The sequence below is a fragment of the Mauremys reevesii genome, linkage group 2 (genome assembly GCF_016161935.1).
Source record: "Mauremys reevesii isolate NIE-2019 linkage group 2, ASM1616193v1, whole genome shotgun sequence".
In the NCBI taxonomy this organism is placed as follows: domain Eukaryota; kingdom Metazoa; phylum Chordata; order Testudines; family Geoemydidae; genus Mauremys; species Mauremys reevesii.
In genome coordinates, this window is record NC_052624.1 from 125,827,201 (window position 1) to 125,971,379 (window position 144,179).

General features: G+C 45.0%; 1 protein-coding gene across 5 annotated transcripts; it reads left to right on the forward strand.

Annotated features, from left to right (window-relative positions):
• The first annotated feature begins 15,318 nt into the window (after positions 1-15,318).
• TENT4A (terminal nucleotidyltransferase 4A) lies at positions 15,319-111,600 on the forward strand. Of its 5 annotated transcripts, XM_039524017.1 has the most exons (14): positions 15,319-16,414; positions 36,849-36,972; positions 39,638-39,684; positions 40,775-40,895; positions 42,621-42,728; positions 52,344-52,472; positions 55,409-55,622; positions 60,921-61,047; positions 72,708-72,808; positions 73,389-73,558; positions 92,792-92,906; positions 93,093-93,150; positions 93,623-93,781; positions 102,617-102,753. In XM_039524017.1, exons 1-13 carry the CDS (start codon positions 15,639-15,641, stop codon positions 93,759-93,761), a joined length of 2,229 nt encoding a protein of 742 aa, XP_039379951.1. In that variant the 5' UTR covers positions 15,319-15,638; the 3' UTR covers positions 93,762-93,781; positions 102,617-102,753. The 5 variants fall into 5 exon arrangements, with proteins under 5 accessions (XP_039379951.1, XP_039379952.1, XP_039379949.1 ...); XM_039524015.1 differs by lacking the exons at positions 92,792-92,906; positions 93,093-93,150 and adding an exon at positions 109,388-111,600 and having other exon boundaries at positions 15,352-16,414; positions 102,617-102,781; XM_039524014.1 differs by lacking the exons at positions 92,792-92,906; positions 93,093-93,150 and adding an exon at positions 109,385-111,600 and having other exon boundaries at positions 15,365-16,414; positions 102,617-102,781.
• Positions 111,601-144,179: the final 32,579 nt, after the last annotated feature.

Sequence of the window (144,179 nt, forward strand, 5' to 3'; positions counted from 1 at the left end):
TCCTCTAGCTGCACTAGGGGATCAGGGGGGCTAACAGCATGGGGGGGTGCAGTGAACAAGGGCAAACTCAAACAGGGGAAGGGCACAAGCACATGGGAGGGGACATGGGCACACGAGGGGAGGGGCCAATCAGGGCTGGGGGATCACAGGGTGTGGTGGTGGGAAAAAGGTTGAGCTAGGAACGGGGCAGAGGGACAAGGGGCTAGCCGCAGGGCTGGAGCAGGACAATCAGGGCCACAGAGGGAAATGAGTGGGGCAGACAAATGTGGCAAAGGAGAGGGGGCCAGGCCAAGGGGGTGGGGTAGGGGGGTGCGCCCACAGGCACTTGTGCAAAAAGTCAATGCTAGCTAGCTGCTGCTGCAGGCCCAGATGATAGAAATGGGCGTGGCAAGCCAGGTGAGCAGCTCAGTCCCAGACACAGGAGATTGAGGTAGAGAGAAAACAGCCAGCGGGGGTGGTGGAGGGGGCAACGACAGTGGTGGGGGCGAAGGGGGACACGGATGGACCGGGGGCAGGCTCCATGCCACACCCATGTCCCAACAGACACAGTCCAAACCCCCACCACAAGAGCACAGTCCAAAAAATACTCAGTCCTTAAGTGCCCCCTCCACGGTGGTCTTCAGAGTCCCTATGAGGTCCTCCAGCAACAGGCGGTACTCTCCTTCTTCTCCTCCTCCTCTGGGCTCCAGCAGCTCCCCAGTAGTAAACACAGCAGCTCCAGCAACTCCAGGTGGTGGTTTGGTGGCCAGGCAGGAGGGACCCTGCTCAGAAGATGGTGGTGGTGGAGCCCTCAGCAACAAGGGCTGGAGCTGGGGTCCCTCACTCCCCTCCTCTGGGGAGCAGGCCAGCAGCCCCCCCCTCAAGAGGCCATAGGTGGAGTAACAGCAGCAACTGAGGTGTGGGGGGGAAATCTACTAGCCAGCCAGCAAGTAGATAGCAAAGAAAGGGGGTGGGTGGTGGTGTCCAGCCCAGCCAAGGGAGCAGCTGGAGCAGTAGCAGCAGCAGCAGCGAGGGCCCAGCAGGAACAGCAACAGCAGCAGCAGCCTTCTCCCTCCTACCCTCTACAGCAGAGAAGTCGAAGGGAGATCTACTGGCCACTGGAGAAAGAGGTTTCTGTTCCCTGAGTGACCAGAGCAGGGGCTGCTCCAGGCTAAGGAGAACACCTGACTCCAATTAACCTGTTAAGAGTCAGGTGAGGCAGTTAAGCACTTATCAGAGGGGTAGCCGTTAAGCACTTGACTCTAATTAAGGCCCCTCTGATGCTATAAAAGGGCTCACTCCAGTCAGGCCAGAGGAAGCCAGAGGGGAGGAAGTGTGAGGAACTGGGAGCAAGAGGCGTGCAAGAAGCTGAGGGTGAGTAGGCATACTGCTGGAGGACTGAGAAGTACAAGTGTTATCAGACATCAGGAGGAAGGTCCGGTGGTGAGGATAAAGAAGTGTTGGGAGAAGGCCACGGGGAAGTAGCCTAGCCTAGGAGTTGTAGCTGTCACGCAACTGTACCAGGAGGCACTCTAGACAGCTGCAATCGACAGGGCCCTGGGCTGGAACCTGGTGGGCCCAGGTTTCCCCCAAACCTCCCAACTCCTGATCAAACACAGGAGGAATTGACCTGGACTGTGGCTTCTACCAGAGGGGAAGGTCTCTGGGCTGTGTCCCGACCCACAGGGTGAATCTGTGAGGTGAGCAAATCTGCCAATAAGCACAGGACCCACCAAGATAGAGGAGGAACTTTGTCACAACACATAATTAAAACAGCTAATTTAACACATTAAATGGTACCAACATTCCTTATTTATTTATACCTAACACAACAGAGACAGCTGGGTCATGGATGGGTCAAATTACCATCTTGATGGACGTTCTGTCACTGGATATCATGGAAAAATCATGAAGCAGGTCCTCAAGGAATCAATTCTGAAGTACTTAGAGGAGAGGAAAGTGATCAGGAACAGTCGGCATGGATTCATCAAGGGACTGACTAACCTAATTGCCTTCTATGACAAGATAACTGGCTCTGTGGATGAGAGGAAAGCAGTGGACGTGTTATTCCTTAACTTTAGCAAAGTTTTTGATACGGTCTCCCACAGTATTCTTGCTGACAAGTTAAAGAAGTATGGGCTGGATGAATGGACTATAACAGGGATTGGCAACGTTTGACACACAGCTCGCCAGGGTAAGCCCCCTGGCGGGCCGGGTTGGTGTGTTTACCTGCTGTGTCCGCAGGTTCAGCTGATCGCGGCTCCCATTGGCTGCGGTTCGCCACTACAGGCCAATGGGGGCTGTGGGAAGCCGCGGCCATCACATCCCTCATCCCGCACCGCTTTCTGCACCCCACATTGGCCTGGAGTGGTGAACCATGGCCAGTGGGAGCTGCGATCAGCCAGTGGACTCGGCAGGTAAACAAACAGGCCCGGCCTGATCATTCCCCTCTATTCAACATTGGTGAGGCCTCATCTGGAGTACCGTGTCCAGTTTTGGGCCCCACACTACAAGAAGGATGTGGAAAAATTGGAGAGTCTAGCGGAGGGCAACAAAAATGATTAGGGGGCTGGAGCACATGACTTATGAGGAGAGGCTGAGGGAACTGGGATTGTTTAGTCTGCAAAAGAGAAGAATGAGGGGGGATTTGATAGCTGCTTTCAACTACCTGAAAGGGGGTTCCAAAGAGGATGGATCTAGACTGTTCTTAGTGGTACAAGATGACAGAACAAGAAGTAATAGTCTCAAGTTGCAGTGGGGGAGGTTTAGGTTGGATATTACGAATAACTTTTTCACTAGGAGGTAGTGAAGCACTGAAATGGGTTACCTAGGGTGGTGGTGGAATCTCCTTCCGTAGAGGTTTTTAAGGTCAGGCTTGACAAAGCCCTGGCTGGGATGATTTAGTTGGGTTTGGTCCTGCTTTGAGCAGGGGGTTGGACTAGATGACCAAACCTGATATTCTATGATTCTGTGATATGCGGCAAAGCAAGTTTCTGCGGGACAGATAGTGCAAGGGACAGTGTGTTACCATTCTGCACAAGCTGCAGAGGTGGTAGCAGTGATAGCAGCAATAAAAACAGCTGACTCTGCCAAGGATCTCACCATATGCACTGACTCTGATTGGTTCCTTTGAGCATGTATAGATTGGATGGAAACCTGGAAGGAAAGAAATATGTGCTTAGCAGATAGATGCCCAATTGCCTACTTGAGCTACCTCTTGTACGCTTGGGAGTTAGCAGAAAAGTGAGTGGGAGCAACATATCTGTTTAAGATTAGAGCTCATCGTAAAAACCAAGCAGAGGTGTCTCGCCTTAATAATGAAGTAGACAAGCTTGCTAAGCAGGCTGCCCTGCTAGATCCAGATACTCTTTGGGACCTCCCAAAGCATGTCGTCCATGCCATCCATCTGCCTGAGGTCCAGTACCACCAAGACCTTCAGCAGCTGTAACAGAATAATTCTACGGTTAAGGACCTTCTAACTAAACAACAGCACAAAAATTATCAGGTGCTTCAAGACAAATCAGGCCTTATTTTTGCTGAGAGACTAAGCAGTCAAGATCATCCAGAAAAGGAGCCATCAGTGTTAGTGATTCCAGTGTGCTTGCATTGGGAGCTTATGCAGCTAGTGCATGCACAGGGACACTATGGACCAGAGAAAGCTGTAAAGAGACTTCTTACAGTGGGATGGTGGCCATCCATCAATAAGGATGTCGAAGGATGGATAAATAATTGCCTAAGATGTGCTTCTTGCAATCCAGACCATCGGCTTTGCAAAGGACCCATCCTTCATCAACCCATCAATGGACCCTCGGAGCGTGTGTAAGTAGATTTTATAGGGCCTCTTCCGAGAAAAAGTCGGGGTAACTTTTACTGTCTGGTCTTAGTGGAGTCGTTCACTAAGTGGACCGAAGCATACACGACCAAGAACTGCACAGCTCACACTACCACCAAGGTTCTGTTGGAACAAGCCTTTAGTAGATTTGGCATCCCACAAATTACAGACTCAGATCAAGGCTCCCTCTTCACCGGAGACTTAATGAGGCAAATGGGTCTGGCACTTGATATCCAGCAGAAATTTCATATGGCTGGACACCCCCAGTCATCTGGACTTGTAGAACAGAGTAACTGGACACTTAAAAACACTCTCAGAAAGGTTATTGAGGTTTCTGGCAAAAACTGGGACACCAAGTTGCCCTTAGACCTTGTGACCATATGCTCTACAGTAAGTGCCAATGGCTACACACCACACGAGACAATCACCGGTCGACCCATGCGCACCCCAGAGTACTGGTGTCTGAGAGGAGTGGTACCTCTGGATGAGTATGCCAGGGTGAACACGGACTTGTACATAAAAAGTCTCCTAAATACCATCAGTGAAGTTCAGCAGTAGGTTGCGGTAAATTTAAAAGGTGCTGTTCATAAGATGAACAAATGGTTGAATGATAAGTTGTCATTCACAGAATTGAACATAGGAGACAGTATCTTCTGTTATTTTTCAGATAAGCAGCAATCTCTGTCTCCTAGGTGGGCCGGTCCAGCACCTATTGTTGAAAAAGCAAGTTTACTGTTTATCTTATGCAAATTAACACTGAAAAGAGGAGAATAAATAAGTGGTTTCACTGTTCTCACTTAAAACTCTGGAAAGGAAGAGATGAAGGCCATCAAGAACCACTGACCAACAATGACGATAAGCTGCCATAATTTAAAGTTTATATGCGTATGTCATGTCTCTCTTGCAGAACAAAAGATGAGTTGACTTGATACTTACCTTGACTGTAGTTGCTCTGCAGACCTTTAGCAGTGCAAACGTCCTACAAATTTTGAAAAATGTGCATTGGTTTTGCTTTTCTGGGTGGGTACAGCCAGTGTTCCCAGAGGTTAATTACACACATGATAGCTACAGGTATGTTGACCCTGCGTCAGGGGAGGTACAGATGGAGTTCATCTCAGGCACCAAGATACCTTTAGTTCTGGACAGGTGGAAATTGCCTGAAAATGTGCTAGCAGGTGTAGTGTGTATATATATGCATAAACATTAGGTTATTGCTATCTGTCCCTTAAGGAAGGACAAGGAAACAAGTGACTAATAGCAATCATCCTCAATGATAAAAAGGTGCATAACCCCATTATAGAAGAGTCTGGCCAAATCCACTTCAGTAAAAGCTGATGGGCAGGTGGGCAGGCAGATTGTACCTAGGATCTTGGATCAGCAAGTTTTTGTTGAATGCTCCCACAATCTACATGATTGGGACTCCCTCAAATGTAATTGGCTTGCAGCAAAGGCACCTTCCATTGCTGTCCCAGGATTAGCGAACATTTCCATCCTCTTTCACAATGACAACCGAAATATCACACCAGTCAAGTTTCAACTATACTTACCTGACAATAATTACCAACGGGTCATTTTAAATTATAGCAAGTGTGAAACAATGTTCAGAGATTCCAAAGATTGCTGCTAAATCAGTTTTGTTGTTTAGAAGAACAGGTTCAGAGTTTTAACACCACCTGTTATGGTGTAGTTATGGTTAAGGTTAATAGCACTCATTCTGGAACATGGACAGTGTGATAAATGAAGCAGGGTTGCAGGGAGGAGAACTCCCTTTTATGGACACCCAACCAGCCAGTAAGCTGTACAACCCCTTTTGGTAGCTGTTCTCTGCTTGCTTTACCTGTAAAGAGTTAAAAAAAGTCCCCCAGGTAAAGAAAAGGGCACCTGACCAAAAGAGCCAATGGGAAGGCTAGAACTTTTTAAAATTGGGAAGGAAGCTTCTCCTTTGTGTCTGTGATTGTTCTCCAGAGAGTGGGGAACAGAGAAAAGTCAGGGCTATGACTACGCTATAAGCAGCTTTAAACCAGGTATGAGAAATCATCAGATTGTACCTAGAATTACTTATTTGAAACCCCCCAAATATGTAAGTAAATTAGGAATGTTTCGTAAGATGCAAATAGGTTTATTTCTGTTTATTTTTTTAAGGCTTGTGGACTCCTCTGTGCTAATCCCAGATGCTTTTGTTTGCTTGTAACCTTTAAACTGAACTCCCAAGAAAGCTATTTTGCGTGCTTAATTTTTGGAATTGCTCTTTTAAAATCTAGCAAAAGCCTAAATTCCAACTGTATTTTCTTTCTTTTTGTTTTTAATAAAATTTATGTTTTTTAAGAACAGGATTGGATTTTTGGTATCCTAAGAGGTTTGTGCATATGTTGTTTAATTAGCTGGTGGCAACTGCTAATTTCCTTTGTTTTCTTTCTCAGCTCTTCCCCAGAAGGGGGGTGAAAGGGTTTGAGGGTACCCCACAGGGAGGAATTCCCTAGTGCTCCTTTCTGGGTCCAAGGGTGTTTTTGCATTTGGGTGGTGGCAGTGTTTACCAAGCCAAGGTCAGAGAAAAGCTGTAACCTCTGGAGTTTAAACAAGCCTGGAATGGCAAGTATTAATTTTTAAAATTCTTGCAGGCCCCACCTTCTGCACTCGAAGTGCCAGAGTGGGGATTCAGCCTTGACAGACAGTAAACGGTCCCTTTGAAGTGTTAACAACCTTCAAGGTACTTATAGCTCCAGAACCTCATGTAAGCTACGTGGATCCTTTTGTAGTGAATCGGGATGTCTCTAGAATCATCATGATAGAGCCCCAATTTTCACTCAAAAAGGTTATCATGCAAATTCAATTGTCCATCATTCCTCTCCACTGGCAATGTACCAGCTTTGTGACTCCACTGCTTATGGGTTGGCGGGCTTGGGTGAAAGGAGTAATGCCCATGCCTTCTCATAGCAGAACTAAACAAGACCTGATAACAAAGGTACTAGGCGGGGTTGGAGCAGGACTGGGTGTAGTTTAAAACCATGGACCAACCATTTTTAGCAGGACGTATTGGGGAATTGGGCCATGATGTGGCTGGCATCTTTGTCAGGTCCTTTCTCTTTTGCCCTTACTGAGTTAGATATCACCAAAATTGACCAAATTAAAATCCTACCTCACTGGCTTGAGGTCCAATCCAGCTTCGAGTGATTGGAGCTGTCATAAATATAAACGGAAGGGTAACAACCTTTATGTATGCAGTAATATAAAATCCCTTTTGGCCAGAGGTACAGAATCACTAACCTGTAAGAGGTTAATCAGTTCAATTAACCTAGTTGGCACTTGACCAGAAGGACCAATGGGGAAAGAAGATACTTTCAAATCAGCAGGGGCGGGGAGAGGTTTTGTTTGTGCTCTCTTTGTTCGTTTTTCCGCTCGGACAGAGAGAGGGACCAGGGCAGGAAAAAACATCTAAAAACATACCTGAAATGAGCATCTAAGATTACAAAAAGTGTAAGTAAGCAAGGAAATGTATTAGATTGCCTTTTGTTTTAGCTTGTGAATTTTCCCTCTGCTAAGAGGTAATTTTATTCCTGTTTTGTAACTGGGAAGCAGAATCAGAGGGGAATTCTCTGTGTTTTAAATCTTTTTATTACCCTGTAAAATTACCTTCCATCCTGATTTTACAGAGATGCTTCTTTTACTTTTTTCTTTATAATAAAATTCTTCTTTTAAGAACCTGATTGATTTTAGTGTCCTAAACGTAAAGGGTCTGGTCTGTACTTTTATTAAAGGCAATTGGTTGGTATATTATTCTCAAGCCTCCCCAGGAAAGGGGGTGAAAGGGCTTTGGGGGACATTTTTTGGGGGGATAAGGCTCCAAGTGGCCCCTCCCTGAATGTTTGTTTAAATCACTTGGTGGTGGCAGCAATACTGTCAAAGGACAAGGAAAGGAATTTGTGCCTTGGGGAAGTTTTTAACCTAAAATGGTAGAATATAAGCTTAAGGGGTCTTTCATGTGGGTCCGCACATCTGTATCCCAGAGTTCAGAGTGGGAAGGGAACCCTGACATGGTGGCAATGGTGGGATCATTTTGAACCAGAAGCACAGACCTCAGGACTTTAGAAAAAAAATTCTTTTGGCTGATTAAAAACCAAGGAGGTATTTTTAAGCCCCCCGCCCTTTTTTTTAAGCTGAGAGCAGCTGGCGTTTTTTTTTTTTCTTTGCCTGGAGGGAGAGTAGTTAAGTTCCTGCAACAGAATTCACAAGCTGTTTTTTTTTTCTTTCTAGCTCTCGGGTTAGGCTAGGCTATGCGCAGGGAGGCTAGGATGACGGAAAGTGAGGTCCAAAAGAAACTAGAATTAGCCAGATTGGAAACTGAGGAAAAAAAGAAGAACATGAAAGACAAATGACCTGAAAGCGCTTGGAGTTGGATGCAAAGGAGAGGAAGGAGGCAAAACGCTTGGAGGCAGAGGCAGCCAGTGAGGAGGCTGCCCATAAAAGAGCCCTAGAGTTAAAAGACAAAGAAATACAGGCCAAGATTGAGGCCCAGATTTTGGCCCAGAAGCATGAACTGGCTGTTACGGAGTTGAAAAGACAGAACCCTTCAGCAGCTGGCTCCACTTCCCCAAAAATCAACAAATGGGAGTGACTATGTCCATAGTATGATGAATCCAGTGATATTGCTGAATATTTCATCACCTTTGAAATACTGTGCACCCTCCATGTAATTCCTGAAGATCACAAGATGATCACACTGGTAGCAAAATTGACCAGAAGAGCTCTGGACATATTCAACAAGATGCCTATTGAGGCTGCTTTTGACTATGGTAAATTTAAGGATTTGGGTTTGAAACAATTTCAAATTACACCTGAAACTTACAGAGTAAAATTTAGAGCCCTTAAGAGAGGGGCTGGACTAAGTAATGTGGCTTATGTAAACCAGATGAAGGATCTGTTAGATAAATGGGTCAAAGGAAGGGGTGTAACTAGCTTTGAAGGAATGTGAGATTTGGTTGTACAGGAGCAGTTCCTGACTATGACCAATGATGATGTAAAACAGTGTTTATGGGATAAGAAAATGGACTCAGCAGAAAGTCTTGCTTCTTATACTGATCAATACAAGCAGTCCCAGACCATAAGAGAGGCGGGGCAAATTGTAACAAAGCAGGCGGAGGTAGCAGAGAGGAACAATGCTGTTGCAGTTTGGCTGGATACCAGAAGGGACACCCCAAGACAACACCATACCACCGAAGGCAGCCCAAGGCCCCACCTACACCCCCAAGGAAAACCCCAGACACCTTATCGTCTCACCACACCATTCTGCAGCAACCCACCTCATCCCAGTGACCAGTCAGCTGGGCGATGTTTTAAATGTAACGAGCTGGGGCATGTAAAGGCCAACTGCCCCAAGAACCCCAACAGATTACAGTTCATTGCACTGGTGTCACACCAAAGGTCCTCAGGCCCAGATGCCTCCCAGATACCCTCAGAGCGAAGGGAAACAGTGAGTGTGGGCAGGAAGAAGGTTATTGCATGGAGGGACACTGGAGCACAGGTCTCAGTGATCCGCCAATCCTTAGTGGACCCCAAATTCATCAACCCAGAGGCCCAAGTGACAATTCAGCCCTTCAAGTCAAACTCTTTTGATTTGCCTACAGCCAAGTTGCCTGTCCAGTACAAGAGCTGGTCAGGAATGTGGACTTTTGCAGTCTATGATGATTATCCCATTCCCATGCTGCTGGGGGAAGATTTGGCCAACCATGTGAAGCTAGCCAAGAGGGTGGGAATGATCACCCACAGCCAGACTAAGCAAGCCTTCACGCCTATCCCTGTTCCTGAGCCTTCTACAAGAGCCCCATCTGTGTTACCAGAGACCCAGACTGAGGTAGTAGAACCGGACCCCATGCCAACATCTGTGACAGCAGTAGTGGATCCAGTTGCAGAGACCCAGCCAGAGCCAGTTCCAGAACTGGAACTGGCAGAGCAACCAGCACCAGAACCATTGCCAGCACTGAATCCAGCACTTGCAACCCCGTCTGCAACTTCAACACCAGAGGGCACCACTGAGCCTGCACTGGCAGCAGCAGCTAAACCTGCGCAAGAGACTCAAACGGAGCCTGAAGAGTGGTTCACAGTCAACGGAAACAGCCCCCTCCCCTACATCGCTTCCAGAGGGAGCAAGCCCAAGTTCACCATCCAATGAGGAACTGATGTCTCCAGCATCAAGGGAACAGTTCCAGACTGAGCAGAAAGCAGATAAAAGCATCCAGGGAGCTTGGACAGCAGCACAGAGCAACCCACCGCCTCTCAGCTCTTCTAATCGATCCCAGTTTGTTGTAGAAAGAGGACTTTTATACAAGGAAGCTCTTTCTCCAGGGCACCAGGAAGACTGGCATCCTCAGAGACAGTTGGTAGTTCCAACTAAGTACCGGGTAAAGCTCTTGAGCTGAGCCCACGATCATCCTAGTGGCCATGCTGGGGTGAACAGAACCAAAGAACCCTTCCATTGGGAGGGAATGGGCAAGTGCCAGAGAGCGGAAAAGCCCCAAGACCAGGTCAAGGTCCCTCTCCAGCCACTCCCTATAATTGAGGTTCCATTTCAGTGTGTAGCTGTGGATATTCTGGGTCCTTTTCTGAAAAAGAAACCCAGAGGAAAGCAGTACATACTGACTTTCATGGATTTTGCCACCTGATGACCGTAAGCAGTAGCTCTAAGCAATACCAGGGCTAAAAGTGTGTACCAGGCCTTAGCAGACATTTTTGCCAGGGTAGGTTGGCTCTCCCCCATCCTTATTGGATTCGGGAACTAATTTCGTGGCAGGGACCATGAAAAGCTTTTGAGAAGCTCATGGGGTGAACAACTTGGTTGCCATCCCTTACCACCATCAAACAAATGGCCTGGTGGAGATGTTTAATGGAACTTTGGGGGTCATGATATGTAAATTCGTAAATGAGCACTCCAATGATTGGGACCTAGTGTTACAGCAGTTGCTCTTTGCCTACAGGGCTGTACCCCATCCCAGTTTAGGGTTATTTGAACTTGTGTATGGCTGCAAGGTTAAGGGGCCGTTACAGTTGGTGAAGCAACAATGGGAGGGGTTTATGCCTTCTGCAGGAACTAACATTCTAGACTTTGTAAACAACCTACAAAATACCCTCCAAAACTCTTTAGCCCTTGCTAGAGAAAACCTAAAATGTTCAGGAAGAGCAAAAGGCCTGGTATGATAAACATGCCAGAGAGCGTTCCTTCAAAGTAGGGGACCAGGTCATGGTCTTGAAGGTACTCCAGGCCCATAAGATGGAAGCCTCGTGGGACAGGCCATTTACAGTCCAAGAGCACCTGGGAGCTTTTAACTATCTCATAGCATCCCCCACCTCAAACCTAAAGCCTAAAGTGTACCTTGTTAGCCTTTTTATTCCAGAGAATTAAAGATTTGTCAGTTTACAGCCCAGGGAGGAGATGACGCTGAGTGGCCTGGAAGTGACAGTGGCATGGAAGAGGTGAACCTCTGAATGACCCTTGGATGTATGCAGCGACAGCAGATCAAGGAGCTGTGTATTAGCTTCATGCCAATGTTCTCAGCCACCCCAGGACGGACTGAACGGGCATACCACTCCATTGACACAGGTAATGCTCGCCCAATTAGAGCCCAACGTTACCGGGTGGCTCCTCAAGCCAAAACTGCTACAGAACAGGAGATCCAGGACAAGCTACAGATGGGTGTAATCCGCCCCCCTAACAGTGCATGGGCAACTCCAGTGGTTCTAGTTCCCAAACCAGATGGGGAAATACGCTTTTGCATGGACTACCATAAGCTAAATGCTGTAACTTGCCCAGACAACTATCCAATGCCATGCACAGATGAGCTATTGAAGAAACTGGGATGTGCCCAGTTCATCTCTACCTTAGACTTAACAAAGGGGTACTGGCAAGTACCGCTATATGAATCCCGCAAGGAAAGGTCAGCCTTCAACATCCATGTAGGGCTGTATGAATTTAATGCGCTCCCTTTCGGGCTTCAAAATGCACCTGCCACTTTTCAAAAAACTTGTAGATAGTCTCCTATGGGATTGAGAGAATCTGCAGTCGCCTATCTTGAAGATGTGGCCATCTTTTCTGATTCATGGGCAGAACACCTGGAGCATCTACAAAAAGTCTTTGAGCGTGTAAGGGAGGCAGGACTAACTGTTAAGGCTAAAAAGTGTTAAATAGGCCTAAAGAGAGTGACTTACCTTGGACACCAGGTGGGTCAAGGAACTGTCTACTCCCTAAAGGCCAAAGTGAATGCTATCTGAAAGTGGTCTGTCCCAAAGTCAAAGAAACAGGTCCAATCCTTCTTAGGCTTGGTTGGATATTACAGGCAATTTGTACCACACTACAGCCAGATCGCTGCCCCTCTGACAGACCTGACCAAAAAGAAACAGCCAAATGCAGTTCAGTGAACTGAACAGTGTCAGAAGGCCTTTAACCAGCTTAAAGCGACATTCATGTCTGACCCTGTGCTAAGGGCCCCAGACTTTGACAAACCTTTCCTAGTAACCACAGATATGTCCGAGTGCGGTACGGGAACAATTTTAATGCAGGAAGGACAGGATCAAGAATTCAATCCTGTTGTGTTTCTCAGCAAAAAACTGTCTGAGCGGGAAAGCCATTGGTCAATCACTGAAAAGGAATGTAACACCATTGTGTATGATCTGGAAAAGCTAAACCCATACATTTGGGGATGGCATTTCCACCTGCAAACCGACCATGCTGCGCTGAAGTGGCTTCAAGGAAAATAACAAAAAACTTCTTCGGTGGAGTTTAGGTCTTCAAGATTTTGATTTTGAAATACAACACATTTCAGGAGCTTCTAACAAAGTGGCTAATGCACTCTCCCGTGAAAGTTTCCCAGAATCAACTGGTTAAAATGGTCCTTGAAATGTGGGAAATATTGTTAGTCTTTATATAATCAGTAGTATATCTAAAGGTGCATGTGTCTTATTAACTCTGTTTTCTCCTAGAGCTCCAGGAAGAAATCACAGCCAGTGTGGACCAGGCTGTCCAGCACCGGCTGTGATTTTGGGCGGGGGGGTGTCGTAAATATAAAGGGAAGGGTAACAACCTTTATGTATGCAAGTATCAGAGGGGTAGCCGTGTTAGTCTGGTTCTGTAAAAGCAGCAAAGAATCCTGTGGCACCTTATAGACTAACAGACATTTTGCAGCATGAGCTTTCGTGGGTGAATACCCACTTCTTCGGATGCAAGTGGTGGAAATTTCCTGGGGCAGGTATATATAAGCAAGCAAGAAGCAAGCTAGATATAACGAGGTTAGATCAATCAGGGAGGATGAGGCCCTGTTCTAGCAGTTGAAGTGTGAAAACCAAGGGAGGAGAAACTGGTTCTGTAATTGGCAAGCCATTCACAGTTTTTGTTTAGTCCTGAGCTGATGGTGTCAAATTTGCAGATGAACTGGAGCTCAGCAGTTTCTCTTTGAAGTCTGGTCCTAAAGTTTTTTTGCTGTAGGATGGCCACCTTAAGATCTGCTATTGTGTGGCCAGGGAGGTTGAAGTGTTCTCCTACAGGTTTTTGTATATTGCCATTCCTAATGTCTGATTTGTGTCCATTTATCCTTTTCCTTAGAGACTGTCCAGTTTGGCCGATGTACATAGCAGAAGGGCATTGCTGGCATATGATGGCATATATTACATTGGTGGAAGTGCAGGTGAATGAACCGGTGATGTTGTGGCTGATCTGGTTAGGTCCTGTGATGGTGTTGCTGGTGTAGATATGTGGGCAGAGTTGGCATCGAGGTTTGTTGCGTGGATTGGTTCCTGAGCTAGAGTTACTATGGTGCGGTGTGCAGTTGCTGGTGAGAATATGCTTCAGGTTGGCAGGTTGTCTGTGGGCAAGGACTGGTCTGCCACCCAAGTCAGACCACGATTCCACCACGATTTCAACAGCTTCCACCCCTCCATCAACCTCAGCCTGGACCAATCTTCACAGGAGGTCCACTTCCTAGACACCACGGTGCAAATAAGTGATGGTCACATCAACACCACCCTATACCGAAAACCTACCGACCGCTATGCCTACCTTCATGCCTCCAGCTTCCATCCCGGACACACCACAAGATCCATTGTCTACAGCCAAGCACTGAGGTACAACCGTATCTGCTCTAACCCCGCAGACAGAGACCAACACCTAGAAAATCTCCACCAAGCATTCTCAAGACTACAGTACCCACACGAGGAAATAAGGAAACAGATCAACAGAGCCAGACGTGTACCCAGAAGCCTCCTACTGGAAGACAAACCCAAGAAAGAAACCAACAGGACTCCACTGGCCATCACATACAGTCCCCAGCTAAAACCCCTACAACGCATCATCAGGGATCTACAACCCATCCTGGACAATGATCCCACACTTTCACTGGTGGCACAGTGCACCAGCCTCTTCTGGGGGCTCTGGCCCTGCACCTCAGCTGGCAAAAGTTGGTGTGGGGCCATGAATACACTTACTACATGTTGTCCCTATGAGATTTGTACAGCATCTGAACTCTCCGAGGATTGGGGGAACATTGAGCCTACCTTTCAGAAGTGCTGCATACCTCTGAAAACCAGCCCATTGTGACTGTGGGAGGCTCAGTGCCTCCAAGAGCTGGTGTTGAAGGGTCATCACCCCTGAGTGTAGGCTGCAGCTTAACAGGCTGTTTGATTTACAGTAGTAACTGTGTATAGCTGCACGCCAATAGATGCTTAAACAGCTACTATGCCATTGAAAAACTTCAGCATAAGTAAGCTGGTATATTCGAGACAAAGCACTTAAGCATCTGAGCAAAGAAAGGGACCTGCTTCCTTAAAGCCAAAGGAATGTTTGCAACTGTTTTATCTGGGGTGGGGTTGAGCCTTTATTTATCCAAATCTCAGAGTGGGGTTAACCTGAGAGCTCTCCCCAACGTGCCAGCCCATGCACCTGCCTTTACTCACAGGAGGAGACTGAAAAATAGTCCTTGCGTGTGGGAAGTGCAATATAACGCTGACAGCCCAGGCTGTCTTGTCCCGGTGTAGTGTAGAATAGATACTGCTCTGCATAGTACAATCTCCACGTATCAATAAGTGCTACCGGTAGCCCATTAGTACGCGGAGCGGTATCTCCACCACACCGGCAGCACGGGCTACACGGGGGCTGTTAGGCAGAGCGCTTGGTGGGGGTGCTGCAGAAAGGCTCTCGTGAGTAGGGCGCATGGACCAGTCACGCCGCGGCTGCCGCTAGGATCTGCCCTTGCTGAACACCGCGGAGGGGCAGGCTGTGCCGGGGCGCCCCACGCCGCTGCCCCTCAGGGTGTCAGGGGAGCCCACGGCTGGCGCAGGGAAAACCCCGCAGCAGCAGCCCCGCGAGCCGGACTCGCTCCGGAGCTACAGACAGGTCCACGCGGCAGTGCGCAAGCGTAGTAGGGCAAAGACCCCCCTCCACCTCGGATTTTCTGAACGGTTCCAAAATTCCACGCGCCGGAAGATGCCGAAAGAACGTTCCGAGCCACCTCCCTCAGCGAGGCGGCACCACTCCCAGTGCGCATGGGCGGTTGCCAGGGCGGCCGTATCCAGTGAAGGTTTAAAATCTGCTGCGCATGCGCATTACTGGTTCTGTCTCCGGCGAGGGGACGCCACATTAGGGCAGCGAGCGCCGCGCTTCAAGCAAAGCCGGGCCGGGCCACTCCGCGCGCGGCCTCCCCCACCCCGGACACGGGGCGCCAGAGCCGGGCTCTCCCTGCCGAGCCTCCCTCCTGATGCCGCTGCCCGCGGCGCGTGTTTAGCGCCGCTCCGCATCCGGCGCCGGGCGGAGGAGCCGCGGCGAGTGGGGCCGGGCGGGCGGGCGGGGTGGATGGATCCCCGCGTGGCCTGGATCCAGCCCGAGCAGAAAGGCCCCGCCAATGCGCTGTGGATGCAGATCTGGGAGACCTCGCAGGGCGCGAGCGGCCGTGGCTTCCCGCACTACCTCTGCCTCAACTCCCCGGCGCTGGACCCCGCCGCCTCCCCGCCCGCCGGCCGCGCCCACGCCAGGCTTGGGCCGCCCGGGGGCGACGGCCTGTGCTGCTCCCCGCCGCCCTCGCCCTCTCCCCCGGACCTGCTGACTGGGCTGGTCGCCGCCGCCGGCTCCGCGGGGGGCAGCAGCGAGGGAGGGAGGCGTCTGCAGAAATCCCCCTCCGTGTCTTCGTCGTCGTCCTGCTCTTCTGTGGAGTCCGGCACCGAGAGCCCCGGCTTCTCCTCCTCGGGCTCCTGCAGCAGCGGCTCCTCCTGTGGCCGGGCCGGGGCTCGCGGCAGCGGGACTGGACCCGGGGAGTTTTTTAACTTCAACGAGAGCAAAGTGAACAGCGTAGGCGGCCGGTGCCCCGCGCACCAGCCCCCGCAGCCCGCGGCGAGCAGCCCGCACCAACCTCCGCCCGCCTCCCCGCAGCAGCAGCATCAGTATCACCCGGGCCGCAGGAAACGGGAGAATAAAGCTAGCACGTATGGGATGAATTATCTGCTATCCGGCAGCCGGGGGGCCGCGCTGAACAACTGTCCCCGCCAGCAGGCGCTTCGGCAGCCGCTACAGCCAGCGCCGCAGAGCCCCGGCACACCCTGGAAAACCAGGCAATACAGCTTGGGGGTACAGGGGTGAGTACCCCCATCCGGGGGAGGGTGAGCAGCCCCCCCAGAGGGGCGAGCATGGAATGGTGGAGAGACGGGACTCTGCCTCTTGTAACCATAAACTGTAGGAAATGTTCTCTTCTCCTGTTGTAGCCAGTTCAGGGGGAAGAGTGTTGGCTCCTGCCAGGGGTAGGTTTGGGAGGCAAAAACTAGTCTGGAGCGGGCTCCGAGCCGGCTGTAAAAATAGTAAAAAGGCAGGAGGATTAAATGAGACTCTAATACAATCATTTGCATAAATCACTGCTTTGGGCCCTGTACTGCGATCATACGCATTCGGGTAGCTCCATTCTGGCAGGATAGGCCCTGAGAGAAGGCAGAATTAAATTTGTATGGGCCTTCTTTGGCCATAGACATGAATATTGTAGAGTGGGCATTGGCAGCCAACCAGAAGATCTGTCATACTAGATAGTGGGCCCCGTTTTCCAAATGCGCGTAGGGAAAGGTTGAGATTGAAATGCCATGTCAAAAACACTTTTGGATTAAAGGGGCATTGTAAGGAAATAACTCCAGTGTACTACTGAATGATTTGAAAAGCCATTCTGGGTTCTGAAAAACAATTGTCGATGATATAAAATAATTTATTACATTGCTTGAAGAGTTGAATTGATGAATGTTTGAATGGAGTTCTCTTTTCTCAAAAATAGGAAAACACTTTAACTAGAGAAGTCTCTACTACTCTGTAATGCATATTTATCTTAATAGGTTGATATTGCCATTGATAGGCTTTAAGGCCAGAAAGGTACCATTAGATATTGTGGGCTCCTGCAAAACAAGCTGTAGCATTTCACCTAGTTACCCTTGCACTGAGCCCAGTTACCTTTTGAATTAAAGCATATAATGCAAATAAATTAATCTTTCACTTCATTTACTCAGCTTTCCTTCTCTCCAATCAGAAGAAAAAATGTATTTGTAGAAAAAGTATTGAACACACTTTTTTCATATCGGCTTTGGAGAAGGGGAATGAATAGTCTTTCATAAACTTATTTTTGGAACATATGAAATCCAGACCTGTTGAATGTAGATAGAAGTAACAGATGCGATTCATTTTTTATAGAAGATTTAGAAAATAGATAAATATCTCTTATTGTGGTTAGTATACAATGAGACAAGGGAGGGGTGACTGAATACAATTTCTAGAGGTACAAAGGATTACACATTAGTAAAGTTAGCTGGATCAAATTAATCTAGCAACAAGAATAACATTGGTTGTGTTATGACTCAACAAATTCTGCATCTTGGCAGGGGATTGGACTAGATTGCTCTGAGTTCCTTCTAACCCTGTGATACTATGACTCAAAGCAGCAGGTTTTCATAGTGCTTGTCAAAAATTGTTAAAGAACAATATTAAGAGTGTTATTTCTTTTAACTTTAAAAAAGAGCCATACAACTGAATTAAACTGAAATAGTTTCACTTATTTAATTTTCTGGGCCAATTTCAGATTTCTACTGAATGGTATCAGGAGGTAGCCGTGTTAGTCTGTTTCCACAAAAACAACAAGGAGTCCGGTGGTGCCTTGAAGGCTAACACATTTATTTGGGCATAAGCTTTCGTGGGTAAAAAAATCTCTCTTCTTCAGATGCATGCAATGAAGAAGTGATGTTTTTTTACCCACGAAAGCTTATGCTCAAATAAATCTTAGTCTTTAAGGTGCCACCGGACTCCTTACTGAATGGTGTTTCCTCAGTGTTTCTAAAACATGTCCTTTTTCTGCACCACCCACACTGACACTTGAAAAATAAATTCATTGCATGCACTGAAAACAGATAAGGGTGTTTCAAAAAGTATTCAGTTGTGTTTAGTGTTAGTGCTTTGAATTTAGTTCAGACTTTCTTCATCTTGCAAATGCAATTAGCTCCTATTTCAGTATTTCTTTTTACTCAGTCTCACCATTTGTTAACTGTTTTCTGTCTTTGGGCACATCTGCACTTGCCATTTAAAGCGGTTTTGTGCAAAAACACTTGACAATGACTTTTTGTGGTGAAACTCAGAAGTTTCACCGCAAAAAGAAAACCACCTCCACAAGAGGCATACAGCTCTTACTGGTGATGCTTTTGTGGTGATGTGCAAGTGGAGACACATCCTTCCCGTTTACACAGCTTTTAGCCTCGAGGATATCCCACAGTGCCTTGGTGACCACTCTGGCCAGCAACTCTGCTGCTCTGATGCCAGGTAAACAAACATCGACCCCTCTCCCTGTAAAGCCCCTGGAAGTTTGAAACTCCCCTTCTTGTTTTCTTGGCAAGTGCTCACTTATCATTTGGCCAGGTGACCATGCCTGCTCCACCAAGCAAATGATCCCCTGCTTGGAGCAATGTTGAGCTACTAGAGCTGATCAGTGTTTGGGGAGAGGAGGCTGTGCAGGGACCAGGATGCCCCCAATCACACCCCCCCCTTCCCACAAGACCCATCATCAAAATGTAGAGAGCTGCGCTGTGGGATAGCTGCCCTAGAATGGCTGCTACTCATCAGTGATAGAAGTGCTGCTAATGTAAACACAGTCTGATGCCTGAGGAATTAAGTGAGTACACAAACCAGCGCTTTACTTTCACTGGTTCCCTATCACCAGTGAAATTTACCGTGCAAAAACTCTGCAAGTGTAGACATACCCTTAGTGTTAAGTGCTTTATACTCTTCTTTCCCTCTCTTCTGGGTAATTCACTTTTATTGCATGCAGTGGGAGTGTGTTGTGGGTGTGTTTTATTTATTTTATTTTTTTAAAGAACCATGTTACGTTACATTGATTCTTGAAAGGATGAATGAGATATATACAGTAACATGCTTTGTGCCTATCTCTTTAGACTTGCTGTGAATACTGTGCTGGTAAGTAGGCATTCCACAGATTTGAATAGTCATGTTAATGTAGTATAGGATGTCCTATAAAAACTTCTGTCAACATAAAGAACTATTCTGGTCATCTCTCATTGTAAATAGAGAAACCACTACAGTAAAAGCTTTTATTTAACTGGCATACTAGGGGTGCCAGTAAATTAAAAATGCTGGTTAACTCAGAGGGACCTGGTGAGGGCAGAGACATGCCTTTTCCTCGGCACGACGGTGGTGGGATGTGAGGAAGGTGCGCACCCGGCTCTTCTGCTGTGACTACACCTGGGGTGCCAGCTGAGGGAGGGATGCGGCGATAGAGCAGCTGGAACTGGAGGTATTAGAGCTGGAGAGGCGTCTGGCTGCTAGTCCCAAGGATCCATCCCTCTGCGGAGTGTGCTGGGAGAAGCGAGAGGAGCTCCGGGCCCTCAAGGAGCATTGGGCCTGGGGTGCCTTTGTTCGATCCCACATCTGCTTCCTTTGGGAGATGGCTCGCTGCTCCCGCGTCTTCTATGCCCTGGAGAAAAGGAGGGGGGCCAAGAAGCACGTTACCTGCCCCCTGGCGGAGGACAGCACCCCTCTCACGGATCTGGCAAAGATGTGTGGGAGGGCCAGGGCCTTCTATGCAGGCCCTTTCTCCCCACATCCAACCGATCCTAACTCTTGTAGAGTGCTCTGGGACGGACTCCCAACAGTCAGCACGGGTGACCTAGACCGGCTAGAGCTGCCTCTCACTCTGGCCGAGTTCTCGGAAGCCCTCTGTCGCATGCCCACTAATAAATCTCCGGGCATGGACGGGCTGACCGTGGAGTTCTACCGCATGTTCTGGGACGTCCTCGGCCCAGACCTAGTCACCGTCTTGGCCGAGTCTTTGCAGGGCGGGGTCCTCCCTCTTTCGTGCAGGCGAGCCGTGCTCGCCTTATTGCCATAGAAAGGGGACCTCCACAGCTTACAGAATTGGCGTCCCGTCTCGCCCCTTAGCACAGACTACAAAATCATAGTGAAGGCCCCCTCGCTGCGGCTAGGGTCCGTGCTGGCGGACATTGTCCACCCAGACCAGACCTACACCGTCCCGGGCTGTACCATATTTGGTAATATGTATCTGGTCCGGGACCTCTTGGAGCTCGGGTGTCGGAATGGTCTGTCGTTGGCCCTCCTGTCCCTGGATCAGAAGAAGGCATTCGACAGGGTGGGCTGCAGGTATCTCCTGAGTACTCTGCGAGCGTTTGGCTTCGGACCCCAGTTTGTGGTTTTTCTCCAGGTGCTGTACGCTTCCGCAGAGTGTCTGGTCAGGCTCAACTGGTCAGCTTCGGGCAAGGAGTGCGGCAGGGCTGCCCCCTCTCGGGTCAGCTGTACTCTCTGGTGATCAAGCCCTTCCTCTGCCGCCTCCTCCACAGGAGGTTGACTGGGTAGGTGCTGCGAGAACCAGAGCTGCAGCTGGTCCTGTAGGCACATGCCGACAAAGTGCTCCTTGTGGTCCAGGACCTGGGCGACTTGGTGTGGGTGGAGGCTTGCCAGGCCGTCTACTCGGCAGCCTCCTCCACCCAGGTCAACTGGGTCAAGAGCTCTGGCCTCGTTGTCAGGGACGGGTGGCAGGCGAGCTCCCTCCCACCCGTGCTTCAGGCCATCCGGTGGAGCGCAGGTCAACTGCTCTATCTTGGCATTTACCTTTCTGCCGTGCATCCATCACCGCCGGAAAACTGGTATGGTTTAATGGGCAGGGTGACGGAGCAGCTCCGGAAATGGACAGGACTACTCCGATGCCTCTCTCTCCGAGGGAGGGGACTGGTGCTCAATCAACTAGTCCTGTCCATGTTCTGGTACTGATTCAATAGCCTGGTCCCAGCCCTGGACTTCCTGGCCCACCTCCGGACGGTGATTCTGGAGTTATTTTGGCCAGGAGTGCACTGGGTCTCTGCAGGGGTCCTCCACCTGCCCCTGGAGGAGGGAGGGCAGGGCCTGACGTGTCTACACACTCAGGTCCATGTCTAACGCCTCCAGGTCCTGCAGAGGCTCCTTTATGGTGCATGGAGAGTGCTGGCACACGCCTTCCTGCGCCGCTTCCGATGGCTCCGATACGACTGGCAGCTCCTTTATTTCCATCCGAGAGGTCATTCGCGAGACTTCTCTGGGCTGCCGGTCTTCTACCAGGACCTCCTCCAGACTTGGAAGCTGTTTTCAACGACCAGGTCCGTGGCGGCTGCCATGGGGGTTGATCTCCTCCCTGAGCCCCTGCTACGCAACCCCCAGCTCCGTGTGCAGGTGGCGGAGTCCTCCGCGGTGCGCCAGAGGTTGGTCCTGGCAGACATCACCAGAGTCGGAGACCTCCTGGACTACGACTGGGGAGACTGTCTGGATCCCCTGATGCTCGCTCAGTGCATGGGGCTCTCCAGGCCTCGTACTCCCCAGCGCGTACTTCAGGAGGTGAGGGCCGCTTTGCCGGCCGCTGCTCGGGCCTACCTCAACCAGGTCTTGCAAGAGGGCATGCCCTGGCCACCCTAGGCCCTCCGGACCTTTTCATTGGGCTCCTGCCCCGTGGACCCAACTGCGCCCCTCCCCCCACCACCGTGAGCCGGCTGCACAACTTGGAGCTAGCTCGTTTCCAGACCATGCCAAAGAAACATCTATACACGCTTGTGCTCCACACCCTTCACTTCCTCACCCTCGCGTCCTGCCCCGACACAAAGTGGCGGGACCTCCTTTCACCTCTACAGGGTGAGGAGCCCCGGTGGGCCAGCCTATATTCTGCCCTGGTCCTGGGGCCCGCTGGGGATATCAATTGGTGGCTCCTTCATGGGGCCGTGAACACGGGCGTGTACTTGGCGTGGTTTACCCCTGTCCCGGATGCCTGCCCCTTCTGCGTCGTGAGGGAGACGCTGGCACACGTTTACTTGGAGTGCACCAGGTTGCAGCCCCTATTCCAGCTCCTCACAAATATTTTGTTACTCTTCTGGCTGCACTTTTCCCCTCATCTCCTTATCTATGCACTCCCCATCTGTGGCCTCACAAAGCCACGGGGCCTCCTGGTCAACCTCCTCCTGGCCCTGGCTAAAACAGTCATCTATGCAACCAGGGAGAGGAGGTTGGCCGATGGGGTCTCCTGTGACTGTGGGGCCTATTTCTGATCCTCCGTCCGCTCACGCATTCGGGCAGAGTTCCTCTGGGCAGTGTCTGCTGGCTTCCTTGACACCTTCGAGGAGCAGTGGGCGCTGTCTGGGGTTCTCTGCTTGGTGTCCCCGTCAGGTTCCCTTTGTTTGACCTTTTGACCCATCCCTGTTATCTCATTAGTTGTCCCCTGGAATTATTTGGTTTCCAGGCCCTGTGGAACCTCTCCTTAGGCTGGGGCGGGAGGTTTCTTTAGCAGTGGGTGGGCCAATAGGAACTCAGAGGGAGGAGTTTAAAGTGTGTGTAGGGGGATGCAGGTCATGGGCTGTGGGGCACAGGCTCTGGGAGGGAGTTTGGGTCAGGGAAGGGGCTTAGGGCAGGGCAGGGAGTTAGGGTGTGGGAGTGGGCTCGGGGTGCCAGATGGATGGGGCGTCGCTTACTTCCAGTGGTTCCCTGTCCCTGCTGTTGCTGCTGCCCCTGGCGGAGGCGCAGCCAGGCAGCTCTATGCAGGCATGCTGCCTCCATCTGAAGGCACCACCCCCTGCAGCTCCCATTGGCTGCAGTTCTCGGCCAAGGGGCTGAGAGCCGCTGAGTCAGTGCTTCGGGATGGGGGACAGAGGCAGCATTCCTGCAGAGCCGCCTGGCTGCGCCTCTGTCAGCAGCAGCTGGGTCGGGGAGCTGCTTGTGGGGAGCTGCTGGAGGTGAGCGCCCCCCCATCCAGCGCCCTGAGCCCCTCGTGCACTCCAACCCTCTGCCCCAAGCTCCCTTCTGGATCCAAACTCCTTTCCAGAGCGCGACCTGAAGCCCCTCCCATGCCCCAGCCCTCTGCCGGTCCCACACCAACTGCACTATAAACCAAACTTTCAATGCAGATCAGAAATGCTGGTTTATAGAGCTTGCTGGTTGGTGAAGTGCCAGATAAAAGAGCTTTTACTGTATTTGTCTTACAGCAAGAGTGGAGTAGGTTTGGTGCTAAAGTCGAACGTAGATGGAAATCAAGTATTTTTACCAATACAATAAAAATGCTGCCCAAGTAAAAAAAATACCGGAACCCTGTCTCTACTATTGCTTATACAGTTGCCATGATCGGTGCAGCGGCATCACAGGTACTAACATTTGCTGTGGAGACAAAGCCATTGAATTCAGTGTGTGTTGCATGCTACGTATCTGAAGGTAGAATTTGTCCTTTAATCTCTTTAAAGCATTGCAATGATAGACTGGACTTATTTTGGAAATAGTAGCATTTTACTATCTAAATATTGAACAGCCAATCTGCCTACTTCATTTGTTTTCATAAATGGAGAATGGAATCACTACAGGTGATACCACCACAGGTCTGGTGAAAAGCCGTACACAATCATATTCAATTTATGAAAACATACAGTGAAATGTAAACTCTAAAACTAACGTAACTTAAACATGCTCTGAAATTTCAAATTTATGTTGCTGTATTGTAATTGGAATAATCTCATTACTAGTAACTTAAAAGTAGTAAATGCCTAGCAACAATTGTTGCAATTTCATAATCGCTCTTTTAAAATAACATTTGGTACCTCATTTATAAGGATAGGTATAATGTTCTCACCAGACTGAAAAAGATCTAATAGACTGCCCAAGGAAAAGCCAAAAGTCATTCAGTGTACTCTGCCACTCCTTATTCGAATGAAAGGTTCATTAGGTAGGGTCCTATTAATTCAGATGCCGTTACATTCTTATTTTTAACTGTTTATAATTAGGGCCTTACCAAATTCATGACCGTGAAAAACATGTCACGTACATTGAAGTCTAGTCTCCCCCTGTGAAATCTGGTCTTTTGTGTGCTCCTATACTATACAGATTTCACAGGGGAGACCATTTCTCAAATTGGGGGCGTTTCCCAAATCTGAAGGTGGCTCCTTGCCAGCAGCAGTGCAGAAGTAAGGATGGTATGGTATGGTATTGCACCTTTTCTTCTATGCTGCTGCCTGCAGAGCTGGGCCCTCAGCAGCTGCTGCTCTCCAGCTGCTCATCTCTGAAGGCAGAGGAGCCACAGCCAGCAGCAGCACAGAAGTAAGGGTAGCAGTACTGCAAATCCCCCCTCCCCGCCCCCCATAACCTTGCCACCTCCCCACAACTCCTTTTTGGGTCAGGACCCCTACCATTATAACACCATGAAATTCCAGATTTAAATAGCTGAAATCATGAAATTTATCATTTTAAAAATCCTATGACCATGAAATTGACCAAAATGGACCATGAATTTGGTAGGGCCCTATTTATAGTGGTAGTCCTTGGTCATTTAAGGATTGCTAGTTAACTGGTAAGATCAGAATTTAAGTGCAAGTATTCCAGCAAACTTACATAAGAACTTCTACTGATGACATGGAAGTTCTGGTATGGAAAACGTGTTCAGTTTTCTGTTTTAGTATTTTAGTCATCTATTGTTACACTTCATTGGTTTGCATTTAGTAGGATTTACGTGTACCATTTATCAAACGTGTGTTTAAAGAGAATTCATGTAAAGTATACAGTAAATTGGCCTAATTAAAGCTTGTAAAAATATTCAATTGCATTTCTCAGATTGCAGTGTTCTAGTCAGACAACTTGAATGTTTCAGTGTTAACTAAAATATTACATGGCAAGGCCTAGAGGCTTTTCAGTTAATCGGAAAAGCTAAAAAAATAAAAAATCTATTTACTTATCCCTTAAACATACAAGCTGAAAAAGAAAATCTTCAGCATCATGCAGAAGGTGTCACAATATTCCTTTTCTTGTGACAACACTCCAGAGTCATGGGGTTGTCAAGTGAAGACTCTACCTTAGTACTTTTTGTGAGGATGATCAAATTGTCCAAATACTATTGACAGGAGGAAGGTGATTCCTTACATAGGTTAGTCTCCTACTGTTTAAGGCATTATGAGGCCTCTAGTGCACTGGTTTTCAAAGTTTGGGTTGCGACCCAGTACTGGGTCATGGAGTGCAAGGCACTGGGTTGCCTTGCTCAGCACCCAGGGATCCTGGATGCTGGGCAGTAAAAACTTGTAGTGAAACTAGTAGTCCCTACCTAGAAGTGGCCAGCAGCAGGTCCAGCTGCCGGTGATAACCCCATGCCTCAACCCTGCGCCCCAATTCCCAGCCCTGAGCCCCCCATCCTGCACCCCAGCCCCCTCATCCCTGGCCCCATCCAAGAGCTCGAACCCAGAGCCCCCTCCTGCACCCCAAATCCCTCAGCCTCCGCCCATACCCCAACCCTCTGCTCTAGCCCAGAGCTCCCTCTCACATCCCAAACCCCTCATCCTCGGCTCTGTTGGGTTGCGGGCATCAACGGTTTCCTTCAACTGGGTCGCCAGAAAAAAAGTTTGAAAACCACTGCTTTAGTGCACTGAAGGGTGAGAAACTCCACTTTTGCACAACGCAATGGCAATCCACAACTAGTTTTCAAGGCGTTTTATTTAACTTTATAATACATAGATAATTGGAGCCCCTTGTAGAGGCTGTGGTGGTAGTCTAGTGTAGAAGTCATGAAAACAAGGATCACCATGGTGCCTAGAAACAAAAGCTGCAACTTTAGAGCTGAGAAAAATCTGCTTTGGACCACTTTTGAAGGCTAAGCCTACATATTTGGCTTGTAGTTTAATACAGGCACTAAGTTGCTGTCTGCTTTTACAGGCTTTGCTTTAGTTAATGGAAAGCAGCTACTGAGTAGACAAGAACCACCAGTGCTTTCCCTCAATCCAATAGTAAATATAACGTTTAGTTTAAACTTAAGTAAACTAAGGTACTTTTAAACTATAACTCTGACTTTAATTTACTATCTAATTCCTCTAGAAACTAAATTCACATTATGCTCTAGTCCTTTGAATTAGGATAGAACTCAGTGTCTGACCACTCAAATCTATCTTGGCACTTCAATTTATCTCCTCCCAATTAATCCCACATTTCAGCCTGCCTTTGACAACCTTTTAATGTGGCAAGGTGAGTTAGGTAATATCGTTTACTGGGCCAACTTCTATTTGCGTAAGACAAGCTTTTGAGCTACACAGAGCTCTTCAGCTGCTGCTTCAGAGCTCTGTGTAGCTCAAAAGCTTGCATCTGTCATCAACTGAAGTTGGCCAAATAAAAATTCTCACCCACCTTGTCTCATGTGACATATTAAGCTAAAACCTTATGGCTTTTTTTTTAATATTAAAATCTTCTTCCCAAAACCTCTTCTCTCTAAACCCGGTTCTGCCAGTGTTGGAACATACCATCTCTGTTGTCACTTAGTTTAGTAACCAGGGGGGTGTTAGGTTCCTTCTTCTCACCACACATTCCCACTTCAAAGATAACTACCATTCTCTCCATTTTTTATACTGTTGAAATTTGAGTCAGATCTTAATTTCCTATTTTGATTATTCTAACCTCATCTTGGCTTCCCTGACATCTCCCCAGTTTGCTTGAGGCACAATTGCTAAGGGGCCAGATCCATAGAAGGACTTAAGTGCTTACTGGCCATTTAAGATGTCTATGTCCAATCTTTAGGTGCCAGTGAAATCGCGAAAACCTTTGCTCAGGTGCTACCCAACCCCTATGCCTAAAATCCCCATATGCTTGTGTTCTTGCTAGTGATCACATGTACGATCACCTCAGTCTCCACTTAAGCTAGTTAATTATACAGAGTGGAACAGCTTCAACAGTAGAGCGAGAAACCCACACAAGAATATCCAGTAGTACAGTGGTTGGGGCGCTCCTATGAGGTGGGAAACCAAGGTAAAATCCCTTCTCCACATAATCAATGGGGGAAATGAATTCAGGTTTCCTGCATGCCTGGTGAGCACTGTGCAAAAAGTTGAGAGAAACTACCACCATCTCTTCCCTTCCCCCCTGTGTTTATTGCGCAAAAAAAAAAAAAAAAAAGGCTTGGATGCTGAACTCCAGGAGAGGTTCCATGGCTAAGAATACCATGCAGAGGTAGACACCTCCCTTCTGCTTCGATTTAGGTACCCAATTTCCTAAGAGAGGTGGAGCTTAAGCTGTACTCTTCTCCTTGGTTTTTTCTATTGGCTGTATTAGGTGACTCCCCACTTAACATGCTGGCTTTTGTGGATCCCCTCTTAGGCACCTATCTCCATGCACTACAGAGGGATCCAGAGTGCCTAAATCAGGATGTAGATTGCATTTTGTGGCAAGGGACCTAAAGATTAGGTGTAGTAACAACGAATTTCTGTCGTGGATCGGGGTCCAGATCTTTTTCCTGTGTGGTTATTTTAACCATGTCACTCTTTTTAAAATTCTCTATTGCCTTCTTTTCCACCATACCAATTTCTTTGCTTTATGTTCTTGCTTTCAAGATCCAGCCTAACTCTGTCCTTCCCTACTTATCAACCCACTTCTATTACTTTGCTCTCCTTTGCAACGCCAATGGTGCCAACTTCTGTGACACCGAACTATGAGAGAGATCCTCTTTGATCTAATTGTACTGTTTACCAGTTGCCTGCAAGTAAGAATATGCAGAGGCTACTTTAAAGAGAAGCTACTTAACAGCAGCCATGGTTCTTGAAGTGTTTCTTCTGCATATTCATGGTATTACCTTAGCTTCCCCTCTGCCTCAGTTTTGCTTTCATAGGACTCTGGGGTTTGGCTGAAGGAATTGCATGTTTGGGGTCTGCATGATCTGTTTAACATCTGGGCTGAACATTCAGTGCCTTAAGGGTACTTTTTCACCTCCAAAGGGCACTTTTCCTAAAGCTCAACAGCACAGTTGTGTGTATTCCACAAGTGTGAATAATCAGAAGTAACTATATGGACAACAGGTTTCAGAGTGGTAGCCTTGTTAGTCTGTATCAGCAAAAAAGAACGAGGAGTACTTGTGGCACCTTAGAGACGAACACGTTTATTTGGGCATAAGCTTTCATGGGCTAAAACCCACTTCATCGGGTGCACGCAGTGCAAAATACAGTAGGAGGATATATATATATATATATATACACACACACACAATATTAAAAAATGGGTGTTGCCATACCAACTCTAATGAGAGTAATCAATTAAGGTGGGATATTAGCAGCAGGAGAAAAAAAACTTTTGTAGTGATAATCAAGATGGCCCATTTCAAACAGTTGACAAGAAGGTGTGAGTAATAGTGGAAAAATTAGCATGGGGAAATAGTTTTTACTTTGTGTAATGACACATCCATTCCCAGTCTTTTATTCAAGCCTAATTTAATGGTGTCCAGTTTGCAAATTAATTCCAGTTCTGCAGTTTCTCGTTGGAGTCTGTTTTTGAAGTTTTTTTTGTTGGAGAATTACGACTTTTAGGTCTGTAATTGAGTGACCAGGGAGGTTGAAGTGTTCTTCGACTGGTTTTTGAATGTTATAATTCTATGACATCTGATTTGTGTCCATTTTATTCTTTTGCATAGAGACTGTCTGGTTTGGCCAATGTACATGGCAGAGGGGCATTGCTGGCACATGATGGCATATATGGAGAGTCTTGGCCGCATGCTCGGGGTTCAGCTGACCGCCATATTTGGGGTCGGGAAGATTGGCAGTGGCCCTGGAGGTTTTTCGCCTTCCTCTCCAGCATGGGGCACGGGTCACTTGCTGGAGGATTCTCTGCAGCTTGAGGTCTTCAAACCACAATTTGAGGACTTCCCAGGTGTTAAAGGTGGTATGGGAAAAAGCACACACTGTCTGAGGGGGAAACTGATTGGTAGGTAGGAAAGGCTGAGAACACTGGTAGAGCAAAGATGGGATTTGGTTTGGTGGTAACTCATTAGATTCTTTACCATCAATCTTGCCTAGCCAACCTTGTATTTGCAGAAGTGAAGCGGCAGCCCATGTAGGGGCCGAGAGGGGGATGAAGCACTCTGAGGCCTGGTCTACTCTATGAGTTTATATCGAATTTAGCAGCGTTATTTTGCATTAACCCTGCATCTGTCCACACAACGAAGCCATTTTTGTTGACATAAAGGGCTTTTGAAATCGATTTCTGTACTCCTCCCTGATGAGGGGAGTAGTGCTGAAATCGACATTGCCGGTTCGAATTAGGGTTAGTGTGGATGCAATTCGACGGTATTGGCTATCTCACAGTGCAGCATTGTGACCGCTCTGGACAGCAATCTGAAATTGGATGCACTAGCCAGGAAAAGCCCCGCAAACTTCTGAATTTCATTTCCTGTTTGCCCAGCGTGGAGCGCTAATCAGGTGATCATGCAGTCTCAGAATCAAAAAAAGAGCTCCAGCATGGACCATACGGGAGATACTGAAGCTGATCTCTGTATGGGGAGATGAATGTGTTCTATCAGAACTCCGTTCCAAAAGACGAAATACCAAAGCATTTGGAAAAAATCTCCAAGGCTATGATAGACAGAGGCCATAATAGGGACTCAACACAGTGCTGTGTAAAACTTAAGGAGCTGAGACAAGTGTAACGGAAAGTCAAAGAATCAAATGGACGCTCACGGAGGAGGGAGGGAGTGGGGACTGAGGACTCTAGCTATCCCACAGTTCCCGCGCTCTCCGAAAAACATTTGCATTCTTGACTGAGCTCCCAATGCCTGAAGGGTCAAAAACATTGTCGCGGGTGGTTCAGGGTGTATGTCGTCTGCCCCCCTCCCCCCCATGAAAGAAAAGGGAAAAAAATAGTTTCTTGCCTTTTTTCAATGTCACCGTATGTCTACTGGATGCTGCTGGCAGACGCAGTGCTGCAGCGCTACACAGCAGCATTCCCTTCCCTTCCTGATGGCAGATGGTACATTATGACTGGTATCCATCGTCATCATCCCGTGAGTGCTCCTGGCTAGCCTCGGTAAGGTCGGTTATGGGCACCTGGGCAAAAATGGGAATGACTCCAGGTCATTCTCTTCTTTAAGTTTTGTCTAATGGAGATTCAGTCCTGCCTGGAATATCAGGCTGCTCTCCCAGTCAGCAGCACCGCGCAGTCGTGCATACCCCAGCCTACCCCTTGCTACCAGGGCTCACAATCAGATACTTAGACCTCTACATTTTGCTGCAAATAAAAAAATTAACTGTCGTTTAGAACTGTCCCCCAACATACATATCCTGGGACATTTTGTATTGTACCAGTGTCAACAAAAGGCCCACACACAAATGGAGATTCAGTCCTGCCTGTGCTTCTGTCCTAGTGCTTATCACAGATTCTCATTTTCAGCTATAGGCTGAGCAAATGCAGAATGGTGATTCACTCTACTTTGCTGTAAGCCAGCCGCCCTCCCCTCTCGCCTTTGATCTCTGCTTGCAGAGGCAATAAAGTCAGTGTTTCAAATTCATGCATTCTTCATTACTTCATCACACAAATAGGGCGATAACTGCCACAGTAGCCCAGGAGGGGTGGGGGAGTAGGGAAGCAATGGGTGGTGTTGTTGCAGGGGCACCCCTAGAATGGCATGCAGCTCAACATTTCAGCGGGATGTCTGGGGCTCTGACCTGGAGCGGCTGTTTGCCTCTCTGGTTCTTTAGTAGACTTGCCTGATATTCTAGGCAGGACCGAGTCTCCATTAGACAAAACTTAACGAAGGGAATGACCTGGGGAGTCATTTCCATTTTTGTCCATTCGCCCCCGGCCAACCTCAGTGAGGCCAGCCAGGAGCACCCATGACAGCAGCAGACGGTACAATATGACTGGTAACCGTCATTATCAACTTGCAAGGCAGCAGACGGTACAGTAGGGCTGGTAACCGTCTCTGCTACCTTGCAAAGGCAAGGGGATGCTGCTGTGTAGCACTGCCGTACCGCGTCTGTCAGCAGCATCCAGTAGACATATGGTGACAGTGAAAAAAGGCTAAACGGGCTCCATGGTTGCCGTGCTATGGCGTCTGCCAGGGCAATCCAGGGAAAAGGGCACGAAATGATTGTCTGCCGTTGCTTTCACGGAGGAAGGATTGACTGACGACATTTACCCAGAATCACCCGCGACACTGTTTTTGCCCCATCATGCATTGTGATCTCAACCCAGAATTCCAAGGGGCGGGGGAGACTGCAGGAACTATGGGATAGCTACCCACCATGCAACGCTCCAGAAATCGATGCTAGCCTCGGTACATGGACGCACACCGCCGAATTAATGTGCTTAGTGTGGCCGCGTGCACTCAACTTTATACGATCTGTTTCCAAAAAACGGTTTCTGTAAAATCGGAATAATCCTGTAGTGTAGACATACCCTGAGCTATGTACCAGGAAGAAGATGATAGCAGCAGCATTTTGAATAGACTTGAGAGAAATAACTTGGTAGTAGTAAAGACTGTAAAAGAGGATGCAGTAGTCAAGAACATGAAACGAGGGGCCTTGGGTGAGTTGTAGCTGTGTTGACAGGAAACATGCTTGTTTGGAAATAGTGCTTAGGGAGGGCAAAGTCATAGATAATGCCTGGGTTAAGAAATATCTTCCTAGTCACTAAGGCCAGGTTCTAGTTGGTTATGGAGAAAGGAGGGTGTGGTGGTAGAGGGGGCAGCAAGATGAACGGCTCAATTTTTGGTTATATTGAATTATTGGTGTACACCTCTTCTTGCAGTAGAGCCATTATCTTTTTTCATAAGCATTGCAATAGAGCTCAACCGCTTCGATCAGGGACCCATTATACTAGGCATAGTGTACAAACACATAGGAAGATCTTAAATGGAAGCATATTATCCATGTTGTGATGTATTAGCCTGGTGCTAAATTGTTATCAGGGTGGATTTGATTTAAATAATGATTTAAATCAGTAGTCAAGAAGACTCAATCATGGATTTCAACATGAGTGGATTCTTATTGGTTGTTATAACATATTCTTCACAACTCAGAGATAGATGTAGGTTTCATTTTTAGAAGGTACACAATGTACATTTTTAAAGCGGTTTATTTTGAAAACTTTTCAGATTACCATATTTTTACAGCTTTATCAGAAAATGCATGATTGTTTGGTTTTCATTTACCAAAGGTAATTGAAGCATATATTTATGAACTCATTGGGGAAGTGAACTCTCTCAAATGCAACAGGTTAATCATTAATATTTGGAGGATTTTTTTGCCATGCTGTATTAGGTGGAGAACATCACCAGACAGACATTTTAAATTTTTATTTAACTAAAACAACATAATTATGTATTCTGGATTTTTTTCTTCAACAGCAAACATAGAATATTTTAACAAAGCAACCAATTGAATTTAGTTAAACATTCAAGTTTTTTTTAAAATCAGGTTTGTTTTTGTTAAAATTGTTTTTAACTAAAATAATTAAATGTAATTATTTAAAAAAAAATTAAATTGACTGTCAGCCAGGTCAACATGAGAAACTTAAAATATTGGCATCTGCAGCTAAGTCAGTCATCTTCACCTTAATTTTCCTGTTTGTTCATAATCTGGAAAAGAAAAACAAGCTTTCCTACTTTTTCAGGACTCAAATGATTTCTCAATTTGTAATGAATTAGTCCAAAGGAAGAAAATATTCTTTCTACACCGGCAGAAGAAGCTACTTCTGTTAAAAGTGAGATTATTACTTTATCAGTCTCTGAATCCAAGTGCTTAAGTGACTTCCACCAGTTCACTGTTGTGACTTTCTTTAAAACATCATCAGCAAACATTATATTTCTTGAATGTTTTACCCTTAGCTCTGAAGTTTATTATAGTTGGCATTATGAGGGGATGATTGCTGGATGTCCATGTCATAGCCAACTCCTCTTCTTCATCAGTTAAGGTTTGACCTTGGTACCAAGTATTGAGAATATTTGCAAGAAAATGAGCTGGAGCTAGTGCTTGTCCCATTCATTTTTTTAATGTTTGTAATTTAACTCTGTCATTGCAGAGATCTTTTTAAGATCTCACTCAGTTCCTTCCAGATTTCAAAAGCATCAGCAATAAAACAGCTATTTCCCTGCATTTTGTTCAAGACTACAGAAATAAGCTTCAGGGTGTATTCAGCATGTGTTTAACATTTCTCTTAAGCCCAATGTTGGGAACTTTGGCTGTGACAGTGCCATCTATTTTTTTCACGATTTTGTTCACAAACTATCATCAGATTAGGCCAGTTCTTGATACAGTGCTCAAGACAGTCCACTACTGAGTTCCATTGCACGGCTTGTGGGAGAGTTAGCTTGGTTCTTCCCACTTTTTTCAGAGCAGCTGCTGCAAAGTGGTTGTTACAGAAGTATTCTGCAATTTCAACAACGTTAACCTTTATTTCTGGAACACTGAAGTCTTTTGGCTAGGAGATGCATCAAATGAGCACTGCAAGCTCAGATCAAGTGTACCTCCGATGACAATTAACTGAAAAAAAAAAAACCTATACGTTATTAGCCTGGGACTCTCTTCTCTGTTTTCTAAATAATTTCTTCTCATCTTGAATACGTTTGCAGCATTATATGTGACCAAGCTGCGTACTAGACATTTGTATTTTTTTTCAGTTTGTTGTAGCTTTTACTGCTATTTCTTGTAAGTGTTCTGCTGTGTGTGCATTTCCTGATGTATCAATTGTTTCTATAAGGAGGATATTCCCTTCTTCTGTTAAGTATCAGAGGGGTAGCCGTGTTAGTCTGGATCTGTAAAAGCAACAAAGAATCCTGTGGCACCTTATAGACTAACAGACGTTCTGCAGCATGAGCTTTCGTGGGTGAATACGATGCATCTGAAGAAGTGGGTATTCACCCACGAAAGCTCATGCTGCAGAACGTCTGTTAGTCTATAAGGTGCCACAGGATTCTTTGTTGCCCTTCTTCTGTTGTCACACAAACACATTCAACAGGATCGTTGTGGACATTGCTCCACCCATCAAGACTCAGGTTAACAATTTTACCTTCTCAACCTTTTGCATACTGCTCAATTTCTCTTTCATACACTTTATCCAGCAATTTGCCTGCGACATCTGCTCTGTTGGGTGGACTGCATCTTGGTCTTAATGACTGAACCATGTTTAAGTGTGAGTTCTCAGTCATACGAAAAGGAGAGTTTGTTGCAGAAACAAATGGGGCAATTTTTTCATCAATTACCTCTTTTTGTAATCTGCTGGTTCTTATCACAAACTTACCTATGGTTGTTTCTGGATGATGGGGATTTTTTTCTTTTTGCTACAGGTGATAAACTGTGGCTATGTGACATACATGATGTGACTGAAACACTATCATTGGCAGATACTCTGAAACTATGGAAAATGATGGCGATCTTGAAGGTGGATAGTCTTCAGAATTCTGTATGTTGAGGATTGATTCTCCGAAACGAAATAAGTCAGTGCAGTTCTTTATTACCATACTGCTCATTTAGTGCTACTCATTGCATTCACTGACACTCAGTACTACTTTAAGGTGAAATTGTAAAAGGAAGGTCTGCCTATTTCAGCTATTTATTTTTTTTCACAGTTGCATCTAAAATGATAGTACTATTCAGTAGCAACTATATCTTTTGATCAAACATGAGAAATCAAGAATAGTCCAGAAGGAAGACAGGCAGTCCTTAAGAAAGAAGTATGAAATAAAAGTTTACCAACCTGAAGATCCTGCATGTTCAGACATGTTCCTTTCATCATCTTCAACGCAACTTCCTCCTGAGAAGGGACACTTCTCATGATGTTGTTTCATTTGGGCAACCAGGCTTTGTATTTCTTTGTTGCACTTTTTGCATTTTGCACGCATGCCTGATTTACCCACAGGTAGAGGAATTTCATTAAAATATTCCCAAACTGAATGTCTCATACAGCCTGCTGCCATTATAGATTTTTCCCGTCTAGTGAGATAATGATATGGTACATCTTCAAATTAATGAAGGCTACACTCAGAAAGACCTCAAGACTTCTGTAATATGGTGCTCAAACAGTTTCATTTTTGTTTCTACTGCCTATTCCTCCATTCTCACATTTATCTCCAGACTTCTTCTCCAGATCTATTCTGCCCCCAACAATCTTGTATTCATTGAACTTTATGAAACTTTGCACTTTTAGAGAGGTAAGGGATTGACACTGTGTACACAAATTTGCAGAGGGACAATAGGGTTGAGGTCTGTTATTTCTAACCTCCATTTATTTATTTATATATGAACATTTTTGCTGTTAACAAGCATGTTACCTCTGGAGACACAAATCCACAGTTTGAGAACTGCAAAACTAAGCATCTCTGATGGTATCTTCTAGACTTAGCACTGAGTCCCATTGGGTAGATAGAAGGATTAACCTAAATCTATACAGAAGCCCCTGGAACCCATAAAATTGGGTCCCTAATCCATGAACTATTGGAACTCATTTACAAAACTCTTCTTAAACATTACATGAATATATTGTCTCATACTATAGATTTAGAATTTATAATCCCTATTCCGTGATGATACATTATAGCTCAAATATATCTTAATTAAAACTATCTTTAGATTGCTTTTTTCCTCAAAGCATTTGATCAAAAAATCTGATTTAAAAAAAAAAAATTTTTTTAAATCTTTGATTTTTATCCACCCTGGTGAAAATCCTGCTAGATGCCTTCAGAGAAGCAGAATTTACAAGGCAAGTACAGGAGAAATTCATATTTCTTATGCATAAATTAGAATCTCTGTAATACTAAAACTAGCTTAAACTCTGTGGCACTCACCATTTAAGAACCCCATTGTGTAATACCCAGGATTTTGTGCATCTTGCCATTTTCCCCCTCATTTTGAAATAGCTTCTTTATTTTGGAAATAAGTAGCCAAAGTTGATCAGGCTTAAATTAGTGAGCTAAGGGGGGTTAGAAATCAGAATGTCTACCAACAAAAGTATTTGTTGGGACTTGCTTCAGTTAAACGTGTACATATTTCTATTCTGAATGTATGGAGGCTGTATAACAGGGGTGGCCAACCTGTGGGTCCAGAGCCACATGCAGCTCTTCAGAAGTTAATATGCAGCTCCTTGTATAGGCACTGACTCTGGGGCAGGAGCTATAGGTGCCAACTTTCCAATGGGCCAGGGGGTGCTTACTGCTCAACCCCTGGCTCTGCCACAGGCCCTGCTCCCACTCACCCCTTCCTGCCTCCTCCCCTGAGCCTGCCATGTCCTCGCTCCTCCCTCTCCTTCCCCCCAGAGCTTCATGCATGCCATGAAACAGCTGATCAGGAGGTGCGGGGAGAGAGGGGGATGTGCTGATCGGTGGGCGGGAGGCACTGGAAGTGGGGGTGGAGTGGGGGGCTGATGGGGGAGGGGGGCTGCTGATATTACTGTAGCTCTTTGGCAATGTACATTGATAAATTCTGGCTACTTCTCATGCTCAGGTTGGCCACTCCTCCTATATAATCTATAAAGTACCAATACCTTGTCTCTAGACTTAGCACACATAATTAAGATGATAAAATATACATCAACTTAGATAAACTATTTTTGAAACAAGGACTCTTTTTTGATATGAGTAGTATCATAATTTCTAAAAATGATGTTTGGTTGAAAGGCAATTGACTTAAAAACATGTATATGGTGTTAGAGTATTAACCATTTTGTTTGTATTGGATACATAAGTTCCATCATCACGGTCATTGCTGATGCTACTGTTTTCTCCCCCACCCCCACCTGTAGGCTCCATGAAGAAATAATTGACTTTTATGACTTCATGTCCCCTCGTCCTGAAGAAGCAACTATGAGAAGAGAAGTGGTGAAAAGAATAGAGACAGTCATCAAAGATCTTTGGCCTACAGCTGATGTGAGTACATCTCAAGTTTCAAATCAAATGTACTAGTACACTGTAGAACAGAGTTCATTTAAGTTCCATTTTGTTGTCTTAATGCAACCTTTTTTGAGTTCTCTCTCCATTTAACCTTTTAAAAATGAATTTGTCACAACTCTTGCATTACAATATAACAACCACTGATGGCTCTTACAACAAGCTACTCTTAATTGAAACCATCAAAGTTTAATACAAGAATTTCAAATCTAGGCTTCAGGTTGCTGAAGCCTAGTAGTTATCTTGCTCTCTAAATCTTCAACAATCGCCAAAACTGACTAAAGCAAAATTACACCCAAATTAGAAATTACATTCAAATTATATAAATTAATTTATTGAGTAATAGCTTATGATTAATATCAGGAATTAAGTTCATATGTCAGTAATCAACTTAGAGCATAGACTTGCTTTAGCAACACTAGCTAAATGTTGGACATTTGTTTTTTAGAACTTTTTAATTTTTGCGGGATTGATATTGTAAATTTATAAAAGAAACATGTAAAACCAAGCACTGATAGGCAGACAGATACTTCTAAAACACTATGCCTTGAAGGTCCATACAGATCTTCCTACCTTATGGAAGCAGTAGGATATCAATATCCTGTGGGAAAAACGTGATACAAAAGTATGACTAAAATATGCTTAAGGATTATCGAGGGAAAGGGTGTCAGAGGAACTAAATCACAACGTATAACCTCCACCAAGAGGTCTAAAGAAGGAAATTAGTAATAGCAAGGTGAGATGCTCAATTGCTTGAGGTCATATTTTGAATAAAATTCTAGGTCCCTTTCCTTTGGTTTTCAATAGCTTAAATAATAAAATTTTTACAAGTCCTTTCTGGAAGACTGTTCTTTTTGTGGTTCCTTTTGCTGTTACTTTTGCATACTGTTGGTGACTCTTATAGTAAGCAGCCTTTAATCAGATTTATTTGCTGCTGTGATGGTCTGCTGAAATGACCAAATATGAAGCAGAGAGACCTATTTATATAAAATACCTTAGTGTAATAGGGAACGTTAAGTAGCATATGTTTGAGAGACGTTTATCTCAGAAATGGTTTAACACATCTACTGTTTGTCTAAGTTAATTATCCCTGTAAACATATGGAGGAAAATTTAACTGCTGTTGACTCTTTTGAATTTGATTGGACCAATTTCTGTTGGTGAGTGAGACATTACCCCATGCACCTTGTGTCTCTAATATCCTGTGACCAACACAGCTACAGCTACATTGCATACAACAATCAAATTTGATAAGTCAGTCTTGCATTATAGGTGATTTATTTTGTTTCTATTAAACTGTTAGCATTCATGTATTGTGTTTCCTACTTAATACTCACGTATGCATAAAACTTGGACACAATGACTTATTGGACAAGGACTTGTTTTTAATGTCTGTTTAAATTGGTTGTGTTTTCAGCATGTCTGCAGCATCCTGAATTAGCTTTACACAGAAGAAATATGATCCTTAGAGTAGTTTCAAAAGAAATCCTGGTGAAAATTAGGTCTTGGATACTATGTTCTTCATTGGTTTCACTTAAAGTATATTGAAGTAATACCATTTACCAAGAATAACCAGTAACACATCCAGTTGATTAGTTCAACCACAGGAATTGCCATATCACATCGGTGGTCCACCTAATCTAATCTTGCCTCGCTCGAGATTCTAGTGGGGTGGCTTCCATATTTCAACCAATAAATATGGAGTTATGATGTGGATGTTTGAAGTCTTTCTACAGTTTACTGGCTGTAGAATTAGTGTATTTACTTTGTTCAAGGTATTTTTAATATCTATTCCAAGACTGGCTTCTTCTCTTGTCTTTAAAATTCATTGCTACTGTCTTCAGATTCTAGCATCACTGGTTTAAAAAGTAAAGCTATCCCTGAGATTGGTTTTCCTCTGACTCTCCAATTATGCTTTTCTAAGAGGAAGGGATTGTTCATTAGCTTAAACCTCTCCAAGTGAGGTTGAGAGTTAATGCAATAAATGACTTAGGCCAGGTCTACACTACAGACTTCTACTGGGACAGTGTTCCTCAGGGGTGTGAAGAAGTGACCGCTGTCTGATGTAGCTGTTATAGCAGTAGTCTCTACTGTTTTTACAGTAATACTGGCAAAGCCACACTTTTACAAGTATAGCTTACTTTGCATGTAATGGGTGGCTTTATTGTAGTGATACAAAGTGCAACTTTGCCAGTATAGCTGTAAGCACACTAGGAAAGCTTGGCTGGTGTAGTATACTTCTAGAGTAGGCATGGCCTTGCTTGCAGTAGTCTTTGTTCTGCTGCTTATGGTGCTAGGCATGGTTTTCCTGAAGAGAAGTGACCACCCTTTCCTGTTAAGAATTAACATTTTTAGACTTGCTGTATTAAACTCCAAACTTCTTTCAATACTTGAGGGGTTGGGGAGACAGAGTGAGGCTAACTTCACACCATGTCTTCCTTTATGATGTATTAATCTAAACTTGACAGAATTTGAGCTGGGGTGGGATAACATTTGTTTACATTAGTCAGATCTAGTCTCAAGGAATAGTTTAAGTAAACTCTCATGTTTTTCTGGACCTATTAACTGTAAGACTTGTTTGGCTACATTTTGCTTTAATATTAATAATTGCAGGATATGTTTTAGTATTTAACTTTTCCTTTCAGGTTCAGATATTTGGCAGCTTTAGTACAGGGCTTTACCTTCCAACTAGGTAAGTAGCAAGTTACTTTGGTACATAACCTTTTTGGTCTGTCTTATGAAAGTGGTGATAAACCTCTAGAAGAGAATTGGTTTATTTTCAAATATTTGCAAACCAGAATGTGAAAATGTAACAAACATTATTGAAAGTTTGTATCTAATGTCTCACCGAACCAGGGAAAGAGCCACTGAACATACTATGAACTTTCGAAAGTACATAAATATTTTAATATTCTTTGTGCCACCATCCATACCCTCCATTGATTGCTAACTCTTGGTTGAAATAGCTTCTCCTAGATGCACTCTGGGATAACACTTGTTATCTTTTGCGATAATTCATTCACTTACCCGTACAAATTGAGCAGTATTGTGAAATATTTCATGCTTGGTGGGATAGCTAATATTTACTGTCTAAGCCATATAATAACTGAGGTAATCATTGAACATTAATCATTAAACAGACAACCACTGAAAATTAATTTCCCTATCTCTTACCAACATAAAAATCTTTTTAGAACTGAAATTTAGTGTTTACAAATTATGCCGTTTATCTTTTGCAATTCAGTCAACTCAGTTTTTAAAATTGTCTAGTTAGTTTCACTGTGAGTCACTAGCACAATGTGCTTGTATCTTTATTTACAATATTGCAGACTCCTGCATACTTCCAAAGCTGCTTCTTCTAGTGTTTGTTTAAAACCTGTTGTATTAATTTTTTTAATAAAATCACATTAGTTTTTAAAAACATTTTGGACTCTACAATTCTGTAAACTGCTTGTTTGATCAACACCATAATTAAACCTGAGTCTGCAGCATAAATCATATCATTTTTATAGAACTGTATTGTTTCTTGAAGTAGGCTTCATTAGAAAAACATTGGAGAAATTGACTTAATTATTTTTATAGACTTAATTGACCATTCCTATATCGGCGTAAGTTACAGTATGCTAGGAAGTATGGCAGAACTACCATACTTAAAGGTTTGAGCTTTTTGGGAGCTCTTTCAAAGTATTGTGCAGAAGATTAGTGTTGCCATTTATCTACAGGGGAATATTACGCTCTCATTTCAGTGGACTTTATTATTATATTTTGTTTCCTGTCTATAGTGATATTGATTTAGTTGTTTTTGGGAAATGGGAACGCCCACCTCTACAACTGCTGGAACAAGCACTAAGGAAACACAATGTGGCTGAGCCATATTCCATTAAAGTACTTGACAAAGCTACGGTAAGTAATGAGAAACAAAATTCCTATTTGGAAAAAAATAAACTACTTTGATGATAATGTGACATAAATACAATGTAAAGAAAAAACTTATTAAAGATGGCACATGTAGCTATTTTGGTGCTTCATGCATGTTGACCTGCTGTGTTCTTTTATCCCATGTTTTCCTGTTTTCTGGATAACACTTTCGTAGGGTATGTGTTTTGACAGAATCCTTCTAATAATGACATTCATAATCACTGTTCCAGAGATCTAGCTTCTTAGGAATTTTATTTACAGTGCTGAAAGTTGTTAGAGGACTTCCTCAATTACTGCTTGGTAGTTTGGCTTGCTATCATGTTGCACTTTGTTAAACTCCCTGTCTCTGAAAATGGAACCTTGCGTGCTGATTGTACAATGCTCTTTCACTTCAGCAACCACCTTGTCTCTGGTCATAACTACTTGGCTAACTAACCTGCAAAGTCTTCTAGAATTCAGAGAGCCTTGATCCTATAGACTGTACAACCTTGGCTTTGTGGGCAGAGGGGAAACTAGACCAAGAGAAATGTGTTGATTGGTTCTAGGTGCTGATTAAACCTTTTTAGCACGACTACATTGGTTGTGTAGTACTTAGTGTGGTAAGCAGCTCAGAGAGTACCCTCGATATGGATAACCATAGGCTCAGTTCTTTTCCAGTGCAAGATAATTTCTAGCAACCACTCATTTACAAGGCATGTGTCTCACACCTTTCTTACAACCCTGGTGAATCAGGTGTCATGCATGCTAAGAGACTTTCTGATGGAAATTATTTAATTGCATGATTGGACTAACTTTAGGGAGGTGCTGTACAGAAGTATAGATTAATTCTCCAGGGAATAAAATGTGAACTCCCTAAATCCCCTCTGAAAATGAATGAGTTGGCAATGTCAAAAGCAAATGCCCAGAAAGGTGTTGTTACTGTACTGTGATGGCAGAGCTAGTGTAGTCCACTGAGGTTGTGGCATATTATCTTAGTACTTTGAAACACTTTGAAAACTGTTAGGACTCTTTTTGGTGGTTAGAGTTGCTAAAGCTCCTCCACTGCTTGTCATTTGTTAGTCTAGAAGCCATTCTAATCTGCATGAGCCCTTCCGTAATCACTTCCTTCTACTACTAGTGTGGATTAATGAGATTATAATTGAAAACTGGAAAATGATAAATGTCTAATTGAAAATGAACACATGCATTTTAGTATAGGAATGTTTTGTGTTGGTCTGGATTTAGTTGGTCTTCTAATCCAGTCACTTCAAGAAATAATTGTTTGCTTAAATTAAAGATAATAGTTCTCTATGGGTGTGTTTGCACTACAGTCAGAGGTGGGACTAGGAGATGTAGACATAATATAGCTAGTTTGAATTACAATAGCATTGAAGCTGCCACATCGTGAGTTAGCACTAGGTACCCAGGGAACCAGGTGGAGTTGTACAGCCTGTGCTGCCAGGGCTTCACTGTTACTGCTTGAGCTAGCTAGATCAAAGCTATCTTGGTAATTTTTACATGTGCTCCATTCATGCCTGTCATTGCAATGCAGACATCCCCTAAATCAGCCTCTTGAAGACCTTCACCGGATGTTCAGTAATACAGTGTCACTATAGGCCAGTTGTCTGAATGCCTTAAATTAAGGAAATGTCTGACTAATCAAATATCGAAAAGCTTCAGCCTACTATTTGGGATGTATAAAATGTCTCTCTCTCCTATAAATATTTGCAGGTACCAATAATAAAACTTACTGACCAGGAGACAGAAGTGAAAGTTGACATAAGTTTTAATGTGGAAACTGGTGTGAAGGCAGCTCAATTTATCAAGGAGTACATGAAGGTACAAATTGCATAATTGATGCTACTAATCAATAAACATCAGTATTACTGTTTTGTCCTTTACTCTAAGGCATGTAAATTTGTATCTTAACTCTAAAACATTTAGATGCAGGGAAATGTTATGGGTCTCTACCCGGAAGAGAATAACATTAAATTCTGTTAACTTTAACCAGTCTTGTGTTTTGTAGATTGGAGATCAGCTGTGGAAGCAGTTAAACTCTTGAAGGGCAATGGGTTTTCCGAAGAGGCCCTAATAAAATTGGACTAGAAACTGTTTGCTTTAGTTTTCTGGCAGTGTTGTTCTAACGATTTGCCAGAGGTTGTTAAGAACATAAGAATATCCATACTGTCAGACCTAAGTTCCCTGTAAGCTGCGCGGCTATGCAGCAGCCTATTTAGCGCTGCACAGGCACTCAGGGAACCCACCTGGCTTGGACCTGCCGCGGATGGGGGGAGAGATGCCACTCCCCTGGCCAGGACCTAGCTTGGCCCCCAACCTGCTGGGGAAGGGGTGGACCGAACTGAGCCCCAGCCTGGACGGTTGTGCCCGGGGCGCTCCTTCCCCAGCCCCAACTTAGCCCTGGGCCTGCCGTGACTGTGTTGCTTATCCTTTGCCCCGAGCCCTGGAGCTGCTGTGGGGGGAGAGAGCTGGGAGGAGTCCTCTCTCTCTCCCTGCTGTAACCCCGGAGCACTCTCCTGCACCTCAACCCTCTGCCCCAGCTCTGAGCCCCTCATCCCCAACCCCACCCCAGAATCTGGACCCCCAGCCAGAGCCCTCACATCCCTGTACTCAAACCTTCTGCCCCAGCCCTAAGCCCCCCTCCCACACTCCAAACCCCTCGGAGCACCCCCCCACTATGCATTTTGTCATGTGCACCAATATGCAGGAGTGAAATTAGGAAGGCCAGATCACACTTGGAGTTGCAGCTAGCCGGAGATGTTAGGAGTAACAAGAAGGGTTTCTTCAGGTATGTTAGCAACAAGAAGAAAGTCAAGGAAAGTGTGGGCCCCTTGCTGAACGAGGGAGGGAACCTAGTGACAGAGGATGTGGAGAAAGCTAGTGTACTCAATGCTTTTTTTGCCTCTGTCTTCACAGACAAGGTCAGCTCCCAGACAGCTGCACTCTGCAGCACGTTATGGGGAGGAGGTGACCAGCTCTCTGTGGAGAAAGAAGTAGTTCGGGACTATTTAGAAAAGCTGGACGAGCACAAGTCCATGGGGCCGGATGCGCTGCATCCGAGGGTGCTAAAGGAGTTGGCCGATGAGATTGCAGAGCCATTGGCCATTATCTTTGAAAAATCATGGCGATCGGGGAAGGTCCCGGATGACTGGAAAAAAGCTAATGTAGTGCCCATCTTTAAAAAAGGGAAGAAGGAAGATCCAGGGAACTACAGGCCAGTCAGTCTCACCTCAGTCCCTGGAAAAATCATGGAACAGGTCCTCAAGGAATCAATTCTGAACCACTTAAAGGAGGGGAAAGTGATCAGGAACAGTCAGCATGGATTCACCAAGGGCAAGTCATGCCTGACTAACCTAATTGCCTTCTATGATGAGATAACCGGCTCTGTGGATGAGGGGAAAGCAGTGGATGTGCTATTTCTGGACTTTAGCAAAGCTTTTGATACAGTCTCCCACGGTATTCTTGCCAGCAAGTTAAAGAAGTCTGGGCTGGATGAATGGACGGTAAGGTGGATAGAAAACTGGCTAGATGGTCGGGCTCACCGGGTAGTGATCAATGGTTCCATGTCTAGTTGGCAGCCGGTATCAAGTGGAGTGCCCCAAGGGTCGGTGCTGGGGCCAGTTTTATTCAATATCTTCATTAACGATCTGGAGGATGGTGTGGACTGCACCCTTAGCAAGTTTGCAGATGACACTAAACTGGGAGGAGTGGTTGATACGCTGGAGGGTAGGGATAGGATACAGAGGGACCTAGACAAATTAGAGGATTGGGCCAAAAGAAATCTGATGAGGTTCAACAAGGACAAGTGCAGAGTCCTGCACTTAGGACAGAAGAATCCCATGCACTGCTACAGACTAGGGACCGAATGGCTGGGCAGCAGGTCTGCAGAAAAGAACCTAGGGGTTACGGTGGACGAAAAGCTGAATATGAGTCAGTGTGCCCTTGTTGCCAAGAAGGCTAATGGCATTTTGGGTTGTATAAGTAGGGGCATTTCCAGCAGATCGAGGGACGTGATCATTCCCCTCTACTCAGCACTGGTGAGGCCTCATTTGGAGTACTGTGTCCAGTTTTGGGCCCCACACTACAAGAAGGATGTGGATAAATTGGAGAAAGTCCAGCGGAGGGCAACAAAAATGATTAGGGGGCTGGAGCACATGACTTATGAGGAGAGGCTGAGGGAACTGGGATTGTTTACCCTACAGAAGAGAAGAATGAGGGGGGATTTGATAGCTGCTTTCAACTACCTGAAAGGGGGTTCCGAAGAGGATGGATCTAGACTGTTCTCAGTGGTAGAAGATGACAGAACAAGGAATAATGGTCTCAAGTTGCAGAGGGGGAGGTTTAGGTTGGACATTAGGAAAAACTTTTTCACTAGTAGGGTGGTGAAGCACTGGAATGGGTTACCTAGGGAGGTGGTGGAATCTCCTTCCTTAGAGGTTTTTAAGGTCAGGCTTGACAAAGCCCTGGCTGGGATGATTTAGTTGGGTTTGGTCCTGCTTTGAGCAGGGGGTTGGACTAGATGACCTCCTGAGGTCCCTTCCAACCCTGAGATTCTATGATTCTATGAAGGTGATGTGTGTCACCCAATGATCCGACGAAGTGGGTATTCACCCACGAAAGCTCATGCTCCAATACGTCTGTTAGTCTGTAAGGTGCCACAGGACTCTTTGCTGCTTTTACAGATCCAGACTAGCACGGCTACCCCTCTGATATTTGAGTGGTAAGAGCTAATTAGAACCCATCATTTTTATGTGTAGTTAGGATTATTTTGCAATGTGCATTACTTTGCACTTATCAACATTGAATTTCATTTGCCATTTTGTTACCCAGTCACCCAGTTTTGTGAGATTTCTTTGTAATTCTTTGCAGTCTGCTTTGGACTTAAAAATATTGAGTAATTTTGTATTGTGTGTAGACTTTGCCATCTCGCTGTATACCCCCTTTTCCAGATCACTTATGAATGTGTTGAACAGCACAGGTCCCAGTACAAAAATGACCATTTTTTCCTACCCTTTGTTTCCTGTCTTTGAACTACTCATGAGAGGACCAGGGGCTTGGGGACTATCCACAAACACTCATCCTCTATATAATATAGAAGCACAAGACTGATGTAAGACTATCAAGCCAGCTCCTTTATAGTTGTGTAACAAGATTCTACTATAACTTTAAAATAAGATGTCCTAATTGGCTTGTAAGAGCTACCTTAACCTTATCAGAAAGTTTCAGTATAATAGAATGACTTCTATCGCACTGAAAAACTTGAATATTATACTCATCTGAAAATTTGGTATCCCCTATGGTTACATGTAACACGTAAGGCTACTCTAAAAAGAAAATGAAATATCTTTCTCATTCTGTTTTGCTGTGCTTTGACATCACTTCATGTTAGGAAGTTATTTGCTCATGTGTAGTCAGTGTCTCCATTGCAGACGAAGCCTTAAACATAAAAACAACTAGGAGTCCTTGTGGTACCTTAGAGACTAACAAATTTATTTGGGCATAAGCTTTCGTGGGCTATAATCCACTTCATCAGATGATTGGAGTGGAAAATACAGGAGCAGTATAAATACACAAAAGGATGGGAGTTGCCTTACCAAGTGTGAGGTCAGTCTAACGAGACAATTGAATGCCACAAGGACTCCTCGTTTTTGCTGATACTAATACTGGTACCACTCTGAAACCTTAAACATAGACTTTATGCTCCACTGTTTCTTTTTTTAAAAAAAATCTTTTGTTTTGAAAAGTTTAATACTTTATACCATCTTATCAGAAATCAATTTTTTTTTAAACTAATAATTTGAAGGGACTGTGCCAACTAGAGTTTTAATGGTGGGAGGTATTAGGTTAGCTAGAGGGGAAAATACGTAAGCTGAAGAGATTTGCATGGTCACATTTTGATCTGCAGTAATTTTTTGACTTTGTTTAAAAACATTAGACAACTTGAATCTCACTAAAATACTTGACTATTATATCTTAGATTCTAAAATCACATATTAGAATATCATTGTAATAGCACTCCCAGTGAAGGTTAAAAAAGTACTTCCTTGCCAAACCTTATTTTCTTCAAGGAGCACCCACAGGGACACTACACTGTTGGTGTGCTTCTTCGAGTGCTGGTCCCTATGTGGATTCCAAATATGGTTACGCATGAGCGCCATGCACCACAGCCGTAACTGTTCATATAGTGTCCGTTGACCCACACGGCTTTAAGAGGCTGTGCAGGTCGACACCACTCTAGTTCCTTCTAACTGCTGAATGGCCAGAGTTGGAACCACTGTTCCTTGATGCTCTTAGCTTGCTAAGAGAACTACTCTTTTCATTGTATATAGTTTTCCCCTTAGTTCATAGGTTTCTGCTGAACTTCTCCCCTCTGGGGATCTTTCCTTGGCTCAGGGACTGTGCCCCCCAGTAAGCCGGTTTTTAATACTGTGCTTCCTGCCCATGCTCCTTCTTTGTGAGCGACTAGCACCAGCACTGAATCTGTTGTCTTGGTGAGAATCACATCGGTGCCTGCTGCTCATCTGTTGCTCATTCCCGCCACATACCTGGGAAGCCAGAGAATTTCACCTCTGCAAATTGCTTATGGAGGAGACTGTGTGTCCATGTGCACAATTGGATCTCGCGACCACAGATCTGTCGGGGATGCCCAGTACTGGCAGTCAGCACCTCCCTGGCCCTTTCCCACCCGGCACTGGTGGCACCGGCCCATTCGGCCAAAGCCCACACTGCACAAGAAGCATGCTCATGGGCATAAAGGTAGCTCCCTGATGGGGACTACCTATAAGCACAGAGCCGTGCCAGGTCGGGTGAGAAATTGTGCATTGATCCAGATGCTCCTGCTCCAAAGAAGCCTCACATGGAGTCCAAGCACTTTGCCCCACCAGTGCCACTGCTGGCCTTGGTGACTGATCCACTGCCAGGACCATTGGGACTTACAGCTCTGCGTACACCAGGCCATCTCTCCCCTCTTAGGCCCACAGCTGAGTTCATGCTGCTATATGCTGGGGCACCTCTATGTCCCGGCCCTTCTGGTGTCTTTCGTCTGCTGTGTCCCGAGGATGAGACGCTCCTGCTCCACCTTTTTCCACAGTTGCCCTCAGACGCACCTTTTCTTCTCTCGGACTGTGCATCCTTCACTGCACCAATGGTGCCATTGGCTCCGATAGCCTGGTCTTCAGACTGAGTGGTCCTCTAAACCAGACACTGCCTTCACGCTGGCCTAGTCGTACAGCCCAAATCCCCGGCACCAACCGTATCATTCGATGTATGCTCCGCAGGCTGATCCATGGTTCCGCTACCTGCGAGCCCTGTCAATGCCCAATGATCCCTCTGCTTGGCTCTACTGGGCCGCTTGGGACCTCTACCATGACTGCGTTCTATCGCTCCACCCACATCATCGCCCTTTTCTAACGCATACCACTTCTTCCTCTCCCACCCCCTCTCCCCCCGGAACCTCCTACTGTCCCCACTCCTTCAACACCGGTGGTACCGACAGCACCATCGTCTCCTCCAGACTCTGAAACTGGCAGAGTGCCATTATTTCATTCTCTCTCAGGGCACAGACTTTCTCTTCACCCTCCCCCCACTCCCACCTTGCTGGTGTTGCAAGCTGTGACTGAGTGCGCCTGCCAACAACATTTCTGCTCCATGCCACCCGACCGGGCAGCTAAGAAACTGGACCTGTGGGCCGCAAGGTCTGCTCATCTGCTAAGCCTCCAATTTCATATTGCCATCCTGGCCAAGTATGACTTCCTTTCGTACTCTAAGCTGACTTTCAGGCCTTTCTTTCCCTGGAAAAATAGCAGGACTTCCAATGTCTTGTGAACGAGGGCAGGCTGGTAGCTCAAGTGGCTTTCTAGGCTGCAGTTTATGCCACTGACACCGTCTCCTGCTCCCTGGCATCTGGGGTCATCATCTGCTGAGATTCCTGGCTCTAGTCCAGCGACTTTCCGAAAGAGGTCCATGTGATGGGTTGGGTCACAGAAACCCCCTCGGGACTGCCACCTGATGTGCTGAAACTACCTCTAAGCCCATTGTTCCTGGCAGGTTGGGACTTCAGTACCAGATACACTAGCCTGCTACAAACACAGACCCAGTTTTGAACCACGTCCCCCAAAAGCTGCAGGCTTAACTGAAAACAGCTTAAGAAGTGCTCCCGTCTCCAACACATTGGAAAACCTAATCCCAGCTATACACATACCACTCAAGAAAGAGTTATTTTGGATAGTTCTCTGAAAACATCCACTCAATGTGCAGCGGCAGTCAAAAAAGCAAACAGAATGTTGGGAATCATTAAGAAAGGGATAGATAGTAAGAGGAAAATACCATATTGCCTCTCTATATAAATCCTGAATACTGTGTGCAGACGTGGTCTCTTCCGCCCCATCTCAAAAAAAAAAAAAAAAAAAAAAAAAAAAAGATACATGGGAATTGGAAAAGATTCAGAAAAGGGCAACAAAAATTATTAGGAATATCGAACAGCTTCCTTATGAGGAGAGATTAATAAGACTGAGACTTTTTAGCTTGGAAAAGAGACAACTAAGGGGGGATATGATAGAGGTCTATAAAATGGGTGGAGAAAGTAAATAAGGACATGTTGTTTACTCCTCATAACATAATTTCTTTTGGTGACCCCTAGTTCTTAATAGGCAGCAGGTTTAAAACAGAAGGAAGTATTTTTTTCACACAACACACAGACAGTCTGGAACTTTTTGCCAGAGGATGTGGTGAAGAATATAACAGGGTTCAAAAAAGAACTGGATAACTTAATGGAGGCTACGTCCATCAATGGCTATCTCTAGCTTGTCTTAGTCAGAAGCTCAGAATGGGCGATGGGATGTATCACTTGATGAGTATCTGTTCTGTTCATTCCCTCTGGAGCACTTGGTCTTGGCCACTGTCAGAAGACAGGATAGCTGGACCTTTGGTCTGACCCAATATGGCCATTCTTATGTTCTTGTGCAAGGAGAATTGTTTGTTTGAAAAGGTCTGCTTTAAAATGACGTTTAGATGGTTGAATTACAAGTGTGGAAAGAAGTCTCACTTGTTGAAATTTTGCATACAGGGGCGGCTCCAGGCACCAGCACCCCAAGCGCGTGCTTGGGGTAGCAAGCAGCAGGGGGCGCAAGCAGGTTGCCTTCTGCTGGTCCTGCCTTGCTTGGGGTGGCAAAATGCCTAGAGCTGCCGCTGTTTGCATATATAGTACTCATATGTGCTTAGCCAAGTTTAATTAGAGGAAACACTGTAATAAACTGATCATTTCCAATATTTGAAAGACTTAAACAGGGACATTATCTTAATTCTGTACAGAAGTGTAATTTGGAAAGGTGAAGGACAAATTTGTGTCACTTTATTAAACCTTTCAGACCTCTTCTGCTGATGCTTTAAAATATGGTCTTTGTACTACAAATTTGCCAAATTATGCAAATAAAAATTTCTTAATGATATACAGTGACTTGCAGTGCGGTACATAATGTCTTTGAATTTGGCTTGATTAAGTTTTCATTAAAACTTTAAAAATAAATAGCACTTCCCCTTCCCCTGCAAAACAAAAAATACCCTCCCTAAAAATCTGAATTTGTAGAAAACCTAAGTAGCTTTTAAGTTAGAAACATTTCTGACCCAGAACTTGTCACAATCCAGTTTGAAGTCACTGTCTTTGAAGGTACCTTAACTTTAAGATTTGAAATATCAACAATATCAGGCTTTCACTTTTTTTCTTGGTGACTTGAATTGAGATGTCCCCTGACTTAACTTGGGATGCTGATTTACACCCACCTCTTTAGGCTTCAGAGCCTGAGCTGAACCTTGAAAGAGTTGTCCACACAGCTACTTTTAGAGCACTAGCATGACCTTCAGTAGCCTGAGTCTGTTGCCCCAGGCTGGGAAGGTTGCTGCCATGGTCTGTTAGACATACCCTTAGTGTTTTGTGTCTAAATCTTCATTGCCCCAATACTCCAAACTCCAGTAGGTTTTTAGGTTAATGTAAAAATTGATTGCAGATTTCTGTTTTAAAAGTTAATTTGATGACATTTTTGGTTTAATGTTTCAGTGAAAAATTGAGTGTTTTGCCAAAATAAACTTTCATGAGTTCAGTTTCTGATGAATTTTTGTTTTTGATAAGCCTCTCAAATTTGTAGAACAGATTCTAGAAAACCGCCTTTTTATTTCTGTTGAGTTTTTCCCAAGAAGGGGAAAAACATTTCCTAACCAGCTCTAGTTAAATCTATGAAAACCGTAATGAAAGCTACCAATTTAGGGTTTTTAATGCATTCAAAACTGAAACAGCTGAGCTGTCTATTCAAAACTAAGCAATTGCTTGTAGGCTGAGAGCAAGCTTGGAAACTGTCAGCCCAAAATGAATTTGATAAAATTCTGAAGAACTTAACTAGAACTCAGAATTTTTTTCCATCCTAACATACCTTTTGTTTGTCATTTAAATAAATGGGATTGGTGTGTCACACAGAATTGAAGTGAGCTGCACTGAAGGTAGTCTTAAGTGAGGCAAGGCTCCACGTAATACACTGCTTAAGAAACTATTGGCTAAATTAAGCATGTTGCACAGCCATCATTCTGAACATTAATATTTTATTTCCCACCTTTCCATGAATGAAATGTAAAAAGCCTAGCTTTTACAGAAGTGAATAGCTTCTGTATACGAAATACGTAAAGACTGAAAGTCAGTTCTTTCATGCTGAAAAGCAATTTTTTTGTATGCTAGGTACTCTTCCTATGTCTGTTAAAGAATTCAGCAGTGTGCCCACTGTGGTGCACCTTCAGTATGCTAGCATGCTGCTTTAAAGTCTTTACCTTAAATATAGCACTCCTTTGTATGGGCTCAACACAGGTCCTGAATAGCTTTTATACTCTGTGAACTGAACTGTTTTCTTCGAAAGCTTAAATAAATGTGAGGCTGGTATACTGTAATGATTTGTTTCTTCACAACTTTGTTACTATGCATAATAACTAACCAGCTTTAGTGAGATGTTTATATATTTGATCTAGTTTGGATTATTAATTATACCTATACAGCAAAGTTTTAGCTGTCTTCTAACTGTTACTAAAATCAGCTGTTGTAGTAGTTACTGCTGGTTATATCCCTCCTGCAATATAATTTGATGATCACTTTGGATAATAATGTCTTGGGTGATGAAAGTTTAAAAAAGTAGCTTTCTGTGTTAACCTTTATCTTTCTTTTGTTAGGAAGATACAATATACCAAATTAAATACCGTACTTACACAAATAAAATGTGAATAGAATAAAATAAAGTGTTAACTGTTCCTTTGAGTAAACAGCTAGTAAAAATAATTTCAAATAGCCTGATTAAAAAGTCCTATAGTCATGTTTTTGAGGAGAGAATTTTACATGTTAATGCCTCTTAAAATCTTTATAGAATTTGTAATAGATTATAACAGGCCTATTTTCCCTATTTGCAGAAATATTCATTGCTGCCTTACTTGATTTTAGTATTAAAACAGTTCCTTCTTCAGAGGGATTTGAATGAAGTTTTTACTGGTGGAATTAGCTCTTACAGCCTAATTTTAATGGCAATTAGTTTCCTGCAGGTAAGTTCTCTATTTTGTTTGTTACTCTGTTCTTGAAAATTTAATTTCTGCCATGAATTCCCCAATCGTCAATTGTCTGTTCCTCTTCTCTCTCCCTTAATGACATACAGCACTCCCTTTGTTGTTAAGGCTTTGTGATCTCCATTCCCTTGCAGGCTGCCTCTCATATCTCTGAGAGCTCTGCACAGAGTATGGATGAGAACAGCAGCAGAGGCCTCTGAAAATTGATTATAATCATATAACATGTGGCGAATGGCATAGTGGCCCTCTCCACACAACCTTTTTGCCGAACCTGCTGCCTAGAACTGTCCCTTTCTCTGGCAGAGGCTGCCAGTAGTCTGCCCCACCCCCTCTCTGGTTGGGCTGCAAGCAAGCAGGCCACCCAACATGGTAGTCATTTCAGTAGAAACACTGGAAACTGTTGTCAAATTATGGTAATGTCAGAGCCTCACTGATTTCTCCATAGCTACTCCTCCCTGATCTCTTTTACTCCTTCCTCCCTGTTGCCAGATAGAGGATGGATGGAGGGGATGCCCTGAAGGCATAGGCTGGAGCACCCATGGGGAAAAATTAATGGGTTCTCTGCAGCCTCCTCACCTCCTTCTGCCCCTCCAGCACACCATGTCCCTGCTCCTCCCCCTCCCTTCCAGTGCTCCCCGCCACCTAACAGCTGTTTGGCAGTGCTTAGGACTTTCCAGGAGAGAGAGGGAGGAGCGGGGACGCAGTGCACTCAGGGGAGGATGCAGGGCAGGGGCGGGCACTTGGGGGAATGGGGGTATGGTGAGGGGAGCTCGGGGGTAGAGCCAGGGGCAGGAGGGGGTCAAGCACCCACCCAGCAGAGAGGAAGTCAGCGCCTATGCCTGCGGGTCCTTGCATGCTCCTGAATTCCTTTGGAATCTTCTCTGCATCCTTTGCTTCCTTCCCTTGTCAGCAGACCTCCTGCTGTGCTAATGGGAGTAGGCTTGGAACCAGAACAGCTGGGCCTGGCTGTTCTCTCACCCAAATGCCTGTTGTGATAAAGGCTACTTGTGATCTACAAAGATGTATGTTTATGGACCACACACAGAATTTTGATACCTTGTTAAAAAGGTAAATTATGTGCGACTCTTGTGTTCAGTATATTATAGGTTAGGCTAGTTGCCCAACACTTTCCATTATAAGACCTTGTTTTCAGCTGCTTATAGCTTTGATTGGGCTGCAATTTTTCCATTCTAGGTGTTTCCTTCAGACTGACTTGTTGCAAATTTCAGCTGAAATGGTTTAAGCAGTTTCCTAGAACAAAGCTAAGGAGAAATAAAATCATAATTCAGTCCTTGTGTAGATGCATTATGATTAGTCTTTAATTACATACGTTTTCCATATGGCCCATTTGTAAATGTTTGTGGAATTTATGGATTATCATTATAAAGCCTAACTACAGTGAATTGGCAGTCAGTTAACTCAGATTAAAAACAGGGCCTCACGCTGATCTAGGCATACGCTCCAGCATAAGTGTTCTTTATGAGTAGCTTTGGTGTTTACTGTATATACTCGATCATAAGCCGGTTCATTTATAAACCGACCCCCCCCCCCCCCCCAAGATGGATAAGTAAAAATGGAAAATTTTTATAACCCGTTCATAAACCAACCCTATAATTCAGGAGTTAGCAAACTTTGGCTCCCGGGCCATCAGGATAAGCCGCTGGTGGGCCAAGATGGTTTGTTTACCTCGAGCATCCACAGGCATGGAGGTAAACCTAAGTAAACAAAATGTCCTGGCATGCCAGCTGCTTACCCTGATGGGCCGGGACAGCAACTGGTGGGGAAATTTTTTTTGGGGGGGAGAAGCAGGGAGTCAAGGGAGTGACCCCTGTGACCACCCCCACATGACCCCACCCCTAGCCCGGGACCCCCACACTTTCCCCATCCCATCCCTTCCCACCTTATCTGGGGAGGGCCAGGGCAGGATGTTTCTGACCTGGCTGGAGCTGCTCTGGCAGGCTGGGCAGCGTGGCCGCAGCCTTCTCCGGCGGGTCAGACTGGGCAGCGCGGCCGCAGCATGTTCCAGCGGGCTGGGCCAGGCAGCGTGGCCACAAAGTGATCCGGTGCCCAGGTGGCGTGGCCACAGCCTGCTCTGGGGGGTGGGGCTGAGAAGCACAGCTGCAGCCTGCCAGCCCCGGAGCTGCAGTTGCTTTGGAGGCTGGGGGAATAGCAGCATGGCCAGAAGTGGAGAGACTCTGGCCCTGCCTCTTCCCTTCTGTCTCTGCTGGCTGTGCTGCCTCTCCTTGTTCCCTCTGTTGGGGAGAGGGGCTGTCTCTCACCTCTCCCTCTCTATACCCGTTCATAAGCCGACCCCCGTCTCTGGTGCTTCCCTTTCTTACTAAAAAAATTCAGCTTATAAACAAGTATATACGGTAGTTATTGGCTAGTTGTCTGCTGTCTAAGGTGGCTTCAAGTTGTGTACATCTGGTAAAATGTGGGGATAATGGTGAGAGGCCAGCAATGCGTATCTGTTCTAGAACGCATAAGCATTTGTAGGGGAAGCACTGAGTTCTATTTTCTGTCCATCTTCTGAAAACTGCCACCACTGCAGAATCCCTATGAAAACTTAAACCACTATTCCTTCATTTTCTAGGCATCAAATCTAAGTGGCAATTCTTCTGTATTGCTTTTGGACTAGAAAACTGGACTAAGTAGAAAGATTCGGTTAAGTACCTATAGGCTCCATATACTATTCAAGTGCTGCCCCCTCTTGGTTACATTCGTGAAGTGAAGTTTAAGGAAAGCTTAGGGGAATTTAGTTGGGAAAGGTAATAGGATTGCAACCTTTGGGTTATGAAGTGGCTGTAATGGACTCGTTTTATGTCTAACCATTAGTACATGGTTTGTCAGTTTGCTAGTACATGCCTATAATCCACCCTCAGTTTTTAGTAAGTATCAGACATTCTTCTTTACAGTTGCATCCAAGAATTGATGCCAGGAGAGCTGATGAAAACCTTGGAATGCTTCTAGTAGAATTTTTTGAACTGTATGGAAGAAATTTTAATTACTTGAAAACTGGTATTAGAATAAAAAATGGAGGTGCCTATATTGCCAAAGAAGAAATCATGAAAGCCATGACCAATGGATATAGACCATCCATGTTGTGCATTGAAGATCCTCTCCTCCCTGGTAAGATTACATAACTTTTTAAATACTCTACATTTCTGATTTTTAAAAAAGTATGACAAAGATCAAAGTTGTTCTTTGTTATGTGAAGGAACTACATTGTGTTGCTTTAAGATGTCCATACCTTGTATTCAGTTAAGTTTACAAAGTGCTAGACTAAAAGCACACACAAGGAAAAATGTATAAATGATATGTAACATTCAGAATTATGTTGGTATATATGAAGAAATTATCTTACAATTTAAAATACTTACCTGTATATGAATATTACAGGAATTCTAGCTTTATCTGTTTGGTTATTGTATGCAAGTCTATTGAGTTTACGTGTTTTGAGTCACTGACATCAGAAAATGACCTTGAATGTTTATGGATTAATGTCCTAAAAAAAGCACAAGATACTCCTAATAAGACTATGCTACATACCACCAGATCACACTAGAGAACAAGATGACTGGTTCCTTAAGCCCCTATCTGTAATATGTAGGAAAAAAAGATTATGGGAAACTTCAATCTGAGTGACACCTGCTGGAGATCTCATGCTGCCAGTGCTAAACATCCTTGAAATTTCTAAATATTAAAGATGAGTTTCCTAACTCAGAAAATGTTGCATCCAGCTTTGTTGGGGGAAGGGAAAAATGGAAGGGGAATCTTGTATTAGTCCGTGCTTGACAGATAAATAGGAATTAATCACAGAATTAAATAATAGTGGTAGGTTAGGTACAAATGATCATGACTTCATTACATTCTTTATCCAAACAGAATAAAGTCCAAACCAGTAATGTATGTACATGGTGCTTTAAAAGGGCCAGTTTCACAAAGCTATAAATGATTGAGCCAAACCAGGTGAGAGGATTTAAACATACAATTATGAATCATGCATTATTAGCAACTGTTCAAGAATATTTCACTAAATGCCTAGCAAGTCTGTCAAAAGAAGGCCATGCTAGTTAAAAACCAACATGGGTTGGAGGGGAAGTGAATGCAGCTATAAAAAAATTAAACATATGTAACAAATTGAAGCAAGGGGAAATTGATAATAATAAATTGGTAGCTAGGAATTGTAGGAAAGTTTTATAAAGGAAGCAAAAACCACAAATCTCTGGCCACCAGAGCCAATGGAAATGATAGAATTACTCAATGGAAATGGTACAATTGTCAATAATGCAGTAAAGGCAGAATGATTCAATTTGGGGAAAAAAGCCAGATATATTTGTATGACATGATTGATGGCACACTTTATTTGAACAGTAACTTGGAAGAATGTTAAACAGTAGCTACAAAAGTTAAACATCTTAAAACTAACTGTTTCACATCCAAGAGTTGCATTCAAGAGTTTTAAAAGAGCTGGTTGAGGAGTCTCTTGTTCCTTAATGTTGACTTCTAATGAGTCTTGGAACACAAAGTAAAGTTGTGCCAATATCTTTAAAATGGCATACAGGATGACATGGGTAATTATAGGCCTGTCGGCCTGATATTGGTCCTGAGCAAAATAATGGAATTACTGATATGGAACTCTATTAATAACGAATTAAAGGAGGTTAATACAATAAATGTTACTCAGTATGGGCTTATGGAATATAGGTCCTGTCAAACTAATTTGATCTCTTTTGCTGAGATTACAAGTTTTATTGATAAAGTAAAAGTGTTGTCATATACTTCAACTTCTGTAAAGTACTGACTTGGTACCTCATGACAATATTTAAAAACTGGAATGCAAAATCAACATGCACATTAAGTGAATAAATAAAATATAACTGCAAATGAGGAACAAACAAGTGGGGGCATTTCTAGTCAGAGTCTCATAGGGATCAGTTCTTGACCCTACACTATTTAATACTGTTTATCAATTATCTGGAAGACAACATAAAATTATCACTGTTTGCATTTGACCGAAAGATTGGGGCAGAGGTAAAGAATGATGTGAACAGGTCACTGATGCAGAGTGATCTGGGTAACTTGGTAAACTGGGCACAAACAAACAATATGCAGTTCATTGCAGCCAAATTTGAAATCCTACAAATAAAACAAAAATACTTGGTGGTCATGGTGGATAATCAGCTGAACATGGGCATGCAATGCAGTGCTCTGGCCGAGAGAATGTGATACTTGGATGTATAAAATTGGAATCTTAAGTAGGAGTAGGGAGGTTATACTTGGATGTATAAAATTGGAATCTTAAGTAGGAGTAGGGAGGTTATATTACTTCTGTATTTGACACTTGTTACCTCTACTAGAATACAGTGTCCAGTTCAGGTATTCAGAGTTGAAGAAGGGGGCTGATAAATTGGACAGGGTTCAAAGAAGAGTCACAAAAAGGATTAAAGAAATGGAAAACACATCTTATAGTAAGACTCCAACAACTTAATCTATTTAGTTTAACAAAGACAAGTTAAAGGGTGACTTTATTAGTCTGAGTACATACCTGGAGACCAGAAATCAGGTAGAGGGGTTATTTGGACAAGCAGCCAAAGGTATAACAAGATCCAATGGCTGGAAGTTGAAGTTACTCAGGAATTAATTCAGGGAAATCCTCCGACCTGTGTTATCCAAGATATCAGATTAGACTATCACAGTGGTCCCTTTTGGCCTTATCTATAAATCATGGCTTTTGGGTTTTCAGTACATCTTTGAACAATTCTGAGTTTCCATTAACACTTCCTGCCTTAAGTTTGTTCCCAGTCTATTATGCCAAAAATTGGTTCAGGCTTTGGAAAATTGGCCCTTCTTAATATACATAATTACTGGGGAGTGCTGTATTCTGTTTGCACAAGGGAAATATATGCTGATCACTTTCATTAGTACTTAGGCAACAGCTAATTTTTAGGTAAGCAGTTAAGAATTCATTCCGTCAGAATGAAGCCGCATATTGAGTTATCCTATGTTGGGTTCGGAATTTATATTAAAACTTCCTTGGAGTTTCTAAAAATAATAGTTAATTTATTACTGACCACATGTCATGTCCCACAGATTCTCTCTTCTACCCCCCTGGTTGCACATTAGATGCTAAGGGAGCAGTTTGTTCTGTTCTCAAGTTGAGGTTTGGCAGTCTAACAGGTGCCCACCAGTCCCCTATCTTTAGTTTTACTAGTTTTAATGCTTCTGGATTAAACTTCTGAGGTCCTGTGATTCTGAGTAGTTTGACTGTGTAACAGGTAACTGCGTCTTTCATATAGAGTGCCTACCTTCCTTCCCTTTTTCCCATCCTATCCTTGTGGAACAAGTTGTAGCCATAGATTTTAATGTTCCAGTCATGACCTATCCCATCAAATTTCAATAATACCAGCCATATCCTATTTCCTCTCATACATGTGCATCTCCAGTTCCTCTTATTTATCTAGTCCGCTATCACTAGTTTATATTGACAATTAAAAACTTCCTTATATGCCTTCTGGTGCTTGGATTTGTTATATGCATGAATGGATTGGGGCTGGCATACATATTTGGGCATTTGTACCATTATTGCCTTGGATATATGGAGATATACCTATGTCATAGAACTGGAAGGGACCCTGAAAAGTCAGAGTCCAGCCCCCTGCCTTCACTAGCAGGACCAAGTACTGATTTTGCCCTAGATCCCTAAATGGTCCCCTCAAAGATTGAACTCACAACCCTGGGTTTAGCAGACCAATGTGCAAACGACTGAGCTATTGCTCTCCCCATTCATAGTTGGTTTAAAGCCCTCCTCCTTGCCCTAGCTAATATATCACTGAGGAGATTGGTAACATTACTACTGAGAGAGAGGATGTCAGAACTGTACAGCCACCTCTCTGTAGTAAGAGCCCCAATGTTCCACAAAACCAAAACCTCCCCCTTCCCTTGGTTAAGTTAAGTATCTTCTGCTAGGTAGGCATATCTAACCTAATCAAATCCCTGCATTGCATTTTTGGTATTGGTGGCACCTGTCTTGGTCTTTCCTGTCCTTTCCCTGTGGCAAAAGTCTCCTGAGTACTGAAGGTCTAAAGTCTTTGGGCTTAATATATGTGTATCTGTGAAAACTAGTGTCCTGTGATGTACGGGAGTATCCAACTAGATAATCTAATAGCCCCTTATGGCTTTTAAATTTTATGAAACTAAGAATTAAGTTCACACCAGCTATACCTTTGCAAACCTATCAAGGCACTGTGGTTTGCATAAGCGTAATTAGGAGCTTAATTTGGTCTGCAGAAACCTTATTACTGGTAATAAGTGAAGTGGAAGCAGTTGGTTTCTGAGGCTTCAGGCCTCAGAAGATAATTGTGACAGACTAACTCTACAATACTACATTCAATGGACTAGAAGTAAGGTTCTGCTCTGAAAAGTGACTAAACTTAACTTTAAGATTGTTTCATCTAACTAGGATTTGGCATGAATCATGCTACTGTCTTCTTAAAGTGACTGGTCTTGGATCTAGGGGCAACTGGAGGAACTGTTCTAGGTTTTGCTCTTAAATGTTTGGAAAAGAGGTGGTTATGAAGCATCCCTCTGATGCTTTATACCTCTTCAGCTCAACTGCCCTTAAAGTAGCGTTAGTAAATTATCCTTTTTTGGTTCTGAAATATTTAGTCCATGAATTGCAATTTCTAGTAACAAACTCTGAAGTTGCAATGCTAGTTTACAGCTTTCCTGCCTTTTCGTAAAGATCTAATTACAGTACATATCATTCCTTTTTGGCTCACAAATAACTTAGGTTGTGTTGGTTTGGAGTTTTTTTGCTACAACAGTTGACAGGTGATGGCAGTTCCCCATCTAACTTATGGACAACTACTCATCTAGCCATGTTTTGCTTTTCAGTCTCTGTAGCATATTGAGTCTTCTGGTTAGCGTAGAGGAGGTAAGAACAGGAGAAGCAGTGAACTCCGAAGTAACAAAAACTGTTAATTCAAAAAGACAAGAGATCAGTCACGGGAGCATTCGGCTGTGCTTTATTATTGTGAATAATATATAACTTATTCTAAAATTTCAGATACCTTCCCCATACAAATAATGCAGGGTAGATTGAAGCTACTTTTAACAGTGATTACTTGAAATTTGTTTTATAGGTTTTAGTCTAATCCTCTTTATTGGGATTGAGTTTCTTACGTCACCACACATAAAAACTGACATTCGTAAAGTGCTAGACTACACTGGCTGCCCTAATTCAGTTTGGCAGTTTTGTTAGCACACTTTGGTGTGCAAGGACAAATTTTCAGCATGAGATACTTCAGATAATCAACTCTCACCATCTGTGGTGAAGCTTCTTTGGTATTGAGCTTTCAGGGTGACAGGATTTTTCTGGATACTAGTTTAAAAATGCGTTAATTGATAATTGTCACATTGTTACAGGAAATGACGTTGGCAGAAGTTCTTACGGTGCCATGCAAGTGAAACAAGTTTTTGATTATGCCTACATTGTTCTTAGTCATGCAGTATCGCCGCTTGCAAGATCATATCCAAATAGAGATTCCGAGAGGTAATAGTCCACTTCTTAAATATGCATATGTTTAGGTAATCAAATAGGAATATCTGAAAATGCTTATTAAAATCTTCTCAAATAGAAGAAGGGATATTTATTTGTTGTCTACTACCATTCTATTGAAATTTGCACAGATGTTTTCATACTAAACTTTGTGTTGTAAGAGTGCATGTTTCGGTGCACATGACTTGAAGTGTCTGTTTAGGGAAACGTAGCAGACTGCCTAGCAAATCTGGTGGGAGCTTTTATTCTTCTATCTCCCTTTCCTCAGCATGGATGGAATCTAGGCGATATGCTGGTCTCTGTTCTGGATACATCCTCTTCTTTTTCTCAAGCAAACTATTTTAAATATTACTCAAAAGTGTGGACTGCTTTCTTAAATTCAGTGGCATATTTGTGAATGTGTAGCTATAAGATGCAAAGAATTAGGAGTGCTGTCTAAAACAGACCGCCTGAACAAAGCCAGGCTAGTATTTACGCAGTTTTTAAATACTGCTTTCATAAATTACTAAGATGACACTATTCATGCTTATGGCCATTTGAAAATTATGTATTAAGTTTATATGTACTAATTAGTTTTTTATTGTCCTTAAAAAAAGTTGTCAAGCTTCAAGATTTGATATTTATAATGCATGTAACCTATATAGCATTTTACAGCAAAGTGCTGATAAGTCGTCTAAACTCTCTGCATTTGCAACTCCGGATCGACATTGTATGTGTGAACGTGTTGAATTAAATCCCTCAAGCCAAATTGGAGGCAGCTCTGCGAAGATTCTTGCTTAAGGCTTATCTACATGGGGAAACTTATTGGCGTAATTGAGTATAATTATACCACTAGTTATGGAATAAGTGTCTATATGGGGAGTTACCCCTGTATAACAAGTAGAATCATTAAGCTGGAAAATTTCCCCATGTAGTTAAGCCTCTTGTTTGCAGAGTTGGAATGCTCTGAAAGGCTAGATGTGGCAAAATGCCTCTACTGTTCTGCTTCCAACAGAAAGTATTATTATCTCTGCTCTCTACCACGAAGTGGATCCAGTCTTTCACATTTCTGGCCTGTTGCAAGTGGCCTAATTCTTGCTTTTAACATGGTGACTGTGGATCTCCAGGCTTTCTCTCCTGTCATCTAATGTGCAGTCATGACCTCCCTGCATACTTGCTTCTAGACTGGACCGCTGATACTCAGGATTAAACTTTCCACTTACCACTAAGGCAGAGTCTGTCAAGGAGGGGAATGTAACAAGAGTAGTGCATACAGGGCTATACAAAGTTAATCCCTCTATTTTGAGGTAATTCTGAGAACTAGCTATCAAAGACTCTGCATCCAACAATCTCTCACTCCTTCTGCTTCAGTAGCAAGGTATGGAGCAGTTGAGGGGTCCTGGAGGTTTGTTAGGCCTTTGTGTGGTCATGTAGGGAGTTGTGTTCTGTTCTTGTGCCACAAGCTCTTGCCGATAACCTCTTACTTTGCCAGTGCGCTTAGTCAAACATGACAGAGGCACTCTAGAAAAGGAAGCTTTAGATATCATTTTGTATTTCTTGGTCCTTTCAACTCCTAGATGGAGAGAACAAATCACACAACCCATCCCTCTTAAACAAAGAACCGACACTTCTGAGGGAAGGGGTAACTTCTTTGAATGTAGAAGTCTCGGATTTGGGAAGCATATGAAGGCTCTCCAAACTTAAACAAGACCCATAAAGCTCTAAAGCCTCAAGTCCATAAGATCATCTATTAAAAACAAGGGGGTAGCTCAGTTTCTCTATCCTGGAATCCTGCCTTCCATTCCTTAAGGCTTCACTCCAATTTTCTTTCCTAGGATAGATTATCAGTATGGCTTTTCCTGCATTGTTTTTAGTGTGTTCCTCTCTCGCTCGCGCGTGCGCGCTCTTTCTCTCTCTCTCTCCTGCCTTATCTTTCTGCCCTGTTTATGGTATGAGCTCTACCTCTTTTCCTCTCCAAATCTATCTCAATAGTTCTCTTAATTCAGGCCACTCTCCCTCCCCTATACTCCTGCACATATTATCTTCCCAATTTGATTAACACACAAGCTTGGAAAATTTACCAGCATTAACAACCAGAGAACTAAACTTACTTGCCTCTGTTCGATATTGAAGGACAAATGGTCAACCATTTATATAGAAGGGAAACTTAATGTCTGAGCAGACTTGGGAGTGAGACACAAGTTGGACCAGATTTTCACCAGATTCTGAAAGTAGGCAGACTCTACCAGACAACTAGATCTCTTCAGATATTTGGATAATATAAATAAGTTCTTCTTCGAGTGACTGCTCATATCAATTCCAGTTAGGTGTGTGCGCGTGCCACGTGCATGGATGTCGGAAACTTTTTCCTTAGCAGCTACCCGTCGGGCCGGCTGGGGAGCCCCTGTAGTGGCATCAGTATGGTGTCCTATATAAGACCCTGCTGGCCCAACCCCCCCTTCAGTTCCTTCTTACTGCCCGTGACGGTTGTTGGAACAGTGGTCTCCTGTCTCAAGTGCTCCACTTATCCCTAGCTTCTCTTATCTTGATTGTCGATTAATTGTTATTAGTTAGTGTTAAGTGTTTCCTATAGTATTAAGCGTAGTTTAGTAGTTGAGGGCAGTCCCATTAATGACTGCTCTGCGTGGCTCAGGGGCATGCTGTCCTAGGGCTTCAAGCCTTGCAACTCTTGCAACAAGCCCATGCCTACGGGTGACTACCACTATTCCGGTCTCAGGTGTCTGGAGGAGGGCCATCAGGCGGACAAGTGTAGAATCTGTAAGGCGTTCAAGCCCCGGATGCGAAAAGAGAGGGAGATTCTACTCAAGCAACTCCTCATGGAGTCTGCTTTGCGGCCCTCTCAAGACGCAGGCCCAAGTGCTTCGGTGCGGAGTGCCCCTCCTGCAGTACCCTCTTCAGCACTGCAGAAGATCCAGTGCTCTTCTCGGGACCGGTGATCTCCCAGGCCCCAAAAAACGCCTGCCTCAGCACCGCTCCCATTCCCCGGTTGCTGGAAAGAAGCAAGCCTTGGAAGGACCCCCTGTTAGGGCTGAAGCAGTTGTCCCGGTCCCGACTGAGCAAGACTCTAACCAGGCCTCTAAGCAGGATATGGCTGCCAGGCCCAGATCTGCTTATCCCAGCCCTGCACAAGGGACAGTGCAAGTGGAAGAGATCACGTTACCTTCCACACGGGATACCTTCGAGGCCGCCAGAGGGCTCATCAAAATGACGGCTCCGGTGCCTCCAGCCCCAACCCGAGTCCCGGTACCATCCAAGGGTAAATCAGCGATGTTCAGAATGGCAGCCCACAGACCAGCATGTCCATGCCACTCGGAGTCCCGCCGCCGTTCCGAGTCCCGGCATGAGTGCCAGTCTCACTCATGGCACCGGTTAGACTCGTGGCGCTGGTCTAGCAATCTGGATCCTCGGAGCCGTTCCCACTCGAGGTAGTTATCGACTGCTGGGTCATGGTCTGCGACCTCGCGGCACCGTTTGGACCAACGCAGTGTAGAATTCCGATCCTCGCATTGACTGTCGCACCGGCCCGCGGCCCACCACCGTGCTCCATTGTGGCATCACTCCCCGGAGTGGCGCCATTCACCAGCCCGGCACCGCTCTTCATCGTGGCACCGGTCGCGATCAGCGTCCTGGCACCGATCCCCGCATGACCCATGCCTACCACGGGACTCTGTGCCACCTTTTGATTCACTCGTGCACTGCTCCTCCTTGGCCATCGTGATCTCGGTCCCCTTCTGGCAGGTCGGAGAGAGCTTCAGGGTTCTCTGACATTCCCCGGCCCCAACTGGGGACCTCGGCCAAGATCCCCCAGCACCCAGCTGGCAGCCCCAGTGGCAATTTTGGACCCCCTGGGCATATCACCGGGCACAGGGCAGGCGCTCCCCCCCGCAGTTGCCCAGTTTCCGTCAGGATTGAGCGCCTGCCCCCCGAGGTGACTCTCAGCCGCCCCCCTCCGGACCTGGACTAACCTGCGGAGCCAGCGCATGCGGTAGGGGCTCCCCCAGGCACCCCGGAGGAACCACCCATGCCTGACCAGGAGATTATCTTTGCACCGGCCCTTCCAGTGGAGTCGTCTTCGTCCTCCCCTGATGAGGCTGTGGCTGGCATGTCCATGTCTGGTCCACCCCCAATGGGCTTTAGGGTCCTTCAAGAACTATTGCGACATGTGGCCCTCAATATGAACCTCCAAATTGAGGAGGTTGTGGAGGAGGAGGAGGACCCTATGGTGGACATTCTAGGCCCGGAGGGGCCTTCCAGGGTGGCCCTCCCCATGAATAAAGCCATCCAGAACAATGCCAAGTCTCTGGCAAACCCCGGCCTCCATCCCTCCTACAGCTAAGAGGGTAGAAAGAAAGTACTTTGTCCCCACCAGGAAATATGAATACCTTTCTACCCACACCGCCCCATGCTCATTTGTGGTGGACATGATAAACGTCAAGGAAAGGCAGGGCCAACAAGGGCCTGCTCCCAAGTCAAAGGACGCTAAACAGCTGGACCTTTTTGGGAGAAAAATTTATTCTACTGGGGGTCTCTTGCTGCGGATCGCTAACCAGCTAGCGATCCTCAGTAAGTACACTTTTAACTCTTGGTCTGCGGTCCTCAAATTTCAAGACCTTCTCCCAGCAGAAGCTCGTACAGAACTGGGGGCTATTGCTGAGGCAGGTAAATCGGTTGCTCGGACTTCTCTCCAAGGTTCCCTCAATGCTGTGGACGCAGCTGCATGCACTCTGGCATCAGGTATTGCCATGCAGCGGAATGTCTGCCTTCAATCTTCAGGCCTCCCCGCCCAAGGTTCAGCACACTATCCAGAACCTCCCCTTTGATGGCCAGGGCTTGTTTGCAGAACAAATTGATTCCTGCCTGCATACCTTAAAGGACATGAGGAATATAATTAAATCCTTAGGTATGCATACCCCGGCTAACCAAAGGCAGCCATTTAAACCCAGCAATGCCCTTTCCCTCCCAGACTGAGGCAGGACTTTTCTCGTCGAAGTAGAAGATCTATAGACAGTAGCGCCCCCCTCCTCCGGGCAAGGTCAAGCACAGTCCATTTTGAGCACCCATTTTGAAGGTGTGCCAGAGGACCGAATACCAGCTCTTACCCCGGACAGTTATCCCTTTCTGAACAATCTATCCCGTTTCTACCTTGCCTGTTCCTGTATCACATTGGACCTCTGGGTCCACTGCACGGTGCAGATGGGATATTCTATCCATTTCCATACCATCCCACCCTCCCACCCCCCTTCCCCATCCCTCTTCAGGGACCCTTCTCACGAACAACTCCTCATTCAGAAGGTTCAATCCCTCCTCCTCCTAGAGGCAGTGGAGGAAGTTCTTCAGGTGCTCCGGGGCAAGGGTCTCTATTCCCGCTATTTCCCTGTCCTCAAGGCAAAGGGAGGCCTAAAACCTATTCTGGACCTCAAGGAGCTCAACAAGTACATTGTCAACCTGAAGTTCCATGTGGTCTCCTTAGCCACTGTCATTCCCTCACTGGATCTGGGAGACTGGTATGTCGCCTTCAATATGAAAGATGTGTACTTTCACATTTTGATTACTCCGTCTCACAGTTGTTTCCTCTGCTTTGTGGTGAGCAAGATGCATTATCAGTTCACAGCCCTCCCATTCGGCTTGTGCAAAACCCCTTGCATCTTTACCAAGTGCATGGTGGTTGTGGCAGCCTGTCTTCGTCGACACCACGTGCACGTCTTCCCGTACCTTGACGACTGGTTTATACAGGGCCGGTCTCACCATCATATCCAGTCTCAGGTACATCTAATCATGGACACGGACACGTTCACTTGCTTGGGTATCATGGTAAACATCGGCAAATCCATCCTTGCACCCACTCAAACAATAGAGTTCATAGGTGCAGTCCTGGACGCAAACCAAGCGAGGGCTTTCCTTCCGGAAGCACGGCACCTGGCTATAGCAGGCATAATTACCAGCCTCTGCAAGTTTCCCACCACCACAGCAAGGCAGTGCCTCAGGTTGCTGGGTCTCATGGCGTCCTGTACCTACATGGTGCAGCACGCCAGACTAAGACTCAGGCCTGGAGAAAATCCATCCTCCAACGAAGCCACCCATGCCTGCATGGGACCTTAACTTAGTCCTCTCTTGTGTTATGGGCCCTCCTTTTGAGCTGCTGGCCTCCTGCTCAGTTCTCTATCTCTCCTGGAAGGTCACCTTCCTAGTGGCCATCACTTCTGCATGTCCAGTGTCTGAACTACAGGCTCTCACATGTGAGCCGCCCTATACAGTCTTCCATAAAGATAAAGTTCAACTAAGACCTTACCCAGCCTTCCTACCAAAAGTGGTGTCCCGCTTCCATGTGAGCCAGGATATCTTCCTACCCGTTTTCTACCCAAAACCGCATGCTGACTTTCGTGAACAACGTCTCCATTCTCCTGACGTTCGAAGGGCACTCGCCTTCTACATAGACCAGACAAAGCCCTTTCGTAAAACAACCCAATTGTTTGTCGCCATTGCGGAGCGGATGAAAGGTGCCCCAGTTTCCTGTCAACGAATATCTTCGTGGATCACCGGGTGCATTCGTGCTTGTATAACCTGGCAAACATCCCTCTTCCTGCTGTTACGGCTCACTCCACGAGAGCTCAGGCATCATAAGCTGTCTTCCTGGCACACATTCCTCTCCAGGAAATCTACAGGGCTGTCACGTGGGCCTCGGTTCACACCTTCATGTCCCATTATGCCATCGTCCAGCACTCTTGGAATGATGCGGCCTTTGGCAGAGCGATCCTCCAATCTGCGGTTCCTTGACTCCAACCCCACCTCCGAGGTAAGGCTTGGGAGTCGCCTAACTGGAATTGATATGAGTGATCACTCGAAGAAGCAAAAACTGTTACTCACCTTTCTGTAACTGTTGTTCTTCGAGATATGTTGCTCATATCTATTCCATTCCCACCCACCTTCCCCTCTGTTGGAGTAGCCCGCAAGAAGGAACTGAAGGAGGATCGGGTTGGCAGGGTCTTATATAGAACGCCATATCGGTGCTATATCGGTCCAGCTGGCCCGACAGGTAGCTGCTAGGGGAAAAGTTTCCAACATCCGTGCACCGGCGCACGCACACACCTAACTAGAATAGATATGAGCAACACATCTCGAAGAACAACAATTACAGAAAGGTGAGTAACCATTTTTTCTTTATGGTCAGACATCTGGGTATGCCTTCACTTCTCTTCTCTGGGCCATGATGGAGGGAAAATTATTGTGCTTTGACATACCAAACAAGGTATGCCTAGCCAACTTGCTGGTTTTACCATAGTTTACGTATGAACACTATCCTTTTAGGAGCCAGGACAATCTTCATGTATCCAGCTTTTTTAAAAGAAGGCTTCATGAACAGGATCTGTGAACCTGTTTTTTCAAACACTAACTTTACCTTTCAAATGACTAGGGTTTCATTTGATAAAAGGATATTACATTCCTTTGTGCATGGCTGAGGCTCAGTTGCTCCCCCACTAAGGGCAGTCATCATCTGAGGATATACCAGTCTTGGGAGAAAATAAGATCTGCTTCAGTACAGAGACTATGAAGGAGAACAGATTCCTCAAGATGACCATTTGAGGAGAGGAAAGGAGACTGTAATAGAGGCTTGCAAAAGCATTCCTTGCAGTTTATTCTATGTTAACTTGATGGGTAATAGAACCTGTGTTCGTATGCCAGAAATATTGATATTACTAGGCTTTCCCCAGTCATTACAAGATAGGCCGCTATTTGTTGCTTTAAGAGTTTGGGTTATACAAGCATAATGTTTAATTACATCTAGGTTTGGAAGGATTAGATTTATTTATATGTAAATGTGGATAACTGTTGATTTCACCATACACAAACTGATACATATTTCCATCCCACAATGCCCACACTGACAATACATTTGATACAAGTGATCTTTGCGAGAACGTGCATCACAGAAACAAGGAGCCAAGTGTGCGCGTGCACACATTTTTATAATTGTGGGGGCTGTAAGCTGATGTAAATTAAGATGACATAATTCTGAAGGTTAGACGTGGCGTTAGGTGTAGACTTGCCCAATGCAACACATGGAGTTAATGCTAGGCGCAAGATTTGTCTTTGGGTTCTGTTGTAGATCGTGCCTTGAGTCTGCTTTTCTAAAATACGGTTCAGGCTTGTAAATTAGAGGGCTAAGTGACTGTAGGCTGCTGGTAATTGAGCCTTCTTAGTAAGATAGGCTATTGAGATGTATTTTTTCCCCTTTCCTCTAAACTTACAGGGAAAAAGCTACCATAAAAAGGCATAAGGATAGAGGGCAGGTGTGAAGTATGGAGGACAAACCTGTTGTATTGTACAGTGGTTTTTCAATCTTTTTTCATTTGCTGACCACTACAGAATAGCAAATGGCAGTGCAGACCCCTTTAGAAATTAAACCTGTAGCTCACAGACCCCTACTATAAAAGTCTTACTGTAATGGGGTCAGCACCCACCTCTTTTGAGCACCCTTCTGGTTGGGTCTGTCTGCATTCTTTCAGTTGTGATAACCCCTTTCGGTGGTTCTCAGGTCACTCTTTTTTTTTTTCCCCCAGTGACTCAGCCCTCCAGACAAGTCTCTCTCACACAAGGTCCACATGAGAACCAGAACAGACCTCTTCCAGGGTATACAGTCCACCAGGGCCTATCTCAGCATCCCTCTGGTGGGGTCTCTTTAGTCCCAGCAGCTTGCCAGGAGCTCCTTCATTGCTCCCCCAATACCTGCCAGCAAACTGTCTTTGGATCAGTCCTAGCAGCCAGGCAGCCTCTCACTTCCCCAGTCCCTGCCCTGACTTATCTGTCTGTGATCCTGCTGGTCTTCTAGCCAGGCACTCAGTCCTTTCTTCTCCAGTTCCAACCAGCAACTAACTGCTGTGCTGTTCTGCTGCTCCTTTTATATGGCCCTCCTTGCCCCTGAGTGGCTGTTCCATCAGCCCCTCTGGTTGCTTCCTTGCAACCACTCTAGACTGCTTGGAGGACCTCTCCACTGCTCCTTTGCTGGGATGGGTGTAGCAAAACCATGAGGCCTCCAGCAGTGAGCCTTTAGGCTATTCCACTCCATCTCATCTCATCTCACCCCTCCCCTCCCTGACAGGATTGGGGTGATAGTTCTACTAGTCTCTTGCCCCGCTTTAGCAGGGTCTTCTCTCTCCTCTACCTCTCTATCTGGAGAGTGTTTTTGTGTGTCCTTTTGCCCTGTTTAGTCAGGGTCTACTCTCCCAGGTCTTTCTTATCTGAGAGCATTTAAGAATCCTTTCAGTTCACCTTTGCCTCCTGTACTTCAGGGTCTCTGTACACCACAGCTTGTCCATCCCTGCATGACAAGCTGTCTCGAGGTCTTTTACCAAGTGGAGCAGGTGCTTTTTTTCCTCCTTAGCAAACTGGAGATCCATGGCCAGTTGCTCCCTCCAGCACATAAGATCCTCCATTTCACTCTCTGTTGACTCCAGCCATTTAGTTAGCTCGTCAATACTTAGGAGGGAATTCATTGAACCGGCCTGCTCTACCTTCTTTCCTTGGGGTGACCCTGTCTGAGTCCCTGTGCTAACCTGTTCACTGTGAGGTCCAGCTTGGGTTCCCACCCGCAACCGGTGACTTTGACAATCTGTTGGGTCCCATCTGTATCCTGTTGTTCCTGGGAATCTGTCTGGGTCCCTATATTATCCTGTACTTGGGGCTCCATCTGGACCCCTTTTGCCATGCTTCCTCTGGTTCACTTACCTAGTTGGTCCCAAACCCTCCTGGTCCTAGGGTGCCATCTTGGTCTCTCCTGCATGAGGGACAAGAAACCCACCCAGTCTCTCTTTTGACTGTGTCTCAGTCTTGCCTCAACCTGGGATATCCTTCTTTTCCCTTGTTGCCCTTCCTTTCTCTGAGAGGGCAATATCTCTTTAAATGCCCTGCCATCCTGCAGGCAAAACACACAGCCTTTTCCCTTGCTTTGGCCATGGGCTGTGTATTTCTTGGGGCCTTTGCAATAGCCCTACTGTCCTGCTGCCCAGAATCACCCTTGCCTGGTTCCCCTGTCAGTTCTGGAGAACCTATCCCTAACTCATAGGGATTTGCACCCAGCATCCCCTTCTCATCTGGTCTATCCTTGGGGCCCTTGCCTTTCCTCTTGCATTGAGCCCAGCCCTTACAAAGATTTTGCCCTTTAATGTGGCCCAGCTGTCCACAATAAAAGCAATTAAACCTTGCCATTCCTGCCAGGGCAAGCCCTTTTAAATGCCCCAGCTGTCCACACCCATAACATCTCCATGGCTGGGCTTCAGGCCTCTCACCTGCTAAACCCACTAAGTTGCCGGATGTGATGTGACTGAAGTGTGTCTGCTCCTGCTTCTTGGAGTGGCTCTTCCACCACTGCTGTTGTGTCGCAAACTTGGCCACCTGTTGCCTCTGCAGGTTCTTTATCAGATGCATCAGCAGGGTCTGGGTGTGCTGCTGCTGTTCTTGCTGCTGCTCTTGCTGCTGTTGCACCACAGTTATCTGCTGCTGTTGGCCTGCCACCAACAGGTGGATCACCTCCTCCATGAACATACCCCTTGTTAATCAGGTCCGAAGAATCCTACTGCTAGTACCAAATGTAACAGGGTCGGCACTCACCTCTCATGAGCGCCCTTGCTGGTTGAGTGTGTCTGCATTCTTTCAGTTCTGGTGACCCCTTTCGGTGGTTTTCAGGTGTTTTTTTTCAGCGACTCAGCCCTCCAGCTGAGTCACGCATACTGTCTGCATGTGAACCAGAACAGACCTCTTCTGGGGTATACAGTCCACCACGGCCTATCTCAGTACTCCTCTGGTGGTGTCTCTCTAGCCCTCCTTGGGCTCAGTCTTTAAGTAGTCCCAGTCCTGGTGTATCCCCTTGGTCATCAATGAAACTTGTAGGTGTTATCTCTGCAGTCTAAATCTCAGAGATTTAGGATTGCTTCTAATAAACGTAAATAGTATAGTTGCCAGAAATATAATTTTGCTTCTTGGAGTTCAGTGGCCAGGCAATCCCACACCACTTGTGCCAGTTTTTCTCTATTCCTGGTGTCTCCAAGCCGCTGTATGCTGAACGTTAATACTGTGCATTATTTGTAGGGATTTAATATCCTTTAATTCCCCCATTTTTTAAATCTATGGCAAAAGATTGAAGGTCTTTCAGTGTCAAAACCAGTCTGAGACCAAGACCTGTATTAACTGAGGTTTCTACTCCATGAATTACTTATAGTCTAACTGAGACTCCATGAAGGATATAAGGAAGCTATGATTATGTAGTTTCTCTAGGGAATACTTGTAACCTCTGAGGTGCTCTTGTTATCAAGTATAAGTATTTTAATTATTAAAGGTGTTACTACAGAAAAGTTTGGTTGAAACTTGTCTTTCTGACAGTCCATTTCAACTATAGGGTCACTAACACTAGTAAAGGTAGGAAGTGCAACTAATGTCATTTAATAGCAAGTCTGCATTGCCAGTGGCTTAAACTGAATAGTAAGCAAACGAAGTCATGAAAGCTAAGATAATACCTTGGTTACTCCTTTATCACCTCTTTAAATCTTAAATCAATCTAATTCATTTGAGTAGTTCATGTAGAATACAGTTTTTGAATATCTAACCTCTTTGTTTCCCCACTAAGTTTTTATATTGGTCTACAAATATAACTTTGTTTCTAGCACATTAGGTAGAATCATCAAAGTGACACAGGAAGTGATTGACTACAGAGCATGGATTAAAAAGACATGGGGAGGCAAAAGTAGTCTGTCACCTGATATTGGTAAGTACAGGAGTTGATCTCAGAAGCTTCAAATTACTAAAATACTTTCCAAGAAATACAGAAAAAACTTTCTTGGACTGATCCAGTTGTAAATATGTTCTCTGTACTGGGCTAGTTACAAAATTCTGCAGTAAGGTCTCATGTGCCTGAATTTAATTTCAAGATGGGGTGCTTACGTATGTGGCTCTGCTGTTTGGATTATGGGGGGGGGGGGTGAATAGCTGTGCGCACCACAATGTTGCACTGAAACTCCCCTGCGTGGATGTTGCAGGTATGAACTAAAAGGCTTCTAGTTCTCATTATTGTAACCTTTGTTAAAGGCGACTATGGTAATGCGAACTAGGAACCTTTTAGTTCATTCCCTCAGTGTCTTCATATGGGAGTTACCATAGCACTTTGGTGCACACAGTTATTCAGTCTCATAGTCCAAACTGCAGAGCAGCGTAGATGTAGCCTGAGACTCTTGCTGTTGAAAATTTTTAACATTAGCTAGTTAATGCAACTTTGGGAAATACTTTTTTCTAAACTACAAGGTGATGAGTTTTCATGTGCTTCTGAATGATCATGTTTTTATCAACAGACAATAGAATGAAAGTAAGAGAGCACATAACTCCATGCAGTGCAGAACAACAGAACAGAGGCTCTGAATCACCCTTCAACCAACACTTGGCTTTGTCATTAACTAGTACCCAACAGTTGTCCTCAGGTTCATCTGCCTCGTCTGTATCATCGCTCTCTGGCAGTGATATTGTAAGTTGTTTGGGTTTTTTTTCTTTAATAGATTAAATTACCAGAAAGTTCCTCTATAAAGCTACAGTGGTCTGTTAGTTTAAAATGGCAGCACTTGTTGCACTACTTTATTTTTTTTAAAGTAAAGTTTCAATATATCATTCTAGCCTGCCATAATAAGTTGATATTCTTTTGTGTTCTTGTCTTCATCAAACTTACTAAAACATAAACTAGTAGTCAGTAACAAGCTGTTTTACCCCCTTTGTAACTGTAAGAATTAAACAGTCTATTTAAACAGTTTATCTGAAGTTCTAGGCACTCTTTGCAGTTTTCTTTAAAACATCAGCAGATATAAAACCCAAAATCCAACAGTAACCTGTAAAGCAAAAAAGTGTGGGGAAAGTACCCCTTCCTGATGATGCCCATCAAGCAAAATCTTTCTCATAGCACCCCACATGAGGAGATGAGCCTCACAGCATGCCATGAAAGTGAATAAACTTACTATTTTTTGGACCAAGGGGTGGGGTTTAAATTCCAAAGGCAAGGAGCCCTCATGAATAAAGCCATGCTATCAGCACCTTCTCATATTGAGATTTTGTGCCACTGCTGAATTTAACTGCAATAGTATGACGTGAAAAGAGGTGGTTTGTAATTAGGTAGCCCCTCATCTTTTTATGACTCTTTAGGTCAATAACAGTGCCTATAAACTCCACACCAAAACCCACAGGTGGACAGTATTGCTTATAAAGCACCACTGTAATATGCTCATAATGAGACACTTAGCTCAAGGCTACTGCAGCATTCTGGGCCAGGTACAGATTTTGAATGGATTAAAGATGTAGTGCCTAAATAGAACACATTGCAGTAATCTAGTCTTACTAGTGTCAAAACCATGAACCATTGTAGATCTGTATCTGGAGAGACTTCACTATACCGTCTTGTTACCATTGCCGAACAAGTTCTAGAAGGCATTCTGAGATGGTAAGAGCCACAAAAGGCAGCACCATTCTTCTGCCTTGAGGTACATCACCTTGTCATCAGCTGTATGAAAGGCAACTGAGCTACATGTCAGCAGATACTTGATCTTCATTTGTTATTAGGAGACTAAAGCAGTTTCTGTATCCTATCCAGATTAACACAGATCAAGGAAAGTAAGGCATCTAAGACAGCTGTCTTGTCACAATCTTCAATCTTAATCACACACAAAAGATGAAGCACAGAGCAACAGTTAGTCAGGTTGTCATCAGATGGATGGCTCCCTTCAGCAGTAGTGCCACCCACAACCATTCAGAAACGGATGCCAAAAAAATAAAACTTCAAAAAGTTAATACATATTTTTTCATTTGTTTTTAGTCTCAAGGGTCAATAGAATCATATAATATCAGGGTTGGAAGGGACCTCAGGAGGTTATCTAGTACAACCCCCTGCTCAAAGCAGTACCAATCCCCAATTAATAGCCCTTCCCCAATTTGTGTTCCTTTCAGGTTCAAAATTCAACCTTAAATTTATACAGAACGTGTATCTCCCTGCTCTGGCTGCTTGGAATATTCCTTTCATTTTGAGTTAGGGGAACTGCTATACTTATCTTTCTCTCATTCTCCTGCCCTTATGACTGCATAGTCACTACTTCCCCTTAGTCTCCTACTCCTCACCTTGCCTCTGCACAGTTTTCTCCCACGTTCCCCTGTTCCCTTACCTTGCCTGAGTGCGGTCTGTTACTTTAAATTTGAGACTGAAGTCAAGAGTGCCCATTTTTAAATAAGAACAAAAATTTGCAAGGCTTCAGAAGATCATGAGACTTAAATGACCCCAAATAACATGATTCACAAGTGAGCAGGTAATTCCGCAGCAGCATAGGATGCACTTAAGAAGTTGGCAGCCTGCCATTATTTGATGCACTGACAGATTCTACTAGAAATGGGCTAAGCAGTTCACCAGCCAGGAAGGATGTGAATCCAGGTGGTAGCACCAAACTTCCTCAGCCCTGTGGAGCACTCCTGGCAGGAACTAAAATAGATGAAGAATTTGTTTCAACTTCTCATGGACAGTCTGAACCCAATACATTTTTTTCTCTGCAAAATAGGCATTTCCCTCAAAATAGGAGGTAATGTAATCTGCTAATGAGCAGGGACATCCACAATGAACCAAGCTGTTTACCTGAAATGTATATGTTTAAGATCTGACAGAAGCTGTGGTGAAAGGCAAAATATCTCTCCTGATCTTCCACAGAACCATAGGAATTTTAAAGATCTTTTAAACAATTGATCACTGGAAACTTTCAAATCAAAATTGGATGTTTTTCTAAAAGACATGTTCTATTTCGGACAGGAATTAACTCAGGGGAAGTCCTGTAGCCTCTTATGTAGGCTGACCTGTATGATCAGTCATCTCTTCTGGCCTTATCTGCAAGTCTGTGATCCGATTCAAACAGTTCTTCTTCGAGTGATTGCTCCTATGCATTCCAGTTAGGTGTGCGCGCCACGCGTGCACGGCTCTTCGGAACATTTTTACCCTAGCAACTCCGGCGGGCCGGCTGAGCGCCCCCTGGAGTGGCGCCGCCATGGCGCTGGATATATACCCCAGCCGGCCCGTCCGCTCCTCAGTTCCTTCTTACCGCCCGTGACGGCCAGTTGGAACAGTGGAGTGCTCTCTTTCTTCCACAGCCCTAGCGTTTTCTCTTCTCTTGAGTGTAAATAGTTGTTTAGTTTACTTAGTTGTTAGCTTAGTTGAATAAGTTTAGTTAGTTATAGTATAAGATAAGGGAATAAGGGGGATTTACCCCTCTTCTTCCGCAACCGGTGTGGGCTCATGCCCAAGGCACCGGGGTTTAAGCCCTGTGCGAATTGCCAGCGGCACATGCCTGTCAGGGACCCGCACGACTCCTGCCTGCGCTGCCTCGGGGAAACCCACCGTCCAGATAAGTGCCCTATCTGCACGGCCTTTAAGCCTAGAACAAGAAAGGAGTGGGACAGTTGTTTAAAGCAGCTCCTTATGGAGGCAATGCTCCAGCCTCCCGCACCGACCCCGGCGGCGCCGAAGTCGTCATCGGCGCGCAGCGCACCGGCGGCCCTGAGCCGCTCCGGCACCGAGGCTCCTCGACCTCTGCAACCGGCACCGGCGACCCGGCACTGTTCCCTCTCCCCAACGAGGAAACGTATGCCGGTGAAGACGACCTCGAAACCACATCCTCCGGGACCTTTAGCCCAGCCACCACCGACGCCTCCGGTACCGGCTGTGGCGGTGCACAAACCGTGCATGGTACCGTTGACTCTGGCGCCGCAAGGGCCGTTGAGTCCGGTACCACCATGCTCCCCGGTGCCAACCGCGGTCGAGCTACAACTCCCGTCCACGCCCGAGACGTTCTCAACGGCGAGAGAGCTCATCGAGCTCACAGAGGCACCGAGCCTCCGGCCCCCGGCACCACTGGTGCGGGCGGTTAAGTCAGCGGGTAAGCCGGCTATGATACGGCCTCCTTCCCCTGACAGACGGGATAGACGGCGCTCCAGGTCTCGGTCTCGATCCCGGTCCCGAAGACGGTCACAGTCACGCCGCTCCAGATCTCGGCATCGCTCACCATCGCGGTACCGTTTGCCCTCTCGGCGCCGGTCGCAGTCCCGGTACCGCTCAACATCGCGGTACCGGTCGCACTCCCGGAGACGCTCCCGGTCCCGGTCACCAGCCCGTCGGCACCGCAGGAGGTCCGATTCCCGGCACCGTTCCTGGCACCATGACTCCCGAAGCCGCTCCTGGCACCGGCGATTGAGAGCCCGGTCGAGCTCCCGGCACCGGTCGAGCTCCTGGCACCGCGGCAGTCGATGGTCCCGCTTTCCATCTCGGCACCGCGACGACCGGCACCGATCCTCGACACCATACGGGGACGGATTGCCAGCATCGAAGGCGCAGTCCGTGAGTGCCTCCGCTCCTCCGTGGCCGTCTCGTCACTCTTCGGTCGCTTCGCGGGCAGACAGCTATAGCCATCTTCAAACTGCCCCGTAGGGACAAGTCCACGGTGCGCAGCAGTGGGGCTTTTGGGTCCCCTGGGCCCAGTACGAAGCTCACGGGCTCCCTGGCCCCCCGCGGACCCCAGCCTCCGAACGCAGGGTGCCGGAGGCCACAGTAAGCAGGCCGCCCCCATCACCACCAGGTGAAGCCCAGTCACCTCCTGGTCCTGCGGACCATCCGCGCTCTGAGACAGCTGCCCACCCCATGGAGGAACCACCTTCGAAGGTTGTGGTCCAAGGTCGATCCTCGCCAGATGAGGCGGTGGCGGGAGCATCTACGGCGGACCCTCCGCCTATTGACTTGCAGGCCCACCAAGACCACCTTCGCCGGGTGGCAAAGGCTATCAACCTCCCCGTGGCGGAGGTCGTGGAGGATGAGGACCCGGTGACTAATGTAATTGGGACTGAGGCCCCAGTGCGTGTGGCCTTACCATTCATACGCACCATTCAAAAGAACACCACTACCATCTGGCAGTCACCAGCGTCCGTCCCTCCCACCGCCCGCGGGGTAGAAAGGAAGTACTCTGTTCCTCCCACGGGGTACGAGTACTTGTATACCCATCCTGCACCAGACTCGCTCGTGGTCCAGTCGGTCAACGACAGGGAGAGACTTGGCCAGCCAGCTCCAGCGCCGAAATCGAAGGAAGCTAGGCGCATGGATCTGTTGGGCCGAAAGGTCTACTCAGCAAGGGGTCTCCAGCTCCGGATTGCCAACCAGATGGCCCTCCTCGCCCGATACACCTTTGACATCATGGTGTCCCTGGCGAAATTCTCGGAGCTGATACCGTCAGCCTCATGCCAGGAATTCTCGGCCCTCCTGGAAGAGGGCAAGAAATCTTCCAGGTCCTCCATCCAGGCAGCTCTGGACTCGGCGGACTCGGGGGCCAGAACCTTGGCCTCAGGAGTGACCATGAGGCGCATCTCCTGGCTGCAGTCCTCCACCCTGCCACCGGAGGTGCAATATACTTTACAGGACCTCCCCTTCGACACTCAGGGTCTGTTTTCGGAAAAGACGGATTCCAGAATTCAGACCCTAAAGGACGGTCGAATTGCCATTCGCACTCCGGGTATGCACACACCGGCTACCCAGCGAAGGTCATTCCGACAGCAATCCTACCGGCCCTTTAATCAACCCAGGTCGCGACCCTATAATAGCAGGCGACCCGGCCTGAATCGCCGTAGACCGTCGGGCAACAGGCGCAACCAGACCCAGGCGCCTTCCAAGGCCCCTCAAGGGCCCAAACAGGCCTTTTGATGGGACGCCCGAGGACGGCCCATCAGTCTCTGTACCGGATCCTTCCCGTTTATTTTACAACCGCCTTTCCCACTTTCTTCCGGCTTGGTCCCAAATAACATCGGACAGCTGGGTGCTTCGTACAATCCAGTCTGGTTACCGCCTTCAATTTGTTTCGCCCCTTCCTTACCACCCGCCTTCCCTGTCCCTCTTCAGGGACCCCTCTCACGAGCAATTCCTCCTACAAGAGGTCGAGACTCTGTTGAGCTTGGGTGCCATAGAGGAGGTGCCTCACGACATGCGGGGCAGGGGATTCTATTCCCGATATTTTCTCATCCCCAAGGCGAAAGGAGGTCTCCGACCCATATTGGACCTCCGGGAGCTCAACGCGTACCTGCTAAAGCTCAAGTTTCGCATGGTCACCCTGGGGACCATCATTCCCTCCCTGGATCCGGGAGACTGGTTTGCCGCCCTCGATATGAAGGACGTGTACTTCCATATCACGACTTACCCTCCCCATCGACACTACCTGCGGTTCGTAGTCAACAACGCGCACTACCAGTTTGCAGTGCTGCCATTCGGCCTGTCCACTGCACCGAGGGTCTTTACCAAGTGCATGGCAGTGGTTGCCGCAGCCCTCCGCCGTCGTCGCATACACGTATACCCGTATCTCGACGACTGGCTGGTTCGCGGGACATCCCGACAGCTGGTAAAGGACCAGATGTCAGAGATACTATCCCTGTTTCGGTCCCTCGGCCTTCTCATCAATGCCGAGAAGTCCACTCCAGCTCCATCGCAGCGTGTGGAGTTCATCCGAGCGGTCCTCGACTCCAGTTTGGCCAGGGCCTGCCTGCCTCCCTCGCTCTCGGCACCAGACGATGGTCTCCATCATCCAGGACCTTCTCACCTTTCCCACGACAACGGTTCGGTCCTGCCTGCGCCTCCTGGGCCACGTGGCGTCCTGTACGTTCGTCACCACGTACGCGAGGCTCCGCCTTCGCCCTTTTCAATGTTGGCTGGCCTCGGTATACCGCCCGCACCGCGACTCGATAGACATGGTAGTCACCGTCACAAAACCGACACTCGCTTCGCTCAGCTGGTGGCTGAACCCAGAGGTCGTGTGTGCAGGAGTCCCGTTCCGCTCTCCTTGCCCATCCGTCACCCTGACCACGGATGCCTCGGCGTTGGGATGGGGGGCTCACCTGGGTGACCTTCACACCCAGGGTCTCTGGTCACCCCAAGAGCTCGCTCTTCACATCAACGTCCGGGAGCTGCGAGCGATCCGTTTGGCGTGTCACACCTTCCGTGCCCATCTGCAAGGCTGCTGCGTGGCAGTCTTCACGGACAACACGAGGGCAATGTTCTACGTGAACAAGCAGGGCGGAGCCCGTTCCTCCCTCCTCTGTGCGGAAGCGATGCTCCTGTGGGACTTCTGCATGACCCACTCGATTCACCTGGAAGCGTCATTTCTTCCAGGAGTGCAGAACACGCTGGCCGACCATCTCAGCAAGTCGTTCCTCGCCCACAAGTGGTTCCTTCGTCCAGATGTGGCACACACGATTTTCCAAAGGTGGGGATTTCCCCAGGTAGACCTATTCGCCTCCAAGGGGAACAGGAAGTGCCACCAGTTCTGCTCCTACCAGGGTCGCTCTCCGGGCTCCCTGTCGGATGCATTCCTTTACTCATGGACGGATCACCTCCTCTACGCCTTCCCTCCGTTCCTTCTCATACACCGTGTGCTACTGAAGCTTCGGAGGGACAGGGCCCACATCATACTCGTCGCTCCGGCTTGGCCGAGGCAGCATTGGTACACCCTGCTGCTCGAGCTCTCCGTTTGGGATCCCATTCCCCTTCCATTATGGCCGGACCTCATCATGCAGGACTTCGGCAGACTCCGCCACCTGGACCTACAGTCCCTCCATCTTACAGCTTGGTACCTGCGTGGCTGACCCATGCAGAGAGGGACTGTTCGGCGGCAGTGCAGCAAGTCCTGCTAGAGAGCAGAAAGCCTTCCACTCGCTCCACCTACCTTGCGAAATGGAAGCGTTTCGCGCTCTGGTGTGATCAACGAGGCCTCAATCCCTTCGTAGTCCCTGTCCCTACCATCCTGGACTACCTCTGGTACCTTAAGGAGCAAGGTCTTGCGGTCTCCTCCTTGAAGGTGCACCTGGCAGCAGTGTCCGCCTTTCGTCCACCCATGGGAGGTCGGACCATCTTCTCCAACCAGATGGTTTCCTGCTTCCTTAAAGGCCTGGACCGCTTGTACCCGCCGGTGCGGCGTTCTACCCCGACCTGGGATTTAAATCTCGTGCTGGCCAAGCTTATGGGACCGCCCTTCGAGCCTCTGGCCACATGCTGTCTGCTCTACCTCTCCTGGAAGACAGCCTTCCTAGTCGCAATTACGTCGGCAAGACGGGTGTCCGAGCTCCGTGCCCTCACGGTTGGTCCGCCGTATACTGTCTTCCACGCAGACAAGGTGCAGCTTCGACCACACCCGGCCTTCCTCCCTAAAGTGGTGTCGGCCTTCCACCTCAACCAGGAGATCTTCCTTCCGGTCTTCCTCCCGAAGCCGCACGCCTCCCCTCGGGAGCAACAGCTTCATACCCTGGATGTCCACAGGGCTCTCGCTTTTTATATCGAGCGGACGAAGCCCTTCCGGCGTTCGACCCAGCTGTTCGTAGCGGTTGCCGATCGCATGAAAGGCGAGCCGGTCTCCTCTCAAAGGATTTCCTCCTGGGTGACAACATGTATCCGGACATGCTACGAGCTTGCTCGCGTGCCTGCATGCCGCCTCACTGCTCACTCGACAAGAGCGCAGGCCTCGTCTGCTGCCTTCCTGGCCCATGTCCCCATCCAGGACATCTGTAGAGCGGCCACCTGGTCTTCTGTCCACACCTTCGCTTCCCACTACACGTTGGTGCAACAATCTCGAGATGATGCAGCCTTCGGCTCAGCAGTCTTACACTCTGCCACGTCTCACTCCCACCCCACCGCCTAGGTAAGGCTTGGGAATCACCTAACTGGAATGCATAGGAGCAATCACTCGAAGAAAAGACGGTTACTCACCGTAGTAACTGTTGTTCTTCGAGATGTGTTGCTCCTATCCATTCCAGACCCGCCCTCCTTCCCCACTGTCGGAGTAGCCGGCAAGAAGGAACTGAGGAGCGGACGGGCCGGCTGGGGTATATATCCAGCGCCATGGCGGCGCCACTACAGGGGGCGCCCAGCCGGCCTGCCGGAGTTGCTAGGGTAAAAATGTTCCGAAGAGCCGTGCACGCGCGGCGCGCACACCTAACTGGAATGGATAGGAGCAACACATCTCGAAGAACAAGTTACTACGGTGAGTAACCGTCTTTTCTGCCACCCTGGCTCCATCCACCTTCCCTTCAGCTTCCTTGGTTGCAGATTAACTTGTCAACCAAGATGACCTGTGGGGACTGAGCCTGAGAAGAGCGCTCCTAGGGATGGAGAACAAAAGGTTTTTTTTATACGACCACCTAAATCATTGATTGTCAAAAGAACACTCTGTCCCTGTTGGTGATTTAAACCATAGCATTTTTCAAGTGCTCTGAGGGCAGACTGTCCAATAGGTTTAGTGCCTTGACACAGATGTGACTTAGCTTCAAAACAAAAGGTAGTGACCACTTCAGACCATGGAAGAAATCCAAGTGCCTCACCTCAATCCCATCCCAATCACTACAGATCAAGAATGTGGCTGGCCATAGGAGTTGAGCTAATAACCACCGTGGGTACTCAATAGTAGTCATGGTTTGGAGAGGGGTTGGGAGAACCACACTTGTCCTCTGGGGATGTTAATCAACAAGCAGAATTATCGTGGGCTGTTGCAACACCATCTCAGTGAAGAGCTCACTAGCTTATATCAGAGGGGTAGCTGAGTTAATCTGGATCTGTAAAAAACGACAGTCTCCTGTGGCACCTTATAGACTAACAGACATATTGGAGCATAAGCTTTCGTGGGTGAATACTCACTTCTCTGTTAGTCTATAAGGTGCCACAGGACTCTTCATCACTTTTCACTAGTTTATAAGAAGACTTTGTCTTTGAGGTAATCTGAATGCAAAAACTAGTTTCATTTCCACCCTGTATCAAGGACACGTGAGAGAGACACTGTCCAGTCCAGTTCAGGGTGGGCAAGCATTTGCACTAAGTATACACTTAAATACTTTACATTAAAACAATGTAAGCTTGCATTCAGGAGGTAGAAAATAGAGGTTAATTCTCTGTAACTTGAACTCTTTAAACCATGATTTGAGAACTTCATTAACTCAACCATAGATTAGGGGTCTATTTCAGGAGTGGGTAAGGTTCTGTGGCTTGCAATTTGCAGAAGAGTTATACTAGATGAACATAATGGTCCCTTCTGATCTTAGAGTCTACGAGAAGTTAACATTGAACAGAAAAAGAAAAATGTGATACATGGAACACCGGTTGTAAACTTACAAATTGAATTCAATTGTACAGCTGTGATATTGGAGTATGGCATCTTTATGCATTTTCTGTTGGCTTTTTCTGGGCTAGGTCTTTACAGTAAAACATAACTTACTTGAATTAAAGCATAATATTTACAGAATATTGTGTAATGCAACAAATTGAAGAAATCCTAAAATTGAGGGGCACTGTTTTCCATGCCTGCAAATCTTTCCTTTTCCAAATATTAAGGTTGTTTATATATGTTGAATGTCAACAAAAGAGCAAATGAGCTTAACAGCCCACTTTCAGAACTGGCAGAAGAGTGTGCGGGGAAATTAAAGGGTATCATGCATGTTTTTAAAATCTTAGTAGTGGTCAACTTGGCATATTCAGTAAACTTTCAGTTTAATCTTGTTAACATTTTCCCTGCCAAACAAAGTAAAGACACTAATCCTCAATGACTGACCAATTTCAGTCCCCTACTCTTGTTTTAGCCCTGCTACTTTTCAAAGTGCTTTTTTCTTACAATGATCCTTCCCATAATTTAAAAAATTCACCTCCAGGCAGAGAAAATGGCCAGTTGCAGTCCTAAATATGAAGGCTTTGTTAAATCTGTGGGTTTTTAAAAAAATCATTTATAATGAAAACTATATAATAATAATAGCACATGTTCATAAAATCTGTACCTCATAACCTGCTGTGGATAGAAAAGCTTTCTTGGGTATCTCTCCTTCCCACGTTGCTCAAGTGGTGATTATACAGTGTTATGGCTCCTCATACCAAGTAGGAAAGAGACATGATGGTCTTCATTTATATATCTCATAGAAATGATCCCTCAAAGCATATCTGAAGGAGGAATCCAATGAAGTGACTAGTGCACTGAACTAGGAGTGAAGCCACCAAGGTTCTATTCCTGCTTGTCAATGAACTGTTGTGAAGTAAATTGCCCAAAACTGCACATTGCTGCTTTGTAATACTTACCTTCCTCTATCAAGCACTCTGAGATCTTGGTACGAAAAAAGCTATGTAATAACGAAGTATTAACATATAAACACCAGTGTGCTTGCTTTCTTTCCATTTTTTTTCTTTCTGGGTTAGAAGTATGGCATGCAGCCCTATGCCTCAATTAGCTCCCATTTGGCCTCTCTGACAACTTATCACTCCTGTAAATAAGGAGAAAGGGAGGGAGGGAAAAAGTCCAGTTCACAGGGTAATGTGGACAGTGGGGAAAGCATGGAGAAGGGCAACAAGGAAAAATCCTTTGGTGCAGAGACTTCCTACCTATTTAACCATTAAAAAGGGCCTACAGGGAATCCATAGGAAAATTTCATTCTCACCAATATATCTTCTTTTCTGGATCCTGACTTCTCCCTGAAGTGCACACATGAGCTGTACCCTTTTACTGAAAACAGGCAGTCCTGTCTAGTCCCTTCACCCTCAGACCAGATTATTTTCCTCTGGAAGCACAAGCAGCTTGGCAGTTAAGCACTCCTGTTTTATACATTGCAATGTTAGCTCTTAAAGCTGATTTTTTTGGAGCAGCAACACATGAAATCTCCAATTCCTTTCAAGTGACCAAAATTTCCAGATTTTAGTCCTTTTGGGAAATGAAACAAGCCAAAGAACAGTTCACCTGCAAGGAGTCCCTTTCAGGAACTGTGAAAGCAGGGAGTGTTGCTGTAACTTTTTGACCACAAAAAAACCACAATATTGAGGGGAACAGGTTTGGTCTGCATAGCTTGCGTGGGCTTTTTGTATTCTTCTGCAACATCTGAGACTTCACAAGATGATGATTTATCCTCATCTTTTCAGACTCAACAAAAAGAATTATCCTTGATAATTTGAGGTCTTCTCAGGTTTGGGTTCAAAACTACTTGTCTAGTTTACCTTTTAAAGATAAGGCCCAGCAACTCATTCCAGGCTTAAGTGGTTATTCAAATCATGTTTCAAGTACTCAAGCATCCTTTCTTTCTCTCATTCTGAACAGGAAGATCTCTGAAGCGCTTAAGAAAAACACCTGTTAACTTCGTCTCCAAATATTAGATGAGGGGTGCTGGACCCCTTCACTAGGCTATTAGCTAAAACCCAAAAGCAGATTTTAGATAGTAAGTTAGTCTTCTGCTGATAACCACCCTCCTTTTGAAAGACAAGGGAATAAAAATCTCCAAAAGCTAAATATTTCACCAATGTTCTAGTGGCTACTCTGGAAAAAAAGAAACCATTCAAATTTGGATCATAACACTGAGACAAGGAAGCAGGAAACACTATTTTTCTCTGTTTCAAACCATGGGGAGAAAGTGGATGATTGCCATTGAGAAGCCTGCCAGATGATGGCAATGGCTGAACAGACTAACACAAAAGGCAAATATGTCATCCAAAATTGAAGCGGAAGTTGCCATCCTCCCTTCATTTATCTTTTGAAGAAGTTACTCAGGATAGTGAGACACTCCCACCAAAGATGGCTCACTCAGGCCCATAAGTCTTGCACAGTACTAGGGTGAAATTATTTTCTTGTCCTACCCAAGGTGGTTGTAGTAGTAGTATCCCTTTCAGAGACATAGTAATTCCTGTTGAGGGCATTCCTTCCCAGAAGGCTATATACAAAAAGCACCCGAGAAGGGACTTTAAAGCTGCTTTGGTCGTCCAATGTACTTGATCACAGCTGTAAGGTCTCAGTACAAAAAACTAAAAAGCCTACACTCCCAAAACCAGGACAAACTTTTTTCCTAATTACTGTGTTGGTGGGGGACAAATCTATGGACTACCTGGCCAAATCTTGCCAGGCACAAAAGTGTGCTTTTAAAAAAAATCATGTTAGCTGGCATCTTTAACATCAAGAGCTTAACACAATTGAAAAACTAATATAATTGAATACCCCTTTTTCTGCCAGTCAAAGCAGGACTCCTGAGGCTGGCTGCAAGAACTGTTAGCTACCTCAGTAGCCAGGCACCAGTTCTGGAAAATCTCATGTGCCTCAGAATTCAGGTGGGATCCTGTCTGGAAGAAGTTTGACACAGCTTGTCTTCCCTACTCTCTTAAGGGAAGATGCTCCTTTTTGTTCCTGGTTACAGATAAGGGACTCTTTCCATAGAGGAAAGATCTAGAACATGAGGGAAGTCTGTCATGGAAAGGGTTCAACCCTCCATTTAGTCAAAGTAGTTAATATGACTACAACAAAGGGTTTGCCTTTGTCCAGACACAAGGACAAGTGATCCCACTTCTTAAGAATAAATACACTCTGGAGCTCCATGATCTTTCCTCCAACTGCAAGAGTAAGAAAAATCCGAGATCACGCTTCCTTGAGCCAAGAGCAAAATAGAACTCGTCCCTCCAGATGATAGGTGCTTAGAGCCCTGTGCTTAGTCAGAAGTGACTGAACTGGTTGGCGAAAGATGAAATTCAGGCTGAAACTACTCTAATATTTCAGTAGACCATCTGGCAGAAGCTTTATCCATCTATTCTGGTCAGGCCCAGTCCCTGGCAACTTCTGTTTTACCAACAAAAAAAAACCTCAGTATAAAACATTACTGTTTAGTCTTTCTGAACTACCAGTGTTCATAAATGTGCTACTTTAATAAACTGACTGAGGACTCATGCTCCTGTTTTTAGACTGCATTCATCACAGCATATGATGTGCAAGAAAAAAGTTACTTAAAAGGCTCCTCTCCATGCTTCAGAAACATAGGTTGTGTTAAAACCTGAAGAACTCCTAGTCTTTCTCCAGTTAAGTTTGAGAGCCAGAGTCTTCCAGGCACAGGAATGGTTTGATCTAGGCACTGGTCTGAGGTGTCACCACAGCATTATCCATATATCTTTACCTGCAGCTCATAGGCTATTTACACTAGCTTAGTGTCAAGTCAAGATGGCGCGTGAGAGTTTCAGGGATTTTGCTTATGTCCAGAACTGTTCCCAGCTGGAGTTGTAAAATGAAAGGGAATATACCATTCAGAGCTTCAATCCCTCAGTTGATGGAGAGGAGTAGTCAGGTTGGCACTCAGGATCAACTGAGAGGAAATTCAATCACACATGATCATGTCTTACATAAGTCATCAAGGGGTCACAAGAAGTTGAAGTCTAAATATTAAAGCAATAGATTTTTCTTATGGGTTGATGATAGTCAACACAATCCATATAAGAATGTGGACATTGTTTGGCCAGACCGTTTTTGCATTTGGCTGAAAACTTGAAGCAACCCTTGAAAGAGGAACTGTTTTAGCAGATACTTGGGGAACTAGGCTACCTCAGATTTTCTTGCATCCATAAAAGTGAGATTTTTTTTCCCCAAGGAACAGATGCTCTGGCTCACATGTGTATCTGCTGCTTGGGTTTTCTCATCTTCTGCTCAAAGATAGAAAGCTCATTGATCAGAAACCAGGTACTGCAGCTCTTGTAGATTCTTAGTGTAGATTCTTACTGAATCCCCTAATCTTAGGATTGCAACATGTCACAACTACTTTTTATGTCCCTTTGTTAAACAGAGTCAAAAGGGCAGGCCTGTTAAGGTGTCTTGTAGGTCCATGTGGTGGTAGCCGCTGGTAGGCTAGTGTGTTGGTTGGGGTCTGCCTATAGTGCTAGAAGTTTGAGAACTCTTCCCTTCAAATTGATCAGCTAACTCCTTGTACTTCCTTTCCATAAGGATGTGGTTCCTGGTCACAGTTGTTTGAGCAAGAATTCCCAAAATCTCTGCTTCCAGACTAGGTTCTTGCCCCTCATCCTAATATCTGAGTGCTTCTGACACTAATGGGTTTATCTTCACCACTATGTGAGCTTTAGTATAGTCCCATTTTACAGATGAGAAGCTGAGGCAAACTGAGTTGCCCAAGGTCACACAGGAAGTCTGATGAAGCTGGGAATTGAACCCAGAACTCAGAATAAGGCCGGATGGGAATCTCAGAGGAACTCTAGCATCTTAAGTTGAACACAGTCTTTTCAGATAATAGAAGACTTGAGCCCTACTACATCTTTCATGAGCACAGGATAGTTCTTCTTACTTCAGAATTCTTTGTTAAAGGTAGATTCTCTTGCTTCTATACTTCATGTGGAATATTCGTGTTGTTGTTCAAATTAACATCCACAATGTTATAGTACTTGCTAGATATGAGAAGCAGTGAAAATATACCTTATGAGAGAACTATATTTTATTAAACATCTTTATTTCGTTCAACATATTTGGGCTTGAAAATATCCATATTCTATATAATGTTCCATAGCTAGCTGAGTCAAGTGGTGTGTTACAACCCTTTTCAGTGCATTCCAAATGACATAAGGCCTCGTTCAACAAACTTAACTGCAGCCTTCTGAGCAGAAAGGGCCTGGACACCACAGAGGAACTCTATTAAACTATCATCTGGTCATCCACTAATCCCAAATAAAGGGCTACAGGCTTTGCTTTAATTCCTTGCAGAAGCATCCTGAGCAATAAGATGCTTTAAGCAGTGGTCATGATTAAAGCCTGATAATTTGTTGGTTGGGTACTTTTTCCCTCCTGGTTCCTCTCTGCATACTAATCTTTCTTTTATTGCATCCCAAATATATTGGTTTGGGGGAGAAGTCAGGATCAAAGAAAATGAGATGACAAACTTTCATTCCTGGGACTAATCTCACCTCCAGTCTGCCTTACCCAGTTTAAGTGCGTAAGGAAATTTACAGGTCTCAGCCCATGTATCTAGTTAAGTTGCCAGCGTCTTTTAAAACAATTTCAATGCAGCTTTGGAATAACTATTTTCTGCACAGAGGGTGAAAGTGATATGAGCAAGCCCCAGAATCCCATGGATAATTCTGAATGGCCTCTGAACTGATCTCTCCTCCAATTTGAAATACTCGGGCTATGCCTTTCCGAAAATACCAAAGGGGAAATACTCAGGTTACTTATTTCCCACCCCCCAGGGCTCTAAACTGACTGCTCAGAATCAGTCCTCTCTCATTCATGAAGTATGGTTCCAGAGCCTTGGGCCCCATTTTCCTGCATTGTCTGGTTTCTCTGCCTATGTAACATAAGCTATGATAGCCTGAGAGCTCTTCATCTGGTTAGACCCCTCTGAAGCCTATAGGTTTGAGTATTGGCTACCATTAGCCACTGTGATGGCTCTGTTTTTGGAATCTTTGTGTTTCCATATAATCCCTCTCTTCTGTATGTTGTCTACAGTCTCTTTTGCCTCTATCAGGAGAGTGGGGCAATCTTTTTGGATTCCTCTAAGCCAAGCAGCTGCCAAAATTTGGGAAACTCCCCTTTTGGCCATGGAATCTCAGGGTTGGAAGGGATCTCAGGAGGTCATCTAGTACAACCCCCTGCTCAAAGCAGGACCAATCCCCAACTAAATCATCCCAGCCAGGGATGATGACCTTAAAAACCTCTAAGGAAGGAGATTCCACCACCTCCCTAGGTAACCCATTCCAGTGCTTCACCACCCTCCTAGTGAAAAAGGTTATCCTAATATCCAACCTAAACCTCCCCTACTGCAACTTGAGACCATTACTCCTTGTTCTGTCACCTGGTACTACTGAGAACAGTCTAGATCCATCCTCTTTGGAACCCCCTTTCAGGTAGTTGAAAGCAGCTATCAAATCCCCCCTCATTCTTTTCTTCTGCAGACTAAACAATCCCAGTTCCTTCAGCCTCTCCTCATAAGTCATGTGCTCCAGCTCCCTAATCATTTTTGTTGCCCTCCGCTGGACTCATTTCAACTTTTCTACATCCTCCTTGTAGTGTGGGGCCCAAAATTGGACACAGTACTCCAGATGAGGCCTCACTAGTGCCTAATAGAGGGGAATTAACATGTCCCTCGATCTGCTGGCAATGCCCCTACTTATACAGCCCACAATGCAGTTTGCCTTCTTGGCAACAAGGGCACACTGACTCATATCCAGCTTCTCGTCCACCGTAACCCATAGGTCCTTTTCTGAAGAACTGCTGCCTAGCCATTCGGTCCCTAGTCTGTAGCAGTGCATGGGATTCTTCCGTCCTAAGTGCAGGACTCTGCACTTGTCCTTGTTGAACCCCATCAGGTTTCTTTTGGCCCAATCCTCTAATTTGTCTAGGTCCCTCTGTACCCTCCAGTGTATCTACCACTCCTCCCAGTTTAGTGTCATCTGCAAACTTGCTGAGGGTGCAGTCCACACTGTCCAGCAGATAATTAATGAAGACATTGAATAAAACCGGCCCCAGCACCGACCCTTGGGGCACTCCGCTTGAAACCGGCTGCCAACTAGACATGGAGCCATTGATCATTACCCATTGAGCCCGACGATCTAGTCAGCTTTCTATCCACCTTTATATAGTCCATTCATCCAGCCCATACTTCTTTAACTTGCCGGCAAGAATACTGTGGGAGACAGTATCAAAAGCTTTGCTAAAGTCAAGGAATAACACATCCACTGCTTTCCCCTCATCCATGGAGCCAGTTATCTCATCATAGAAGGCAGTTAAGTTAGTCAGGCAGACTTGCCCTTGGTGAATCCATGCTGACTGTTTCTGATCACTTTCCTCGAAGTGCATCAGAATTGATTCCTTGAGGACCTGCTCCATGATTTTTCCAGGGACTGAAGTGAAGCTGACTGGCCTGTAGTTCCCTGGATCCTTCTTCTTCCCTTTTTTAAAGATGGGCACTACTTTAGCCTTTTTCCAGTCATCCGGGACCTTCCCCGCTCGCCATGAGTTTTCAAAGATAATGGCCAATGGCTCTGCAATCACATCTGCTAACTCCTTTAGCACCCTCGGATTCAGCACATCCGGCCCCATGGACTTATGCTCGTCCAGCTTTTCTAGAACTACATGTCCTTTTAGTAGCCATTCCTGCATTGCTACTGGCCCTCCTCTCTCACTTTCCCTAGTCTCTTATCCCTCAGAGGTTGTCTGACTTCAAAAGGATTTCAAAGGAGTGTTCTAGTCCTGAAACAGGCTGCTATCTCTGTCCACCACTACTCCTACTTGGTGAGTTGACTGCCCTGGAGTTTTGTTTTAGGTATCTGGCACTGATTGCGACTAGAACCTGCAATAGCACAGAGTTCAAACTCTGCTTATGTTTTAAGGACTGCAGGTCCAACAGTATCCATCCTACCACCTGCTTCTTCTGCCTCCCTACCTAAATTAGTGTGATTTATGGTAGCTTCTGGTCCTTGCTTGGACTTATTGTCCATTGAAATTCCCCAACACCGCAACACACACAGCCTCTAACCCAACACCAAAGCTAAGCATTTTTGGGGCAGGGAGTGTGAAATTTCAACTACCCATCCATATAGTCTAGCTGTCTTATCTGTTAGGGTTACAGTGCTACAGCACATAGGTTGCATGTTTAAAACTGCCTGGGAATTTCAAACTTTGTATTTGTTGCATGGCAGGTATCCATTACCATGTCTGTGACCTGGTAGGTAGCCTCCTGTGCATTGACTTATCACTAAACTATCTCCCTGTGGAATACAAAGATCTTCCTTCAGTGAGTGAATTCCTTCTGCCACTTTGCCTCAAGATGCAATCAGACCAAAAGATATAACTGTTTTCTATGCCTTCCGAAGTCTGCAACAGTAACTTCTTCCCACTGCTCAGAGGTGCTTGTGGAGTTTCTCTCTTTTCCTCTTCTTTTTCTGTGGCAGCCCATTAGATAAGTGCTTTGTTCAATACATTCTCATAAAGAGATGACTGTATTCTTGTTCTGGATGTTGATAGGCTTCTCATCTTTATTTCTACACCTCCCAGTATTGGGTTTTGAAGGCCTATTTTTATATCCCAATCCACCCAGCTCATTGGCACTACCTTGTTTTGCCCTGGGATACACTTGACTCAGTTCTGTAAACTTTGCTGATCCCCTTCTGACGCAGAATGAAACATAATGTTTAATTCTTATATGGATAGCATTGTCATCCAGGCCCTTCTACTGCAGAAATCAAAGGAGAGGATTCTTTAGTATCTGGATTATGGAATTCTCATCATTTGTAGAAGATACATCTCTGACCCGCTTGCATAACTTTCCAGTTGGGAATTCTTTTTAAACAGACTGCTATGGAATTTTTGCCTCCTAGCAAATCATCACACAACAGTCTTCACTTTAGTAAGCATGTCTGTCAACCAAGAGTGTCTGACTAATCGTCTCCTCACTCCAAGAAAATTTGTTAACATTATACTCCTGGAGCATCTGGTTATAAGACTGATTCTTCAGTCCTGGGAACCTTTCAGTTCTTACCACATCCTTGTGAGCTTACAGCTGGATAGTGACCCATGTTAAGAGGGAGTCAACTGCCCTGTTCACTTAGTCTGGTGATAAATTTCAGATCGGTGTATCTGTTGCACCTGTGTTTCTCTTTTGAAATGGAGATTTTTTTACCTGTATGTCATGTAAGCCCTGAATTAAACCATCTTGCATTAACAATTTTAGAAAAGCTACGTGTTCATTCTTTTTAATCCACTGATGTCATGACAAATATAAAAGTCTTATGTCCAAATGAGTCTTATGTCTGTAAGGTGCATGACAGTTTCTTGGACTCAGAGTAGAAGAATCAATCATTAATATTTGAGACAGCTACCTGGCTGTCTTCTTGCGCCTTCATCTGATATTAATAGCTGGAACTGTCCTTGTCTGCTTATTTTGTTGGCAGTTAAGTGCTACAAGCACCATAATAGTAAGACGACCGCCTCTGGCTCACCGCTTGTCTATAATTGATATTGGTCATGATGGGAGAAGAGGGCATATGGAAAGCAAATTACTGACAGGTAATTGTCATAGTATTCCTTTCTGTCAACCTTAATCCTTCTCTCGTCCCCTGGTGCAGTGTCATTGTCTTCCAAAGGAAAGTAGTAGATAAGATTAGAGAACTTTAACCAGAAAGGAAGTGGATGATTTGGTGCTTGTATATTAGTCATGACTGGCAGATCGTCTGTCTCCTTGTTTCTTGGTAGGTGGAGCCCTAACTTTGCTGTTGCTGGGTAGGATGGGAGAAGACTATAACAATTACCAGTGAGTAACTTCTCTGTACAGATAAGTAAAAATAACTTGAATTACCAGCAAACTGCTCAATTGTTGGTATAGGATCAGAACTTTAAATTCCAGTCCCTGTGTATCTACCAGTGCTACTCTCCTTGTTTTCTTCTTTCCTACTTTTGTCCCCATGACTTTTAGCTTGGGAGAGTGGAGAATTTAATTTCACATATGGCTGTAGTCTGAGCTGAGTGGAAATTGATCTGAGACCACCGTTGATAGTTAAACTGTTTTTTCTCAATGCAGGTTTTTAGAGTTAACTCTTAAAACTGCTACATAAAGTAAATGTAGCGCCAGCGTGTATTTAATTTCACACTGAAATGGCTTTAACCCAGATTTTACAGTATTTACACGATCAGTTACTGAATCATTGCATTTACAGATGCATAGTCTGTGTATACTGTACTTTCTGTAAAGTTGCTTTTCTTTTCCCCTTTTTCTTTGCCAAAAGGATTCTGATACGCCACCTTGCACAACTCCTAATGTTTACCAGTTCAGTCTGCAAGCACCGACTCATCTTATGGCCAGTTTACCACCAGCATTGCCTATGCCAAGTGGTAAACCTCAGTCTGCACCTACGAGAACCTTGATAATGGCCGCCAGTAATCAGGTATGAGCCAACTAATTGGAGTAACTTTTTTTAATGAGGTAGTATTCAAACCACAAGTATAGGCCATTTGCACTGTGCTGTACTAGTCTGATTTTAAAGAACTTTGAACACCTGTAGGAGCATTTCATAAAAAGACTCTTTGGGCTTGCTGAAGCTTTTAACAAAAAAGTGCATTTCTAACAGCAAAACGAAAAGAAATTAATCATTTTAAGATGCATCCCAGTACATGTGGCCCATCTTACAACATGCTCTTTGACTCTCATAAGAATAACACTAAAATGGAAAATGTCAAACTTTTTATTGCTTTATGCAAGATCTGGGATTACCTGTGAGCTCTCAAATTTTCAAGGTTTATTAACTTCCTGTTTTAAAAAAATGCAGTTCTTCCTCCATACCACCTTTTGTAAACTAGTATTTGGCTTATCTTAAGAACTATGAGTCTTGGTGGCTTGTTCTATCCAGGACTTGTGTGGTGTTCCTGAGAATTTTGGGTCACTACAAGTCTATCTAAACTTCATGTTTTCTGTACTAAGTTTTGGAAGATGACTACAAAGTTGTATGCTTGTCAGCTGTTCTTTCTTTAGGGGGTTATTTGTAAAACACATTCTGGGTAGAACCCTTATCTGTGTCTTGTTTGTATTAAATCTATGCCAAAAATGTTGTAGGTGTTGTATTCACAGGAAGACAATCACAATATGTGACAACATACTGTTTCTCCCCTGTCCCAGTGCCCTCTAGTAAGGAGTAGGAGCTAATAAGCTGAAATGAAGACTGCCCTTCTAATGCTTGCAGTTATGGGCTGGTTGACATTTTACAGTTATGTGTTGTGTTGAAAGCTGGTTGAGTGGTTGAGAGACGAATCTGAAATTGCTGCAGAGTGATGAACTGCAGGGGTAGTATATTTGTCTGTGTAGTTACCTTTTCAAGTAAGAAGGGTGTTTGTGGGGTTTTTTTTCCCCCTTGGTTTTTGTTAGATTCTGAAACCTGGTTTCAGTTACAGGCAACATTAGATATAGTGTTTCTTGACTCTGTAGAAGGGATGAGAGATCTGCTGCGTGTGGGATTTTTACGGTCAGAGGATAACTTTATCAGGGTTGAGGACATTAATTCCTGACCATTCAGGTTTGTATTTCGTGGCCCTGGTGTGTAATATATCTTGGTCTGGTATGACTCGGGTGGGAAGATGGCCTTTGTGTTATGCTTTCAAGTCTACTTGTGCACCCAGTTATGCCACAGTTGTGATGTTTATGGCCCTTCAGTGGCCATGACATGGTGACAGAGCTGACATTACTGTGATAGCTTGGAGATTGGAAAAGCATAACGAGTCAGTAGTAACTACATTGAAACAATTTCCTTCAAATGGCGGGTGACTGACTTAATGAAGTACACCTGTGTGTAGGAGGTACTCTGTAGATTAGACAGCTGTAGATAGCTCTCTGAAATTGATCATTGCTCTCATAGCTTAAATGTGAGAGTTGTGCATAGTTGCACGTTTCCCAAAGTAAATGCAGTGATCCAGTTTTTTCAAACACATTCCAAATTGAACAACTGCCAAACTACCATCTTTTCTTGAGCCTATTTTTGTCAGTTTCTTGAAAGATTCTTCTGGCAGTCCCTAGACTTTGCCTTGATTCTGGAATGCCCAAGAGTTATTCTCAATTAAATGACTTATGCTTTTTGGTCTCGCATGGCAGTAATTAGATCACATTCTTCGAGTGGTGTCCCTGTAGGCGCTCCACTTCAGGTGTGCATTCACCTCTCTAGTCCTTGATCAGAGACTTTCCATTAGCAGTGTCAGTTCAGCTCATGCATGTGCTCTATATAACCTTTGTGTTTCATATCGAATGTAGAGAGGGCTGTGTGGGCGAATAGCTCTGTTCCTTCTTTACCACGTGGCCTGAGGTAGAGCTCTATCATATCAGCCTTGTGCATGCCTTAGCATGTTTTGCAGTTGTTCTGTAATTAGTTCAGTGTTTCTAGTTCAGTGTTTGTATAGAATTAGATCGTAGAGAGAGGTTTTGGATTTTTCCTTCTTCCTTTTTTCTCCTCTTTTTCCTAGGGAGCTTAGTTGGCCTGGCTGGGCATGCCTGGCTTGCCAATTTTCAAATGCTGCCTCTCTTTTCAGGAGGCTAATCTGGTCAGCAATGGACACTCTGTGTATCCATTGCTTGGAAGGGCCCATATCTCCTAAAAGTGTAACTTTTTTGCCTGGCTGTCAAATCTAGGGCATGGATGAATCAGGAAACCAAATTGAAGCTTCTGATGATGTAGTGCTCACTTTGACCAGCTAGGTTAGGAGACCCGCCAGTACATCTGGCAGTTGGCTGAGTTAGTGCCTTTCAACCTTAGCAAAGATCTCCCCTAAGATGGGGAGGACTTCAGAAGGCTCCAGAGAAGAGGAGTTCTATCTCCTACCACAAGGAACGACCTCCAAAAAGATCCTGATCTCCCTCCAAGTTTATGATGTTGGAGGCCTCGATCTGGCAACTTGGTACCGTGGAGGTGAAGGACTTTTCTTCCAGTACCAGCAAAGATTCCGGAGTATTTCAGAGAAGCACAGCTCCAGCAGACCCCCAGTAATGTCTGTGAAGGACAGGAAAGCCTAGGACATACACTCCTCTCCTCTAGAAAGGCAACATCTAAATCAGACTTAGCAGTGCCTTTGCTTGCACTTGTCTCTGTCAGTACCAGCAAAATCGAAGTGCCAAATACCTTCGTACCTGGCACATACACGCTCCAGATCATTGGTACCATTCACTTCAACTGCTGAGTTAGTATCAACCTGTTCAGTACTGCAGGAATTCCGCAACTCCAGAGACACTTCAGTGTTAGATGAGTAGGGACCTATCAAATTCACAGTCCATTTTGGTCAGTTTCACAGTCATAAGATTTAAAAAATCGTAAATGTCATGATTTCAGCTATTTAAATCCTGAAATTTCACAGTGTTGTAATTGTAGGGGTTCTGACCCAAAAAAGAGTTGGGGACGGGGTGGTCGCAAGATTATTGATGGGTGGGGGTTTGTGGTACTGCTACCCTTACTTCTGTACTGCTGCTGGCGGTGGCGCTGCCGTCAGAGCTGGGCAGCTGGAGAGCAGCGGCTGCTGGCCAGGATCCCAGCTCTGAAAGCCATGCCACCGCCAGCAGCAGTACAGAAGTAAGGATGGCATGGTATGGGATTGCTACCCTTACTTCTGTCCTGTTGCTGGTAGGGCATCTCCTTCAGAGCTGGGCGCCCAACCATTAGCCACTGCTCTCCACCCACCCAGCTCTTAAGGCAGCGCAGAAGTAAGGGTGGCAATATTGCAACCCCCCCCCTGCAGCTCCCTTTTGTGTCAGGGCCCCCAGTTTGAGAAATGCTGGTCTCTCACGTGAAATCTGTATTGTATAGGGCAGGGATCAGCAACCTTTGGCACGCAGCTCGCCAGGATAAGCACCCTGGTGGGCTGGGCCAGTTTGTTTACCTGCCACGTCTGCAGTTTCGGCTGATCGTGGCTCCCACTGGCTGCGATTCACCACTCCAGGCCAATGGGGGCGGCTGGAAATGGCGTCCAGCACATCCCAGTGGGAGCTGTGATCGGCTGAACCTGCAGACGCGGCAGTTGTAAACAAACCGGCCCGGCCCGCCAGTGGGCTTACCCTGGCGAGCCGCGTGCCAAAGGTTGCCAATCCCTGATATAGGGTAAAATCATACAAAAGACCAGATTTAACTGGGGAGACCAGATTTCACTGTCTTTGAGACGTGTTTTTTATTGACATAAATTTGGTAGGACTCTATAGATGAGTCATTATCCCCACTGCTTATGGGTACTGAATGATTCTTGGTGCCAAGACCCCTGTTTCCAGATTACCATTGTGTCCCTGTAGCACAGGATTCTCTGCTGTGTTCTCTTCCCCTCCTCCTCCTCCATCAAATGTCTTCTGCATTCTCCTCAGTGTCCTCCAATACGTCATCTCATTATCAGTGTGGGGTTCCTCACACATAATTACAGGAACCCATACTTGTACAAGGATCCTCATACACATTAGGGATGGTAGAATCAGTCCTGGGTATCGCCCTCTCCCCTTTATGTGCCTCCCTCCCAAATAGCCACACTGGGATCCTTACATGAGATATCAGCAGCAATTTGCCAGATCTCTGGCTCCATTGCACTAGAAGACTAGGGTTTCACTGACTCCTCCACCAACCCCCCACCATGAGACCTCTGAAAAATAGGAGGCTAGGACAGACAAAGAGACCACTCATCAAACTCCCTTTGTTCTTATCTCTGGACTAGGAAATCGTGCATCCACCATAATTAATGGCCAATGATTTTTGGCAATTCCAGGACCTGACACTCTCCAAATATCTCTTGAGGAGGTTAAAGACTCACAACACAGGCTCTTGGACATTCCGCAGCTGGTAACACCTACCCGCTTTGCACTACCCATTAATGAAGTGCTCCTGGATCCACCAAAGTTTGTGTAGCAAACTCCCACCACCAACTTATAAATGGGTGGATGAGAAATATTATGTTCACCCCTGGGACTCAGAATTTTTGTTTTTGCACCCCTAGCTTAAATCCCTGGTGGTGGATGTTGTAAACAAGTGGGGTAAACAGCATTATTTTAGGTATATCCCTTATGATAAGGGCCAGAAGAGGTTATGCCCTTTTTGCCACAAGGTGCACTCTTCTGTAACTGTCCAATTTCAGATAGCAACCTATCAGGCGATCATGGCAGAGTAGGACTTCATGAATTACAACAAGTTTACAACTTTTATTGAATATCTTCCACAGGAGCACAGAATGCACTTCCAGGCCATCATTTAAGGAGGGTCAGTTTATTAGCCAGAACCTCACTCCAAGCATTCTTATATGCTGCAGACGCTGCCGCTAGATCCAGCTCCACAGCAGTTGTCATGCACAGGGCATTGTGGCTCTAGCTGTCAGGGTTCCTGAGAGACATTTGGAATACTATTTAGGACCTCATGTTTCATGGTCAAAAGCTCTTCTTGTGGGCTGCAGTTAAGTCCCTGCACATGCCAAAGGACTATAGGGCAACGCTGAGGTCTCTGGGCATATACTTCTATGAACAAGAGGAGATTTAGCAGATTTCAAGCTGCCCAGAAATCATATCTGACTCAGTTCTCTGGATTTCACAGAACTACTGAAAATGCTAGAAATAAACAAAAATTCCAGGAAAAAAAGAGCTTCTCATCTTCCTTCAGCGAGTACCTAATCACAAACAAAAATTTTGATGGGTTGGTCGAGGCCTCAACTCTAGTTTGCAAGCTGCAGCCTTTCAACCGCCTTTGCTATTTCCAGCAGGCCTGGCAGCATGTTACAAGAGAGAAGTGGGTCATGGAGGGTGTAGCATTGGGCTACACCATTCACTTTTCTTCCCTTCCTCCCGTTTCCCTGTTGGTCTGCAGGGACCCCTCTCACAAGACTATACTAAATCAACATGCTCTCTGCTTTGTTTAGGAGTGATAGATCTGGTCCCATCCCCTCACAGTGGGAAAGTGTTGTATTTAAAGTATTTTCTCGTGCCAAAGAAGGACGGAGAGTGGAGATGGATCTTAGATCTAAGACAACTGAACAAATTTGTAAAGTCTCAAATGTTCAGGATGGTGATTCTGGCAGCTATAATCCCTTCTCTAGAGGCAGGAGATTGGCTTTCAGTCCTTGACCTGCAGGATTCCTATTTCCATATAGTAATACATCCTGCTCACTGGAAATACATACATTTCACCATGGGCCAGGATCATTTTCTATACTGAGTACTTTCCTTTGGCCCCAAGGGTGTTCTCAAAGGTTCTAGCTGTAGTATTTGCTTACCTTCTGTGAGAAGCAGTTTTAGTCTTCCTGTATCTCAAGGGCCGATCTTACAAAGCAGTACTTAATTCCACCAATATAGCCCTTTTTCTCTTCCAGGAATTGGGTCTCCAGATAAATGTTTAAAAAAAAAAATGTCCACATTAGCTCATGTACAGAGAATACCATTAATAGGGCACAAATGGATTCACTGGCAGCCAGGACCTTTATTCCTTTCCACAGACAGATTCATAACTTCAGCGAACCTGGTGGGGGACAATTAAAGGGAACCCCTCATACTTCCTTACTGAAGTGATTGCAGCTCCTGGTTCATATGGCAGCTTACATCTTCATGATCAAGCATGCCACACTATATATCCACTGGTTCAGAAGGATCTATTTCTCAACCAGAGACAGTTTAGACAAACAGGTCACAGTTCCCTTTCTGATGAAGAGCTCCTTAGATTGGTGTAAAAATCAACTCTGTGTACATATGTCGATTTCATCCACCTAGCTCCAAAAGTATCTGTAAGAATGGAGGTATCACTGTTAGGGTGGGGAGAACACCTCAGGCCCCTCACAACTCAGGGCAGATGGTCACCTCAGGAAGTCTGTTTCCATGTCAACCTATTACAACTCAGGGAAGTCAAATCAATCAAGATCATGACGGACAATGTGACTTGCATGTTTTATATCCTCAGACAGGGAGAAGCAAGATACCCCTTCCTGTGTGGTAAAGCTATGAAGTTGTGGAACTGGTGTATAGCCCATCAGATTCAGATCTCAGCTGTTTACCTTCCTGGAGTCCAGAATGTCTCATCTGATATGCCCAGCGGGTGCCTCTCCCAGGACAACAAATGGGATTTGGACTGTCAAATTTTTCATGGGATTTTCCAAAGGTGAGGCCTTCCTCCGGAGGTGGACTTATTTGCCACATTCAGCAACAAGAAGTATCCCTTATTCTGTTCAACAGAAAGCATAAATCATCAGTCTTTGGGAGATGCTTTTCTTCTTTCCTTGGATGAAGGGCCTGTACTATGTATTCCTTCCAACACCACTAACTGTAAGAGTGATGAACAAGATCAGACAGACCAAGGCCAGGGTTGTCCTTATAATATCAACCTGGCTGGAGCAAGCTTGGTATCCTTACCTGTTTCACCTGAGTGTCCAATCAGCATTCAAGCTTCCAACCATCCCAGGATGCAGGTTGTATGCCTCACCCCAACATAGGGGTCTTCCGCCTCTACTCATGGGTCCTTGATGGTTCATGGAATTAGATTCTGCCTTCTTGGCAGGCTTACAACAGTTATTACTAAACAGTAGAAGAGAGTCAGCTCTAATTGCTTACCTTCAGAAATGGAAAAGGTTCAACCACTGATGTCGTCAGTGTCATCGCCTTGTGCCTGAACAGTCTCCACTCTCAGATACCTTGGGTTATCTACTGAACTTGATGAAATTCACAGTTATCAGTAAGCTCTAAGGTTCATCTGGCAGCAGTATCAGCAATTCATTTCCTTTTAGAGGGGTTTTCTATATCTGCTTATTTTCTGTCATCTAGATTTATTAAGGGTTTTGGGAACCTTTCCCCGCAGGTTGAGGATCTTACTCCAACTTGGTATTTCAATCTTGTATTTAAATGAGACTTCCAATTGAGCCTATGGCAATCTGCTCCTTGTTTTACTTATCTGTGATGATGGCCTTTCTAGTAGCTATTATGTTTGGTCACAGGGTTGGGGTCTTGATGGCAGACTCCCCGTTTATGGCATTTTTCAAGGACAATGTCTCCTTATGACTGCACCCAAAATTCTTAGCTAAGGTGTTGTTAGATTTCCATCTTAACCAGTCTATTCATCTACTGGTATTTTTCCCTAAACCACACAAATGTCAGCATGAGACCTCCTTTCATAAATTAGATGCAAGACAGGCATTGGCCTTTTATCTGGATAGTACTCAACAATTTCAAAAATAAGCCTGATTGCTTGTCTCCATCACAGAAAGATCCAATGGGTCCACTGTTTATTCAGAGATTTTTGAGGGGGATCTCTGGGTGTATTATTTTCTCGCTACAATGCAGCTGGTGTTTTACCTCCCCAAAAGATAATAGCACACTTCCATATCTTTGCTCAAAAATGTTCTAAGAGATGCAGAGTTGCTACATGACCCACAGTGCATACTTTTTCTAAAGCACTATACTTTGGTTCATGTGATCAGATCTTATGCAGCACTTGGTTCTGGCTTACTCAATCTTGGACTTGATTCCAAAGCTCCCTCCTCCCTGTTGGGATGCTGTTTGGGAGCCACCTGAAGTGGAGCCACCCATAGGGAAGCTACTCAAAGAAGAGGAGGTTACTCCTTTTGTGCAGGAACTGTGGTTCTTTAAGATGTGTGTCCCTATGAGTGCTCCACTACCTGCCTTCCTTCCCTTCTGCTCTGAACTGTTCTTTGTTGAATATTCAGCTAAAGAATCTGAAAGCAATTTGCCCATGCAACCACCTGTAGCCTCAGTGCGCAGCACAAGATTGTATAGAGCACATGCACAGGCCAAACGGACACTGCTAGTGTAAAATCTCCAATCAAGGGCTTGAGATTCACATGTACCTTGAAGAAAGACAGTTACTGTGTAAGGTGAGTAACCTCCATTTTCTGAGTGTGATGCAAGGCTTATTTCAGTTTCAGTTTGAGAAGGACTGCCTGAGTATTTTGGTTTTGTATTTAGCTAAAGGGACAACTCTCTTTTCAGGTTTGTTTCTGTTAATTTGACTCGTATAAAGTTCACTAATAATGTGTCCAGAAACTATAATGTCCACATTTCTGCAAATTGAAAAATAGAAACATACAACCCTTTAGACACTGGAAACCTTAAGAGAAATTGTGAATGAATGCCAGGACATGTTTGTTTAAATGCAAGATGTAGTTAGTAGTAGTATTGGATAATTACATATAGTATGCCATACTTTTAAAAATAGAATCTGTGCATTGAGTTCCCGTATAGTGTATCGTGGCCGTTTCACTGACATATTTTTCACCCCTCTTTTACTTAGACAAGGTTTACTGTCCCTCCGCCTACTATTGCTGGTCCGCCACTTCCCTGCAGACAGGTTGACACTGAAGGGGCACCATCTCTGAAAACTGTTCACCACATGCCCTCTCCTGCTGTTCCCTCTGCATCCCCCAATCCTCTGCCAAGCCCCCACTTGTATCAGAAGGTATGCTTTTGTTTTACTTTAATTTTAATTTGATTCCATGGATTCTTTCCTTAAACTATCCTCCCCTGTATCTGGTGTTGGTCATAGCATGTGTAAACAACTTTCCTGATGGTGAATTTTTCATATCTTAGCAAGAATGTAATAAATATTTTGCTTTTAATTAGACTATATAATTGATAACGCATACTGCAAGTAAGATCTGACATATCAAGTAAATTATTTATAAAAAAAATGAGCTATTTTTAGGTAGCCCATTCTGGTTAATACATAAACTGCAATCCAACCAGCCTTTTTCCTAACAGTCCTTCTTGATAAAGGTAGTTTAACATCTTAACCTTGCCAACAGAGGATATAAATCTTAATCTAGTTTCCAAAGGAGCAGTTAGTGGTATAAATGTGGCTGGGGTACAAGAGTTCATCCTTCAGTTACCAAATACTTGAAGGATTTTGTGTAAGACTACAAAGAACAACTGTAAGTTTTGTAAATAGTTGTCTCAGTGTCTTCCAGTAATTCAAGTATTCACGAGGCTATCCACTCAAAACCATCTGTAATTTCTCCTTAGGCCTTAATTATAAGGAAACCGTTCTGACAATAAAATCCTGAGACTACTTTTTGTACCTTTTTTTTCCTTTATTGAGAAGTATGAGGGCAGTTGTCATCTGGGTTCTATTGAGATCTGAAGGATTTTCTGCTGTAATTTGCATGTACACCTTTTCACCTGTAACCAAGTACTATTAATAGCAGATACTCAAAGCTATATAGATTGACTAACTTGGGAATGTCTGTACAGATGTTTGCTCATGTTCTATGAGTCTTTTTGCAAAGGATGCTTCCTGTGGAAAATGACTCCTTTATTTTTGGGGGGGTTCCTTCCGTCCTCTCTCTCCCCCCCCCCCACTCAGCAGTTTTTTTCCACTCAGTATAGCTTGGCCTCCATCTGTAGAGGAGAGGATCTTCACCAAAGCCTCAGGGTAGATTCCCAGCTCTTGTCAGTAGATAAGCTCCAGCAGCAGCAAAGATTTACTGTTCCTCTACTCAAAAGAAACTTTGCCCTTGGAATGGAAGGCAGCTGCCCTTAGGGCAGATTTTCTTGGCACCAAAGCTTTCGTCTCATTTACTACCTCTTGGAAAAACCTTGGTGCACTTCCTCTTGTAACCAGGGGCATAACTGCTCCAGCTTTGCTACTTGTAGATTGGGGTCATGCCAAGGATTTAGCAAGGCAGCTTTATCTCCTGACATAGGCTTACCTCACTGTCAGGAACACAGTCATGCCCCCACAGCAAGTAATTCTTCCACTTCGCTGGAAAACAGTTTGGAAGTGCAGTGGGGACAGCAGCCTCTGAACCAGCATTGCCTTTCTGATCCCTGATGGAATCTGCATCATAGCAAAAATCCTGCAAGCATGTTCAGATCAGGGGAGGAAAACTCCCTCAGTAGTCATTACAGTGACAACTAAAACCCATATTCCCAGCTCCTGCACATTGCCCTTCTCTCCCCAGGGCAAGATGCGCTTGTTTTCCATGTGCTCTTTCCTGAATCAACAGCACACTGACTATCTTTAATCTAATCATATGAGGAGATGGGAAGAACTTCATGTGACTGTGCTTGGATGTGAGCTAGGATTCCATGGTTTCCATGGTTTCCTTAAAGCCACAGGTCCCTACTAAATCTTAGACTCAAAGCACCCTAAAAGGAAGTAGAACTATTTAGTTCTAAATCTTAATTTTTGCCATATTCACATCTGGCCTGCCTCAGTCTTTCCAAACACGATGACTTGAAAGGATAAACTTGAAAGGACTTTGCTAGTATGTCTTATGGTTGAGCCCAAGAAAGGGAAATGGGAGAGGAATTGATACCTTAAGCTTGATGCTGAAGTAATGAATTGAACTGTTTTTATAATCACTGACCAACAACAGATTGATTTCTTCATATAGTTTATTCTGCCCTTGTCTGGCATCTGCCAGTGCTTCATTGTGTTAGTCACTCATACCATCAGCTCAGCAGTGACATTGCTGTTTTTTTCCCCTAGGATAGACTCTGGCAGTAAACATCAGGACTAACCAAATAAATAAAATAAAATGCAACAGTTCAGTAGAGTCCGAAGCAGATGAGAATTACTTTTACCAATCTCTTCCATTCTTAAGGCAGGTTTTAGTGGACATTGCCACTGATCTTTCTTTGGCTTCTCCCAAAGAAGAGTTTAAAAAAAAAAAAAAAATCTTTGAACTGGGGCCTATCATCTGGGTTAGGACTGAATACATGTAAAGTCGTTCTCTTCAAATGGTGTGGACATGAGTTAAATGTTTGTCAAGACTGTTTTGTGGGCTACTGTACCAAATATCACCTTTGAAAAGACCAAATACAGAGAGGTGAGGCCACACCTTTCCTTAAAGATTTTGGAAAAGCATGCAGTACTGTACAATATTTAGAGTTTCCTTTACTTTCCTATACCTTGTCAGGACAATGTCTTTCAGCCACCTTGTTCATGTGAATGCAGGGTTTCACTTTGACCTACTAGAGACTCTGAATTGATAGGTGATCCTGTTGAATGCAAGGTGAATCTTCTGGTTTGGGATTCCCTAAATCAGAGGAAATTAATCATTTTTTTAAACTCTAATTCTAAGTTTCTCCCTCTTTAAATAGGTGTTTTCCAAATGCTCTAATATAGTAGTCTTTACATTTTGCTGACATGGAGGACAGAAGGGAAGGGAAAAAGATGTAGAAACATATCCTAGTTTCAAGGGCATCCAGTGTCATAAATGCCATCTAATATGTCAGTGGTTCTCAAACTTTAGCAACCCGAGGACCCCCCTTTTGATTTTAAATTTTTCGTGGACCCCCAAGTCCCCACTCCACCCCTTCCTCCAAGGCCTCACCCCTGCTCCTGCTCTACTGCAACCCTCCTCTTCCCCCTCCCCTGAGCGCACCCCGTCCCACTCATCTCCCTCCCTCCCAGCACCTCCTGCACGCTAGGGAACTGAGTGTACTCCTCAGGGTCCGCAGACCCCAGTTTGAGAAACACTGTAATCTGTCATAATCTTAGTCCAGTTGACCTGATGCATTTATACATTCATGCCCTCGATTTGCAGTTTCTCTTCACTGGACACGGGATAGCAACTGTCTTGGTGATAAATGCTGTTGTTTATTTTATTTGTAATGACCATATTAGTTTCAGCCTAAGTTATCCTCCCTAAATGATTAGTGGGCTATGGTTACTGTTTACTACTTCCCATGAGTATGAACTTCTGTACAGAGCAGTGGGTTTATCATGGGAGAACAACAAATAGTTTGCCTGTAATTTTGATTACTCCCATATGAATCTGCTGTGCTAGATAGACATGTGTATGCACACAGGATATGAAATACTAAGTTTAGTTTAACATGGGATTTGATTGTCTTCCAGCTGGGGCAGGAGGGTTAAAATGCCACACTATCATAGTGTCTCAAATTGTGTTCTAGTTTTCTCTTTAGTTTTGGCTGTATTAGAGAGAATGCCCAGTTCACGCATATTTGCCAACAGGCTTTTAATTTAAAAAAAGAGGAACTCTGCTTCCACTCAATTAGACTGGATAAGTGAACATGAATTATTAGATCCGCTGTCCCAAATAGAAATAAAGATGTCAAAATTACAGATAAAATTGATAATTTGTCTTTATTAAACTACAAAGAAGGGGCTTACTTCCTGACTTCTGGTCACTCTGTAGCCAGTACCTAATCACACGACTCTTAAGTTTTCCATCACTCCTCAGCCCCTATCGTGAAACTAGGAGGCTTGCTCATTAGGGGTAAGAAGCTACTCTTCAGCCACACTGAAGACAGCAAGCTGTTGGCGATTGAGTCCAATACAAACACTCTTCATGACAGAAAATCTAGATTAACTTTGCATCCATCCATGATAAGAGTTCTAGTATTTTACATACATCTTGGGAATGCTGTGAGAAGGACAATTGTGCCTGCCTTGGATCTTTCCAAACACTGCTGTTTTTAATCTATGTGCATCTATAGCTCATTTTTTAAATTCAGCAAACTTTGTACAGGTGAGGCCAAGAAGTGCAGCTAGAAGTTGTCTTCTGATTCTTAACTTTTTGTAGGATTTTTCCACTCTCCAGTTAAAAGAATTGCTAGGTTTATGGTATATTCCTTGGGTTTTTCCTTCAGCCTCAAGACTTGGGGCTTCTTTACCAGAAGTATTTCTTTTAGAGCCAGGATCAACTATCTGTTCTCTTCTTGAGGTCCTGTCTAGAGGGCAACTTCAGTAACAAAAGAAACCTGTGTATCTGTTTGCTGATATGTCTGCTTGCTGGTCTTGCTGGGTATTTTGAATGTTAAAGGACAATTCATAGTTTTTCCTTTGTATTTTCAGTATATTTACTAAATTTCATTGATAATTTTACCTATGTATTTGCATGATAACTGATTCATTTATTTACAAACTTGTTTAGAATAGAAAATTTACTGTGTAGGAACCAAGAGTCTTAGCTTAATTCCTAATAAACATTACCTTGAGTTTGCTGCTAATGAGAACACCACTGAACAGCATGACTTTTTGCTTCAAAAGCAAACTACTAAAAATCTAGTGTCTCAGAAGTTTTGTCTGTTTTTAAAAAAAAAAAAAAACAAACCCAAAAACCCACATGGTATGTTGGTAACGTTCCGGGTTTGTGCCAAAATCCTTAGATTGATGAAGTAATACTTTTGGCAAACACTTGATCTTTTGGTGGTGGTATATTTGGGTAAACATTTGGACACTCCAGTCTTCTCCAGAGTTGGTGCTTCAGGTGTTCCCTCTCGTCTCCCTGTCTTTCCTGATCCTGATGATGATGATGATGATTATGATTATTTGAAATAAAATATAACCATTTCTAGTCTCTGGATTGCCAGGATGTCTTGTGCAAATAATAATGGGTGTATTATCAAAGGCAGGCTATATTTGGCTAACTTAGGCTGAGACTAATATGGTAATATCAAGCACCAAGTCTCAAATCCAGGAACAAAGCTTTCTAGATGCCTGATTAGGTTGACTCATTTTTTTTATATCCTGAATTTTTCATGACACACAGATTTATTATTTGTATTATCGTAGCACCTAGGCAGGTGGTCTGAAAGACTACTTCTGGATAAAGGCAGGAATATACATGCTGCACCATAGTCCTACACTAGTTCCAAATGAGTTAATTTAGATAAGGTAAAAATGTGTTTTCTATTGGCATTGTTCATGAGCCCTGTCGTGCACTCATTGAAGGAATCTTCCCATTTACTATTGGCCTCAACAGGAGATGGAATAAGCTCTGTACTTCCTGCTACAGTTGCTTTCTTGCCACCCTGCAGCTCATTTTAAACCTCAGCTTGTGAATTCCCTCAGATTTCCAAATTCACTTTTTTCATCTTTCTCTACCTGATGCAGTTATGTTGGCCTCTCATCCATTTTAATATGTTGTTTGAATAATAAAATATGGGCTAGATAAACTTGCTGCGGGCTCAGTTGTATAAATAGACACCATTTCTAAGACTTACACAATTGCTGTTACTTCAGACTAATGTGGAAATGTTTAGTCAATTAGTTGAAGAAACTTCTTTATTATTCTAAGAAATTAATGGACTAAGGCTTGTAGATACTGTACACACATGTATGCAGGTGATTAACTACCAGTATAAAATTCTCTGCAATTATGAAAGCCTGTTGTGAAAATTAAGAAACTCTGTTTTAGGTATTGAACTAAAATAGGTAGAGATAAAAGGTAATGAATAGTTTTGATAACTTAGATTAAAATGTCTTCAAAAAGAGGACATTATCAAATACTCTATAAAATTATTTGTCTGCATAAAAAGGAACTAGTGGTCATGCTTCATACCATACTTATTTCCAAGGCCTCGTGACTTGACTCGAGCTGAAGTTACCTATTATCAAAAGTAGTACCTTTTTTTGTTTCAAGGCCTCCTTATTCAAGCAGTATCTCACTTAATTTGGACCCACCGGGGAGGATACCTGTTCACTGTCTATAGGTGATTAGAATATACCCTTGTCACCCAAGATGGTAGCAGATTTACATTGGCTGCCATTAAAACTTTTGCCAGCAGTTACCATGCCATGGTATCTGAGAACATAGTTAGCACCTATCCCAAGCATCAGGACTTGTGTTGTATCTCAGATACCAGTGTGGTAACTGCTAGAAAAAGTAAACATTTCTCCAACAGTAACTGATACGATATTTAACATTTACTTGTATTCCTACTAAGTCCCTACAGAAAATTAACTAAATGTGAAACAAATTAATCACATCTCTAGTCAATATATTTAGATGAACTGTATATTTAATGCAAAACTAAAGGGTGCTTAGGACACTTTCCTTTGACCTAGTACCTTTACATTTGAGGAGCATACTTCCTTCTGTGGTGATGGTAGTGCAAGTTAGTTAACTTAGCTAGTTTCTCAAATGGGGTGTTTCTTGTACATTTTAGTCAAGTGTGGAAAGATATCATTACTTGTTTTGATACATGTTCTGACAATGAGTAGCACATTGAGAAAGTACAGCTGGTTAGAGAATTGATGCACTTTGTTTCAACTGACGTAGTACTAAACTGAACGCTTCTGTATTTTTAGCAGCACAGTGGAATGAAGTTCTCTATGAAAGGAGCTCATAATCCTAACCAAGGGAATGGCTACAGTCCAGTCAGCAGTGGAGGTGTGAGGCAGCCAGTTGGCAACAGAGGACACCACCAATATAATCGTAACATCTGGCGAAGAAAAAAACACAGAGACAGTTTGCCTATTAGTCTCAGCAGATAATGGCTAATGCCAGGATGATCTTCCCCCATTTTAGAAACTGAAGCTGCGTGAACGATACTAGACGGGAATGGAGACCAGCATTCAGCACATCAGTTTGTGGGTGTTGCCAAATATCTGCAGCTGACTTTTTGCATGTTTCTTCATGTGGTGATCAAGTCCATCTTAAAGTAGTTGTGCTTATTTGTGAAGCCTTATTAAATGTGGAAGGTTTTTGGTTTTGTTTTTTTGCCTTCCCATTATGACTCATACAGTGCCGAAGCAGCTCTGGCCTTAGAACTGCAAGGACGTTATAAATACTGTAGCATTTTTTCTGTAGCTGCATCTGTTTCTTTGTGGGGATTTTGTTTCACTCTTTTGTTTGAGGAGCAAAGGAACTTCAGTCCTTGACATTTTTGTGATAAAATAGTTTTGCTGCCCCTCCTGTTTTTATTTCAGATTTCAAAACTTTTTTGCTCTGTAAATATTGAAAAAGTATAATTTGTGCAATAATTCAGAATTTTTAATTTAATTTCATTTTGTCACATAAGGGAGGAGGTTGGGTTTTTTTTAATTTACAGATCCTTTCCCAGGTTCTATTATCTAAGTTGGGTTCATAGTTTTGGCAGGTTGTCTGAGCAGTGTTGCGAACGTGACATCATTTAGGTACTATTTGAGGCTTCTTGATTCACAATGAACGTGCTGATTTGGCATATGGTTTTATGAAGGTATTAAGCTCCAAAGTGTTTTGACCATGCATTTTAGCTCATTGTCTGGCCTCTGTCAGTTGTCTTGCTCTGACCAGTGGGTTTTAATTTATTCCTTGTAATAGACAACAAATCCAGCATTTAAAGTGCCAGAAATATAACTTCTTAAGGTTGAAAAAGGGTTAAGTCTTGACATGAAATTTAAGAATTGTGAACTATATGCTTCTGTCAGATTTAGTAATGTAACCCGTTGGGGCTGAACATCATTATTAAACAAAGGTACCCAGCTTGAGGAATGTGGAGAAAGGAAATATGTTGATTCCATTAAGGAATCTGTATAGCAGTATGCATTCGTTCTGTTAAGAGCAAATATATAAAGTACTTCAGCTGCTCTAAGCATTGCAAGAAGCATCTTTTAATATATTGGAGGAGAGCACAGCCCAGTGTTGGACACGATCTGTGGCTGGCACTTAATTTACAGATGCATACAGGTATACTATGCAAGTGTGTATTGCCATTACAACCACTGTCTTTTTGTTAACTTTTTTGAACAAGGAAATATACATCCTGCCTGACCCTGAGTTTTTAGAGCACCACAGTTGTCCTGGGGGTTGGCTGCATCTCATGCCCTCTGACTTCCCATTTTTAAAGTGAGGGTTCTTAACCCTGCTGAACACTACAGGTTGGTTATCTGAAGTCCAATTAGTGCAGGAAGCTGAAAAAATTGTTACCATGACATCTAAATGTACAGAAGTGGAATATTTTAAAACTGATATCTGAATGTTGAGATAAAAATGAGACATCTAACCTGATGAAGCTTTATAAAGTGCAGTATGCCTTTGAAGCAGGACTAGCCCATATTGTTACTACATCTGTCAGTTGCAAACAGATCTCCTTGAGATGAGAGGGGGCAACATTCCAAAGTAGAGTAGCACATTTGTCTGCAGTACTTAATGATCCAGATTTACCACAAATTATTTTTTAAAAATTGTGAACATATTCATTAACCAATGTTTAAGGGCTGCTACATAGGCCTTTAGTACTAATCTTTACACACTAGCAATATTGAGCATAAACCTACATTATGGAAACTTCAGAGGCTTTAGTTGGTGTCTTAACTAGCGTCCATTTTAAAGCAAAATTCATTAAAAAAGAAACAGGTATCATGTTCCATGTCAGTCATGGTATACCAAATAAATTGGCCTGGCTACCGCTGTGGTTATGTGCTACAGGTTTAAAAAATCATGTTTAGATTTTTTTTGTGGAGACAACAATGTGGAAGCTAAAATTGACATATTTTTATGTAAAATTTTCTATTCTTTGATTTTTAATAAACTTTGGAGACCAGTTGTTGTTCTGTGTGTATAGAAAAATAGATAGATATTCACAAGAAATCTAATGCAAGGGTTTAATTCACTCTTAAGCCCACATTTTAATCTTTATTTCTAACATCTACTGCAGTGCTCCTATGAAACAATTCTTCTATTGTCTTTTAAAAGTCTTACACCTTCCCAGAACAGTAGGAAGGGAAGATCCGTCTCAAAGGTGCTGAAATGTACTAGAACAGGTGTGTTACAGCATTGAACACTTAGTTGTAGTTCAGTGTCTGTAGTGACAATGATTTCTCATTAAAGCAACCATATATTATAACTTTGGCAAACAGTTAAGTAAATCTTCAGTTAAATTTCAGCTCTGTTTTCTTTGTCCCACTTCATTTGCACAGAATTATTTTAAAGGAAAAATACCTTGCTAACATACAAGGGTTTTTTAGCTTGCCATTTTGCTCTCAGCAACTGGTGCAAAGGTAGGGTTGTCCTGGCAGGCTAAAATAAATGGCAAAGAGAGGTAGCGTTCTTAAGGTAAGGATGAAACACATAGGGAAGGAGTATGGCAGGTTTCTCATCCAAAGTGTTACTTAAGATTCCACTGATCTAATGGAGATGGTAATGTTGTAGTTTATCACATCACCTGTTCAGATGAGAACGCTTTTTGAGATCAGGAAAACAATGTAATAGTAAATCTCATTGATGCATCTTGTGGTGGTAGCAACGGTGATAGCTATGATGGAAGTGCTGGTTAATTCTTCCTGCCATATGTCAGTTTGTTGCCATGCACTCTTTTCTAAGTAAGTTGTCAGTTGTTCCACTTGGACATTGCTTTTCTGTGAGGTGGCAATCCTGTCCCATCATTTATGGGAACATCAACATTTGTTTTTTGTCTAGTCAGTTTTGGACACCTCGTCTTAACATACTGGTCTGTTGCTGAAACAATTGAGACATCACTTTGAAGTGAAGGAATGGTAATTAGTTTTAATGTGCAAACATCTAGTTCTTCGAGTGCTTGCTCATGTCCATTCCATGTTAGGTGTGTGTGCTCTTCATTTGCACTGGTGCTGTACGTTTTTCCCCCAGTGTTATACGTAGGGGACTGGCTCTGGTGCCCTCTGGAATGGCATGCATATGTATTGGTATAAGGGGTGCCCCACCCCCAGTTTCTTCTTACCACCAGAGACAATGCTGGAATGTCTCCTTACTTCAGCAAGTGCTCTTACCCAGTGGTTCTTCCTATCATTCATTGTGTAAATAGTTCTTAGGAAAGTAGTTCTTTGTTCTCTTAATAGTTTCCTAATAGTACTGTAGATAGTCCCCTGAGAGATTTAGCCCAGCGGTGGGGTATGCCCCGATCCCTGGGCTTCAAGCCTTGTGATCGCTTCAAAAAGCCTATGCTGATCAGCGACCCTCATCAAAGCTGCTTGAAGTGTTTGGGGGAAACCCATGTTACCTATAAGTGTTGCATCTGTAAGAGCTTAAAGCCAAGAAATAAAAAAGAGCGGAACATAATGTGATCCTTATGGAGTCGGCCCTCGCACCAGTCTCTGAGCCGCTGAGATCAGACTACACAATGAGCACAGTGGCATTGGTGCAAAGTGCGCTGCCAGCACCACCCTCCTGATGCTGGTCCCGGTTCCTGGTACCTGCTAAGAAGCAGAGGAAGCACACCGGGAGAGGGAATTCCCTGACATCCCATATTGGAAAGGGAAAGTCCTAAGAGGAGCATAGGCCCATGCAGGACGGCATGTCTCCGGAGCCCAGCCAGGCACCTGCATCACCGGCTAGGCTATCCAGCCCTCCTAGGGACCCACCAGCCACCCCGGGTAGTGGCAGAGGTCCCCGGCACCTGCAGGTCCCATCCACGCCAGAAACCTTCCAGTCTGCAAAACACATCATGTCTTTGATGATGCAGCAATCTTCAGGGATGCGCTTCCAACCTGCTATACTGACCAGAGTTCCTGGCACAGTTTGCCAGACTCTTGGCACTGGTCCCCTGAGGTATGGCATCACTCGCCCAATGGTCAGTGCAGAGCCATAGTACATCACCAGTCCCCGGAATCATGGCACCGGTCGTCAGAGTGCAGGCATCGCTCTTTGGGGCAATGAGGTTCACTGGGACAACACTGGTCCCCAGGACTATGAAACCAGTCCCCGATGCCAAGATGTAGTTTGCTGGACTCACAGCACCAATCCCCAGGGTCAAGGCGACGTTCTCTGCCATCTCATTATCAGTTGCTGGACTTCCAGGTCCATTCTCAGAGCTCTAGGCTGGTGTACCATCGCCGATCCGCTGAGCTCCACCTCCAGTCCCTGGACAGGCAGCACCAGGACCCCAGGCCCTCACCTGTCCCCCAGCTACACATGCAGAGCTGGTAGGCGTGGAGGGGATATAGACATATCGGGATCACAGTGGTCCTCAAGGCAGGAACTTTCCTACTCGGGCTCAGAGGCTGAGGAGATAGTGGGTCGCTCAGGTCAGGTGCACCCAACCAGACCTGAAGGGGCTCCTCCAAGACCACCAGCCAGAGCATGGCCCCAGGCCCAGTGGCCTACCCCATGGCACTTTTGAAACCTGTGGGGGTTTCCCCCAGGTATTGAAGAGCCAGATGCAGTGTTTAGTGTCAGGGATGTCAGATGAGTCTCCTACCTCCCTCCAGACTCAGAGGAGGGGTCTGAGCAAGGTGCCCAAGAGCACCCTCCAGCCTCAGTGGAGGCATCCCATAATCGGGGGATGCTGAACCAGACCCTCCCTCAGCTCTCATCTCCTCGTCGTCCTCACCTGATGAGGCAGTAGCGGGACCATCCCAGACAGTGCCATAGGATGATGCTAAGGCACACCAGGAGCTGCTAAAGTGAGTGGCGGCAAACCTGGGATTGGAAGCAGAGGAGTTGGCAGAACCCTCTGACACTTTATTTGATGTTCTGCCCGCAGTGGCCCCATCTAGGGTGGCACTCCTGGTACACGAAGGGTTAGTAAAGCTGGTGCCAGCCTTACAGCAGACACAGTCCCTCTGCCCGCTTGGAAGTAGACAGGAGAGAGAAGTGTTACATCCTGGTGAAGGGGGTTGAATATTTATATTTCCACCCGGCCAGAAACTCTTTAGTGGTCTCTGTGGCCAACGAGAGGGATAGGCAGGGGCCACCCAGCCCAACTCCCAAAAACAAAAGGTATGTCTACACTATGAAATTAGATCGATTTTTAGAAACCGATTTTATACAGTCGATTATGTGCACACTAAGCGCATTCACAAAGTCGACAGAGTGCATCCTCACTAGCATCAACTTAAGGAGCAGTGCACTGTGGGTAGCTATCCCACAGTTCCCACAGTCTCTGCTGCCCGTTGGAATTCTAGGTTAAGCTCCCAATGCCTGAGGGGGCAAAAACATCGTGGGTGGTTTGGGGTACATGTCGTCAGTCGCCCCTCTGTGAAATCAATGGCAGACAATCATTTTGCGCCATACATCAGGGAGATTAGAAGAGCACAGCAAGGTGCACTGTGCATCAGAGAGGCTTTGAAAACCAGTTTCATGACTGGCCAGGCTTCGGTGACCGTTGTGTGTGTTTCTCCTTGATGCAAACCCGCCCTTTTTGTTTAGTTTAATTCCCTGTAAGCCAACCACCCTCCCACCTTCAAAATAAAGTAGCTATTTTGAAACCATTCATTCTTTATTAAAAAAAAAGAGAGAGAGAGAGATAACGGACAAGGTAGCCCGGGTGGGGTGGGGGAGGAGGGAAGGACAAGGCCACATTGCTTATTGTAGCCACACTAAAAATCAAACTGTTTGAATGACAGCCTTCTGTTGCTTGGCCATCTTCTGTAGTGGAATGGCTGGATGCCTAGAGCCTCCCCTCTCCCCCGCGTTCTTGGGAGTCTGGGTGAGGAGGCTATGGAACATGGGGAGAAGGGTAGGCAGTTATACAGTGGATGCAGCGGGGGTCTGTGCTCGGCTTTCCTGCAGCTCCAACAGACACTTGATAATGTCCGCTTGCTCCCCTATTATCCTCAGCATCGCACTCTGCCTCAGCTCTTTGTGCTCACTTAATTCTTTCCTGGCCTCTGCCACTGAATGCCTCCATGCGTTAAGCTGTGCCCTATCAGTGCAGGAGGACTGCATGAGCTCGGAAATCATATTGTGAGTGCGTTTGTTTTTTTTCCTTCTAATCTGCGATAACCTTAGGGATGGAGATGATAGGGGGAGCAGAGAAACAGTCTACGCTCTATGATTCTGGGGGGACTGCATGGTCACCTGTGCTGCTGAGTTTGCCACGCTGACCAAACAGGAAATGAAATTCAAAAGTTCCTGGGGCTTTTCCTATGTACCTGGCTAGTGCATCAAAGTGCTATCCAGAGCAATCACAATGGAGCACTCTGGGATAGCTCCTGGAGGCCAATACCGTCAATTTGCATCTGTACTACCCCAAATTTGACCCAGGAAAGTGGATTTTAGTTCTACTCCCCCCGCTGGGAAGGAGTACAGAAGTCGATTTTAAGAGCCCTTTAGGTTGACAGAACGGGGTTGGTTGTGTGGACACATCCAATTTTAAATCGACCTAACGCAGCTAAATTCGACCTAACCCTGTAGCGTAGACCAGGCCAAAGATGGAAAGAGACTAGATTTATTTGGCAGAAAAGTTTATCCATCTGCCAGCCTCCAGCTATTGAGTGGAAAATCATTAGGCTTACTCAGGAGGTATGATTTCAGTGTGTGGCAGTCTGTGGCCAAGTTTGCAGACTTGCTGCCGGAGGATTCCAGGCACGAGTTCCTGGCCATTTTAGATGAAGGGGGGAAATGTGGCAAGGGCCTCCCTTTAGGCCTCCTCCAACGCAGTGGACACAGCAACCAGGTCCATCGCAATGGCTGTGTCGATGAGGCAAGCATTATGGCTGCTGTCTTTCTGGCTGTCAACAGAGGCTCAACAATCAATCCAGAACCTCCCCTTCGATGGCCTAGTCCTGCTTGCAGAACAAACGTACACAAGGTTACATGGGCTTAAAGACTCTCAGTCCCTGGGTCTCTATACACTGGCCCCCGCAAGAAAGCTGCTGCAACCTTAAAGACCAAGCTGTCAGGTGCGACCAGAGCCCTACCACAAGAAGGGCAAGGGCTATAAGTGCCATGAAGGCCAACAACAGGCCCCTTCTTCCCACTCCAGCTTTTCCCACTACCCACCTGGAAACAAGCAGGCATTTTGAGGATGCACCTAAGGGTTAATTCCCAATCTGCAGCCAGAATCCTGCACCCCTCTTGTTTTCAAACCACCTTTTTCCTTTCCTCCCTGCTTGGGCTGCTGTAACATCAGACCGGTGTGTCCTCAGCACTGTGGCAGTGGGGTATACCCTGCAGTTTATTTCTACATGCCCCCCCTGCCTTCCCTGTCCCTCTATAGGGTCCCTTCTCACAAGCAACTACTTGCCCAAGAGGTGCAAGCCCTCCTGAAAGTATGGGACTTACACGAAGTCCCCATACATTAGATAATGGCATAGAGAGTAAACTTATAAAGGTTTGCAGATGATACCAAGCTGGGAGGGGTGGGAGGATAGGATTAAAATTCTAAGTGATCTGGGCTAACTGGATAAATGGTCTGAAGTAAATAGGATGAAATTCAGTAAGAATACTTTGCATTTGTCCCACTTAGGAAGGAATAATCAGTTGGCACACATACAAAATGGGAAATGGCTGCTGTAGTGGGGTGGTTACCCACTCCTGCCTTTTGGGGTAGAAAACAGCCCAGGAGAGGGCTGTGGCTGGGGCAAGAAGCCTGGGCTGATTGGGGAAAGTACACTCAGCTATGGCCATGCCCCAATCAGGCCCAGCTGGCCCCTATAAAAGGCTGTGAGCCAGAGGCCCAGGGAGTCTCCCTCTGCCTGTAGAGGGAGAAGGGCCTGGCTGCAGAGAGCTAGAGACAGGGTACCTGAGTGGAGCAGGGCTGGGGAAAGGTAGAGGAGCTGGGGAGCTCCAGCCTGGAAAGCCCCAGGCTGTGGCCTAGCATAAGGCCAACGGGTACTGGGGGTTGCAAAGGGCAGCCCAGGGGTAGGCAAAGGCAGCAGATCCAAACCCAACCTTGCCAATGATCAGTAGGCTCATACTGCAGTCTGCCCCAGAGTGTGGGGGCTAGATTATGACTGGCAGTAGCCTTATACTGAGGCGAGGTGGGGATAGTGGGTGAGGGTTTCCCGGGGAGGGGAGACCCTGAGAGAAAGGGGTTACTGCTAGGGGGCAGCACCCCAGCTAACAGGGCACCAGAGGCCAGAGAGGGACACGGGGGCCAAGCGGCAGTGGATCACCAGCCTGCAGAGGGCACGCCGGGCTAGAAATTGAGCTAATTCCCTGAGAGAACCAGCAGGAGGCGCCGCAAGGTTGAGTCCAAGCCTCTACATATGGTGGAGAAGTCAGGCAGTGCGGGCCGCCCCTGAAACAAGGGGCTAGGGCAAGGACTGGAACTATTGCCTGAGATGGAGAGAGAGAAAAAAGGGGATGATGGATCCTGGGGATGCTGGGGTGTATTATGCAGAGACCCCAGGTGCCATCCCTGGCTGGGCCCCAGGGTCAGTGCTGCAAAGGAAGGGGACTGACAACCTCCAGGGAATCTGGGAGGCCCAGGAGGGACTTTGGGAGGCGCGGGAGGCTCTCCATGGTCAGGTGGCCCAGCTGGTGAAGGAGCAGCGGGGCCTGGTGAAACTCCTCTGCCAGGAGGTTAGGAGGAACTGCTGACAACAGGGAGCAGGGTGTGAGGAGCCAACCGCCAGAGCCAGGATGCCAGGGGCAGAACATCGGGCTTGCTACGCCTGCGGTCGAACAGGACACTTAAAACAGGGCTGTCCCTACGGGGCTGGAGGCAGGGATCTCAACCCGAACTGGGATGGTGCCCAATCCCTCCAGCAGTCCACTGGGTAAGGGAACCCAGGTGGCTGTGGGCATGTTGGGCCTGTGGGCGAAGGCGGGAGTACCCCTCCCCAAGGAACAGGGCCCAGGGCAACCCAGGGAGGGTTGGCTCGACAAGGGACAAAAAGGGGATGCTGAGGCCCAGGGCAGCACGGAGGCGAGATGCCTGCTGGGGCTCCCGGGCATATAAGGAGACACTGCCCCCTCAGAGGAATGATTAAAAAGCCAGAGGAGGTGCTTGTGAGGCCGGAGGGGCCAAAACTGCCGGAGGCGGTGACCAAGATCCCTGCAGGAGGCAGGAACCCAGACCAGCCCGGGGCTTGTCACTGATGATGAGACCCAGACTGAGTGGGCCCAGCAAGAGGCTGGGGCCCAGGGCGGTGGTGGAACAAGGGACTAAATGGACCCAGACCCTGAGGGAAGAGGGCCTTGGAGACCCCGATCTGCGAGCATGCCTGGAGACCGTGGAGTTGGCTTGGCGAAAAGCAGAGGCTTACACTTGGGAGATGGGCCGAGGTTGGATGGCAGTCGAGGGACACGGGGGCCAAGCGGCAGTGGATCACCAGCCTGCAGAGGGTGCTCTGGGCTGGAAATGGAGCTAATTTCCTGAGAGACCAGCAGGAAGAGCCACAGGGGTGAGTCCACGCCCTTACAGCTGCCTAGGAAGGAGTAATGTGGAAAGGGATCTGGGGGTCATAGTGGATCACAAGCTAAATATGAGTTAGCGGTGTAATGCTGTTGCAAAAAAGTAAACATTCTGGGATGTATTAGTAGGAGTATTGTAAGAAGGACACGAGAAGTAATTCTTCCACTCTACTCCATGCTGATTAGGCCTCAACTGAAGTATTGTGTCCAGTTCTGAGTGCCACATTTCAGTAAAGATGTGGAAAATTGGAGAAAGTCCAGAGAAGAGCAACAAAAATGATTAAGGGTCTAGAAAACATGACCTATGAAGGAAGATTGAAAAAATTGGGTTTGTTTAGTCTGGAGAAGGGAAGACTGAGAGGGGACAACAGTTTTCAACTACATAAAAGGAGGAGGGAGAAAAATTGTTGTTCTTAACCTTTGAGGATAGGACAAGAAGCAATGGGCTTAAATTGCAGCAAGGGTAGTTTAGGCTCGACATTAGGAAAAACTTCCTGTCAGAGTGGTTAAGCACTGGAATAAATTGCCTAGGGAGGTTGTGGAATCTCCATCATTGGGGATTTTTAAAAGCAGGTTGGACAAACGCCTGTCAGGGATGGTCTACATAATACTTAGTTGGTCTACATAATGCCTTGAGTGCAGAGGACTGGACAAGATGACCTCTCAAAGTCCCTTCCAGTTCAATGATTTATCTTAAGGGAAAAGGATTTTTACTCTTGTTACTTTCTGATACAGAAGGGCAAGGGGGTTCTGCGCACCATATTGGACCTGCGAGACCTCAACAAATACCTCAAGAAGTTGAAGTTCTACATGGTCTCCCTGGCCTCCATTATCCCTTCCTTGGAGACTGGTATGCCGCCCTCAACTTGAAGGATGCGTATTTTCATATTTCCATTTTCCACAGAGACACAAGTTTCCTGCAGTGTGTAGTGGGACAAACCCGCTTCTGTTTGCAATGCTTCCATTTGGCTTGGCTACAGTGCCAATGGTGTATATGAAATGCATGGCAGTGGTCGCAGCCTATGTGAAGTGCCAGGGTGTTCAAATCTACCCATACCTAGACGATTGGCTCATCAAGAGTCGTTTGTGGACACAAGTCCCATGCAGTATCCGGTTGGTGCAAACCACATGCCAAGCACTGGGTTTTTTTGATAAACAAAAATCCATATTGGTCCTAGTGCAAAGAGCAGAGTTTATCAGGGGCAGTTCTGGACTCTACTCAAAGTAAGGCCTTTCTCCCAGTACCCAGATTCAAGGCAAGGGCAGGTCTCATTGCCCAACTCACCAACCACACTATCACCACAGCCAGAGTATGCCTCAGGATTAGATTATTCCTGGTCCTGACTTTGGTAGCATTTTTGGATGGTGGTGGTAAATCAAAGAGTGGTCCAGTGTAATATGTTTTAGTTGTTATCCATTGAGGAAGACGTCCAACTTATGTTTAGCGCTTGGAGATGGAAGACACCTGAACCTGTCTTGGTCACACTTGATTGAAGGAGCCAACTGCTACAGTAGTTTGCCATCTTGGCCAGGTTGGCATTCAAGATGTTCTCCAATTCAGTGAAAGAGAGTGACTGGGTACAGCAGCAGATGCCATCTGCATAGATAAACTTGCATGTCTGAGTCAGTGGCAAGTCATTTGTATACAGATTGAACAGGGTGGGTGCAAGCATGGAGCTCTGGGGTAAGCCATTGGATTGTCTTCTCCATGCACTTGTTCTATCTCCCATTTGTACCCAAAAATGCCTGTCATGAAGTAGTTCAGCAATGTCCACTACCCATGCTGAAACTCGTTTTCTATATATGTAGCAAGGGTTAGAACTTGGTCACATGAGCTTCAACTCTTCTGGAAGCCAGAATGGTTGATGCTGAGAATTGTCTCCAGCTCTGGAGATTTACACTGGAGGATAAACCACCACAGGACTTTGAAGACAACAGATAGCAGAGAGAGTGGTTGGTAGCTTGCCGCATTGTGTGGGTCCTTTCTGGGTTTTATAAGGGCAATAACTTTTGAAATTCTCCCAGTCCTTGACAGGTTACCCTCATTGACAACCTGGGTCAGGAATTTCACTGCTCAGCTGTAGTTCACAGGTGCTGTCACTATGGTGATAGCTTCATTGGGGTGTCACAATGGGATCTTCCATCCCATCTTTCTGTTACAGGCTCTCCTATCACTGGGGCTCAGGCAGGGGCAGGGATAGGTGCAGGCACAGGTACAGCCAGGGTCAGTTTACCATTGTTGCTATAATAATGGAATTTCTTTCCATAGGTCTAACAGTGCACAAGCACCAAAACCCATACAGAGAGGGCAAGAGAGAGCTACAAGTGCGACAGCCAGAGAGATCAGAGACCATCAGCAAATCCCAGGAGCCCCTGGAGAAAGTTCACACGCTACCTTGCACCCACACCTGCTCCAGCAGCAGAGATTGAATTTTGTGTGTGTCATGTTTAGCGCTGGACTGTGAACCCCTCGCTCCTGTTGGGGAGCAGTTACTCACACAGTTAGTCCCACTGACTTCAGTGGAACTAACTCAGCAAGTGCTCAGCTGGGTGAGGGTGGGCTTCACCAACCAGCTCTTTGTCTGTCAGTTCTTTGGAGCAGGGACATATCGTATCTGTGTGCTCGGTAAAGTGCTGTGTATATACGGTACTACATCAGGGTCAGATTCTATCATCACTCAGGCTGAGGAATCCCTTATTCTGCAAGAAGGGTCACTGGAATAAAAGGGGCTGCTTGCAGAGTAAGGTACTACTCATGTAAGGAAAGAGAGAGAACATGGCCCTATTTCATTTCTAATACCTTCCCTCCAACATCCTGAATCTCTCACTTCCAGTCCTTGCAAAGAAAACAAAGGTCTGCTTTGCTGCCTCAACTTAGCATCTGTATTGTGTGTGCGAGATAACAAGGAATCTCGTGCTTCAGGGTTTCAGCTGATCACCAACACAGGGAGGACTATTTCTTCCTCCATTCATAACTGGCCAGGAGTGTAATAGTTGTTGCCAACTTGCTATTATAACATGCAAAAAGATATTGAAGGGTTTTTTTAAAAGTAAGAATAAACATGCTACTTAGCTTCTTGTTGAGAAATGTACAAAAACATGTTGCTGGTTTGTCTGCCTGGCTCCAAGTGCAAGCAACTTGCTGCTGCTGATTAGGCTCACTGCATAATGATTCCCCTCATACAACATAATAGGTAACTTTGGTTTCTGCTCCAAAGTTCCTACTATCATTACAAGGGGAATTATGGGATTTTTTCCCTCCTTCCTCAGAAACATCAGATATTTGCCACAGGTGGAGACAGAAGGATAAACTAGAGGCACCAAAGGCCTGATGTGGTGCAGCAAATCCTGTGGTCCTAAGTGCTTTGCAATATGATTCTTGCTCATGTGCTCAGGGTTAAACTGATCATCAGATTTGGGATTGGGAAGGAATTTCCCTCCAGGTCAGACTGCCCTGCAGGTCATGCAGACTCATTGGGGTTTTGTTCTCTTTTTTCGCCTTCCTTTGCAGCACTGAGCAGGGTTCATTTGCTTGGATCATCTGGGCCTGTCTCACAAATGTATTTCCTGTCATTGCAGGGGCCTCCGACGCTGGGGACACTTTGGTCCTTCCTGTTTCTATCTGTGCCTAAAAGCAATGTAGTGTCCTGGAGACTCCAGATTTTACAGGATAATTGGCCTGATTTGAATTTTGTAATGATGAGTTTAGATCAATAAAATTCATTTGGAAAAACTACAAAGTGAGTTGTGTTTAATCTATAGTCGTCTTTGTGATATAAACACATTTTCTCAGATACTGTCACCCCAAAGTTTGCAGTCAGAGTTCAAATGTCCTTTGTTCTAAGTGCCTCAAAGGCACTTAGTTTTATGAACTAAAGGAACAAAATGAATAATTTTATGAAAGTACAGAGAGTTTCATACTGAACCCATGGGGACAATAAAGAATGACTTCTTAAGTCTTCATGGAGCACCTGGTGAAGTGCTTTAAGTGTGAATACAAACTAAATGCTGCCTAGCTGGCCATGTGACATTGAAGTGACATGCTTTTCCTTGATCTGAAAGATTATGGATTTGGGAAGGCATTTCAGGGTAAAAAGTGATGTTTGGAAGGTCACTTCCCTTTTAATGTAACCTGATGCTCTGGGGTGACAACCTGAGCTTGTTTAAATAGCATAGTAGAAATAGGCATATTTCAAATCCATAGAACAAAGAAAGTCACCTAGGAATAGAGAGATAATGGATCTGGTTTTCTCCAGGCAGAATCATGACTTTGCAGATCTCCTTGTTGAGGAGGCACATATCAAAAATGTTTTGGAACCCCTCATGTGTTTCCAAATCATGAAAAGCTGGGAGTAAAATCTCAGATCTTCCTCCTCTGGAGGGACAGCAGCCAATGGATCTTTTGTTGAGGCAGCCTGATGGAAGGCTGGTGACTGGGGGAGAATTTGAATGAATACCTATTGAGGATCATCACCCATGCTCTAGTATTGTACTTCTCGTGCAGACTCAGTCTCATCTTTCTATATGGACAGCCAACAAAACTTTCTTCTTTGACTCAGATGAGTTTTGGCTCAGAATTGGCAGTGCCTGGAAGTATTTCCTGTGGGCTTAACCATACTGTGACCTATTGGCCTCTTAGTGCCAACTGGCAGAGGGCACAGGGTTTTACAGGGATCCCCTGGGTCAGATATATCCATAATAGTTCCCCGAAGGGTGGCATATGAGATCTCTACCAAGAGCCAGTAGCCTGCTGGTCATCATAGCCATTGGAACATGAAGGTAAAGATAGTAATTGAGGAATTGTGGTTCTAAACTGATAATTATGTTCTTAAGAATTTGGGATTAAGAGAGGTCATGAGGTGATGATGTACCTCAGGATGTGATCCTTTCAGGCAGGAGATGACTGACACTAATCTCTCTGTCTGGCCATTAGTATTGTGTACTGCGTGTCTCACAAAGGAGGACTATTTTCAGACTGAGACAGGTACCAGAAAGTCTGCAAAAGACTACAAGAGAAAATACAGGGAAAACCAATTAGTTGGATGATGTCCTGTTTATGCCTAATCAAAGGATTCGTCTTGTACGTCACCGGGGAGACAGCTGGAAGCATAGGTTGTCTTTTGAAAAAGGGGTCAAAGCCAGCCTGGCTACAAAGCACTGGTGAGCAATATTTATTAGATATGAGGGTATCTTGTTAATTAAGTCTAGGCTCTGGAATGCACATTATACCTTTTATGTAAAATTGTTGGTTTCCAATGCTTCTTGTTATTAATTGAAACCCTATGCTTTGTTAAATAAACTTACTCTTGATTTCATTATAAACAGTTATCTAAGTGCTATATGCAGTGTTGTTGTAGCCATATTGATCCCAGGATATTAGAGATGTTAGGATATTTGTCTCTCTAACCAACAGAAGTTGGTTCAAAAAAGATATTACTTCACCTACTGTGTCTCTGTAATATCTAATTGCTGTGAGTTAAGCGGAGCAGTGATCTGAGATGGCATTAGTAAACTGAGGTATACTGCTTGTTTGGAAGCAGCAGATCTGTGAATACTGCAAGTGTCTAGCAGATCAGGGCTGGACACTCCACAGAGATGCTTGGAAGGCTCTGGAGTTGGAGTGTGCCTATCTCTAACCTGCAGAGAAACAGCAGGTCCTGCATAGGCCTTGAGGAGAGTGCTTGAGTTGCCTATGGTGGGTGGAGTCAGGGAGCTGACTCCTGACAGGCAGAGACAAGGTCTCCTTGCACTAAGGACAGGTGGTAATGAGGTGCCCCACAGCCAAGCGTACATCTGGGAAGCATCACACACACATTTATTGTGATGAAGCGTTAAAATTATGTTTCATTGTGTTTCCTTTGCTGTAACTCCATTTTTATTTCATCTGTGAAGCATTTACATCTTAGAGGCAAACATAAGGCAGGAATAGTTTATTGTTGATGCACTTTTTTCTTTATCTCAGGCTTATTAAATTGTACCCGCAAATTCTAGGTCATAATACTGTAGTGAGAAGAAACTTACTTCTATTGAGGGTAATACCAAAAGCTGATGTCCCAAGACATTGATACTAATGAAGATGAAGCCAAAAATTCTTCAACTTGTCTGAAAACAAGTCAATATCTGATGTGAGACATCCACTCTAAACTGTATGATTGTCATCAAATACGTTAATTACACATGGTTTTCTCTTCTCGTTTCAATGAAAAGGATGTTTGAAGCAGCCTCACAGAATACAGGTGTTTGTGACTGTATGTAGGGGAAAGTGGAGGGGAGTAGTCTGCTTGTGCAGGGATTTTGTCAAAGAAAAAAATAATAGAAAAGACTAGTACCTTTACTTTTCTGTTAAGAACTAAAGAGATTCAACATTAAAATTGTTTTGATATAAAAAAATCTGCTTCCTTGCATTTATTTCTTGAAAAGAAAGTAGCAGGCGGGGGAGGAATGAGGGTGGGGCATGCTCGGGGGAGGAGGCGGGGCAGGATGGGCATTAAGTGGAGGGTGGGGGTGGGGCCTGGAGCAGAGCAGAGGTTGAGCACTCCTGGGGAAATGAGGAAGCGGATGCCTATGCCTTAGGATAAGAGTTTTTATACTCTGGGCTTCCCTGAGACTTTCTAACAAAGTTGGGGCTAAACTTACTCTTGAACTCTTCATCCCTTTTAAACTGGGGGATGCTTACTAAGAGCCCTGTTTTCTACATATTTATCTGCTATTTCTGCAGCCTATAAAAGTGAATCAGGTTCCCTATCACACATTGCAGTTTTGATATCTTCTGGAGCTATTTTTAGCAGTTGATCCAACATAATCAAATAATATCTTATCAAAGTTACCATAAGCTTTTGCCCCTATAACCCACTTGTTATATAACCCAACAATTTATGAACACACTACACAAGTAAAGTCATTAGATATTTTGAGATTTCTAAATTTCAATCTATAAGACTCAGGAGTGGCCTTAAACCATTTAAATATAGTTTCCTTAAACTTTACAAAATCCTTTTCCATCCCCATCTCATTAAATACCTCTCTGGCCTCTCCAGTCAATTTGGTTAATTGGACAGGCAGATGTTGGCTGTCAGGAATCTTGTGACTATCATACAGATGTTCAAAGGGGGACAAAAGTTCCCCCATATCTTCAGATTCTTTATAAATAGGGCAGATTCTATCTCAGTCTCTATTGTTGAGAGGAGGTGGAATTCCAGGGTGGAGACTCTTTTGCTTTCCCAGTATTTGGAGTTGGTGTGTGGCAGCTTTCATCTGCTTTTGATGGGCTTCTTTCTCAGCTTGCAGCAGTTCCATTCACCTCTGATGAGCAGCTTCTTTCTCAGCAGCTTTCCTCAGCTGCTTTTTCTATCTCAGCTAATGCTTTTTTCCCTTTTAACTGAATGTCAGCCACCTTTGCTTTACAGTGAAGCCTCTTCTCATCTGTCATTATTTGTAACAGGGTCCTATCAGCTTCATTGGCTTCTGCTCTTTGATCATAGTCCACGAGCAAATCTCTCATTTTCTGATCTGCGATGTCCCCATTTTAAGGGTTATTTTTCTTTCTTTACATAATTGTTTAAGCTTCTTTGAGTCACAATCTGCATATGACAGCGCTTCACCCATTGTCAGAATTCTTTAACCCTTAAAACTCTGAATATCAAATTTTAAACTTTTGAATAGCATGGAGTCCTGATTCAAAGCCCAATTATCAAACACTGATAACTTCAGATACAAAGTTGATACATACATATAAACAGGATAATCACACTTAGCAGATTACAACTTTTCCATTGATACCTTAAATGACTTATTTTGTTTCTGATTTGGTGCAGCTGTGCAACTGTGATATAAATGGTCATTTCCCTCTTCATAAAGCATCACATATACATCTAAGAACAAATAATGTAGGCCACATTGCTAATATTTTTCATGTTGCTAACGGATATGTTAGCAACAAGAAAAAAGTCAGGGAAAGTGTGGGACCCTTAATGAATGGAGGAGGCAACCTAGTGACAGATGATGTGGAAAAAGCTGAAGTACTCGATGCTTTTTTTGCCTCAGTCTTCACAGACAAGGTCAGCTCCCACACTGCTGTCCTGAGCAACACAGTATGGGGGAGGAGGTGAGCAGCCCTCAGTGGTGAAAGAACAGGTTAAAGACTATTTAGAAAAGCTGGACATGCACAAGTCCATGGGTCCAGATCTAATGCTGATGTGATGGCAGAGCCATTGGCCATTATCTTTGAAAACTCGTGGCGATTGGGGGAGATCCTGGATGACTGGAAAAAGGCAAATATAGTGCCCATCTTTTAAAAATGGAAGGAGGAGAACCCAGGGAACTACAGACCAGTCAGCGTCACCTCAGTCCCTCACAAAATCATGGAGCAGGTCCTTGAGGAAACCATTTTGAAGCACTTGGAGAAGAGAATGTGGTCAGGAACAGTCGAAATGGATTCACCAAGGACAAGTCATGCCTGACCAACTTGATTGCCTTCTATGAGGAGATAACTGGCTCTGTGGATATGGTGAAAGCGGTGGACGTGATATATCTTGACTTTAGCAAAGCTTTTGATTTGGTCTCCCACAGTATTCTTGGATTGGATGAATGGACTATAGGGTAGATAGAAAGCTGGCTAGATTCTAGGGCTCAACGGACTGTGATCAACGGCTCCATGTCTAATTGGCAGCCAGTATCAAGCAGAGTGCCCCAAGGGTTGGTCCTGGGACCGGTTTTGTTCAATATCTTCATTAATGATCTGGAGGATTGTGTGGACTGCACTCTCAGCAAGTTTACAGATAACACTAAACTGGGAGGAGTGGTAGATATGCTCGGGGGTAGGGATAGGATACAGAGGACCTAGACAAATTAGAGGATTGGGCCAAAAGAAACCTGATGAGGTTCAACGAGGACAAGTGCAGAGTCCTGCACTTAGGACAGAAGAATCCCATTCACTGTTACAGACTAGGGACCGACTGTCTAGGCAGCAGTTCTGCAGAAAAGGACTTTGGGATTACAGTGGACGAGAAGCTGGATATGAGACAACGGTGTGCCCTTGTTGCCAAGAAGACTAATGGCATATTGGGCTGCATTAGTAGGAGCATTGCCGGCAGATTGAGGGAAGTGATTCTCCTCTATTCAGCACTGGGGAGACCACATCTGAAGTATTGCATCCAGTTTTGGGCCTACCACTACAAGAAGGATGTGGACAAATTGAAGAGAGTCCAGCAGAGGGCAACAAAAATGATCAGGGGACTGGGGCACATGACTTCTGAAGAGAGGCTGAGGGAATTGAGCTTGTTTAGTCTGCAGAAGCGAAGAGTGAGGGGGGATTTGATAGCAGCCTTCTGAAGGGGGTTCTAAAGAAGATGGAGCTTGGTTGCTCTCAGTGGTGGCAGATGACAGAACAAGGAGTAATGGTCTCAAGTTGCAGTGGGGGAGGTTTAGGTTGGATATTAGGAAAAAAGTTTTTCACCAGGAGAGCGGTGAAGTACTGGAATGGGTTACCTAAGGAGGTGGTGGAATCTCCATTCTTAGAGGCCCGGCTTGACAAAGTCCTGGCTGGGATGATTTAGTTAGGGTTGGTCCTGCTTTGAGCAGGGGATTGGACTAGATGACCTCCTGAGGTCTCTTCCAACCCTAATCTTCTATGATTCTATGATATTTTCAGGTTGGGAGACTCTGTCTTGGGAAGCAGTGACGCTGAAAAAGATTTGGGAGTCATCGAGGATAATCACCTGGACATGAGCTTTCAGTGTTTAGTGTACTTCATATACTTTTTGTTAAAGAAAAGGGCTTTACTGGATTCTTCAGTTGTAAGGTGTTATTTATCACTGTTGGATAACTCCAGAACAGTGAAATTAATTTTACATAAACTTTCTAGGCACACATCTGCCCACAAATAAATAATCAATAAAAACATCACCTTCACAAACAATATCTCAAACAAACCTTTAACTTCTAGGCTAAAAACAACAATGAGAAATTTTAACTCAAAATAATAATTTTACGAAAGTTACTATACAGTGTAAATGCCTGAAAATGGATACTTAAAATAAAAATCTCAGCTCACTTCTAAGTGCAGCATGATATTGTGACATCTCAAATATCTTTAATCCTTTTAATGTAGTATGGCTCATGTAGTTTTTATTAAGGAAAAGGGCTTTACTGGATATTCTGATTATGTTGTGTTTACAACAGTCAATGCACAATATGCCACATTCGTATAGTAACAACGGGACTACTGAAATCTACTTTTACCGTTTAGAATTTCTTTTGCTTCTTAGGCCTGGTCTACACTACGCGTTTAAACCGGTTTTAGGAGCGTAAAACCGATTTAACGCCACACCCGTCCACACTAAGAGGCCCTTTATATAGATATAAAGGGCTCTTTAAATCGATTTCTGTACTCCTCCCTAACGAGAGGAGTAGCGCTAGTATCAGAATTACCATATCGGATTAGGGTTAGTGTGGCCGCAGATCGACGGTATTGGCCTCCGGGTGGTATCCCACAGTGCACCACTGACCGCTCTGGACAGCAATCTGAACTCGGATGCAGTGGCCAGGTAGGCAGGAAAAGCCCCGCGAACTTTTGAATATTTCCTGTTTGCCCAGCGTGGAGCTCCGATCAGCACGTGTGGCGATGCAGTTAAAAATCAAAACAAAAAAAGAGCTCCAGCATGGACCATGCGGATGTGATAGCTGTAAGGGCAGGCAAATCTGTTCTATCAGCGCTCCGTTACAGAAGACGAAATTCAAAATCATTTTTAAAAATTCTCCAGACAGACGCCATAGCAGGGACTCAGCGCACTGCTGCGTGACAAGCGTTACGGAAAGCCAAAGAATCAAATGGACGCTCATGGAGGGAGGGAGCGGGGACTGGAGGACTCAAGCAATCCCACAGTTCCTGCAGTCTCTGAAAAGCATTTGCATTCTTGGCTGAGCTCCAAATGCTTCTAGGGTCAAACACAGTGTCCGCGGTGGTTCAGGGCATAGCTCGGCAATTTAGGCCCCCCGCCCACACCCACACCCAGAAGTGAAAGGGAAAACAATCCTCTCTTGACTCTTTTACATGTCACCCTATCTTTACTGAATGCTGCAGATTGACGCGATGCTGCAGCAGTCAACACCAACATCCTCGCTCCCCCCCCTCCCGCCATGGGTGGCTGATGGTGCAATATGGCTGATATCCACCGTCATCATCAGTCTTTTGGCACATGGTGCAGTGCAAAAGGACTGGTAACCATGCTGACTAGCATCCAGTGAGGTCGACCATGGGCGCCTGTGTAAAAAACTCCTGATTTTTCCTGGTAGATGGTGCAGTATGGGTGGTAACCGTCTTCACCATAGCAACAGGGGGCTGAGCTCCATCAGCCCCCGCCCTTCATGTGTAAAGAAAAGATTCAATTGTCCCTGGACTAGCAGCGGGATGCTGGGCTCCTCTCCCCCACACTGCTTAATGTCCTGTCTGGACTATCATAGCAGCTGGAGGCTGCCTTCCACTCTTTTCTCACTAACAAGTCACTGTGTCTTATTCCTGCATTCTTTATTACTTCATCACACAAGTGGGGGGATACTGCTATGGTAGCCCAGGAAGGCTGGGGGAGAACAGAATCAACAGGTGGGGTTGTTGCAGGAGCACCCCCTGTGAATAGCATACAGTTCATAATTTCTGTGGGATCTGACACAGAGCAGCTGTGCTCTCTGGTTCTATGATACAGCGGTTCTCTAGTACACTTGCCCCATATTCTAGGCAGGACTGATTCTATTTTTAGATACCAAAAAGGAGGGATTGACTCAGGGAGTCATTCCCAATTTTGGCTTTTGCGCCCCTGGCTGAGATCAGCCAGGGGCACTTATGACAGCAGCAGATGGTGCAGTGCAAAAGGACTGGTAACCATGATCATCTTATAGCCAATTTATGGCATGGTAGATGGTACAGTATGGCTGATAACCATCTCTGCTGTCATGCAAAAGCAAATGCATGCTGCTGTGTAGCACTGCTGAATCGCCTCTGTCAGTGGCATCTAGTACACATACGGTGACAGTCACAAAAGGCAAAACAGGCTCCATGATTGCCATGCTATGGCGTCTGCCAGGGCAATCCAGGGAAAAAAGGCGCAAAATGCTTGTCTGCCGTTGCTTTCCCAGAGGAAGGAGTGACTGACGACATTTACCCAGAACCACCCGCGACAATGATTTTTGCCCCATCAGGAACTGGGATCTCAATCCGGAAATTCCAAGGGGCGGGGGAGGCTGCGGGAACTATGGGATAGCTACGGAATAGCTACCCACAGTGCAATGCTCCAGAAATCGACGCTAGCCTCGGACCGTGGACGCACACCATCGATTTAATGTGTTTAGTGTGGCTGCACGCACTCGATTTTATACAATCTGTTTTGCTAAACCGGTTTATGTAAATTCGGAATAATCCCGTAGTGTAGACGTACCCTTAGTCTCCATTTAAGCAATTGTTGGATTTGCAAAGGAACTTCCCCTCTACATACAAAAGCAGCATTTAAAAAATGGAGCATTGCACATAATGATAATTTTGTTAATTGCAATATTTTTAATTTGCCTGAGTTGGAGTGGTTTGTTACTTGGTTTGTTTTTAGTTATCTCTGCAGAGGCTTTAAAAGCATTTCTACATCATTTGCTAAAGGAAATTCTATTCACTCTTGCTGAGCTTTCTTGCTGTAGATAGGGGGCACTCTTGCACCAGAGTTTTATCCCTACCACAAAATAAATACAAAATGCTTATTTCTATTAATGTTGGTAGTGTGAAGCATGTTGAATATTCTTTTCTGAGGCAGGGGGTAGCTTTCAAAGTACATTCATTTTATAACTTAAATTGATGTTTGAATATATACAGAACATTTTATTTACAGTAACCACCCTAATGGCTAAGTGACTGAAGCAATTGTTTTTGTTTTGAGGAGGCATCTGTGAAGCCTTACCTTTGATTCATAATATGCTGCTAATCATAACATTTTATAGTTACAGATACCAAAATATTGCTTCCTTCTGGTGGGTCCCTGAGTCCGTTAACTACATAAATGCAGCTCACTTGTTCAGATTCCTAATTATGTTAGCATCCAGTGAAGATTATTTTTGTTACCAGATGCCCTTGTGAAAAGTACTGTGTGATACTGACAGTTTCACTAGCTAACGAGAAATAGCTGTTATGTCCAAACTTGTGAATGTTGTCGGCAGAAAATATTATGATATACTAACATTGGAATGTAAAGGATTTTCTTGAAAACAGCCCTTAATGCCTCTCAGCCATTAGGGTCCATTGCTTTTTCCACCACATACTAACAATTTTGCATGATCCCGCTCTTTGATGATTAAATTCACTATTAAAATATTAATGTTCTACAGGATAAATACAAAGATAAAGTACACAATGGGACTCTAACCTCTGGTTTGGGCCTCCAGGCACTACTGTAATCTAAATAGTAATAATTAGCATATATCTATCCATGGAGAGTGCTAGAATAAGAATGGGCAGGACTGGCATTTTGAAATGAGAGAATGGTGGCCTATCATGAATCAGTGGAAAATGTAGGAAGCTGTCATGTAGACAGCAGTCGATCCTTTCACTCAGTCCAGGCCAGAACACAGGAAGATTTGCTAGGATGTATTAGTCACTTAGGAGTTTAAGGCTATATCTGGAAGCCTTAATTAAGAATGTCCTTTATATTCACTGTAAGCAAGTCCTATTTCTTCCCTTCCACAAGAGAGAGAACAGGATTTAGCTGAAGTAGTGATGAATGAACCCAAAAGGTTCCAGGCAGATAAACACCCCAAAGGTTAGATGCTTATCTAAATGCACAGTGGTTGTCCAGAAATTTCCAGTTTTGTTTTTGATAACTAGATAACCTTAGAGCAGTGTTCCCACGTAGGGTTGCCAATTTTTACTTGCACAAAACCAAACACCCTTGCCCCGCCCCTCCTCTGAGGCCATGCCCCATCCCTTCTCTGGGGGTGGGGTCAGAAATGAGGATTTCAGGATGTGGGAGGGGACTCTGGGCTGAGGCAGTGGGTTGGGTTGTGAAAGGGGGTGAGAGCTCTGTCTGGAGGTGTGGACTCTGAAGTGGAGCCAGGAATGAGAGGTTTGGGGTGCAGGAGGGGGCTCCAGGCTGGGGGGTGGAGCCGAGGGGTTTGGAGTATGGGAGTGGGCTCTGGGCTGAGGCAGGAGGTTGGGGTGTGGGGGAGTAAGGGCTCCGGTTGGGGGTGCAGGCTTTGGTATGGGGCTGGGAGTGAGGGATTTGGGATGCAGGAGGAGGATCTGGGCTGGGGTGGAGGGGTTTGGAGTGCAGAAGGGGGCTCTGGGATGGGGCAGGGGGTTGAGGAGTAGGGTAGTGAGGGCTCTGTCTGGGGGTACAGACTGGAGTGGGGCTGGGGATGAGAGGTTTGGAGTGCAGGAGGGTGCTCCAGGCTGGGACTGAGGGATTCAGAGGGTGGGGCAGAGGGGTTGGGACACCAGGGAGGTCAGGTCTCTGTGTGTAGGTGTGGGCTCTGGAGTGGGTCGGGGGATGAGGGGGTTGGGGTGCAGGAGGGGACTCCAGTCTGGGACCAAGAGGTTCGGAGGGTGGGCGGAGGATCAGGGATTGGGAGTCCAGGGTGCAGGCTCTGGGTGACGCTTACCTCAATCAGCTCCCAGAAGCAGCGGCATGCCCCTTCTGTGGCTCCTACGCAGAGGCATGGCCAGGCGGCTCTGTGCGCTGCCTGTCCGCAGACACTGCTCCCACAGCTTCCACTGGCTGCAGGTCCCAGCCAATGGGAGTTGCAGAGCCAGCGCTTAGCGCAGGGGCAGCGTGCAGAGCCCCCTGACTGCCCCTACGTGTAGAAGCTGGAGGGGGGACATGCCAATGCTTCCGGGAGCCACGCAGAGCCATGGCAGGCAGGGAGCTGCCTTAGCTCCACTGTGCGCTGACTGGACTTTTAATGGCCCAGTCAGCAGCTGCCAGGGTCCCTTTTTGCCTGGGCGTTCCAGTTGAACACCGGACACCTGGCAATCCCATTCCTATGCCTAGTACGGGAATGCTATTGCCTAGTGAATGCTGTGGCAAGGTTATTCAGTCATCAAAGACAAAAACATTTTTTAAGAGTGACCATTGTATCCAAATTCTTTGGTTTGTGGCTCTTACCAGATAAGGCAGTCACATGATATTTCTAGTACTTGACGGCTTTCAGACAGACTTTAGTACTTTCTGCCATCAGGGGGAACACCATAGACATTTCCTTCTCCAGAACCTCGTCCCACAGATTTTTATGTGAGATAAAGTGATACAGTCCTTGAATCACTGCCTTGATGAAGAGGAGAAACTACATAATGTCATCCCTCGGACTGAAATAGGCTGAAGAAAGCCCAATCTATACTAGGAATTTACATTAGTATAACTATGTCCCCTGAGAGATGTAGCTCTACTGACCTAACCCACAGCGTGGACATTTCTAGGTCAATGGAAGAATTCTTCCATCTACCAAGCTACCACCTCTGAAGGAGGAGGATTTGTACACTGACAGGAGAAGTGTCACTGTAGTGTTTAAGTGTAGACATACTGGAAGCAAAACTTAGGCCTGGTCTACACTACGAGTTTGTCGAATTTAGCAGCGTTAAATCGAATTAACCCTGCACCCATCCACACAACAAAGCCATTTTTGTCGACACAAAGGGCTCTTAAAATCGATTTCTGTACTCCTCCCCGACGAGGGGAGTAGCGCTGAAATCGACATTGCCATTTCGAATTAGGGTTAGTGTGGCCGCAATTCGACGCTATTGGCCTCCGGGAGCTATCCCACAGTGCACCATTGTGATTGCTCTGGACAGCAATCTGAACTTGGATGCACTGGCTAAGTAGACAGGAAAAACCACGCAAACTTTTCAATTTTATTTCTTATTTTCCCAGCGTGATGAGCTGATTAGCACAGGTGACCATGCAGTCCCAGAATCAAAAAAGAGCTCCAGCATGGACCGTACAGGAGATACTGAATCTGATCTCTGTATGGGGAGATTAATCTGTTCTATCAGAACTCCGTTCCAAAAGACAAAATGAAAAAACATTTGAAAAAATCTCCAAGGCCATGATGGACAGAGGCCACAATAGGGACTCAACACAGTGCTGCGTGAAACTTAAGGAGCTGAGACAAGCGTACCAGAAAGCCAAAGAATCAAATGGACACTCACAGAGGGAGGGAAGGAGGGGAGACTGAGGACTCTAGCTATCCCACAGTTCCCGCACTCCCCGAAAACCATTTGAATTCTGGGCTAAGCTCCCAATGCCTGAAGGGTCAAAAACATTGTCGCGGGTGGTTCAGGGTATGTTGTCAGCCCCCCCCCCCCGAAAGAAAGGGAAAAAATAGTTTCTCGCCTTTTTTCAGTGTCACCATATGTCTACTGGATGCTGCTGGCAGACGCGGTGCTGCAGCGCTACACAGCAGCATCCCCTTGCCTTGCCTTGCCTTGCCTTGCCGATGGCAGACGGTGCAGTCTGACTGGTATCCATCATCGTCGTCCCGTGGGTGCTCCTGGCTGGCCTCGGTGAGGTCAGTTGGGGGCGCCTGGGCAAAAATGGAAATGACTCCAGGTCATTCTCTTCTTTAAGTTTTGTCTAATGGAGATTCAGTCCTGCCTGGAATATCATGGTAGCTGGAGGCTTCTGCCTCAGGCTGCTCTCCCAGTCAGCAGCACCATGTGGTCGCGCCTACCCCTTGCTACCAGGGCTCACAATCAGATACTTAGACCTCTACATTTTGCTGCAAATAAAAAAATTAAGCTGCCGTTTAGAACTGTCCCCCAACATACATATCCTGGGACATTTTGTATTTTACCAGAGTCAACCAAAGGCCCACACACAAATGGAGATTCAGTCCTGCCTGTGCTTCTGTCCTAGTGCTTATCACAGATTCTCATTTTCAGCTATAGGCTGAGCAAGTGCAGAATGGTGGTTCACTCTACTTCACTGTAAGCCAACCACCTTCCCCTCCCCCCTTTGATTTCTACTTGCAGAGGCAATGAAGTCAGTGTTGTTTCAAATTCATGTATTCTTTATTACTTCATCACACAAATAGGGGGATAACTGCCACAGTAGCCCAGGAGGGGTGGGGAAGGAGGGAAGCAATGGGTGGGGTTGTTGCAGGGGCACCCCTAGAATGGCATGCAGCTCAACATTTCTGCAGGATGTCTGGGGCTCTGACCCAGAGCGCCGTTTGTCTCTCTGGTTCTTTAGTAGGCTTGCCTGATATTCTAGGCAGGACTGACTCTCCATTAGACAAAACTTAAAGAAGAGAAAGACCTGGGGAGTCATTCCCATTTTTGTCCATGCGCCCCTGACCGACCTCATCGAGGCTGGCCAGGAGCACCCATGACAGCAGCATATGGTAAAGTATGACTGGTAACCATCTTTGTCAACTTGCAAAGCAGCAGATGGTACAGTATGGCTGGTAACCATCTTTGCTAACTTGCAAAAGGCAAGGGGATGCTGCTGTGTAGCACTGCAGTACCCCATCTGTCAGGAGCATCCAGTAGACATACGGTGACAGTGAAAAAAGGCTGAATGGGCTCCATGGTTGCTGTGCTATGGTGTCTGCCTGGGCAATCCAGGGAAAAGGGTGCAAAATGATCGTCTGCCATTGCTTTCACAGAGGGAGGATTGACTGATGACATTTACCCATAACCACCCGCAACATATTTTTGGCCCCATCAGGCATTGGGATCTCAACCCAGAATTCCAATGGGCGGGAGAGACTGCGGGAACTATGGGATAACTATGGGATAGCTACCCACAGTGCAGCGCTCCGGAAGTCGATGCTAGCCTCGGTACATGGACGCACACCGCCGAATTAATGTGCTTAGCATGACCGCGTGCACTCGACTTCATACAATCTGTTTCCAAAAATCAATTTCTGTAAAATTGGAATAACCCCGTAGTGTAGACATACCCTTACACTTCAATGCCAGAAACATTCCCTTACCAAAAAAAAAAAAAAAAAAAAAGAAGGGAACTAATAAACCCATTATAGACCATAACTGTTGTGATGATCTTACAGGCAAGATTCGCAGCCCCAGGTCCACTCCATTTGTGCCAGATGAGTAGCACAAAGGAGAGAGACATAATCTGGCTGCAAATGGCCAGCTGGGGAATTCCCTAATAGAGAGAGAATTTTTACAAGAGGGTTTTTGGAGTCACAGAGTACCCGCTCCAGCACTTCACTGCTACATTACATCTCTTCACCCCCAGACCCAAAACATTATTTTTTTAAAGTTTTTTTAAATGAAATGAAAAATCAACATGCCATATTCTAACAGGAATAAACCACATTGGCATAATGCATGTTTCAGCTAGAAGCCATTCAGTGTTGTGTCCCACAATGAACTTGAGGCATGCATCAACAGCCCATTTTTTTTAACACTATATTGTGCCTCACTGCTGTTTTGGACTCACATGGACTGAGTTTAAACTAGTGACCAAAGGGTGCTCATTTATCCCAAACTTGCTTTCAATGTGTTTATCATTTGGATCAAACAAATGATCTGTAACATTTTTGTTCCAAGAACGCAAGATTTTTAATAGGTTTTTAGAAAAAGGTATTTGACCCTGCCAGCAGGTAGGGGATCTTGGGGGACAATTACTGCACTGGTGGGGTACAAAATAAACTTTATTAAGAAAATGCAAAAACAGGGAAAATTTAATAGTGAGGGGTATGGGGTTTGTTAAGGTAGACAGTTGGGGAGGGGTTTCTTTTGGTGAACAGTATAGGGGGTTTCAATAGTGGGGTACAATACAGTAGGATACAATACAGTGGGTAACCAATTAACACAGAAATATATGATGTAACAGGTAGCGAACAATTTTCTATGTACAGGGTGTGTCACAGCAGCATATAACCAACTAACAGTTATGGATAAAATATGTTAAATAGCAAACAGTTCTAGGTAAAAATGTGTCACAGTGGTGTAAATGTAGAATGTGAGGTGTATCAGAGAGAAAAAGTAACCAATGGGGTTTTATGCTAGACTTCAGCAATAGGAGCGGGGTGAACACGTGAGGGAAGGAATTAAAAGAGAGAGAGCATGAGGTGGAGGAAGATTTAAACTCAGGGAGACACAGAGAACAAACAGACTGTAAGTGGCTGGGGAAGCCCGGGGAGTGGGGGGTGCTGACAGTGGGAAGACAGACTTAATCACAATTATACAGAACACAGCAAAATCTTATCTATGATCTAACTTAACCAAGACTACACAAATTAGCAAGTAACAAAACACAATGCAACAATTCTCTAAGCCTAACTTACAGAGTACAATGCTAAACCTAACAACCACAGCTATGCAAAATGAAATTACAATTTATCTAAACTAAAGGCTAAACCTAACCTAATGGGTGCACCTTATGCTAAGGGTAGTTCCAGAGGGCAGAGTGGTGACTAGTGGTGGCTGCAGCAGTGGGGCAGCTGCAAGCAGGCTTATTTCTAGCAGCAAAGGCGCTGTAGAGCTAAAAGCAGATTACAGATACAGACCAAGGAGTTAGCTTGGGTCTGCCTGCTGGGGAAAGAAAGCCAGCAGCCAAGACAGAGGAAGTTTGCAAGAGGGAGTTCTTACCAATCCCCAAAGCAGCAGCAGCAGGAAGAGCAGTTTCAGCATCAGAGGACGCAGAGAGGACTCGATTCGCTCACAATGATCAGGAGATCTCCAGGCAAAATTCGTAGTTTGTGGGAGGGGAGTTTAAAAATGGGGGTACGCTCAAAAACAAAACGAGAGCGGAGAAAGGACCCCCCAGAACCCCTGGCTGATCAGACCAGGCAGCAATGCAGGAACCTTCCTGAGGTCTGATCAGAAAATGTCTGGTTATAAAGGCAAACTTAGGCAGTTTCCCGCCAGTAACTTTGATTGGTTCCCCTTGTTAGAGGGGAGGAGAGGAGACTTCAGGTGGGCACAGACATGTCTGAGCAAGTTTTAAGCCACAGGCATGACTCATATGCTCAGCTATTTGGCCATATTAGGTCTTGCATACCTGGGCAGAGCACCTCTACACCGAGCCCAGGTCTGAACAAAGGAGCCAAAAGCCCCCCTCCCCTGAGCAGAGCAATGGCTCCAGTTAGTCTGCACAAGTCATTTCCATGAACAGCAGGGCCAGGCTGTGACTTTTGTTAGCCCAAGGCCGGGAGGGGCGGACACAGAACAACAGAAAGGAGAGGAAAAAAAAGGAATGCAGCAGGGGGGACAGCTGTAACAGACAGTATTGACCTATATTTCATAGTTACAATCTTTATTTGTAGTTTGGGCTTGTAGTCCAACTTGCCATTAAACTATAGAGACTGTGGAGAACATTTTGTGAGACTGGATAATGTAGGCCAGTTGCTTAAAAAGTACTGATCTAGACCTCAGAAGAGCAGCATTCTAGTCCTACTTCAGACAATAAATCATTATATGATCATGTACATGTGGCAAACACTCTCTGTAAAATGAGGATAACAATACCTTCCCACCTTTAGTAAAGTGCACTGAACTCCTTTAATATCAAGCACTATATAAATGCTGAGTATCATAATGCAATCGGGAGGAATGTGCTACAGGAAGAAGCACAAAATGAAAATACAAATGCAATGTAGTGGGCAATTCATGGAACACTTTGAAATATAACTAGGTTTTTTTCTTTTTGTCCATAACAGGCAGAATTGGGCTTCTCTTTCTTTTTGCTTTTCAGAAATCAGGATGCTTTCCAGCTGCTTCTATGTGGATTTTTTTGGAATTAGCCCTTGCCACCCTTCTGTAACTCTTAATTTCCTGATTGAAACTTACCTTTTTACTTCATTACTGTAGCAGAAATGAGCCAAAGAATAAATGTCGTGTATCTGATCTCACTTGCACCAGTTTTATTCTGGTGTAACTCCACTGACTTTAGTGAAGTGATATCTGGTTTACACTGGTGTAAGTCGGAGGACACTCAGGCCCAAAGCATATAGAAACTTTATATTGGCTCATGTTTGTATTTATTGCCATGAGAGCAGACTGCTGCTTCACTGGAGATATATATTGTCATCAGATTTGAAATAGTTGTGCGTGAGGATAAAGTCACAGAGCTCAGCAACCAGTTATGCTGTGGCATCATCAGGGATACTGTTCCTCACAGCTTGTATTCCATCTGTGTGTGTGATGTTTGTGTAGAGAGCTTCTACATCCATGGTGGCTAGGATGGTGTTTTCTGGAAGGTCACCAATGCATTGTAGTTTTCTCAGGGCTAGAAGGTGGGATTCAGTGAGGAGCAGAGACTGGAGATCACAGTTTGTATCTTAATTTCTTCAACTGTTGTGGTTTTTGGAACTGGAAGGTAAAAGGAAAAGACAGAGGGTAAAATCCTGGCATTACAGAATGGCAAAACTCCTATTGACTTTAATGGGTCCAGGTTTTCATCCAGAGAGTTTTATGACTTGTCATTAAACAATGCACCTGCTTTTTTATTCACTTGGGCACACTGAAGTGTCAGCAAAACATGCTCTCTTTGGATATCTCAGCCTGCTAGACAGAAGATGTATTGTTATATTTATTTAAAGTCAAATGAGCTGATTGCAATTGTGACAGTTTTTTGCATTTGATCCTGTGCTCTCTAGCATCTGTGCTTGAGGAAAAAGGAGAGCCCTTGCCATACAGCATCTTTGGGAATCACACTCTTTCCAGCACAATCCTGTTTCGCACAGCACCTTTTTATATGATTCAGTAACTGGAATGACACCCAAGGTCTGTTCTCCATAATTCACAATGCATCTTCTCATACCCCTGGTCACAGGGTGACACGGAAGCCAAGTCAGAAATGCAGCATTCTAATGGGGGAAGAGAAATGGAAAGGGACAAACTGGTTTATTCACTCAGGAATTGTTTTGCACCTCTCTCTTTCAGCTTTCCCATCAGAATTACCTACAGCATCTTGTGCTTTTCTCACCTGTACAAAGCTTGAAGATTCAGGCACATCCTGATCAGGTATATGGCCTGGTGGATGGAACATGGGGATGGGAGTCAGGATTCCTGCATTTCTGACTCTGCTACTATGTTGTGTGACTGGGAGCTAGTTGCCCCCTCTGTGTCTTCAGATAATTATCTGTCAATCAGTTAATACTTCATTACCACGATGTGAGGATCAATTAAAGATTTGTAAACACACCAAGATCTTTGACAGAAGGCAATACAAAGTATTACTATTTCTCTGGTCACAATTTAATGCCTTTTCTGGCAGACACTGTAGTTACTAATAAGGAAGACTCTCGTTTTAAAGAAGTCACCTATGACAGGACAGGCCCAACAAAGAAAGTAACAGAACGCCACTAGGCATCACCTACAACTCCCAACTAAAACTTCTCCAGCGCATCCTCAAGGATCTACAGTCTATCCTGGAGGATGATTTCTCACTCTCACAGACCTTGGGAGACAGGCCAGTCCTTGCTTACAGACAGCCCCCCAACCTGAAGCAAATACTCACGAGCAAATATACACCACATAACAGAAACACTAACCCAGGAACCAATCCCTGCAACAAACCCCGTTGCCAACTCTGTCCACATATCTATTCAAGGGACCTAACCATCATAGGACCTAACCACATCAGCCACACCAGCCGGGGCTCATTCACCTGCACATCTACCAATGTAATATATGCCATCATGTGCCAGCAATGATCCACTGCCATGTGAATTGGCCAAACCAGACAGTCTCTATGCAAAAGAATAAATGGACACAAATCAGACATCAAGAATTGTAACATTCAAAAACCAGTAGGAGAGCACTTCAATCTTCCTGGACACTCAGTAACAGACAGTGGCCATTCTTCAACAAAAAAAAATTCAAAAACAGACTTCAACAAGAAACTACAGAACTGGAATTAATTTGCAAACTCGACACCATCAAGTTAGGCCCGAATAAAGACTGGGAGTGGCTGGATAGATAGATAGAGTCACTACAAAAAGTAATTTCCCCTCGGTTGATACTCACACCTTCTTGTCAACTGTTGGGAATGGGCCACATCCATCCTGACTGAATTGGCTTTGTTAGCACTGAGCCCCCTCCCCCACCCCACGCACACACTTGTTGAGGCAACTCCCATCTTTTCATGTGCTGTACATTTATACTTGCCTACTGTATTTTTCACTCCATGCATCTGATGAAGTGGGTTATAGCCCACGAAAGCTTATGCCCAAATAAATGTGTTAGTCTCTAAGGTGCCACAAGGGCTCCTCGTTGTTTTTCTCTTTTCACACTATAGTCCCCTGCAAAGTTATCCTAGTTTGGAGTATTTTGTTGGGATTTAAAGGCTATCCCTGTTTGGTAAATATGTCAGTATTGAAGATTTTATATATTTAATAGCAAATAAAATAAATATCCTTACTTTTTCCAAATGTTGGCAGGTAACACTGTTTTCACTATTTGACACAGATGCCATGTTTTTCCCTTTCAAGGTTTCTAATTCTTGTGGTTATTTGCTTTGTCCTATCTCCATACATCTGAAAACAATTTCCAGTTAGTAACATGGTATAGTGGGGTGGCCATCCTCTCCTGCCCTGGTAGGGGAAAACCTGGGCTGATTGGGGAAGTAGTCACAGCGGGGCCACGCCCCAACCAGGCCGCAGCTGGCCCTATAAAGAGGATGTGGGGCGGGAGCACAGGTGCAGAGAGAGAAGGGCCTGGCTGCCTGGGACTTGAGTAAGGTACTGGAGTAGAGCAATGCTGGGGAATAGGGCAAGGGAGCCAGGGAGCGCCCGCCTGGAAAACCCTCAGGCTGCAGACCTAGGCAAAGGCCTGAAAAGGTACTGGGGTTGCAGAGGTGCAGCCCAGGGGTAGGTGGAGGCAGCAGGTTCAAACGTCCTTTGCCGATGATGAGTGATATGGACTGCAGAGTGTGGGGACCAGATGAGGACTGGCAGTGAACACAGAGGCAAGTTGGGAATAGAGGGTGGGAATTCCCCTGGGAGGGGATCCCAGAGATTGGAGGTACTGCCAGGGGGCAGCACCCAAGGAGAGGGGTACTGGGGTCCAGGAAGGACATGGGGCCAGCAACAGCGGGACATTGGCCTGCAGAGAGCTCTCCAAGGCTGGAGAGCTAATTCCCATATTGGACCAACAGCAGGTGCCGCAGGGTGAGTCCCGCATCGCTACACATGGGAACAAAACATATAGGCCATAATGACTGTAAAGTTATTTTGGCTCATCAATGAGGTTGAGAATAGGAGGGTAATGTACTTTATGGGGAGAATTTCAGTCCCTGAAAGTGGAATGTTTATAGTGAAATCAAATTTTCTAGATAATCAGGGACAATGTTCTTTTTTACATTTTACACATTCTTTATCATGCATTGAAAATCAGGTATTCTGTATATTTATTTCTGTCTAAAAGGCATGTGCTTCTTTTATTTGACTTTTGTTCATTCAATATCTTTGGCTATGATCTTGACTATGGAGAATGTTGTTCCTTGTTTACATTATAAAGAAGTTAAATTTTTATTTTAAAATCACTTTTACAAGAATGTATCACTCAGATAGAAATTCCTGTTTATTGCTACCATATTTGCTGTGGGTGACCTATCATGTGTTTCCTCCAAGGCTACTCCCCTTTTCACTGCCATGTCTTGTCCAAATTCCTCCTCTGGGAAAGGCAAATCAGACAGAAACACTGCATTTAAACAGGTTGAATTTTGCTGGGAACATATGTGCTATGCTATGCATAGATTCTGTTAATTGAGGAATCCAGAATACAGTCAAGTAAAAGCACTAATCGCAGTAGTAATACACCAACTGTTAGGTAAATGGTGTCAAAGGTTTCCTCACAGTAGAAAAAATGGTAACCTGTGGATAGTCCATTAGCTTTTATGGAGCAGTTGGCTGTAAAATGATCTTATGGACAGGTCTTGATTTCATTTAAAGTCCATTGTTAGAACCCTTTAATAAGGTCTTCACTTGATTATTTGCACAGAGGTGTCATAAACAGATAGTTAAGGGTTAATGCCTCTTTTACCTGTAAAGGGTTAAGAAGTTCACCTAGCCTAGCTGGCACCTGACCAGAGGAACCAATGGGGGAACAAGATGTTTCAAAAGGAAGGA

Bases quoted from the DNA above. Each gene is read 5' to 3' on its own strand.
- TENT4A (XM_039524014.1), top strand. From the start codon at position 15,639: ATGGATCCCCGCGTGGCCTGGATCCAGCCCGAGCAGAAAGGCCCCGCC. The intron at 40,896-42,620 runs GTAAGTAATGAG...AAATATTTGCAG, and splicing joins AAGTACTTGACAAAGCTACG to GTACCAATAATAAAACTTAC. The intron at 102,782-109,384 runs GTATGCTTTTGT...CTGTATTTTTAG, and splicing joins GCCCCCACTTGTATCAGAAG to CAGCACAGTGGAATGAAGTT.